Raw genomic sequence first — 121,174 nt, 5'->3', positions numbered from 1 at the left:
GGCTCCGGCCTCGGCGCCCATGAGAGGAAACGCCTCGTCAGCCTCCTGCGGGACAACGCTGACGTCTTCGCCTGGTCGCCCGCGGACGTGCCAGGAATTGACCCCGAGGTCATGGTCCACCGACTCCAGGTGGGGCCAACCAGCAGGCCTGTAAAGCAGAAGAAAAGAGGCTCCGCCCCTGAGCGACAACGAGCTGCGGCCGAGGAGGTGGACAAACTCCTCGGAGCCGGCTTCATCCGGGAGGTCTCCTACCCGGATTGGCTCGCCAACGTAGTCCTCGTAAAGAAGGCCAACGGAAAATGGCGTATGTGCGTGGACTACACCGACCTGAACAAGGCCTGCCCAAAAGACAGCTTCCCTCTCCCGAGCATCGACCAGCTCGTCGACTCCACTTCAGGACACCAACTGCTAACTTTTATGGATGCCTTTTCAGGATACAACCAAATCCGAATGGCGCCAGAAGACGAGGAGAAGACGGCCTTCATCACCGACAAGGGCACCTACTGCTACAAGGTGATGCCCTTTGGCCTGAAAAACGCTGGGGCCACCTATCAGAGACTGGTCAGCCAAATCTTTAAAGACCAAATCGGCCGGAACATGGAAGTCTATGTGGACAACATGCTGGTAAAGAGCCAAGCGGCGGAACACCACATAGCCGATCTCAACGAGACATTCGCCAAGCTCAGAAAATACCAAATGAAACTCAATCCGGCGAAGTGCGCGTTCGGGGTCACCTCGGACAAGTTCCTGGGTTTCATAGTGACCCAACGCGGAATTGAAGCCAACCCGGAGAAAATCCGGGCACTGCAAGAGATGTCGCCTCCAAAGACAGTTAAGGAGGTGCAGCGGCTCGCGGGGCGGGTAGCCGCCCTGGGAAGGTTTGTTTCTCGATCAGCCGAGCGTTGCCTCCCCTTCTTCAAGAGCCTCAAACGGCCGAAAGACTTCCGGTGGACAGAAGAATGCCAGCAAGCCTTTGAAGAGCTTCGGAGCCTTCTGGCCTCTCCCCCGCTGCTCACCAAGCCCCAGAAGGGCGAAATTCTTTACTTATATCTGGCCGTCTCCCCAGCTGCAGTAAGCTCGGTCCTCGTCCGGGAAGAAGACAAGCTCCAAAAGCCGGTCTATTACACCAGCCGGGTTCTCAGGGATGCTGAGACCCGATATTCTAAACTTGAGAAGACCATCTTCGCTCTCATCATCTCGGCTCGGAGACTCAGGCCTTACTTCCAAGCCCACACGATAGCTATATTAACCGACCAGCCTATGAAGCAGATATTGCAGAGGTCGGATCGTGCGGGGAGGATCGCCAAATGGGCGGTCGAGCTCGGAAAATTCGACCTAGAATATCGGCCCAGGCCGGCTATCAAAGCTCAGATACTCGCTGACTTCATTGTGGAGTGCACCCTTCCGGACGACCCCGAGCCGCCATCTGAGTCCGTGGAGGAGACCCCGAAGCAGCCATGGGTCCTGCACTCGGATGGGTCTTCGACCCCGGGGGCAGCGGGGCCGGACTTATCCTCACCAGTCCAGATGGAGTGGTGGCCGAGCAAGCTCTGCGCCTCGAGTTCCCGGCCTCGAACAATGAGGCCGAGTATGAGGCTCTCATCGCCGGGCTCAAGCTGGCGAAAGAACTAAAAGTGGGAGACCTGACGGCCTTCAGCAACTCCCAGCTGGTGGTGAACCAGGTCCAAGGAGATTTTGAAGCTAAAGAGCCATCCATGCAAAAGTATCTCCAAAAGGTGCGGGAACTCACATCTGCCCTGAATTCTTTCAATATTCAGTATATTCCCAGAGCGAAAAACCTCAGGGCAGACCAGCTATCCAAACTGGCCACCTCCCGCATGAGCGAGCTTCCCAAGGGAACAGCGCTCGAGTATCTTCGGGTCCCCAGCACGGAGGAACCCGAGCCCACTATGTGCATCGACTCCGAGCCAAGCTGGATCGACGGGCTCGTCTGCTATCTTCAGGACGGAACTCTACCTCATGACGAGACGGAGGCTCGCCGAATCAAGCGCCAGGCTCCCCGGTATGTCTTGTACGAGAATAAACTCTATCGACGATCATTTACTTCTCCCCTTCTCAGATGCCTCCGCCCCTCCGAGGCGGACTACGCCCTCCGAGAGGTCCATGAAGGGATCTGCGGAAATCACCTGGGGGGTCGAGCCTTGGCCCATAAGATCCTGCGGCAGGGATACTACTGGCCCACACTCCAGAAGGACGCAACAGATTTCGTCCGCAAGTGCGATCGGTGCCAACGAAACGCCAATATCCAGCGCCGACCTTCAGCTCTGCTGACCTCCATCATCGCCCCCTGGCCGTTTGCCCAATGGGGGATCGACATCCTGGGGCCCTTTTCCCTGGCCACCGAACAGAGAAAGTTCCTGGTCGTCTCCATCGACTACTTCACCAAATGGGTCGAGGCCGAACCTGTTGCCCGGATCACCGAGCAAAAGATGCGAGACTTCGTGTGGAAGTCTATAATCTGCCGATTCGGACTACCCCGTATCCTTATATCTGACAATGGTCGACAATTTGACAATGTTCATTTCAGGGAGTTTTGCTCTGAGCTCGGCATTGATCATCGCTTCACCTCGGTTGCCCATCCCCAGACAAACGGGGAAACTGAGGTAACTAACCGAACTATTTTGCAGGGACTCAAAGCTAGGCTTGATCGGTCCAAAGGACAGTGGGTCGAGGACTTGTACAATGTCCTTTGGGCGTACCGGACCACGTTCCGACTGCCCACGGGAGAGACCCCCTTCAACCTAGCATACGGCACTGAGGCCGTCATCCCATTGGAGATCGGCTTGCCTGCTCCGAGGGTGGAGCATTACGACCCCGATACCAATTCCTCCCAGCTCAGGAGCAATTTGGACCTCGTCGAAGAGACAAGAGAGGTCGCCCGGGTGCGCATGGCAAGATATCAACAGCGAACGGCCCAATACTACAACTCCAGAGTTAAGCCCAAGCTCTTCAAAGTAGGGGACCTCGTCCTCAGGAAAGCCGAGGCTTCTCAACCAACCGAGCAAGGAAAGCTCGCCCCAAACTGGGAAGGACCGTATCAAATCGCCCGGGTACAACGGCCAGGGGCGTACAAATTGAAGTCCCTGGAAGGGACTCTGATCCCACGAAGCTGGAACTCCGAGAATTTACGAATGTACTACCAGTGAAACCCCAAGGGGTTCAAGATAATCAGGATAATGGACTCAGCTCCTTTTTTCTGCAAATATTTCTCTCATTTTGATGACTGTAATCCTCTTCTAATATAGGGTCGTCTGTGATCCTCAGATTCCCCGGCCAAAATCGGGATGCCTCGAGGCTCGACCGTAGAGTCCCAAACTCCCTCGACCTCGGAAAGAATCGCAGGACGGTGAAACGTCGACTGGTGCAAGATTCATCGACTAAGGTCGAGATGTCCCGAGTGTCGACAGTGCGTGCCCAGACCCCTCGACACTTCGGAAAGACGGGGTAGTACCTTCGCAGTCCCCCGTGGCGCTCGACACCAACAACGGGGTAGTACCTTCGCGGCCCCCCGTAGCGCCTCTTCGACTAAGGTCGGGATGCCCCGAGGGTCGACCGTAGAGAACCAGACTCCCTCGACCTCGGGAAGGCGCCGTGAGAGGTGGAAAGGGTGGCTCCACCCGGGGCGCCACAAAGTGGACCCCCGGGAGCGGTCGACGATCCCCGATCCCCGAAGCGAGCGATCCCTCGACTAAGGTCGGGATGCCCCGAGGGTCGACCGTAGAGAACCAGACTCCCTCGACCTCGGGAAGCGTCGCCGGTCGGTAGAGCGTGCCCAGACCAGCCGACCTGACGAACGATCCCTCGACTAAGGTCGGGATGCCCCGAGGGTCGACCGTAGAGAACCAGACTCCCTCGACCTCGGGAAGGCGCCGTGAGGGGTGGAAAGGGTGGCTCCACCCGGGGCGCCACAAAGTGGACCCCCGGGAGCGGTCGACGATCCCCGATCCCCGAAGCGAGCGATCCCTCGACTAAGGTCGGGATGCCCCGAGGGTCGACCGTAGAGAACCAGACTCCCTCGACCTCGGGAAGCGTCGCCGGTCGGTAGAGCGTGCCCAGACCAGCCGACCTGACGAACGATCCCTCGACTAAGGTCGGGATGCCCCGAGGGTCGACCGTAGAGAACCAGACTTCCTCGACCTCGGGAAGGCGCCGTGAGGGGTGGAAAGGGTGGCTCCACCCGGGGCGCCACAAAGTGGACCCCCGGGAGCGGTCGACGATCCCCGATCCCCGAAGCGAGCGATCCCTCGACTAAGGTCGGGATGCCCCGAGGGTCGACCGTAGAGAACCAGACTCCCTCGACCTCGGAAAGCGTCGCCGGTCGGTAGAGCGTGCCCAGACCAGCCGACCTGACGAACGATCCCTCGACTAAGGTCGGGATGCCCCGAGGGTCGACCGTAGAGAACCAGACTCCCTCGACCTCGGGAGGAATCACAGGTCAGCAAAGCGTCCACGAACCCGCCGACCTGACGTGAGATCCCTCGACCATGGTTGAGGCGCTCCGAGGTCCGACCATAGGGTCTTAAGCCCCCTCGACCTCAAAAAGGGCTACAAATCAACAGAGCCTCCCCAGATCCTCTCAACTCCGGCAGGAGTCGCCGGGTCCATGGGAAGCCCGAGCCCCTTTTACAAGTCAAAAATGACTCCGGAGGTCGACGAGGAAGGGAAGCGACCTACTCCACCATGCGAAGCATGACCCCGAGAATGCAAGAGGTACACCCAACTAGACGCCCTCCTTGTCAAATTTTATCTACATATTCCGAGCGGGATCTCGTCCAATGTTGGAGTCTTATTTTGCCCCAAAGCCGGGCTTCTTCGCTGGGTCGGCTTAAGACCGACCTCCCAACTTCATTATGCCTGCTCTGTTCGTCAAGTCTCCACAATCCGTACTAAGGCTTCATAAAGTAGGGCCCAACTCGGCTCTTCTAAGTAAACTCCGACGTCCAGCTGAGAAAGTGGTCGCGGCCACGAATGTACCAGCCAAGCACAGGTACCAAGGCAATCTTTGGGAATCCCAGCCTTGTTCACCGAAATCTCGGCAGGGTCCGAGAACGATAACTATGAAAACCTTCGGCAATAACTTGTTTATTAGCCCGCGCTCCCTATGAGAGGTTCGGAGTCGAGTTCGGAAACCCGACTAAACTCCCCGAATAGCGGCACGAATAGACCTATTCCGGTCCCACTTGAAGGGCTAAGGCCCGACCTCGGTGCCTTAAGATTTTCCTAAAGGCCAAACGTGGCAACTCCCACGACTCTAAGATCCGAGTTATAGGACTTAGAGAAATTTTCTAGAAACCTAAGCTCGGAGCTCCCTTTGGTCGAGACGACTGGAATCCGAGAAGGGCAGCTAAGATATAGCCAGGGAAAAGGGCAGCTTCGTTAAGCAGCCCAAAGATTAAAATACGAAGTTAGAGGTCGTCGAGGCGGTTAGCTAAGGTTCTAGCCTCATCCACGACAACAGAGGGAAAGATGAACACAGAATGACAAAAACATTTCTTCATTAACAAAGGGCCGGAAGGCCAATTACAAAATTGGAAGTCGGCCACTCAAGGGCCGACCCCGGATACAATGAAAAAGAAAAAGAAAAATATGCTAAGTCCTAAGCGGCGGGAGCCACATCCGGGGGGTCATCCGGCACATTGATGACCTCATGATCTTCCTCCGGAACAGGCTCGGGGCCGGGAGCAGGAGCTTCAGGCGCCGCCTCCGGGACAGCGTCGATCTTGGCCGCTGGAGCCGCCTCCATGACACCGTCCGCCTCGGCTACCCCCGTCGAAGGCTCGGCGGGGTCCTGCTCGTATATTCCCGCCTCGGACGTCAGGATGGCAGGAAGGGCTTGCACGTCAGACCCCCAGCCCCGGTCCTCCCTCGGACGGACCGTCGAGAAGTCGTACTGAGGGCAGTACCGGCGCACCTGCTCCCGGAAGTTCTCGAAGCCTCGAAGGAAACCGTCGACCGTCTCCTCCTCCAACATGTCGCAGAACTCTTGCGACTCTTTGAAGAGTTCCACAGCATGCTCGGCTCGTTCGAGGGCCCTCCTCTCCCGGGCCTCAAGTTGCCCGAGTCAGAGGCGGAAGACCCCCTCCTCATACTCGAGGGCCGCGACCCTGGCCTGGACCTCCCCTAAGCGCGCCTCCGTGCCGCGCATGGTTGCCCTGGTCAGGGCATGAGCCGCCTTCTCCTCCTCGAGCGCCCCCACCATGGCAAGGCGCTCGGCCTCGGTGGCTGTCCACCGAGCCTCGGCCGCGGCCAACGCCGCCTCCAGCTCGGCGACTCTTTTCTTGGCCGGCTCCAGTTGCTGGCCGAGCTGTTGAACTTCTTCCCGATACCCATGGGCGATGAACGCCATGGTGTCGAGCTCGAGAATATGCTGAAAAAAAAGAAACGAGGGTATTGTGAGTTGAAAAGCACATATGTACGCTAAAAACTCGGGGAAATTAAGAAGGAAGCTTACCCGGGCGGTGTTGCAGTAAGCACTGCCGACGACCTCCTCCAGCGAAATACCCCGGAACACGGCCCGGTCCGCTGGAAGCACCGCACGCCGCAACATGGAGCGTGCGACCTCGGCATCTTGAAAGGCCGAGCGCCCCTCGGGAATAGAAGAATCCGGCTCGACCGACTCTTCTCGGAAAGCCCGGGAAGAGCTCAGCACGATCGAACCCGAGGTCCCGGAGCCGCTCGCCTCGGTGCCTCGGGTAAGCCCGGGTCCTGGCTGCTGCGGCCGGACCACGGACGGCTCCCCCCGCTGGGCAAGGGGGGTAGGGCAAGGAGGGGCCGACGGGCCCGCATCACCAACAACCCGCTCCCGCCTCGGGTCGGCTGCAGGGGCCCCCGCCTCGGGGCCACTCGTCCCGGCCGACGAAGAAGCGCCGTCCGTCCTCGCCCTCTTCCGAGGCTGGGGCGCAGCACCCCCGGCCTCGGCCTCTCGCCTCCTCAGGCGAGAGAAAAGTGATGTGTTGCTGGTCGGCATGCGTGGAATATCTGAAATCAAGAATTTTGTTAAGAGTCAGACCAGTGACCGTAAAGACGGAGAACAAGAAATAAATAAATAGAATAATGCAACCGCCCTTACCCTCGGGGCGCGCCGAGCTCAGACCCACGCTCGCCAGGGCGTCCTCCCGCAGGAGCTCGGTCAGGTCGTTGCCCCTCCCGAGGGCTCGCAAAGAGTCCAGGGTCCTCAGCTCCCTCCCCGTGGGCTCGGAGAGTTTGTTGAGGGCCTTCAGCCGAGGGTGTCCCCACCTTGGCTCGAACCCCCAAGGCGCCGCAGACGCCAGAAAGAAAAACTTCCTCTTCCACTCGTGAATCGAGGAAGGGGCGCCCCGGAAGAGTGACATACCGCCCCGAAAGGCGAAATATAACCACCCTACGTCCGCCGGGTTTTTCTTTAACAGAAAACACCGGCGAAAAAGGCCTACCGAAATCGGAATCCCGTGCCCGAGGCACAGGGATAAAAACCCGATTATGGTCCTCCATGAGTTCGGAGCCAACTGCGCCGGGACGAGCTGGTACTCGGCCAGCAAGTTGCTCACGAACTCATGGGCGGGAAAATGCAGGCCCGCCCAAAGTGTCTCGCGGTAAACCGCGATCCGACCTGGAGGCGGCTGCGTCACCCTGTCTTCCGGCCCTGCGGTTTCAAGGCGAAACCCGGGCTGGAAGAAGAAACGGAAGCGGATTAACTCCAGCTCCTCTTCCGACAGGACTCGACCCAACCTCTTCGGGACCGGAACCCATTCTCACGGAAGAGTGGAGCAAAAATTAAGAGTAGAAAATGGAAGTTGACGAGGAGGAGAAAAGAGAAAACCCTAGTGAAAACAGGAAGAAAACCTACTGGACATTGCCGGAAATCGCTCCGGGCACCACCAGCAAGATTCAGCTGAGGGAGGAAGCAGGGGGGAAAGACGACGAAAATAAGAGGCAGCCAAACAAGACCTTTTAGGGCAGACTCGTGGGGTTTATATAGACCCCCCTGACGGCCCAGATCGACGGGGTCGGTTCCCATCCCCCCGACCGGGTTGCGCCACGTGTCGACCTCGGAAGCCGAGGCACCGTATTCACTCCGGTTTAATAAATCGGATACGAAATTGAAGCGTTGTCCCATCGGATCTCGGGGCCTCATCATGGGTCCACAGAATCAAATCGTCTTGAGGAACGAGCGGACGTAACCCCCGCTCCCCTCGTTTAATAAGATCTGGGACACGTGGAGCCCCGATGAGGCCTCCACTTCTTCGGAATTATGATCCAGTAACATGAAATCGAAAGCGTCTGACCTCGGGTCGCGCCGCGTGTCCGTTTCAAACCCCGTAACGGCACACTCATTAATGAGCCAGAAACGTCGATTACGGAATCGAGACACCGCCTCGACGAGCTCGAGGTCCCCCATCATTAATCCGCCGTAAAATGATCCTGGCGATTCAAGAAGCATGATGATACGAGCTCCATCATTAGCTCACCGAATTAAAGCAGCCTCGAGGCGGCCAAAGGGCGCACATCTCACCATGAAAGCTCCGGAAAGCACGAGGGGCGGGCGAGACCTTCCCCCCAACCTTAGTGACAGACTTTACTTCCCACGTCCGAGCCCCACAAGCCGCTCGAACTCGGAAGTCGGGGGGTAGTGTTGGGGGAATAAAGTTTCCCCCCAAATGACATAAATGCCCCTAAGAAGCCGTACAACCTCCGACCCCGGACAGCCCGAAGTCAGCGTCGGACCTCGGAACGCCCGGCCACAAGACGACCGACCCCGAAACCTCCGACCTAAGAGAAACCCCGATGTCCGATGACCGAACTCTAACACCCCTCCGGCATTTATTGCGTTATGGCCGCTGTAATCTTCCGGCACACTCAACAATAAATGCGGATCTCCGGCTTACTCCACCATTAATGCGGATTCTCCGGCTTACTCCATAATAAATGCGGATCTCCGACTTACTCCACAATAAATGCGCATGGCTCCTGACATCTACGGATCCCCAGCTCTCCACGGCAAATCAACCCAGCAGGGTCTAGTCGACTATGATAAGTCTCTGATCTCGGCCATACCGCCGACATCAGTGCAATGATTCGCCTGACCGAGCGCCGACCTGAACAACATGCCAAGCCGTACTACGGCCTCGCCCTGTTACATCACAGGTAAACCGACCCCCGCATATAAAAGGGAGCCTTGGCCTCTCAAGAGGGGATTGGAACATTCATACACCCAAAAAATCACTGTTTATCTCCTTCTCCCCACTATTTGCCCCCTCCCTGACTTGAGCGTCGGAGGGCCGGCGCCGGAGAACCCGGCACCGGTTTCGTGTGCAGGCACCCGGACGGAGGACGCCGCCAGCCAACGGATCGCCGCCCCGCTGCGAGGACCTGCCTGTTCCTTCTCTCCGACCGCCCCGGACGGAGGACGCCGCCCGCCGACAGACCCGCCGCCCGCCGTGAGGACTAACAGTCGCTCCCTCTTCTCAGCCGAAGATTGCCCCCGGGTCTAATTTCCAGCAACAGAGGCTATTGATATGGCCTGAGATCATACTACTGACCATAGTTTTGCTGTGTGTGTGAGAGAGAGAGAGAGAGAGACAGAGAGAGCGAGAGAGATCAGCTTATTGACATGGTTTCGAAATTCAAACTGCCTTGAATCAAACATGCTCATCATCATGGAATAGGAGTTTCATAGCATTCACCAACGTAGCAGTTGAAATTTTTCTAATAAGCAATGTGAGGAGACATACCACTTCCATGCCCGAAGTGGAGGAATAGCTCATGCTTTTGCAGTACGCTAAGGCTGGCTCCTGGATCTTCAAAAATATGAAAAGACTTTCTAATGACGGGGGCACAAATTAGCTAAGAAACATAAATGAAATAAGAAAGAAAAATCTAGATTGGTGGATCCAAAAATTGATTCAGTGACAAGAGAATTGATGCAAAGAACAAATGTGAGTAAATCACATAATGGATTGCATCAACATATTCAAGATAAGGTCAGGAATGAACCAATAAGTGAAGAGATGTGAAGCACAATCAAAGGTTAAATATAAATATAAGAAGTGTGATTTGCTATGTCCTTTAATCCTTTCTTATGCATCTTTCTGAAGACTTACTTATGGTGATGCAATAATTTCCTTCCCTATTGAGGGAGATCTTTGATCATATAAAGTTGCATGCATATTTGTTGCGACACCAGGATATTTGGCACTTGCATTTGAGGGTGCGCCATGGAGGGCACCTATCCGCAGGCATTTTTGGATGAAGAGCTTTATTATGCCGCACATTTTGCAATGCCAATTCAAGGGGAGCAATGAGAATATAACACACCAGCTGAATTGAATCATGTTTCAGTTATAATTTTGAGTTACTACAGGATCTTTTTGTATGAAATGGTCAGATAATATCAATTCATTCAAGGAGAAAGTAGCTACAACTGCAAGTTTATCCATATACACCTTACTCAGCCACTTTCAAACAATGATTTAGTTGGTGGTAAGGGATTAAGATCTGCAAGATCAAAGCAATTCAGTAATTTGCAAGAAACAAATTTTCAAACCAGTAGAATAACCACATTTTGGTTCAATCAGCATAGTATATCAATGCAGTCTATTTCAAGTGTGGCAAGAGAACACTATTCATGCCAATCTTGCAGGTTTCGCTGAAAGCTTTATCTAGTAAATATCATAAAGTTCTTTTCTGTTTTGAGAGAGTAATTAGACATCATAAAAGTTATTGTTGTCCAGATCCATATTGTTGTGATGAATATCACCTATTATTATTGAATTTTGATGGAATTTAATTTTCCACCCATATGAAAATGTTTCATGCATTGACCTGTTTGACCATAGCCAAATTAATATTTCAACCAGCATATGCTAGGCATTCATGTAGGGTGGGGAAGAAACAATTTCATCTTCCCATAAGAATAAAGAGGAATATCTAATTAATAGATAACCTAGTTAATTTTTAATTTCGCGAGAAATAACCATGCACTCCTAACCTTTTATGATACAAGTTTAGGCATCACCAAAGATACCACTGAATCTAAGTGAGTCATATACATACATACATACATACCATACATACATATACATATATATATATTGAGCAGCCAACACAAATTCATCAAAGAAGTGATTATACCATATCATTGTACAAGAAATTAAATTAATATTTTCTTACAGAATCAATAGTTAAATGAATTTTTATACAAAATTCAACAAAATGATAAAATGATCGACTCCATCACTTGCACCCTCAAATCCGGAATGCATAAGAGCGATAGGGTTGGAAGTTGAAAGATAGAAAGGGAGCTTCCGTTCTCTTTATAGACCTCATCACTCATCAGACTCAATTATAAATCGATCATTCTCTGTTTACCTGCGACAACAAAAAAATATCTGTTCCCCCACTGCAGTCGAAGCTCTTGGATTCCTCTACCTGCACGGTCAATCAAATTCGTACGAAGTAGAAAAAGAGCTCACGGCTGAAAGTCGACGGAAGAAAACGGAAATCACCATGAAAGTTCCTCCTCTGCTCTTCCCCTGCTTTCTTGCGCCCGTAAAATTGCAGGCCAAACCACCAAGAAGCAAAGAAAAAGAGAGAAACATGTTCCACATTTCTTTCCCTTTCCTTCGATCCGAAATTCTAAACCACAAAAACAGTGCAATTGTAGCCAATATATACCCAAACCGAAGGACTGCAATCTCTCACAGCAGGAAATTATTCCTGTATCACCTTTCTTCTACTAGTATACTATTATCACTAGGCCATCTTCATTATTCCACATCCAAATCAAATATTAGAGATGTATCCAAGCCTCAGCGACTTCCCTTCCCTTCTTCTCCCACTCATTTTCCTCTTTACGTCCACTTCTCTTCATTTCACAGCGGCATCATCTCTCCCCACCTCATTCAAACTGCACCAGGTCCCCAGCACAAACGTCGGCCCGGAGTTCTTGGACCCAACCCTTCCCCCGGCCCTCCCCAAAGAGACCACCCCCAAGTGCTCCGTTCTCGTCCTCCAGCGTGCACTTCGCCGACACCATCGGCTCCCCTCCCGCCACCGCCAACTACACCCAGCCCCAACGAGTGCCCCGCCCCCTGACCCGCGTCATCCTCCCTCTCCGTCTCCGACGTCCAGAAGGACCGCGTCACTGCTGTCTGGATAAACGCGGGGAGGTGATCCGCACCACCACCCCCCTCCCCACCTCCCCCGGTGGCGCCTTCTGGAAGGTTCCACAAGGGACATCATCCGCTACTCCGCGCTCCTCATGCGCCTCGGCGACGCCGGCACCGTCTCCATGATGCTGGAGAACTCTAACAACGCCGCCGTCCCCGGCGTTTTCTCTGCCAACGTCTCCCTCCACTTCTACCGTGGCGCCGTCCCTGTCGCCCGCCCGGAAGCCATTGGCACCGCCCACCCGACCGTCAAAGGCCTCTACCGCGAGCCGGCCGACCTCATCATCCCCATTTCTTGTGGACACGGAGCCGGGGGCGGCGGCTTCTGGTTCCAGGTCAACAACGACTCACACGTACCGGCGGCGTCCGTCGCCATTCCAAGAAACACCTACCGTGCCGTGATCGAAATCTTCGGCTCCTACCACGCCGATGACGAGTTCTGGTATACAAACCCGCTCCGATCCTCCTCATTCCGGGAAGAGCTCGGCATGTCCCGAGCCAATGGCGCTTTCCGCCAGTTATACGCGACCATCGACGGAAAGTTCGTCGGCGGCCACATTCCATTCGCCGTAATATACCCTGGCTCGATCAACCCCTACTTCTGGTCCCCGGTGGCTACCATCGGCGCCTTCGACATCCCATCCTACGACCCTCGATATAACGCCATTCCTGGGGCTATTGCTAGACGGGCAGCCGCATGAAATCGGGTTCGGGTGAGGGACAGCCAACCTTACTGGCTCCTGAGTGGAAACCTCCATTTATGGGTGGATGCGTGGTCCGACGTGGTGGAAGCCGGGCTGTTGGACTACTCCGCGCCACCGCTCCAAATTAACCGGCATTGCCGAGTGGCGGAACCAGGACGGGCAGTCGGAGGTGGACGCCGAGGGGCTGATCCGGTTCTCGGGTGGGTGAGCTCGTCAAGGGGAACATCACCCACCACGGTGAGGCAGAAGGTAAAGTTCAAGAGCCAGGTGGAGGTCCAGAACCGGGGGGCAGTGAAACAGGTGGAGATGATCAACAAGGAGAGGACCACGGTGGGGTGACCAAGGGGAACCAGCGGTGGGGAGGGTGCAGCTCTTCGTGGAGGCGCCGCTCCAGGTGCAGACGTCGAGCGTGAGTGCGATCGCCGGGGCGGTGTTTCAGAAGACGAGGCTGCACCACCAGCTCCAGGAGACCCTCAACTTGAACGAGAACATGGCTGTGAGCACGAGCGCGCTGACGGACCGGCAGGACGCGGAGGGGTCGGTGCTCATGCACGACGGGGCGCCGGTCTGGGGGAGCGGAAGTACCAGATCGTCGTACAAGTATAGGGATGAGAATACCTGCTATCTAAAGGACGGTGAACGCCGCCGGTGGCGTGGTCAAGTTCGACGTTCGCCAGCCCTCAGTGCTCTTGCGGTTACCGTGGCTTAGGATTTAGGTCGCTGGATGTGCGGTTCTCCAGCTTGCTCTGGTGGCTGGATTATCTCAATATTAGGCGTAATGTTACAATAAGTGATTGACCCTGAGACACGCTGCAGTAGAGAAGGCATGTTATAAATATGTTATCGTAAAACGCTTCGTTTTCTGTTAGCAATTTAGGAGAGCATTGCTATGGCTCAAGAACATACCAGTATACCAACTGTTTCAAGATATGGTAGGACCGTAGGATGGACAAATGATCATACGGAGACAAGAAGCACACTCATAGATTGGATTCTTCAAATATTATTTACAAATTTATCTAATTAAGATAAATAAAAATTATGAATTCTGGCATGGATGGGAAGCTCTGTGGAAGATGAGAGTGGCATCTAGGGTGAGAACTTTTGTGAGGAGGATGTTGTTGTGGGGAAAGATTGCCTACCAATCAGTTTTCTACGTCAGCTTGCCCTTTCTGGCATAATTTTTTTCTGAATTTATTAATCATTTGTCCTATGAGCGCTTGCATGCTTGTGGTTGTTTGGCAGGAAACGTATTCCCGTTCCTCCACCTGGTTGGAACTGATGGATGCGTAGGATAAACTTCTAGCTTCGTTTCTTGATATTTTATGGGTCATTTGGAAGATAAAAAATGTTTTAGTTTGCAGGTGGGGAGACATGGTGGTGCATGGAGCATCTTATGTTACTACTGAGTATCTGAAACAGCACATAAAGAAGCATTTCCTTAATGTGCCTATCTGGGTGCGATGGATTCCTCCAACCAACTCAATGGGCTAAAATTAACACGGATGTGGTCTTTCCTTGCAGAGATGGATCATGCAGGAACTGGATTTTTGATTAGATCTTAAACTAGTTTTTGCATGCATGCAGGTTACCTGACCTTACCAACTAAAAGGTCCCTTGTTTGCTGAGGCATAGGCCTTGGGAGAGACCCTGCAGGAGGAGAAACTACATCATGCACTATGTGCACCAGCATGATAGTGCATCACACCAATCACCTCATCTCCTGTGTATAGGCCAAGGACCAAGACAAGCACATGATGAATGGAGCTCACAAGAAAGAGACGAGATGATTGGTGTGGTGCACGGCCATATGGCTGGGGTGCAAATTGGACAAGTAGGGCCGGATCATGAGTGACCTCAACCCGACCCGATTCCTCGTTCGGGGTCTTAATATTGGTCCTACCAAATGTAGGAACGGATCGAGTCCACGGCTTAAATTTTTAACCCAACGGATTATTTGAGTTGGGTTTGGTCCATGTATAACCTGTCCCAACCCAAAAATTTTGGATCCAGATCGGATTTAGGTTAAATCAGAGTCATATATATAGAGTTCTAAAGTGAAAAAGTTAAATTTAGACAAAAGAAAATTCTAACATCATCCCAACACATTCTTTTGGGAAGTATGTTACAACACATTTAGCATGATAATTTTTTTCCAACAAGACTCAGAAAATAATTGAAAAGAGTTCAAAAAGTGGAGCATCCCTATGGATTATACGAATTATTATGTTTACATATATCTAATAGACCGAAGGCAAAGCAAGAATAGAATGCTAAGTCAGTATCAATCTATAATCTAAAAATCAAACTTTTTCATTCAAGTATATCACTCGGCTATATAGTTTGTCACAACATCTCAATGTCATGTGAATAAAATCAAATCAATAAGCTTGGATTGGCAGGATGGTGACACCATTTATTTCAAACCAATTAATTGATGATGAATACCACTATGATATGGGACTAATCTCTAATTAGGACTTTTCAAGCTGGATTATTACGTTAAAAGATCCAAATTAAACCCATATAACAATCAGATTGGTCGGGTAGGGTCAAAACTCTATAAATCCAAACTCAATCCAAAATGTAGAATGAGTTCAAATTTGAAAAGGAGTTCAAATTTGAAATCTGACCCAGCCCCATATATGGATCCTTAAATCGGATCTCGATTGAGTCTAAGCGGGTCAGATCGGATAAGATCACGGGGTCAACCCAACCCATTTGCAGCCTTGCATGTGGTGTGGGGTATATAATTTCCCTTGTAGAAGGCTTATAAAATTAATATACCACAATTCAGCATCAAATGTGATTCCCTCTTATGTTATTCATAAGAAGGTTGAGCAAATCCTTGGATGATCTAGATTATAAATGCATATATTTTGGGTATTCTCTAACACTTCACTCAGATCTAACACATGCATTGTTAGGGAAACATGCTGCAGACTGGCTAGCAAATTTTGGCAGACAAAGCAATTAAAGATATGGACCAGAATTATAAAATTTTCCCTTTCTTTTCAGCAAATTTTGTATTTTAATTGTTCAGGTGTAGTACCCAACGATGTAATTAGCACCCCTGTTTAGCTGTATGCTTAAAAATTATAAACTATTACTAGTCATCATATTCAGGAAACTAGGGTGGCCTGTCCCTGTACCAACTAGGATTGCGTACATGTCCAATAAGTTATTGATCAGAGAGATTAATTTGATCAGAGAGTTTATTTTTTTATGCAGAGTTGTTTTGGGTATTTGACGAGGTATTTATCTGTTCAAGAAGTTTAGAAGGTGTTGATTGCTAATGAACTTCGGAAAGAGAACCCAGTAAAAATGTGCAGTTTCAAAGTAGAAACGGTGTTATCCTCCTTCCTTCTTGCTAATTGCTTTATATGAAATGGTGTTAAGTTGGCTAACCAACCAATGGCCTTCAAAATGGGCTTTTCACTTAAGAAATGGATTTTTTTTTCCAGCTTTTTATGATTCTCTTGCATTAGAGTTCAAGACTGTTGAAGGTTGTCGGTGATATTAATGTTGTGTTTAATAAAGGCGGGGCCGCATGTTGCCTCCCTAGTCATCAAAAAAGATATTAATGCTGTCAGTGGATTTTCTGTATTTTGGTGAGCCTTTGGAGGTTTTCCTTCCAATATAATGTTGTTTTATTCATCGCTTTCAAAAATTCAGAGTTTATTCTTTTATGCAGAGTTTTTTTTTTGGGGTATCTGACGAGGTAATTATTTGCTCAAGAAGTTTAGAAGGTGTTTGACTGCTAATGAACTTCGGAAGGGGAACTCAGTCAAAATGTGTAATTTCAAAGTATATATCCAAATCTCTGCTTTAAAGAAAAAAAAATTCAATAATTATTTGTCAAAAAAGCTCAACTTGTTTTCCTACGTAACCTTTTACGTCCTAATGTACCACGCATTTATAAGATAGCTTTCATACTGCAGTACATAAAACCTGGCAATGTTATCATTTTGTTTTCCTGCATTTGACCTGTGGAAAAAGATACTTTCTGAAACAGTAGTTTGAAGTGACAACAGATAAGAAAGGTGCAGGTAATAGGATCGGGGACATGCTTTTTCTTCTGAAACACAAATTAAAAACCTGAAGTTCAAAGCAGCACCAGAATAGCGAGCAGAATTAGAGTGAGGGTGACTGAATTGAACTGCGACTTTTGATGTGATGGTGATCCCTGAACCCACAACAAAGTGGAAGTAACGTGGAGTAGTTTGAGGAGTTCCTCAGAATAGTCGAGGGGAAAGGTGGCATTGGTGGTTGGGATGTTGCTCTGAAGAGGATGGACTGAGAGAAGAATTGAGTACCCCAGCATACTGGGTGTTGGCTTGTATGATTTGAAGAGAATGAAGGAGAGAGGCTAGGGGAATGAGGGAATCGAAATGGAAGAGACTCAAGTCTGTTTGGATTTAGATGAATAGATGAATCTATGTAAGCAATAGCAGCAGTGTTGGCATTGGAGGACTCGCAAATGGAGAACTTTGTAATGCCAGAGGCTGGGTCAATGGCGACAATGACAGTTCTTACACAGTTGTTTGGCACAAAATGGAGAAAGATTCGGACAGCTCCCATGCGTTGTGGAAGGTTATATATGCGAGAGGTACATCTAGCTTGATGTTTTTTGAAGATAATCCATGTCTTTATATGGATATTAACCAGGTAAAAGAGGATCTTTATTTTAGAAAAATACTTACTCCAGTGAGTTTTTTTTAAAGTTGGACAAGGAGCCATGCATGTGAACTGCAATATAGATAGCATTCTGTGGCTACTGTGGCTTGCCACAAAACTAAGAAGTTGCCTAATCCTATGCTTGTCATCTAGCAGGGCAACTAGCTCAAGTTGACCTCAATGATTATAAGGAAGCTATATTAAAGTCACATGCATCTGGTACTGAATTATTCCTTTTTCCATTATTTTCTTGTTATTTTATGAGAAGCTATCTTTTCTCAATGTGGTCCACTAAAATAATAACAAAAGGAGCATCAACATGAAAGAACTTACGCTTAGAAGAATATCCAAAAGCAAATTATAAAATGTCCTTTTAGTAGTTCAGGTTTGTTCTGTGGAGGATTATATATGTCTGTGTTTTGAATTTAGTATAAACCAGAGTGCATTGGAAGGCCTAGACATGTAACTAAAGAAGAATTAATTATTATAACATCTGTGGTTAGCTTGTACTCAAGTTTCAGATCCAGAACAAGTTATTAGACGATCACAATACAGAATCACATAGAGTTTGAAATGTAAGTTTAATTTGTCGACTTATTTAAAAAGAATTTGGTAAAAATATATACTAAGATTATTGATCTCGATGGTTTGCCAAAAAGAAGAAGAAGAAGAAGAGAAAAGAGAGGGGGGTGGTGACAGGAGTTATTGATTGCGATGAACAGCTTGTGGTAAGATGATGTTCTTCAATATCTAAACAAACATTGAACCTCAGCATTCTGAACAGATCCCCCCTTCCCCCTCCTCCAAGACCAGCAAATTAGGTAAAATTGTTTTAGGAAAATTAAGATAAATATTTTACTAGGCCTGGCTTAACCACAAGCGAACTTGAACATAAAAATTAGCAGTCTACTTATGGTCTCTTTCTTCTTTAGGCTTGTCATATGTTGTGGATTAATGTAAGATAATCCAACATGATGACATGACGTAAAAATATTATATTGTTAGGACCTAGAATCTCATAGAAAAAGGTTAATAAAGAAGATATTAGTTGGATTTCTTAGCTGTATATAAGTGTCCAAGATCCAGCTATAAATAATTAATGTGGGACTTAATACACAAATTCTTACATCCTTTATTTTAAGCATTGCTGTGTTTGCTAGACTAAGAATCCAAATTCAATCAAATCCAATCAAAACACCATGAGCAACCTATGTTCAGCTGTAATGAATCTATGCTACTGTGACCTCTAATTCATAAGAGCCACGGATCTGGCCTACTCTAAGACCATTTATTACAATTTAGGATCTTACCTAAAAAAAGGCTAAAAAATATTATTTAGGTTTTTTAGTCCTATATAACACTACAGAAAAAATAGTTATTTCCGACACTCAACTGCCGACGCTAGGGAGAAGCGTCGACAATTTGGCTAGTGCGCCAAAATTTGCCGGCACTTCTAAATAGCATCGGAAGATACCAACGCTTTCTGTAAAGTGTCGGCGGGAACCTGAAGCGTCGTCGGAAACCAAAATGAAAATGATGCTGTAGAAAACGTTGTCGGAGGTTGATTCCCCCAGGCCGATTCCGATTTGGTCCCCTCCTCCAATGACGCTTTAGAAAATATTGTTAGAGGCCGATTCCCCCCAAACGATTCTTCAGAATGCGCTCCCAATCCCCAACTCCTCTAGCCGCCCCACCCTTATACAAATCCTTAATCCTCTCTTTCTCTCTCCGTCGTTGCCTTCCTATCCCTAACCCAGTAACCCCTCAAGTCGCAACCTCCCCCCCCCCCACCGCCTCCTTACAAATCCCTAACCCCCTGCCCTTCTCTCTCCGTCGCTCGCCTCCCGATCCCTAACCCCTCCCCTTCTCTCTCCATCGATGATGGTTGCGAACTCCGTCCTCACCAATGGTGGTAAGGGGCAGTCGCCCGGCCGTCTCATGGCGGTGTACAGCGAGGTGCAGATAAGTCGCCTCAACCACCCCCTCCTCCTCCGCTCCGTCGTCAGAGGGCCCTTCAAGATCGTTGACGGGCCTTCAAGCTCCACCGCCGGAAACCCTGGTATCCATCTCCGATCTAAAGAAGTTGGAGTCCGAGGCGTCGTCCTTCCACAATGACCCCCGCCAGTGCTGCGCTTCTTTCTGAGATATGACATTTATTTGGCAATTTATTTGGCAATGAACCATTTTTTATACTTCTCAGGCTTATATCATTTATATGGGAAGCAGAAGCACTGAGACCCAAATGAGATATTGAGACGGAATCACCAAATGCTCATGACTACTGTTCATGGAGGAAGGTTTGAACGGGACTAATATTCTTGTTGCAGAGTTCAGTGGTTCTAAGAGAACAGGACTAATATGACCTCTGACCTTTAAAGCTTGCTAAAAGAAAAAAATCTTTTTAAATATTTTTTTTTAAAAAAACTAATTATAATGACGCTTTAAAGCGTCGTTATGTTATTAAAAAAATAGCGGTTAAAAGCCGATGCTTTCAAACGTCGCTAACTACCCGACGCTTAAAAACGTCGGCTCTAAAAAGCGTCGCTATTCAAGAACGTCAGCAAATTTTTTTTTCCACTCTCACCTAGCTGACGCTTTTATGACGCTTTAGAAAGCATCGGCGGAAAAATTACCGATGCTTATAAGTATCGGTATAGGCTTTTAGAAGACGCCAAAAAGGACAAGTTTTTTGTAGTGTAAATATCCAAATTCTCACTGATAAATAATTATTCCATATGAGATTAAACATAAATCCGCACAAGTTCTCACACTATAGTAGATTAAATCTCTAAATATCTGGTCAAAACAATTCAAGGAACCGGTTTATTCTGCAAAATTATTTGCAAACTTAGGAACTACCAGCTTCATCACTAGGATGATCAAAGTGCTATTTGGTCCATACTTGTACCTCCATCTATATTTGCATGGGGTCCACCACATATGATCCTTATGATCCTCAAACTCCAGCGAAGAGTCAAAATCCCCTCAAGGAATCAGAGCATGCATTCCGACCTGCTTTATTTGAACAATACATGCCTGTACTGTACTGATCGCATGGAGCCATCCAGGAGATGGCCGTAGCCAGTGAAAGAAGTGCTTTTAAAGGCAGGCTCCGTTGTACCCGGAAAAAAAAAAAAACAGGGAAGGGCAAGGTCCGAGCTGTGCAAGTGGCAGGCTTTGGACCTCGCATTCAGGGCCCTTGTCGCTCTCTCTGGACGGCCATCTATCAAAAGGACTGAATACTTATTTTATTTTAATTAATATAAATATAGATATGAATACTAATGGGATGAAAATAATTATATTTATATTTATTTTTAATAAATATGGATATAAATTAGATACTAGAACTATAAATATAAGCACGAATATAAATCAGATAATTAAACTTTATGACAGTAAAATCAAAAAATATTACTAAGTGGATGGTAATCAAATTAATAGCATATTAATATGGTTATATATTTTTCTTAAAAAAAATTATGAGTGCTACAAAAAATTATATAGAATTACAAATAGAATAGGATATTTGGATATGGATATTGGATACTTGTCGATTCATGTTCATATCTATTTTTTTTGGCAAATATGGATACGGCTATGAATACTAGTAGGATACTCGAATTTCTATTTATATATATTCAGATAGACTTAGATACGAAAATGAATTCGGATAAATATTATCCGGTCTACTTTCACCTCTATATTTGGGTTGCGGGAAGAGAAGAAAAAGTGTGATTAGCATAGACTTATATTTGATTAGATGTTTCAAATAAAAGAGATGGAAAATAACCTTTGCATGTAAATAAGTTTTTCGGTCTCTCATGAAAATTAGAAATCCATATGGAATATGGAAAACCCTTTTTTCTGTGGGTTGAGAATCAAGGTGAAATCCTTTTTTTTAGAAATACCTTTAATCCTAATGGCTTATGTCTTTTTTTTCCTTTTGTAGTCAATTTATTAAGGGCATAAAAGTTATATTATACAATTTTTCTAAAAAAGTAATACTCAACCAAATATATGTCAATTCAGAATATGTGCTTTCTATGCCACTTTTTTATGATGAATTAAATATGCTAAAATCATTTTTTAGATCCAGAGATCGGCTTTCCAAAAAATATATTTTAATGAGGTAAAACTATTTCTGTATATCAAATGAGTCCAAGGGGTTAATTAAAAGAACCTGGGAGCTTGGTTGGTTCAAGGCTAGCTAGTGCTTGGCTTATTTTATAATTAAGCTGAGCAAGCTCAGCGGCTGGATTGAAGAAACATTTTTTTTACATAATTTTTGATAAAAATACTAGAAAATAGAAATAGAAAGAGTTATATCAAGTGGCATAATATACTAAAATTGGTTACACTGCTCTCTAAGTGAAGAGGATATCTACTCATCTCGATTCCAAAATTAATAATGAAATATCCAAATCATAGATTTGCATTGCTGAATTATAATTTATAATACTAAATATATATATATATATATATATATATTACGTTGTCTAGCCTGTGCATTATATAGATACAAGAATGGATGGTTTTCAATTTTCTACCATGTTAAAATAAGTGACAAAGTATTTAAATTAAAAATTCATCTTATTGACCATGATTGACTTATCCTAATATATGTATAAATTGAAAATTGCTTGATTTTAATGCTTAGATTATATCAAGATATGGTCTCATATTATTTTAACTATTTATTTTTGTATCTAGTTGATGCATGTATTAGGGACCACTAATATATATATATATATATATATATATATATATATATATATATATATATATATTATTTCTAAGTAATTTTAGTATTATAAATTATGATCAATGATGTGGATTTTTGATTTGGATATCTATTATTGATTTTGGAGCTGAAAAAAGTAAATATTTTCTTCTTGAAAGAGGAGCATAGTCTCTTTATATATTAAGAGAGTATTACATTCATAATTCTAGCATCCTCCAATTACTTTTTAAATAAATTGAGAAAGGATAATGATCATCAAGAAAAGCAACATATTGCAGCCATAATAACTTTCCACTTTGTAAGGATCTAAAACATTAAAATAATACCAATAGCTATTAACCTGGTTAGCAGCCCCCTCCCAAGATTCAAAGCCTGGTGGCAGCACATGACCATCTGGTTGTAAAATGTTAAAAAAAAAAAAACTTTCGAGTGATTAGAAGGTTCTATAGCTCCTTGGCTAGTTTATGTGCCTTTTGATGTCAATGTTTACAATTTTTAAGCAAAATCTTTTAGTTTCAGACAATCTAACAGTCAACTTCTATTACTTTTTTATTTTTCAATCTTATTCCTTTGCATGTACTTGTTTGTTTTCTCATCAATTTAGGATTAGATAAATTGACACCTGAGTTTAAGATCTTGGTTCCATATCATATTTTTATGCACAGGATTGTTTTAATTGCTTCTTCTTCTTCTTTGATTTTCATGTCATCAGGGCTTTTGTAACTCTAGAATACATTGGGTAATTTAAAATTCTCTCTCTCTCTCTCTCTAACACACACACACACACACACACACACACACGCACGTACATAATTATCTGATTTTTTTCTTAAATACAGGTGGGCGTTCATATTTGGTTTTTGACCCAAAACCTTTATCTAGAACGTAGTAGGCCAGAGAGCGGTGCAAATCAGCAAACCGACTGAAACCTCGCTTTCTAGCCATAGCTTGGATTACTCGATTCCTTCAATGATTGAAAACAATCAATTACAGTAGGGTGAGTTACCTATAATTTACAAAATTTCAGAAAAAGGTAAAGTAGGAAAAGTTTGGGTTAAGATAATGGAGATTAATATTTCTTGTTGAGTTTTATAAGATCGGAACAAATTATTTTCTAGTTGCAATTAGCTGCTTGCTCTACATGCCATCATATTTTCTATTGAAAAATAAGAGAAAGCGAAATATCATTCCATACAGTACCAAATGACGCTATATAATAATATATTACTCCATAAATCGTACGATATAACCACCATTAGCAACTCTTAGTGGGCTATCATTCTGATCTTAAAAGCATATTAAACAAGGAAGGTGAAGGGTCTCCCCTATGCCACAAGAAATTATTGCGTGCACGACAACATTGGTGCAAGAGAAACTATTTATCAGAGTGATTAGTCCACCATAGTACGCCGCGTCAATTGGTGGCGTGCACCAGCATGGCTGTGCATGCAATATTTTTTCTTGTGCCATACATTCATGAACACATCTGTGCATGCACACATTCAAGTTTTCTATAGCTAACAATGCAAAACTAAGTAACTTTAATAGAACAATGCTAGAAAATCATGATTAGATTGTATTAATTTTAAACTTTTATCTTTTTTGGATAATAAAATTGGTGTCAATTATTAATCACTTATTAACAAACATAGGCATGCACAAGCTCAAAATGTCTTAAATTGGTTTGATCTCTAAATGTTGAAATTGGAACCCAAAATCCGTATTTTTGGGCTGATCCCCCCTCCCCTCCTCCCTTCCTCCAACAAACAAACAAATTAGTTAGTTAGTTAATTAACTGGGTCGCATTTTAATATGACATGTTGGAGTTAACATTTCTGACCTTTCTGTAATTGAAGCTCAATTGGGCCCACTCGAGCAGGTTCTATATTTGCGCTGGGCATGGATCCGGGATCTAACTGTATTATGAGGTAGATGCCGCTTGAATTGATCATTTGATTCTTCTCTGCCCCTTCTCCTCTTCCTTTTGGAACTTCTTTCCAATTGAACTACGGTCTTGATCAATTTGATACCGCTTGGTTTCTTCTAATCAAGGCTGGAGTATTTGGAAGGACAGAAACAAGAGAATCGTCCTTCACAATTCTAGAAGCCAGCATCCTGTCTTTGATGAGATAATGGGACTTTTTTAGGATCTGAAAACCTCCCCTCTCGAGCAAACTTCTCCCTTTTGTTTCTTTTCTTTTTAAAAAAAATTCTTACATTCCGAAGTTTTACATAGGCCTTGACCGATCCCGTGGTCATCCACGAGATAATGGGCAGGAAGATGAAACGGAGGGTACTTGCTTCCCTTTTTAACTGCAAGCCCTCAAACTGTACCTTTTTTTTTTTTTTTTTCGAAAAAGTATGAAGGAAGGAAGGTGCTGTCCCTAACTTTATCAATAGAGAACTATTTACAAGGAAGTATTTATATGTATGAAAGAGAGATTACCGTGGTTATCTCGCGGAGCTAAAGAGAAGCTTTTGCATTTCTATGGCTATCCAACTGTATTTGAACCCTGGTGGGGGCATTTTGAACCCTGGAGGGGGCACCCAGTTGTACTTCTAAATAGCTGCTCAAATATGCTACAGCCTACAAGTAAAAAAGAGAAAAAGAGAGACTAGTTTGGCCAAACTTCATGGCCTGACTTTGTTGCTTGACGGAATTGACCAGATAGTCCTGGTTGTTATTTTACAGATTAGTCACAGGCATGGAAGTCATATGAATTAAAAGATCCGTGACAAACTCTATTTCAGTAAGTCTATTTGAGGATTTATTAAAACATGCTCACCTATTTTAAGTATCAAAAATCCAATTATATGACAGTATGTGTATGCCTGCATGCATGCATGTTTGTATACTTTTAAGTACATATTGTCATAACAATATGTTCAATAGTACGTGTGTGCATGTATGGATGTATGTATGTCTATTAGTTTAAAATGGGTATTTTTCAATTGCAAGGAATGAAAATACTTTTTTCGCTCTCTATTAAATGAAAAGATACAACTCAATAACAGATCCATAGGAGTTGTTGAATTCAAAATAATATAGAATATCTCTAAGCAATACATAGATGACAAGTTACAATCTTCAAAAAGATTTATTGCTTAATACAAAAAAAAAATATACTTAATTGACGGATACAACCATTAATTATATACACACTGGTGCATGTATAAGTTGTATGCTAAAATAAGATATTAAATGCAGTTATTTTCACAGCCTCCTACGATGTAATGCAAGGAAGAGATCAAGTGGAAGTGGAAGTGAAAGTGAAGAAAGGCATATAATTTTGGATAAATAAAACATATAAATATCTTCATCAATTTTTGTGCTCATGTTTCTTGGGTCATTCAAAAACTCATTCTAAATCTTTAAAAAAAAATAAAATGAACTAGATATTTGCGACATTGGCATGATCTAATTTGCTTATTTTGCATAGGTCTTTGCAGCACGTTCCACTTTTTTGTTTAGGTTAGATGTGCATGGACTTGAAGATTTAGATTTGCTAATCCAACTTATTGGGGCTAATTAGGGTTCATAGGCTTCCACAGCATGAATCTCAACTCCAGCCGTATCACATTGACAGCCAGTTCGTGTACTTTTTTTCCGCTTCACAGTGCAGCACACCCACAAGCATTCATCCGAGTCACGTCCTAAACCGGGGGCCACCACGTGAACCCTCACCCTCCTCCCGTCAATCTCTTTCCGTCGCCCTCCACCTTTACATTCCCATCCAACCCACCCTTCTTCCTTCTTCTCTTCTTTCATCCCTCCCCCCGAGATCGAGATCGAGATCGAGATCGAGATCGAGGAGAGAGGAAGTGCAAGCAAAAGAGCGATCTATATCCAAGAAAAACAAAGGAGGAGGAGGAGGAGGAGGAGGAGGAAGTGCATGGAATCAGGCCCCGGGCGGTCCGGTGCGGGGGAGGGATGCTCCTCCTCCCCCAGGGGTGACACGGATCACCCCCCTCCGGCGCCGGCGCCGGCGCCGCCGAGCAGGTACGAGTCACAGAAGCGACGGGACTGGAACACGTTCCTGCAGTACCTGCGGAACCACAAGCCGCCGCTGACGCTGGCGCGCTGCAGCGGCGCCCACGTGATCGAGTTCCTGCGGTACCTGGACCAGTTCGGGAAGACCAAGGTCCACAACGCCGGGTGCGCCTTCTTCGGCCACCCAAACCCGCCGGGCCCCTGCGCCTGCCCTTTAAAGCAGGCCTGGGGCTCCCTGGACGCCCTCATCGGCCGCCTGCGAGCAGCCTACGAGGAGAGCGGCGGGAGGCCAGAGGCGAACCCCTTCGCCGCCCGCGCCGTCCGCATCTACCTTCGTGAGGTCCGCGAGAGCCAGTCCAAGGCCCGGGGCATCGCCTACGAGAAGAAGAAGCGGAAGCGCCAGCCGCCAGCCTCGGCTGCCGGGAGCGGACAGTCTTCTGGAGGAGGAGGAGGAGGAGGAGGAGGAGAGTCTTCTTCCGCTGCTGCTGCTGCTGCGGCTGGGACTCGTCCAGGGCGAGGTGGGGGATCCGGTGCTCCGTCGGGTGGTTCTTCTTCTTCTTGAGTATAGATCCTCGTCACTCTCCTATTTCTTGCTCTTGTTTCTTTCTTCTTTTTTTTTTGCTATTATTTGATGATAAAGTGGGTCAGTAAGATAGGAGTTTGTTATATTATTGGCGATTATCTCTTCCCTCCCTCCTTCTTTATCCTTCTGCCGAGGCGTGAGGAAGGATTTCCAGAAGAGAAGAGTTGAGATCTGTCTCTTTTGATCTCTCGACTTCTTTCTTCTTTCAAGAATGAATAGTAAGTTTAATTGATGATTAGTTTGATTTCCTCTTGCCTTGAGTTTTGCTTTGTGGTTGATGTGATTTACGCAGAAGAGAACTTATACAACCTATAACAGCTTCTCTTTCCTTTTTCTCAGCAAACACTTTTAAGATGAACTGTTTTCATTACCAATTTCTTCCAACCAGTATACTCCCCATTATAACTTGATCCCGTCCTCTTACTTCAGTCACCATCTTCTCTATTATTATTCTTTTTTTTTCTAGAGAAACATTCTAGTCATCATCTTCAGGCTCCTCTATCCGATCTCATGACACCTCAAGACATGCAATCATCTTCCAATAAATTTCCCTGAGAAAAGGGATCAAATTTCCCCTTCCAAGATAGCGTAAGCCCACGAGTTCACATTCCAGGAGGGGGTTCGACGCATAAGCCCAACTTTTAAAACTTCTTGTGGAGCTACGGTCAAATCCTTACCCGAGTCCAGCTTTTTCTTTCCTTAACTGCGCTGACGGCGGCGCACGATGCAAGCGAATCACTGGTCCCCGGGCGGATCGGCCTGCGAGCTTCTGGACCGCGAGGCCTTTCCCGCACGTGCGTCCCGCCACCCTCTGGGCTCACCCCTCGCCCTCTCTTCCACTCTGAGCTCTCTCCCAGTCTGCCACCGCGGCAGCATTAGTCCTTCTTGCTCTTTTCCCTCCTTCCCCTCCCACCTCTCTGCCCTTCTTTGCCATCAAAGGGAGAGCACAAGCTCTACTTCCTCTCTCTCTCTCTCTCTCTCTCTCTAGCAGTGGCTTTTTTCTTTTTGCCCTGCAACTGTAACTTATTTGGTAATATCTATGATTATGGCAACCTTAATGAAGTGACTCGTACCAGGGCTTATCTTTTGTACTAACTTTATTACGGGAAAATAAATTGTACGTCCGTTTCTCTATCCTCTTCTTTTCCCTTTTTATTCTGCTATTTTTGAACTGGATTTTGCCTATTTCTGATCTCCGACTCTTCTTTCCTGCTGATTCTTGTGATGGTGAGCCTGTGGAATAGCCCGTACCATGAGAATAGCAGTAAACCTCCCTTTTTCTCTTTCTCAGGCAGTCAAACCATGTAAACTTCGGTCCACAACATCGCATGCTGAGGGGGATGAATTAAGTTCTTTGTCTTGTCATGGCCCCTCCAGATCTCTTTAGCCCTTACTGTGCAGAAACTGGTGATTTAAGATGTTCCAATATTTTGGTTTTTAATGGATGTTTTTTCAGTTAAAGCACTCTCGGTATGTGGGGTGTGAGGAGTATAGTGTTGCTGTTCTTAGTTGGTGAGAGGAAGGGGACGAGTACCGCACTGTCCGGTCGGGTCCAAACCGCCATCCGGCAAAATTATTACGTAGACCCTTGTCTTGTAAGGAGTATATACTTAAATATTAGTGAGGCTTTTGCCTCCACATGCATGACACCACTCTTATTTAATGAAACAAAAATCAAACAAAAATCATACGGAGAGACTGCCTCAATATATATATATATATATATATATATATATATATATATATATATATATATATATATATATATATATATATATTATTTTTTACTAACAAAGCCAACAGTCTTATGATTATGATTATCATTATGAAAAAAAAATCATAGCATTTCGTTTCTTTCTCAGAACATATTTTTGCCGGTACACATTACATAATCTAATGATACACACCAAACAAATTAATTATTTACCAAGTTAATACACATCTTTAGATAAATCAATGCACAATTTTCATGATATTCATCATTATACAATATAATACCGAGTGATACACATTTAAACAATTAATCATTAATAACCTATTACACATCTCCAAATAAATGATGCATAATTTTTAAAACATTATATTCACCAGTACACACTGCATAGCCGGATGATCTACACTCATCAACCTTCTGATACATACTGCAAGACACATCCAGCAATGATTTAATATACACTTTTAGGTAAATCGATTTACAATTTTCAGAATATACTTTTTATCAATACATACTATATAACTAGATGATATACATCAAGCAAATTAGTCATATAGTAAGCCAAAACACATCTTTAAATAAATCAATACACAGTTTTCAGAACATGATGTTCATCAATATCAGTATACAGTAAATAATTTTCTAACTTTGTTTAATTTGCTAAATGTGCATCACTTGGTCATATACTATGTACCGGTGAACATTACATTTTAAAAACTTTATACCGATTAACCTAAAGTTATGTATTAACCTGCTAGATGTTTAATTTTCTTCGTGTGTATCATCTAATTATGTAGTATATGCTAATAAAAAATATATTCTATATTAATATTAATTTTTTTAAATGAGTACTAAAAAAATATAGTAAAATAAAAAGATTGTGCATATTTCTTTTTTTGTGCGTGTCCCATATGATTTTAGCTCCAATTAAAGTACCCCGCCATTCCTTGCTCGCCACCCTGGCGCAACCCATTCCCATCATTGTACGGCTAAGAACAAACTCCAATGCCTTCACCTGATTCCAAGAACAAATTATTTATGTCGCGTTGCTTCCCTTGGTGTGTTAATGTCTCTCTGGTTGGCAACTTTTTTGCTAAAAGATTAGTGTATCAGAAACCAACGCAAGGTGATTTAAGAGCATCTATTGAGGCATTACTTAAATGATTCGAGTCTTCACTCGCTATATTACTTAATGGCATGGTGATTCCTCCAGAATTTTTCTACCTGATTGCTTAGTTTAAGTAGGATTGTGTTTCTATCGATTCATTAATGAGATTTAACAATAGGCATCTAACAGCACTTCATATTAATAATGATCTGCAGTCTTTTCAATTGATTGGGTTCATAATATGGTGTTTTTCTTTCTTAATTTATTAGTTTATTATAATCTAGGCAGGTGCTCCTGCCCGAAAATATAATCTAAGAATGTACTACGTTGGTGTCGGTATTGTTTCTTCAGTGATAGCTCTTGCCATTGGATTACCTAACATTCACTTCTTTATTCTGAACCAATCTTTACTCAGGCCTGGTTAGGGTTTAATTCTTGCCATGTGTAGCAGTGTAGGGCAAGACTTACCTTATATTTAAGGCTAGGTGACAAGAGCTGCTGACCTAGGGGCGTTTTCGGAATGCAAGCATATTTAGGACATGGCATTGGTCCTCGCCAGTGCCGGCATCAAGGGGCAAGCTTAAATAAGGTAGCCATTTGGGAGGCTTATGAGTGGGGTCATCTGGAACATTCGAAGGACTCAAAATTTACTGCAAGGCTCACATAAAATGTTGGGCAACATACGCGTTAATGGTTCCCATTTTTCACCCAGATTTATTGGCCTTGGAGTCAAGGGGAGGGCTTCTATGTTTGCAGAACAGATGTGGGATCTCTTGGATCTGAGATCTGAACCCAAATGATGGAAAAAAACCCTCATTTTTGTTCCTTCTGGAAGGTTTAGAAGATAAATTTGACCCTACACCAATCATGATGCTGCTGTCTCAACTGAACAAATCTATCAACTTTATATGATGTGTTTTAGCTAGCTGTTATGCTTGATTTATTAAGTTGTTTGGATTTAGTTGAAATTTTATTTCAGATAGTCTTCTTCTCTGTAAAGGATAGTAATTGTTGATATTGGTGGCTATCAATAGCTGATGTAGGGGATATCGAGCATTTTCATTCTTAGCTTAGCTTATATATATAAAGAACCAGTTTGCCATGGCTTCTCTTGTGGCACATCTTGAACTTATAAATGCATCGGCTATTTCGGCAGGTCTCCTTCACCTACTCCATTGGGTGATATTAACCGGCAAGAATCAGTGCCATCAATTAGAATCATGCAAAGAGGAGAACTTCCCTCTTTTTGAGAAATAAAGCAAAAACCTAATCATACTTGTTGAGTTTCTGGTCTTAAAGAAAGGTGGCCCCTGAATGTTATTTGTAGATGCTTGAGGAGATGATGATTTGTAAAAAGATCAGACGTTTTATAAGGATATATATTTGGCTGGTAGTGTTTGTGGACCGTTCTTAAATCTCTTTTTATAAGTAATACATATGATGCGCCAACCTCCCAGTTAAGAAATTAATGTATAAGATGGATTGATGCTCTTTTTCAGGTGTCCGCTGCACAAAAATTTAAGGAATGAATGCTGGGGTCATGCTGGCGAACATGTCAACTTTCTTCAGATGATGAGATGCCTGTTAATATATACGGATGCTTTGTCTGAACTCGAGAAAGTTTATTAAAATGTTAAGTTCTCTTTGTTGTCAGGAATTTTAGGTTTAGCTTCTCAAGGAAGGAGTTTAGGTTATTGATGCCCATCATGTTTAAACTTGTAGGTTGTTTGGTAAAAGCCACAATATTATCATTCTTGTAGAAAAATGTTGAAGCATCTGAAGTGAACAATCAATAATCTAATTTAAGATGCCCTTTTCTAGACTATTATGCACAGAAATGCTAGTGCAATTCGTGTTCCTAAGAGCATGGATAGAGAAATTAGTTAATTGGAGGATCTGTTAAGTGAACTAGATATTTATTTCAAATTAGTTGATATAATTAGATTGGATCAAAAAGAAAGATGGAATTAAAATATATTTGAGTTGATGATATGAGGAAAGATATATATCACCGAAATAATCTCTAGCCAATTAAATCCCTTGTCCTTAAAAGAAAATTCAACTACAGTAGCTAAAGTATAAGCATCTTATAACTAGTTCATCATCTAGATACATGTGATGCGTTTTTCTAGATCATGCCTGATTTCAGTTGTGTTGCAATGAATGCTTATTTGGAGGTCATTATAGGTGCTAAGAGAAGGTATATAGATACGATTTTCCTCAATATTAAAGCAAGAGAAAGGAAGAATTAAAGCTGAAATCATGATTGTGCATGATGAATTGCTAAGAATCTTAAGAGAGCAGCTTCATTTCTTAAATAATGGTTCAAGAAATTCACAGATAGTAGTGTGCATAGTGTTTTTTTTTTTTGAGAAAATATTGTGCCCAATGCAATACCTGAATTTAAAAGTGATCCATTAATTTTCTGGGAACAGTTTGGTCTTTGGGCAGAAAATCAAATATTTGAAGCCTAGACGACCAGCACAGGTCAGCTTCATCTTAATCTTTTCTCGGGTAAGCGCAGCTTTACCTTAATTAGCATGATAAACTTTCTCATAGTGTATATTAAAATGTAGGGTTTGGAATACACAGAAAGACTATGCAACAGGTTAATTAATTTAGGGGGGACTGATTCATTCCTGAGATTTGTGAAGCCATAAGATAAAGTGGAATAATTCTTACCCCCCCCCCCCCCCCAAAAAAAACTAATTAAAAAAAAAAGAAAAAGGAAGAGGAGGACTAATTATTTCATAATTTTACAGGAGAATGTCTCTAAGCAACCAGACCTTTATTTTCGGTTTTTTGGAGGGTAAGAGAACTAATCAGACTTCTACCATATAAATACTGGAGTTGGTAGGTTCAATCTGAAGAGAAATTTTAATAATGTCTGCATCTTATCTAGAGACTCCAAATATAGGGAAGATGGAGATTATAGATGATAGTAAGATCAAGGATTTATGTTGCACGACTAGAAAATTTTGGTTGCAGATTAATTCTTATTATATATATGCTCTAAATCATCAGTATGTTGCATGGGATAAATGGCAGTACTAAAGACCATCCCAATGAACTTGGTATTAATAAGAACCAACGAACTTGGTATTAGCATTGAAGAATTGTGGCATTACGGTATTTCACATAAAAAGGCAGGTGAACATATCTCAAGACATTTCAAGAGGCGCACAGAACCAGCAGAAGCTGTAATGGATACTTCCAAGGGACCTTATCAAAACTTTGGCATGCAAAAAACTCCAAAAATAAGGGAGAAAATCATATCCCCCCAACCAATACAAAAAAAAAAAAAGGAAGAAGAAGAAGAAAAGAAGAAGTCAAACGCAAAAGGTTGCCTGCTAATAGTATTCTATAACTGAATTGTTAGGCTAGTACGAATTGTAAGGGAAAGTCAGCTTAAGTCTAATAGTAAGGGCAGACAGAGAGTTTTAGAACCAGAACCATAAGATGAAGCTACTGGGCATATCGCTTTTCGCATATCACTTATCCCGGTCACCCCCTCCATCTAGAGAACATAAGTTCAAACCCTAATTTTTTCCTTTTTTGCTTCACTTCCACTTCGCTATTTTATATGTGATGTGGTCTCAACCCTTATATTCTGAATTAGGAAGAGAAACAAGCAAGAAAATTATGAATTGCAACATGCTCTCCGTAAGTTAGTTTTGTGACATGCCATTTGTCATGGCCTTCTCCTTGGGGGCAGCTCTTGGCCTAACTTCCTTTTTTACGGAGTCTGACATATGAATAACTTGAATAATTATGCGATCGATATTGGAATATTTACATACATGATATCACTTATTCTAACTATATCCCTCAAAAAAAAAAAGAAGTAAACATCTGAAAGTTAACTTCCCTTCATCGTGCATTAAATCCAAAAAAAGAGAGAAAATTATGGTCATTAATTTAAAAATAGTACTTTATCATTATCGGAATTTAGCCCTTAAATCCCAAGTCCTTTTTTAAGTGAAATAGAATAAAAATTAAAAACGTCAAGCTCTAAGATGAAGTGTTAAGAGTAAATTTGCTTAAGTATTGGTGGATTGACATTTTGGTGGAAATAAATTATTTAAGGGGCTGATAATATTAAGTTTCTAAACTACCATATAAATATCTGGGGGAAGGGGTTAAGATCATTTGAAAGTCAGTTAAATTAATCAGAAAAATTTGATAGTTGCTTCCTTAACGTGAAAGAATAGAGATATGAGCATAACTGATGATAATCAAGACTGGTTTAGGATTTTGAATGAAAGTAAACAAGAAAATTGCTTAATAATAATTGGAGAGAGTTCCTATATACTTGAAACAGTTGAAGGTGATACTTATAAAAAAAATGCCTTAGTTTTTTGAAAGTTTTGAAAATGAATGAGAAAGTTTAATTTTGTTGTCACTAAAAGACTTTCAGGGTGAAATTGAACATTGTCATTTTCAGGGGATAATTTTTTTTTTTTTTGGTTAAAACAGATGTATCATATATGAAGGGTACGAATTAATACACACAAAAAAATCAAAGAGGACAGCTTTATGCTGTTAACTTTCCTTTGCTATGTGAGTAATTTCTTCTTTTTTTTCGATTGAAAGGGAGGTTAAGACCACCTGTCCGTTAAGTGAATAATCAATTTCTCCTCACCCCTCCTTTTTTCTTAATGTATTCTTAAAATTGAGTAGATCACAACTAGTTTGGTTCAGAAGAGTTAAGAGGGCGATAGAGAGAAAGAACTACTTCATTTATTTCAAAAGAACTTGCAAAAGTAAAATACGGATCATAAAGAGGTAGGGGCATTCAAGATTTAACCTTATCTTGTGAAGTGGGTGGAGATATTTTTGTCCAAAGAACGAAGCACTTGAATGAGAACTATAGAGGCAACAGTTCGATTTCCTGCGAGGGCTAACAAAAGATTCTATTGGCCTTTCTGAAAGAAAGTACTCACGTAGGAGACCACCTTATAAATAATGACAGTATTGAGGTAAGAGATGAAGAAAACAATGTATTATGAATTACTTCTTTTTCTTTGTTATGTAAAAATACATTATCTATCCAATGCTTGAAGCTTTTTTTTTTTTTTTTGAGAATAAAGGAGCCTTGAAGCTAATTCGAATTATTAATTTGGGTTATTAAGAAGCATGGTGTTGCTTCTACCATAAGGGAGGGAACAAAAAAAAAAAGCAGTATGGTCTTATGGTGTGAAATGAGATTTTAAGACTAGCAACTAAGAGGACTCGTTAGGCAACTGAGAGGTTGCTTTCATAAGTGGAGGTAGAGGTGGAGATGGGAGAAAGTAGTATACAATATCTGTTCCCACCTTTCTAAAGGTCCGGAAGGATTGCGATTCAACATCTAAAGCAGGCTACTTTATTCGCAAACACAGTGTTGCTTTAAAAGTTGAAAATCTCCATTCGGTTGTCTGTTGCTTTAATACAAGAGGCTGAAGCTAGTTAATTAATAACTGAGTCATGTTGCTCTATATTTTCATGAGGTCCTAGAAGGAAAGGACCAGTTTAAACCCATCCTCAAGAATGTTTTGAAAATGGTAGGGTCTAGTGGCAGCTACGTGAGGATAACTTTCCTATCATCTTATTGTTGAAAAAAATTGGGAAAAAAATAAGACTATCTGCCTGGAGAATCTCAAATTCATGTTGCAATATGAATTTGGACTCCTCATGGAGCTCACTTTTTGCTTCACTTATTAAGGTATTTTAGTTCGTCTCCGAGTCTTTAGAAGACAATCCTCACTTATTAAAGAATTTTTGCTTCACATATTAAGGTTTGTCCTACTCTTAAGATATTAAGATAGAAGACTGCATAAGGCCATAAGTACTGACTTGTGGGCCATGGCTCGCTCAAATAAAACCTTCAGAGTAGTGGACTCCATAGAAGATAATTAATCTGAGAGCAACATTATTTGTCTCTCAGTTTATATGCGTAGCCTGATACATTTTTTTGCCCTCCTCTCTGCATCCTACGTAACCTTTAACCGCAGCCCGTACCAAAACCAGGTTCAGAGGGAAGCGACGTCGTCGGGAGGGCAAACGTGGCTCCGGCGGCATCTCCGCCATTCGATCGTACGGCAGCCGGACGGAGCAAGGGCGAGGGCTGGGCGGGAATTACGGGAATGAGGTCAGGGTGGGCCCGATTCCTTTGACGCGGTGTCGACTCGGTCCCCGACAGGGAGATCTATTTGACTATTTTGACATCTTGCCACCTTAGAACGCAGAGGCCCTCTTGTACCCGGCGGCAACGCCGAGCAGCGACCCCACCCACCCACCAAAGTGCGCTTTGCTGTGGACGTGACATGCCATGCCATGCCATGAAGGAAGGAGATGCCAAGTTCCACAAAAAATGCTTTGGGACCCAGAAAAACCTATCCATTGCCACAATGTCATGTAGGGATTGGTGGTTTATCTTGCAGCTCCATCATGTATCACATCGATTTGGGAGAGCTCCAAAATTCGCTTGTGCCATATGTCATGAAGCTTGTCATCAAAATAAAGTTGGAGAAGTGCACTGCTCCATTCCCCATGCTTGTTCTCATGTATACGCTATGCTCAATAATTGACAGGGTCCCATGTAATACTTGCATTATTCTCGAACCACCATGTAGGACAAGAAATTGAGCAGGATTCAGTAGGAACAATACTTATAAATATCTCAGCTTGACCGCCTTGTGACGCTGAGAGATTAATAATTTATTTAATGTAGCACATTTTTTATATCACGACTCCTTGCCATGTAGCAAGAGATAACTAATAAAGCGCGCACATCCTCACTCCTATTGATATCATGAATTGCACCAATTCCTTCATGCCATGAGTCATGACAATTGTGAGAGAGAAAATATTCGATTCTATTGTTGGTCCCCTGAACGTCACCTAGTGTTTAAGTTGATCCACAGAAAGATTGAAAAGAGCATAAAAAATGGATGCGAGTTATATTTATTATTATTATTGTTGTTGTTGTTGTTGTTTAACGGAAAAGAGCACTTGATGGAAGACTGTGAAGTTATCGATAATTAGAAAATCTAGAACCAAAATAACATGCTTGTTTTTGGTAGACATACCTTTTTTTTTTTACATTTTTCAGTTCGTAGGGCGCCTCTCTTTCCTCTATGCCACCAAGACAAGAGAAGAGAAAAATAATACTGAATCTAACAAAATGAATCATAATTATGATATCCTGCATATGTTTTTCCTGCACATGCGCACACGAACACAGCACAAAGATTTTAATATTGGAACCAAGTTATGCCGTATCGGTCCGAACCGAACAGTACGAGGCGTACCGTAATATATCACTTCAATACTGGTACGCGGTGCCGATACTCGATATGCCCAAAAAACTCCCTATTGTACCATATCGATATTGTGCTAGTGTGGCACCGGTACGGAATCTGGTATCGAAATGATGAATTTTGATTAGAATGCATACACCCTAGGCTAAATACTCATGCATGTGCTTCTATATTTAAAAATAGGATTTTTTTTGCATATATACCCTCCAAAATATATAAAATTGTATGAATACTTTCGTAGAATTGCTATTTGCTTGTATAATATTAAAAAACACTTATTTTGCATGAATACCTTTTTTTTTACTTTCTTTTATATATATATATATATATATATATATATATATATATATATATATATATATATATATATATTCATACCATCTAACACCGTTAAAAAATAAATGATTTAAAATTAAAATAACTGAAATACCCTATATGTATACATGCAAAAAAAATTATATAGATATACATGCAAATAGCAATTTTGTAAGGGCATTTATCCAATTACACATATTTAGAAGGATATAATCATTAATAAAAAAAATCCAATAAAAATAATCATTAATAAAAAAAAAGATAACAAAAAAAAATTAAATCATATTAATATCAACTCTTATGGCATAATCACCCGGCCTCACTTGATTTATTGGTAACAGTAGTGTGACGGGCTCCCACACATGAGATTCAAAAAGAACAATAGAATGCACCATATTGTATGCTTCCACCATTGACAAAGATACACATCCATGGCAGCCAGTCTTCAAGCCACAGCAAACTTGCTAGATTTTGCAACAACGGAGGCTTCGTCCTTGCACCCTGTCACCTTCACGTGATTGTTACGTAAGCGTGCTTCCCCATTGACTTCTTGTACTACCAAAGTCGCAACTAATGGTCTTAGAAACCGAAGCATCCCATGCCATTATGTTTCGGATCACATCACATTGTACAGAAACTATGATGCCGAACTGAAAAAATGCCAAAATTAGGACCAAGAAGAGCTTTTAAAAGTAACGAAGCGATTCAAGAGATCTCATTGTATCCAAGACAGAGATGATGCTTAAGTGCTTGTTTGGAAATTTCAGAGTGGCTAGCCAAACTCAATAGCTTGGTCGATCAGTTCAGCCGGCAAACAGAGTATAGCGTATGGCTTGGAGTTTTAATAATATATAGTAGAGATGACCACTAGACGCCAACATCTTATGGTTTGGATGGATGAGACAAACTCCTATGGCCCAGCTCAACTACCCCTCTAGGCTCTGGCTCCAATCCCAAGTGTGAGTACGTCACATCTGGCACCACCCCGGCTACTAACGGTCCAAGAACGGTCCTATACCTCATGTCCAAGCAGTGGCCGAAGCCACATTTTAATCATCGCTGCAGCCACTCGAATTTGGGATCACGAGGTTAGAATCCCCGCCCAGTACCACTAGGCTACCACCTTGGTGGCTAGGATTTCTTTTTTTCCCTCACTTTTTTTTCAGCGAGTTCTATTCTTCTCTTAGTACTTCATAACATGTCTCCCAAGATACAATTGCGTACATTATATGCATCAGAGAGTTGTAATCTACAGTGAGAAACGGAAGTGTACATAAGAAGATTTTGCAAGCACTTCCATAAAACAGTCAGCCTTCACAAGCTGAGACGACGCCAACACAGAGTCGCCAAAAAACCCAGTACAAAAGGTATATAATATAAACTATGCTTGCAGATTTTAGTCTTCTCGAATCAAATAGTCATGAGATTATTAACAAACAACATCCAAATATCCAACAATAAAGTGGTTCACTCACTACAGGTAGCCTTTGCCCTTCAAACTTTCCACAGTATTCTTGATCATCTGTTCCATGGATCTGAAATGAAGACCCAGTTCCATCAACTTCTTTGATGGACTCTCTGCCCTGACCAGCCAAGGTTGTTTGTCCTCCGAATGCCTGCAGGCACATAGGGAATCGAGCATGATAGAGTTGCTGAATTATAGAGGTCCAGTATTTAATATCTGAGGTTCTTATCACACCTTGGTACTTTGAATTCTGGGTAGAGCTCGGCGACCTTAGCTACAAAGTCGCACCAACGGGTTATGGCCTCCACACATGGATGCCGTCCCTGCGCCAGTGGCTTCTCAAATAACAGTATGTGAGCTAGCGCCACATCTCTCACATCAACACATCCTATGTACAGGTTGTTTAACTCCATTTCTCTACCTACATGGCATGGATGTGGAGTAGCTCAGCTCACCAGCGTCTACTACTTCGTCAGTAATAAATGGAGGCAAGTAATAAATGGTTACCCTGGAGAAGGTGGAGCAAAATGGCTACGGAGTCATTGATGGAAGGGGGAAGGACGGGACCCAATACCACCGCGGGATTGATCACCACCACGTCCAACCTCTCTTTCGCGGCGAACTCCCAGGCGGCTCGCTCCGCCAAAGTTTTTGAAACCGGATACCAGAGCTGCAGCAAAGCAAGCCAATTAAATTATGCTAGAAGCTATATATGCTTCAGAATCACTGCGAGCGAGTGGACTCACTCTACCTCGAGCTTCTTGCAATAGTCGACGTCGGTCCACGAGTCCTCATTGTAGACCATGCCGGCGGGCCAGCTCGGGTTGGGGAAGATGGCTGCCATTGACGACGTCACGACCACTCGCCTCACCCTGCTCTCCTGCGCCGCGCGGAGCACGTTGAGTGTCCCCTTCTCCGCGGGATCCAGCAGCTCCCTCTGCTCACCGTCAAATTGTCAGAGGGGAAAAAGAAAACAAATAGTATAAACTTCAAGATACATGTTTCATCGCCAAGAAGCTCCGTGGTCGTATCCTGCTATTATTTCATAACCGGTGCCTACAAGGTCTCACCCCTTACTACTGGTTTTGCAAAAGAATTCATATGCACCGTTCCATATAAAACCGCTTTTCGTATCATTTGCTAGCTTCAGGGATTTTTTTTTTTTTTGTCAAAAAAAAAAAAAAAAAAACTGAGGGAAAACTGAGATCGGTAAATTGAATAAGCAGTGAATTCGGTGCCTGAGGATCTTGGACGGGGCTGAGCCTGTTGGGCGAAGCAAGGTGGAAGACGCCAGTAGTGCCTTGGACTGCCGCCAGGATGGAGGTGTAGTCAAGCAGATCAATCTGGAAGAGGCGGAGCCGCTGCGAGGCCCCGTCGAGGCCTAGCAAGTGCTTCGTCTCGCCCTCGTCATCTACAAATCAGAAAAAAGAAATTTTATATATGGTGTCTATTTTTTCCTTTCCATATCCGAGGAGACTGATAAGGGAGAGGGGAACCGCACTCAAATCTTTGACGGTGGCATGAACCGTGTAGCCACGTTCGAGGAGGAGGCGGATCACCCATGATCCGATGAACCCGCTGCCACCCGTCACGCACACCCTCCCTTCGCTCGACATCTCCAGTCTCTCTTCTTGCTTCCTCTTGCTTTGCGGTTCTTGACCCAAGCTCTTTGTGCGAGTGGTTCCCAACCCGCTACAGCAGTCGTAGGATAAGATCAATGTAAGCGGTACGCGATGCGCCATGTGTAACTCAGGGAAATAACTCGCGACTCCGGGAGGGTGACATAATTCGCCTAGTGCTCGACAGTTCAACCAACTCCTCCTCCTGCTCCCCATTCATGAGCAGAGCAGGAGTACAGGAATTAGCCAATGTGGCGACTCTAGAGCCATAGTTAATAAAACATACAAACAAAATTCGTAGCCAAAAAGAACAAAATTCGTGGCCAATAAGAACAAAATTCAAGAAACGACTTGGATAAGGGTAACACATCAACTTCGGCACATGCACTATTGATGAAAATTCAGCTAAGGGTGGCAACATCATGCTGCACAATCTAGCGCACAGAGCACTCTCTTCGCTAATAAGTACAGCAGTATAGATCATCACGGTCACCCACTGTAACATAATAATAACACAATTTTCTAAAAATACGCCAAGTGGAAAAGTGTTGATCTGTATACAGATAGACAGACACACGTATATATTATAAGTTGAACTATACATGAATAGTGGACCATCCAAATTAAAAATCCAAACCATTTAACATAATTTACCCTACAATAATTACCTATAAACAAAAATTTGTATATGTTATAAATCTCCAATATATACTTCAAGCTGATGCAAAAATCAATAATAGCAATTACACAATTGAAAATCCATTTTATGAATTATAATCTACACATCTTAAAAAAAAGGATACACTTAAATTTACTAAACTTTGATTATTAAATTATTGTAAAACATAATTAGAACTTTTCATTATTAAATTATTGTAAAACATAATTAAAACTCTCTATTTTGACACCTATTTGATGACTAGGTTAAAGATTTTACTTGTCTCTAATTTATAGTCAGCACAAGGTATCAGTTGTACCAATATTGTAAAAAACACAATAGAGAATATAAATAAAAAAATTAACTTTATAAATCTTGATCTATATATCTTAAAACATAAGTTGATCTAAATTTACTAGATTTTGATGATCAGACCATAGTAATACATAGTATGATACTACTAAAACGGTTCATTTTGATACCTACTTGATAACTAGCATACAAATTATCAAAATATTCTAATTTCTTGTTAACTAAGATAGTAACGAACAAAATACATGAATTTTGATTTCTAAACATTTTTATAATATATGCCATGTTCAATAATTTCAATCTTAAATTTAAATAGCATATCATTGATTTGAAGTTTTCTCCTTTTTCTAAGAAATTAACATAAAACCCATAGTCCATCGCTTTTAATACATATGAAAAAAATAGTAGTAAAATATAAAAATTAGCTGCATGTCAGAATGCATGCACTCAGTACACATTAATGGCACCCAACTGGGAATCCAAGTGTAGAGAGGACCATAAAGGTTTGTAGCTTCATTACACAAAAATTGAACTCCCCAGCACTAGGATCATTCGTACATCCTGAGTTACATTGAAAAGGTGTCTCAGGACTTGACCAACAAAAAAAACTACTGCTCCTAGATAGCCTCTCTGCGTCCTGTAACAGCCAGCAGATCGCTTGTGAGAACCATCAGATTTTGCACAATTGCATCGTCTCCGTGAAAGTGAGAAAAAATCTTTTATCCAGGGACTACTAAGGCAAGTACCAATCATGATTAATGCGGGATCACAATTCCGTCTTCTGGATTTTGGTGTATGTATTCGATCTTTTCGGAATGAAAAGTTTACGGAATAAATTTGACAACTTACAAATCAGGGAACAAGACTTCATTTGTTCTATCTTGGCTCCTGGCAATTCCAACTTTACATTGCAGACCGAATGAAAGTCATGCTTTAAATGGGGGTTGACAACTCTTTCCTGCATATAATGAAAAGTTCATTACTTCAAGTGGGGGACAAAAACTCTGGCATCCATGTCTCGAAAGTAAATCCCCAAGGCATACCTTGAAAACCTCAAATGGGCAAAAATCCATGTTGCCACAACCCTGCGCAGATAAAACTCAGAAGAGATTTAGAATAATGAAATAATAAAAATGAGAGAATTTCAGAAAAAAAAAGCTCTCTAGAATTTTTTTATCCATTCTTGCGGTAGTGAGTGTAGCTATAAACAAACAACAAATTAGTAACAAGCAATCATGCAACCATACCTATCCAGATTGCTTTTAATGCACAATAAATCAAAGTGTGATACTTAAGCCATCCCTGCCCTCCCCCACCCCCAAAAATAAAATAAATAAATAAATAAAATTCAAATTGCTAGGTAACCTGACTTTCTTCTCCACTCAGTATAAGGGCAACGTCCCTCAAATTTGCATGCTTTAATAGGTGCTCCACACTAATTACATATGCACAAAACAAGCATGTACAAGTTTATCCATTTAGAACACACCAGTACGAGTACCTCCACCGATGCATTCTACATGACAATGATTTGAAAAAACAGAGTCAGAATTACATAAAACCTGAGTTATTCTCCATTTAGAATTTAGACCCAATGGTCAACTTAAATGCCCATTGTAGTTCATTTAAGATTATTTGGAAATTGCAGAAGAGGGGGGAAAATTTACCAAAATTCGAAAAACACACTTTAAGCATTAAGTTACCTCTTCTTGCTTCAACATCCTACTTTATGTAGGCGGATCAGGTTTACCTATTTTAATATTATTAAAACATAATTAATTTATCATCATCTTACAAACCAAGGAAAGTCAAAAATTAAAATCCTATTGGAGATACGGCCTCATGCCCCTAAGGTAGATTAAGTGGCAGTGCCCGACTGCCCAAGGTGGTCCGAGCAAAGAGAACTCAACCGGTCAAGTTCAAACATAATTTAGGTGACTCAATAAAAATCAATAGCGGCTAAATTTCAAAAAGATCCAGTTGGGACTGAGGTAATGAGCCGGTCTACTACCCGGATACCGAGGCGGTTCAAGGCCTCCACACTAGGGTCAACTTGGATCCGAGCAATAAGGAAAGCAAAGCTTACACTAGGATCCTTGAGCCTGTCTAAAGAAAGAAATGGAGAGAAGAAAGAATCTCAATCTGGATCAATAAGAGGTCTGGTTTGGTTGTTAATGGCACGGGTCAATTTGGATCAATCATCATGTATGACCCATAAGTCAGGAGAGAGAAAAGAAGATACGAGAAACTAATCCATAGCTAAATAAATAAAATGAAAAGAAATAAAGAATAAGAAGAGGAAGAAGCGGATAGAATGGAGGGAACAGAAGAGAGGGAACAGAAGAGAAAGAAGAGAAGAGGTAGGGGGTGGGTGCTGGGGATCTAGCGGCCAAGCCTGCAGGAACAAGCAACGGATGTAGCCTTGGCAACAACCTGTGGCGCGGTGGCGGAAAGACACGGGGATTCAAACGTGCACAAGAGGATACCAAAGAAGGGAAACGATAGCATCTCAAGCTGGCCTAAAGAAACAATGGGAGGATGAGGACTCACTGGGACTTCGCGGTGGCGGACTTCATAGCATCAATGGCTTCCAACAGAAAGAGGTGGATCTCGGAACAGGAAAAGCAAGGCAACCAAAAATCTAAAGAAAAAGAAGAAAATTTGAGGCGGCAGAGCTCGATTGTAGCGGAACGTCGGTCGCCGGAGGTGAGGAAGAATGGAGGGAGCTCAGTGGTGATCCGTTGCAGGGGATGAGGGGGATTTAAAAGAAAGTTTTCATAAAGCATAAGCTTGATGTCGTTGCACCCGCCTACGATCCCGGCGATGGTTGTGCGCGACCAACGGCTGGCGACCGTTCGAACGGCCTCCGGTGCCATGGTTACCATGGCCTTATTCATCCGGCAGAGGCATGGGGCAAAGGATCGCAATCGCATCCTCTATTCCAACCTCTTCCTTTTTTTTGAATTTTAAATTGAAGTCAGTTGGGTCTGCCGACTACCGTCCAATACAGGCCCGTTTAAGCCGATTATCACATCTTCCCTCCTTAAAAAAATTTCGTCCTCGAAATTTGACAAATTTTGACCTTCCAAGGTTATAGGTGCTCAGCCCAAAAACTCATCATACTCAAGGTAGCTAGAAGAGAACTTATCATGGAATGAGTGTTTTCCTAATCCAAACACCCATATGGAGCCTTAGCATACCACACACTAAGACCAACCCTCCTCAGTCCTCTACTCGGACACATATAAATGCGCATCAATCATGCACCTCCATACCTTTGCTCGACATTCTGTCAATCTGAACACATGCAACACTCTCGAGTGTCAACTAGCAATCCGACCTCTTGGGTCAACTACAACACTCAAGCGCATCTCTATGTCAAAGCATGGACTTTTTCCAAATAAGCTTCACAACTCAGCACCTCTATGCTAGCGCTAGAGTTTTGCCTCTTAAGTAACGTACAATCCAAGATCTCGTCTCCTCTTGATCAAAATCAATGTGATAGATAAATTTGGAATAATTATCAAAAGCTGATTATCACATTTAAAATTAAGATATAGGCTAGCAAGATTAGCATCGAATAAGTGACTAAGAAAGAGTCTGAGATTGAGGTTATCATCTAGAATGCAGGTCAACTCCAGATCGAATTGGGATAAATTAAATGCTAACTCCTCACAATAAGATCACTTGTTAACATCAATTGTATCTGGAATAGAGCTTGAAATAAAATGGATTCAATACACTTATTATGGTAGAGTGCCGATCCCACAAAAATAATGACCAACCTTAATTAGAGTCAAATCATTAGATGGTCATGAAGGCGATTCACAAAACAAATATGGAATGATGACTTTAGACAACAAAGGTCTAACATAATTATGAAAATGACAAGTATTGAATCATAAAAGCAAGTTTGAGGAGGTAAAGTATTGATACCATGATTCTGATATTGGAGTTGCAATCATAATGGATTTTCTAATAAGGTAACTAGTATGTAATGAAGACTCAAGGTCATTAGACTAAGTTTGGCCTTTCTGAAAACCTTCTTTTACATCCCCCTCATCCTCTGCGACGGATCACCACCGATCTCCTCCCTTCTTCCTCACCTCTGGCGATCGATGTGCCGCCACAATTGAGGTCCGCCGCCCCAAATTCTCTTCTCTCTTTAGACTTTTGGTTGCTCTGCTTCCGTTGTTCTGAGATCCACCTCTTCCGTCGGAAGCCGCCGCCACCGCGAACTCCACCGCCACTGCAACTCACCAATGAGACCTCATCCTCCTATTGTTTCTTTAGGCTGAGCTGCTGCCAACTTGGGCAGCTTCGGATACTACTCTTTCCCTTCCTCTATCTCCTCTTGTGCACGTTTGAACCCCCGCATCTTTCTGCCACCAGTTGTGCCACTGCACCGCAGGCCTTCACCACTGTTGCTGAGGCCACCTTCACCACCGGTTCCTCCAAGCTTGGTCGTTGGATCGCCGGCACCCACCCCTTACCTCTTCTCTTCTCTTCCCTCCATTCTATCTTCTTCTTCCTCTTCTAATTCTTTATTTTTATTTATTTATTTATTTATTTAGATATGGATTAGTTTTCCAAATCCTCTTCTCTCTCCCTGACCCATGGGCTAGACATGATGATTGATCCAGGTTCACCTGTGCAATTAACAATCAAACCTAGACCCCTGATTGAATTCGAACTGAGATTCTCTCTTCTCCCTCTCTCTCTTTAGACAGGCTTAGGGATCCTAGTGTAAGTCTTGCTTTCCTTGTTGCTCGGATCCAAGTTGACCATAATGTGAAGGCCCTGAACCGCCTAGTATCCGGATGGTAGACCGGCCCATTACCTCAGCCCTAGCTAGACCTTTTTAAAATTTGGCCACTATTAATTTTTATTGAGTCACCTAAATCATGTCTGAACCCGACCACTTGAGTTCTTGCCCGGACCGCCCCGAGCAGCCAGGCACTGCCACTTGACAAATCTGACTTAGAGGCATGAGGTCGTATCCCTAGTAGTATTTTAATTTTTAACTTTCCTTGGCTTGTAAGATGACGATAAAATTAATTATATTTTAATAATATTAAAATAGGTGAACCTGACTTATCTATCTAAAGTAGAATTTTGAAGCAAGAAGAGGTAAGTAACATAATATTTCAAAGCGTGTTTTTCGAATGTTAGTAAAATGATAATTAGTTTAGTAAATATGATTGTTATATCTGTTTTATACTCAAACAACCAATCGATCACATGAAATCCAAAAAGCAGCTAATCAGTCCACATCATGGCTAGCCCTCTACAGTGACTGTAATTCCTCGTGTCCAATGTCTGATGTAAATTTATCTTTCTGATAAATGTCCATCTTGACACTAGGATTCATAAACAAACCACATTTCACTGTGACAGGAAAAAAAAATAACAACTCTCTCTGGAAGTCTTCCAATACTAGTAACCTTTAAGCCTTCAAACCCCCTCCCCCTCACCCCTCTCATAAACATGTGCGTCAAATGAGTTAAGCTAGACCGCAGATTATCCGAATACTAAGTCACGGTCAAGTTGCAAGAATACCTTTACATGCTATATCACCCCGCAACAATTGCTCACTGTGAACTCAAAATATTTGGTACCTAATGCACATCAGGCCAAAAACTCATGATTTGAGGGATGATTCATTGTAGTGCAGAATAGGGCAGTGGCTGTTTTTTTATGAAATGGGTAATACATATCAATTGTCTGACTGCATGCATTATACCTTTGGAGGGGTTTTAAAAGGTAAAACCATGGAATGCCGTACCGGCCCGTACAGGCCGGTACGTACCGGTCCGGTCCTAGACCGGTACCGGAACGACAAAAAAACCGGTATTTTCCGGTTTTTTATCCGAACCGGCCGGTACGGACCCGCACCGGCTGGTTCGGGCCCGTACCGGCCGGTACCGGTCTCGTACCGGTGCGAACCTACGATTTTTTTTAGAACCACAGCGTACCGGCCGGTACGTACCGGTCCGGCCGGCTACCGGTACGCCGACCGGTACCGGTACGGCGGACCTTGGGTAAAACATTTAATTGTAAAACAACATGAAGATTCTTTTTAATCGGAAAAACAGCTTGAAGATTAAGTTAACATAGAGGTGGTGTGATCTTGCAGTTAAGCTTGTGAACGCACACCACATAACACTACCTCATTAGGTTCTACAGCCAAAGCACATTCCTAGCTTCATTTCCTATAAGAGAATCTACTGAACACACTACATCAAGTAGCGAATATAAAGTGGCCATTACGCTCAGTAGAGTAATGATTTTTTTCTGCCACTACCACCCTATTATAGACAGAATGGTTAGATGCGATAAGGCTAAAGGAATGTGTGAAGGTGGGGCAAGCAACAATGGCAGAGTAACTGATGCTGAGAAAAATGTTCTAATATATTTATAAAATGTTCCCTATTTATACGTCCACAGATACACACACAAGCAAACATGCATCCACACACATAGGGCTTACGAACAAGTGAGCTGTTTGAGAACAGCTTCTATTCAGCTCAAACTCAGCTTTCTCACTTAGTAAATGAGCTCAGGTAGAGCTAGGTTTGACTTGCCCATGGTTGGCTCACTTAAGGTCAACTTATGAATAAAAGAATAATTAACTTACATTGTATTATTTTAGTTATTATCCATAACAAATAAATTATTTTTATATTTGAAACTGACCCACAAATGAACCTGAATTCAAGACACTAATTTGCTTCCAGTGAAACCATTATCTAGTTAATCATCAATTTGAATTGTTGATGATTATCAGCAAAAAATATGACAATGATAAATTATTTATGGTTCTCAGTATATCTTATGCACAATTAATCATGTCTACATGTTCTTCAATTGATGTTCAACAACCGACTTATACATGTTCTTACAATTTATGTTTGGGTTACTTTTGACCCAATGCAACTTGGAATACCCGATGGGTCAAAAAAGTTACATCTCAATCCTTATTTAATCCCACCCAGATGGAAATAGATGGATTTATATTTTTGACCCACTTCAAAAATATGGATTTGTTGCGGATTGTGCTAAACCCAAACATAATCCCATCTGCTTTCAGTCCTAGTATCAACCATTCTGCATTCTGAAATCAGCTAACTTTCATATGATTTTGCATCTATAATATATAACATTGCATTATTTATTTATCCTTTCAACAGTAAATGATGCTGCATTATAATAAGGATAATTAGAACAGGAAAAAGTATGCCGCATTTTCTTTGTTAAACTTACTGGCACGGGAGTTGGGATTTCATTGTGCAGAACATGCACAAAATACTTGCTTCTGTGAGCTCCAGACAGCATGACGCCACTAGAATTATTACCAGGACACTGGTACAAAGCCAACATATTATTTCCAGAAAAAGGTGCCACAATACTGCCCCTCCAATTTCTTTTCTGGGGAGGCTTCGGAGGCAGGCATAAGGGTTGCTCTCTTTGTATTTGCTCAAATTCTGAGAACCAACCAAAAATATTTGTAAATATATGGTTAAAAGGATGGGCTTTGTAAATATACAAGGATGATAAGTCACATAAAGGAATACTTGTATGTTAAATGTGCTCATCAGATTAAAAATCTCACCAGATCCCTCAAGAAAGAGCCCGAGCAGACAGGTAAAGGGTACAAGTGTCTCAGCATGTGCAAAGCGGAGCCTTGCCTTCTCGAAAGTTGCAGGGGTGCGGTTTTCTGGAAGCTTAGTGATGTCACTAATCAATATAGAAGTTTAAATTTACAGTTTAAGATCTGCGTCTCATTCAGAAATATCATAGCAATAATAATATCTTAGGAATATCTTGCATATGAATATTTAAGTCCTCCACTGGTGTTTGGCATGTGCATGGCAATGCATTTGCAATAACTTAGCTGGGGCCAACTATGGTCTGCATTTGATGACAAAGGGGATTGGTCGTTGGATATCCACATCTAGCATGTGATGCATAGTCCAGCATGAAAATTAACAACGTAGACTGCTGACACAATAGGAAAGAGGGACAACTGACGCAATAGGGAAGAGGAGGGTCAGTACTCGATCTAATTACTCCTCCATGTGTGCTTAAATAGTCAGGCCCCATTATGACTCAAACCTGACCATAAAGCAAATGAATTGCTGGGAGACGCATCCAAGGATGCCTTACTGGAAACTCAGATATATGAACAGTTAAAGGTTAAACGACTGTGTATATGCCAAAAAATTCTTATAAAACCAGGCCATGCTTTAGTGGTATAAATAGGGAGTGGATTAGGGTATGGGAGCGGCAATCAAACTTCAAAATTCAAGACAAGCCCTAATTGATTAACTATAGAAGTAACCCAGAAAAGCAACCAAATGTGAGCTGTAGTGTGACCCTCGCAGTCTCCTTGATAGCACACTCCACTAAAAACATGGTCTCTAGAATCAGTACAACATTATGAATTCATCAATGAAAGAGGACAGACAGATGATCCAGTGAACATAATTAAGACAAAGGTGCATAGGCATATAGGTACACATGTACATCAATTGCCACAAATGACGACAAACATAGATTGTGTCGAAAATCCATACCACAAATTTCAAGCTTTATTGAAACATGACTTTCAGTTTTTGCATTTAATAAGCATAGTTTTATATGATTATTGAAAATGCATATTTGGATATAGTTGTCACCAGTGTACCATGTATATACAGAGTAAAATGGACATGGGGATGGCACATGTGTTGAGCATGTTGTAGTTGCAATAACTGAACTAACTCAGAAACAAAAGTACTTATTTTTAAAATTTGAATGTGAACACTTCTAGCTTCAAATTCAGCAGCATACTTGAATATGTTTAGTGGAAGAAAATGTATGAGGTAGAATTTGATAGTTCTCAGCAACACAAGAGGGACTTCTAAAGACCAAACAGTAAGTGGAGTTAATTAGTAAATAGCAAGAGCTTCTTTAACAATCAAATCTTCTAGAAAGTGAATGCATTGTAGCTCTAGTTTAAAAAATTCTTCAAATCTGATTGTTGTGTTTAAAATTTAAGCATGGTTTTAACACTAATTATGAAATGAAGATTCAATACATCTCATATCATTCACATTGTAAATTTACAATTAGAAAGCCTTATTCATGTACAAGAAATGTGTTATAGTAGCTCAATTGACAACAAAAGACATGGATAATTGATACTGCAATATCTCAAAATTTTAGATAGCAAGCAATGTCATCTAAATAACGAGCAAAGTCACCTAGATAGCAATGCAATGTCATAATCTAGCAACATTTTTCAGAGAATTTTAATTGCACAACAATGCTAGAATTTGTTCACAACCGAACCCTATACCGGTGCCACACTAGCATAGTATCGGTACGGTATGGTACGAAATTTTTTGCCATACCGAAAGTCGCTACGCCCGGTACGGTACGGTATACCATAGTTCACACCATATTCATTTTTCTATAGTGACCATACTTGGTGGCATTTGGCAGAGAAAATTTTACTCCCAGCAGAAAACTAAGAGAGGCTCAAATGCATTGCATATGCCTCAGGCTAGCATGATAGTAAACAGATTAACATCAATGGGTTCAAAATACCTTCTTTAGCCATGATTGCTTGCTCCATTGATTGAACAACTTCTTGGAGTAATGGCACTCCCATGCGATAATTAATGGCTTTACCATAACCTTTTAGTACAAATACCTCCAAGTCATCTGTCCACTCAAGTAAAGAAACCTGACCATGTAAATAAGTGAAAATCCAATGTTAATTCTGCTTTTTATCATCATCAATATAGCATTCCACTTTTCTAAAGTCAATTTGTTATTAGAGAAGGAACACAGAATATTCAACTAAATGTTTGACAAGAGTGATGCTAGATGCACTAATTCATAAATATCATCATCATAAGGATTATATTAATTCTGCTTTTTATCCTAATTGATGAATATGAAATATTAAGCAGAATTTAAGCATTCTAGCACTGAATGATGCATGCTAAAAAGCAAAGCATGAAACTTCTTGAACCTAACAACTGACATGCCACAAGCATTAAAAGCATTACCTCATAAGCACTGAACAGCGCACAAGCTTGATCAGTAATTTCCAACAAGGATGCTTCCTGCATTTTTAACAGAATAATTGGCTCTTGTGAGACAAAAAATAAATAAATAAAAGAAAAGTCTCAAATAGTGTTACACAAGAGGTTCAAGGTAGCATAACTGCCCTTGCATCAATCAAACAACTAAATTTTACCTGCTTGCAAAGAAACCAAAGGGAGGCAACATCCCGTCTTGTGAAATTCAGCTGGAAACGAGTGACTAATGAAGAGGTAATTTCATCCAAAATCGGTTCTTTGAGCTTTTCAACAGCAGGCTCCTGACTGCTCCTAAATTCCTGTTGAATATGCTTAATATCATGCATTCATTATTATTTACATATGTGTGTGTGTTTTTTTTCGCATGTCACTTAGTAAAGGAGTGCAGCTCTCTTTGCACCTTGTGCCTAGGCTCCAAGAGACCTTGGCACCTTTCTACAACTTGAGCATTCGATAACTTCGACACCATTATCAGCTTAACTATATTTCTTGCATGCTCACAAATGCAGCAATTTGCTGACAGATTTATTGTAAACCAAATTTAGTCACATTATGTTGCTTCCAGTCACCGTGTCAGCTGACAGATGCTATTGCTATAATAGATGGTTAAATTGGACCATATAAAATGAATTGTCATCAAATTCACAGTTGATACATTATATAATTGCCATACCTTGTAAGTTTGACAAGTGTCAAAAAAACGCAGACATATGTCACTTGCACGACTCTCACTTAGCACAGAAAAAGCACGATGCTGCCCTGGTCCAAGGCTTCCTTTCCCAGAAAATAGCCCCATGCCAAATGCCACAGCGCTAGCTGAAGCTCGAGGAACCTGTATTATCCATGGCATAAAAACTATGAAAATTATCAACACCACATTAAGACATCATCAATTGATAGAGAGAAATTAACAATTTATCAAATACTGTCCCCTCAAAACACGCACAAGATATTCTTTTGTAACTTCAACCAAATTTGGACATAAGATGGTACAAAACTTTGTTGGAACATGCACACATTCGACTATCATCATAGTTTTGGTTAGGAACTTCAGATGCATGGAGTTAACTATTGTTACAGTTTTAGCCTTACAAAACATGACCTTTCAAATAATAATCTATGATCATGGGTCATGGTTCTTCGGTGAAGCATGCAACAAGATCCTCACTTTATTTCATTTCTGAAAATTAAATTCTTATCAACATGAATCAAAATGGTCATTGTAAGGAGAAAAATATTCACTACATACAAAGAGACATAGTCAGGCATGCTTGAATAAAAATGTATTTACAGATATTTGACTGTAGGAAGATTGTTGATCGATTAGTTGTTATTTAAAAAGAAAAAAAAAAGGAGTCAGATCAAACTAACCTGGGTTGCCCTTATTGTGAAAATATCAGGGTGATATTCCTCATCAAACAATGCTGGAAATATTTCCCTCACTCTAATTCCAAGATGGTATAATTCGTCTTCCCCTTTGCTAATTAGCTCACCACCTTTCTCTCTTCCTTTCCAAGGGGACTGCCATCCTGATAACCACTTTGGAATTTTCTCCAAGGAAGAACCTTTTTGTGACTCCCTTGCATCATTCAGAAGAGTATCCAAGCGAATAGCCAACTGATCCAACTCTTTGATGCGTTTTTTAGTCGGAGAGCGGGTTCCATGCCTTGCCTGTGACAAAAACATTCAGAATTTATGTAGCTTAGTTACATCATACAGTTAATTTAAAATTAGGCATTGTCAAAATCAACATACACTTGTGACATAACACTAAAGAATATCCTTTCAGTAATTAAAATAAGTTAAATGAACAATGACCAGTTTCAAAAAGTGTTAAGAAAGTGATATCTATAGAAAACATTTCAGCCTTGTGTAATAAGGTAAAGGAATCAGAGTAAGCACATACAATAACAGAGGTAAAACAAATGTTCAAAAAATAAGGCAATCATATTGCTGACTTGTTGTTATGGTTGAAGCAGATAGAAACCCAGTAACAACCAAAAGTTGACCTACTTTTATGCACCAAAAACAGAATCTCATCAACTAAAAGCCATAAACTCAGATAACCAATAAACTATTTAAATATGGTATAAATTAGGGTTTTTTGCATAGATACCCTTCTAAATATCAGATTTTGCGTGAATACCCTTTGAAAATTGGTATTTGCATGTATACCCTCGTAAAACTCTGTTATTGTACAAATATCCCTAATATAATGATTGTTCTAACGGTGTTAAAAAAATCATATTTTTATTAATTAAAAATAAAATTAAAATATGAAATGACGTTATTATCCTTGCTCCCCTTCCTCCCCCCACGCCGGTCTGCCCCCTCCCCTACCCCCCGCGCCCGGATCCCCCTCCTCCCACCGCGCCCGTCTGCCCCCACCCCCCCCCCGTCTTCCCCAACCCCCCGCGCCCGGCTTCCCCCACCATCAACAACCCCAACCCGCGCCCCCCCCCCCCACCGTGCCCGTCTTCCGCACTCACCGCGCCCGACTTCCCCCTCCTCGCGCCCGTCTTCCCCACTCCCCGCGCCCGGCTTCCACATCACCCCCTCCCCCCCCGCCCCCGGCTTCCCCCCGGCGCCCGTCTTCCCTCCCCCCCCTCCACGGGATCGCGGGCGACGCGATCGGGAGATCGCGCTCGCGAGATCGCGATTGCTGGCGTTCGCCCGCGGGCGTTCGCGACGGCGAGATCGCGATCTCCTTCCTCCTTCCTCCCTGGTCTGTGACCCATGACTTGAAAGACTTGCAATTGACCTTCCATCAGAACAGATGAACCATGACTTACCAAGCCAAATTTCATATCCCACTATTTTTTATCTATGACTGATTGGAGGGAACTTGTCGTCTCCCAGCTCTCCTCTCACGAGGACAAAAAAAATCCCAGACCTTCTTCCAAAATCCAATTCCATTGCAGAAAATTGACACGACCCATATTTCGTTCAGTGTTCCCTCACTTTCTCCCTTCAAAAGTTACAAGAAACAAAAACAAAAAAACAGAAGGAAAAAAAAAAAAACCAGCTACTGAGACACCAGAAGTATCAACAGTGTAATAGATCGAGAGAGAGAATCCTGACAGGCCGAGGTTCCTTTGGATTCTGTGAACCTATGCTTGTTGCCATCCTTCCACGCTTGAACCTTACTCCCCTTATGATATTAATCCCATCATCAGATCAATTGCAGGAGGTAAATCTAGATGCAGCCAATTTGCAAATCCCATTGTATATTTTTGTTATATTCATGATAAAGAAACAGGCCTTTGGTCGTAGAACCAAATACATTTCCTAATAAATATAGAATTATAAAGGCTATCACATTAATTAATGTATCTAAATTCTTTCCATCTACTAGGATTTGTTTTGCGTAAATACCCTTCTAAATATAGAAAATTGTATGAATATCCTTGTAAAGTTACTATTTGCTTGTATACCCTTATAAAAATTTCTATTTGCACGCTTACCCATTAAGGGTATTTTAGTCATTTTAATTTGAAACCGTTAATTTTTTAACGGCGTTAGATGGCATGGGTATATATGCAAAAATAAGAATAAAAGCGGATAGAATAGCAAAACAAGTATTTTACGAGGGTATACATGCAAATATCAATTTTGGAAGGGTATTCACGCAAAATCCGATATTTTGAAGGGTATCCATGCAAAAAACCCTATAAATTATTATATAAAATGGGGATGAGAGAAGTAAATCAAAAGGATTCATCAGCTCCATTTAAGATAACAACATCTAATGGAGGACTTAAGGAATTTCAAACAGGTTCCTCATAGACAGAGAAACAATCAACACTAAAAGATAACAGCATCCATTAAGAAAATAGACATATCAAACTGACAGTTTTCATTTGTAATAAGAAATCATCTAAAAACAAATACAAATCCTATCATGTGAGCATTTACTACCAATTCAACATGGAGTCATGAGATAAAGGCACTTAAATAAACAATATAAAACCTGTCATGAAAGTGATGCCAATAGAATATTTCAATTTTGTCATCATGTAAAAGAAAAAGATCTCTTCTATACAACAAAAGAAGCAAACAACAAAGTGGAAATTGAAAACAGTTAACTAGCTGAGATAGAAGTTGGTTGAGACAAAGAGAAACCTTAATAAATTGGGGCATACACTAATCTAAAAAAAAAAAATGAAAAGTGATATATGTCCACATACTCCAGTTGGAAGCTCACGGTTCTCCTTTCTATTAGGTACTTGGCTACCAATTGATTAATTGAAAGTTATAAATTCCAAAAACAAGTACGATTCCAAAAATATGGCTTATTTTACTTCTAGAATGAGGAATTAATATTCAGGATCTCCATCCAAAATGAGCTGTAGTCCAACAATAGCAATAAGTCTGCAAATTGCATTATGTGGAAAGTTTAAGAGGTTTTCAACCTTCAGACTCCCTTTACCTACACTCAAGAAAATCAAGAACGTGGACATATAAAGAAATCTATCAGTTTCCACTGTGATAAACAATTACCAGAAAAACAACTCAGAAAGTTTGCGATGTTATAAACAATTCCGAGAACTGCAACTAATAGAATCTCCGCCCATAACATGCATTAACTGGACACTGCTAGGGATTCACCAAGCATTCCTTCAAAAAAAAACTACATGAAGTAATCTTTAGATCTTAACATATAGAATATGTACATGACAACAGTAAGTATAATACAGTTGTACTAAAATTAAACAAGTCTAACAGTTAGAGGAAAAAATCTGGAACTACTAACCGTTACCATCTAATGTTTATTCTATATATCAACACTTCATATTTTAAGTCATCTTAACAAATATTATTAATAGTTGATGAAAACCATTGCAAAAGATTCACGAACTTTTTTTTCTAAGTCTTTCTGAGTGATATCTTTTTATTCATATGTTTATCAAAATCCTATCTATATATCTACTTCTACCCTGGAATGCATAATAAAATTTTGCAACATCAATCATTTACACCTAGGAATCTATAACTAAATTGTACACATGCGATCATGGTCCATACGACTCTGATCTCACTTAGCTGAATGGAAGGACTATAAGACTCAAGATGAATCACGAAACAAGTTTCTTCAAATAAAGTTAATGTGTTGTCACCATTAAGGAATTCTCAAAGTTGGACTGCAGAAGTGGTGAGATAAGTCCATATTCCAGTAATGGAATGTCAAATAACAAACGGAATCAATTGCTTAAAATTGTTAAATCATAGGATGCAAGTGTATTTACAATGCACTGACATTATCATAGTGCAGAAGAAGGATAAGGAACATCCATATCTGACAAATACAACCAAATAACGTCTACTGTTTGGTTCATGCAATCTGACCTAGTGTTCAAATAAGCACAAGGTACTTATATCTGAAACATATTCCAGATTTGATTTTTTTGGTCAACTGAAAGGAACCTTCATGATCACATATTCAATAAGGCTCTCAAGCCTCACAACTTCTTGGAGGAGGTGAGAAAACATTCACTCAATTATGCATCAGCCTGCAACACTGATGAAATCTTATCTTGCATGAAATCTAGAATCCCCTTTAAACTGAAATCAAACATATGGCCTCCAGCTAGGAAAGATAATTTGACTATAAATAATCTAAAAGAACTCATAGTTCTTTTGTCAAAAGTTATGGGAGATTTTTATCAGTTACCAAGATATGTTTATCACTGGAAAAGATACCTCAACAAGAAGTCATCAAAAAAGGTCATCCCACTGCAAGGTCTGAGGATAGTTAGATGTACACAACCTTACCCCTGCTTCATGGGAGTAATTTCCATGTTTCGAACCCATGATATCCAAGTCACAAGGAGTAACCTTACTTTACACTAAATCCCACCTCAAAGTAATCAATAGCAAGAAGTCATCAAGTAAATGAAAATGTAATATCAATAGCAGTTTAGTTTTCGCAACAACAATTTACCACGAGATTTAAGTGGACTGCTTTACATCCATCTGGTATAGCAGAAGGCACAAAATTGGCATTGTTGGGGTCTTTTGCAGCACCATATCTGCATATTAATAGAAATACAGGTTATCCTGATGATCAATAATACATCTAGGCTAGGTACAGTGATTTTTAATGAATGGATAGCAATACCATACAAAGAAGTTTAGTGAGAAGGGCTATTAACTAAGAACTTAATTTTTGGAATTGCTCAATTTGATATAACTAAAGAAGCTTTTTCTGGCATAGATTTAATGGAAAGTTCTTCTAAGCCTTCTTCTGTGCATGCTCAATCTTGCTTTCTGATTAGATGATAATGCCATAATCTTACCAAAAGAGATTAACCTAAATAGGACAAGAATTGTCAATCTAACAGACACTGCCCTTATCTGCTTTTGAAAAATAATTCCCAATTCCAGGGGCTTAACTTTAAAGCATTTAGTTCTTCACCATATAGTACCTTCTTAATGTCTAAATGTAAAATTTTTAAGATATGAACATAAATGACGGGCCAAACCCTAATTACTTAGACATTTTAGATCCTACTTCGACATCAGTCTGGCTGTCTAACATTCAAGTTTCCAATAACGGAAATTGTCTAAAAACCCTTTCAACTGCCTCCATCCAAGATTTGTGTGGTCTTATTTCCTCTTTTCTAGCCCTTCAACCTGAATTTGAGAGCTATCCTCCTAGAGAAAATTTGACCAACCATCTCAAATAGTTCACCATCATGCTTTTCTCTTATTGTCTTCAAACAGAATCTCTAATGTTGCTAGCCCTATTAGTTGAACAATTAACACAAAGAAATGAGACCGTTCATATATGCAAGAAATTTTCATTAATGTCTTCTTTGTATGAAAGAGCAGAAAATAACATATAAAATTTACTGCTATGTTCCCGTTGCTATTAACGAGGAAAGAAAGTTGAACAGTTCACGTTGCTATGTTCGCAACCTTATTTACTGCTGTGCCTATCTTTCCATGAGTCTTCAGGATCAATCTGGAGCCCTTGCACCCGATGATTTGGGGCAACTCTACAAGCACTTTCTTTACCACTTGCTTGTGATACCTGTCATCTCAATACTAGGGTTACCTCTTCCCCCCTATCTCTCACGAACAAGATACCGAACTCTCACCACATAAAATTCATCAAGAAATAGGAAGATCTAAATCAATAAAGAGAAAGGAAGACCCAAATCAAGATGATCATGGCCGCGATAAAATCAACAAATTAATCCCAAGTGCACTCCTCTTTGCTTAAATTTAAAGGAACATGATGTGTTCGTTTCAAGAAGCCCTTTGATTTCCAACTAATGGCATGCAATTTCATCAAGAAGCCAAAAATGAGGCAAGAAAACAAGAACCAAGAAAGAACACCACAGAACATGAAATCAACAGTAACGAAATTTCAGAGGAAAAGAAACAGGGAAAAAAGCACGAAATCGGCTAAAGGTTCCTCCAAGAAAGGAATGAAAGAACGGGCTGAGAGAGAAGGAAGAAGGGAACCTGGACACGGTGGAGAGGTGCTGCCGGACGTCGAACGATTCGCCGGCGGACGGGCGGACGAGGAGAGAGGGGGCGAGGAGAAGTGCGAGGAGAATGGAGGAGAAGGCGAAGGCCATGCCTGCTTCTCAGGCCTCGGCAAGCGATGAGGAAATAATTAGTTGAGAGATCGATCTGAGAGGGCCTTATAGAGCGATTCGCTGACTCATGGACTTCCTTTTGCCCCCGAGGAACAAGAAGCGAATAAAGGCAGGACGGATGGAACCGCCCGGAAGCCGGGTGGATGCTGACCCAATATAATAGGTCTCAAACCGGTGCACGTTTTAAGCGGAACGGGTTACGCGTGGTTTTGGTCTCGTTCGCGGCCATACACGGCGCATCGATTCGATGGGGAAGGTCGGCATCGCACCTTCAAAAACGTTTATTCATACCTAGTTTGCCGGTGTGTTCAATTTGCCCGTCTAGCTCAGTTGGTAGAGCGCAAGGCTCTTAACCTTGTGGTCGTGGGTTCGAGCCCCACGGTGGGCGTTTTCGGTTTTCTTTTTATTTTTCCCCAAAAGACGAAGGAAAAAAACCTAAATTGTTTCTTTAAGCTCACCGTTCTTAATTTTTTTAATGAAATGGCTGAGGATAGTTGTTTCCCCAACTAATTTAAATAACTACGAGCTAAAAATGGCTTACAGTAGTTGTAGAGCTCATCAATGAACGGACCTTAGATTAAACTATATTCATTTTCAGTGGAGCTTCAGATGAGCCTATTTAAAATTTAATATTTTTTTGCCTTGCTCAACCCATGATTAACTCTAAGTAATTGTCCTATGGGCTTATAAGAGGGAGTTTAAGCTTAATTTATTTTTTTTTTGTTTTAAGAAGAAAGAGCTAAAATGACTTAGATATAATTGCTTTTATGAACTTAAAATAGTATACTTAAGCTCAAGCCTTTATTTCCCAAAAAAATAAAGTTAAAATAGCTGAAGGTAGTTTCTTTATGGGACTATGATGGTGAGTTAAGCTGAACTTTAAAAGCTTATTTGGATGATCGAATTAAAAATTCTATAGAATTCATGAATTTTGCCAACACAACTAGTAAAACTACAGGCTGAGCTAAACCAATATTTATAAATACTCTAAAATAGCTTTGTAGTAGACTGGCTCAAATCCTGTAGAAGGAAAAAAAAAAAACCCTCAACTGTAAGCTTTTTTTTTTTATTCCCTATGGAATTTAAGTCCTTCCCCACCTTATCTTCACACACTTGCGCACAGCTATGGAATCCACCAGTTTGAGAAGTGCCAGTGGACAGCAATGGAATCCAGTGCCAACATTTGTCAGCGCTCACAGATTAATATATTATGTCAACTCATTTGCATTAAATTTGCAATTTCCTTCAAACATTCCAGTCCAGCATATCATTAAACCAAAGTCCATTAAACCAAAGTCCATAGCACGCAGACTTAGCACCCAAAAAGAAATTCCTTTCTAAACAATCTGACTGCTAGCCATCAATATTATTCAAAGCACTACACAAAATTCTAAAGCGGACAGCAGATGTAGCATCTATAGCTTGATCTTAATGCAGGGAGACCTTCAAAAAAACACAGCATCAGGCTGGACCTAACAAACAAAACCCACTTCATTTCTTTGACCTCATGCAGCATCATCTCCTTCATGGAGAAGCATCTGATCAAAATGCCAAACACCTGCCAAAGAATAAAATTAAAAAAATTTAGAAAAAAAAATTCAACATAGCTATGAGAACCACAGCAAGAATTTGCAACTCCAGATCTGAAAGCAAAAGCAATTGTTTTAATTAGTGTTACCATGTCCTTTGCCAACCCTTCTCAACTGAGCAACATATTCAGAGATCTTCTTGATGGCTTCCACCTAGATAAAGAGGTGAATAAATAACTTTGATTATTTACGAGCTCATTGCACTTGAATCGTGATAAGAAAACAGAAAAAAACAGTTAAATCTTACAGAGTAAAATCACAAAAAAACTCAGATAAGGCAATATCTACGCCATATAATCACACTATATATTTCATGCATAAAGGACCATATGATCCATACAATGAGTCTGAATGGACTAGACCAACAATCCATAATTAGAATTAATGCATCCAAAAGTGGACATCTGTGGACTGCTACCAACTACCTAAAAGCCATTGATATTTAGAATGATTATTCTAAAAGTAATTTTTAAAAAATGGGTGATTGGCTGTTAGGGATGGCTGAGAGTGATGGAGGTATTAGAGAAATCTAATTACACATTGCACTAAATTTCCACAGAATTGCAAGAAAAGTTGCATAAAGCTAAAAGGCAAACAGAAACTAGCGAAGGTAGGCTCCACCTGCTCCCCAAGAAATTCACTCTCAACAAAGTCCGCCATCTGGGGATCATTGCATTTCACTGCCACCTGTTCACCCAATATCAAATTTAATTAAAATAAATCCAGAACCAATGCTGTCCTTGAACATTCACTGAATAAGTTTTGTTGCAAGGATAAGGGTGACTTACACTATGCAAGTTCAAAAGCTTCTCATTTGTCAGCTTTTCAAGAGACAAAGCCAACTCCATTGCTGCAACAAGATTATCACATGTATAAGAACGATGTGAGCTACAGGGCTTGATGCAACATATGAAGAAAGCAAGTATAAATGCATTCATAAGCACAACTTGCTAAGCAAATATATCAGGAGAAAGGATTAACTACCAGAACCTAATTAACTACCACAACATGTCCAATAGCTTAGATTGGAAAAAAAGAAAAAATCTCTAACGGTAGTCCATAATGCATGTAAAAACACATAATCAAACAAAAGGTTCAAGAAACATATCTAAATCATATGACCATAACCATAAATGAAAGGCCTTGTCCCCTACTAATATGGGTTGGTAGCCAGTAGGTATCTTTCTTTGTCATTGATTCCTCTTACGGGCTAGCAGCTAATAAAGAAAATCCTTTCCTGATCTTCCTCTTCTTTTTCTTAACACAAAAATATGATATTAGAACTCATAGAATACCGATGATTAGATCGTAACAAATTTAGATAGTTTATTTTATCATGAACATTATCAAGTCACAACTCGTAAAATGTGCATTGATATAGTAGATTTTTGCCACTTCTAGATAACAAACGCATAAAATGGAAAACAAACTGATAAATGTAGCAGACAAGAACTTACCATGCAAAGCATCCCCTTTCTCAGGGTGATCAAACTCAGTCAAGGGCGTGACAATGGATTGAAGCTTCACTCTACCTCCACGTTTGTTCTGACCACATAAAAATCAATCTTAACCATTAGAAACCAAAATTTAAAAAAAAAAAAACCTAGGAGCATTCTGCTATTCTAGTACTTGATTGCAAAAGAAGAAAATAAAAAAAGGAAACATTCAGAAGACAAGAAAACACCTGGTATATCATCAGTTTCTCTGCATGTACACGTTCCTCTTCGCTTGATTCCTTGAAAAATCTAGCATAGGGGGTGACATAAAAAAAAAATATAGATCATACCAACATAGGGCAAATAAAGAGGAACATGGGAACATGTGTGAATTTATCTATCACTTACTTGGCAAAGCCTTTTAGTGCGACATTATCCCGATCGAAGAAAGCAAACAAGGCATGATAGACATAGGAAACATTGTATTCGACACTGAAATTATAACACCAAAACAAGAACCAAGATTAGAGAAAATTTCAAGGTTTTGACTCTTGTGGACAGAATTACTAATGGAAAATGGAAAAGGTAGACAAGTAGGAGATCTAAAACCATCATTAGACTGAAATGATACTAAAATTAGAGAAATATGCTAATGAATGCGAGCACTCAAAAAGAAATAATATACAAGAAATGGATATTTTTGACAAGAACCATTGTTTCTCCTAAGGATTGGAGTCCTCTCACCAAATATAAATGTAAAAGAAGACGGGAGTAATAGAAGCCTTACATAAACCCTAAGGCCATATACTCTGAAGAGAATCACGATGAACCCAAGAAAATTTAACTTCATATAATTATAAGGTGCAGATACGTTCGAATAAACTATTTTTTGCCCCCTCCTCTTCTCCTTTTTTTCTTTGAAGGATTTTCAAGAAAATAATAAATAAAAGGAAAGAAGAAGAAGCGTAGAAGAGAGACAAAAATCAAGGAGATCTCCCACTGCTCAAAAGAGAAAGGCAAAATCCAGACAATTTAACGTAGATTAATCAAGAGCATTTCTAAAAGATCAACAAACTAACACAAAAACATCAAAAATTAAGGAAAAAAAACCCTTGATTTGCTCCCACTACTCAAAAGAGAAGGGCAAACGCCAGAGTTTTGAACATAAATTAATCAAGAAGCACGAGAGAAAGAGCAATAAATCAACCCACACACAAAAAAAAAAAAAACGAAGGGGAAAAAAGGGAACGCACTTGATCTGCTCGTTGATGGCAGCCTCACACTCATCGGCGTACTTCTGGCGAGCGACGGACTGGTCCGGAGCCGTCGGCACGAGCGAAATCTCATGCTTCAACTCCTCAAAAGGCTCAAAGATGACGCCGGTGACGGGCCGGTTGTCGGCCCCTGCAGCATCCACGGCAAGAATCGACCGATCCTTCCCCCTACCCCTTGGAAACCTCAAGACAGAGCCCAGAGAAGCAGAGGAGCCGCCAAAGGCGGCCGGAGATGGCCGCGAGGCCTCCGAGGGGGAGAAGAGAAGGGAGAAAGAGGAAGAAGCCTCTAGAAGCATGGTTTTGAGAAGGAATGGAAAAGAGAAGAGAGGGAATTGAATGTGAGGAGGGGAGCGAGGAGAACTCGTGGTGAGGGAGGGTTGATATAGAGCGAGGAAGGGAAGCCAACGGATTGTTGGGGGTCTGGATGTGAGACACGTGGACGGCATGGATTGATAGGGGTTGGATTTGGCGTGTGGAGAGCTCGTGCTCTCCGCACGGCTGTATCGCTTTTGCGGACAATCTGGGATAAGTTTCCGACCTTTTCCTGTCTGCCAACAATTGGCGTTCATTGAATTGGTAGAGTTGATTAAGCTTGTATGGGGAAAAATTAAAAGGAGAATTGGGAAAGATGATTTCAAGAAAGTGGGAATTGGAAGTTTGAAAGGTATGGTTAGTGCGCTATGCATCCTTGGATGGATGTGGTCTATGATACATATGCTATATAGCCTAGTGGAAAAAAGTTGAGAAGTATGAAGTGTTTATATTACATATTGTACAAAAAAAAAAAAAAGCATGTTTTAGTTACATATAGAAAAATTCTCTTATAGAATAGTAAATATAACAATTTCTCAGTAAACACCCCAGGTTTTACAACAAAATACTCTTATTAGACATTAATGATGACAAAATGTCATGATAGGGCTTTCGGGAGAAACTTTTAACTTCAAGCGTCCATGTGTAATAGATCTTTTGGAAAATCGAAGGATTCGGGCATCAATATACAGATAAGTGGAAGAGTGGATGATTGTGATTTTATAGATAGCTTTGCTCCGATAAAAATTAGGAGCTCTTATTACTGCTCTATCGATTTCTCTTAAATTAGAGTTATTTATAACATATAACTGGCAAGAAAATTTTATGGCCACCTTTTAAGATGCATTAATAATATTAGTTCAAAAATTGCTTTGCTTCAATAAAATTTAGGAGCTGAAGTGCTCCGTTGATTTTTCTTAAATTAGAGTTATTTATACAATACTGCAACATAAAATTGCTAGAAGATTTTGTGGCTATCTTTTAAGATGCATTAATAATATTAGTCGAAATATATTTTTTTTAAGCAATTGTTTAAGTGCATTTCCGGCTTTGTTCCAAAGAGATTTAGCCTGATGCAAGAGTAACAGGTCAAGATAATACAAGCCATTGTAATAATGTAACATTTATACGGATTAAAAGGACATTTAATATCGATAATAGATACTGGATAATGGGAACAAAAAAAGTTTGGTCGGTTATTTAATTTTAATCCGACGAGGAAAAAAGAGACATGCCTCCATTCCGAATTTCCTCAAGATCAATTTTGATGACTCAATCTCAGATGGAGGCAGGAGGGGCAAGGTCGGATTTGTCATCAGATGCCTGAACTCTAGGACGGTGGCAGCAGAAGGTTGTCAGATTTTCGATATCTTGGTTCCTGGGACAGAGTCGGGGCAACTTGGATAGGCGTGCTTTATGCGCGGCGGGTGCTTCAGGCAAGTTCAGTTCTACCATAGAGTAATTCAGCCACGATAATTGGCTGGGTCCGTAGGGGCTTGGGCAGTAACGAAGGAGTTCATCCCCTACTTCACGATATTTGGATGATGGTGAGAGACAGCGTTACATTTCATGCTATACATGTATATCGTGAAGCTAATGGGACGGCAGACTAGATGACGGCTTATGTAGCGAACCACTCAAAAGGCATCCTATAGACTGGGGAGGGAGAGATGCCCGGAGTACTTCGGAATTTTTTGTTTTTCGGTTTTATTGAATGTATTCGTACCGTGATGTGTGAAATGCTCGTTTTAACTGGAAAAAAAAAAAACTAGGAGGAAAGAAAAGGAAAGGAAAAAAGGTGACGTCATCCCACATCCTTCCCTAGGTGGCAGGAGACCATTAAATGACAGATTAGACGCAATGGCTCATTCTAGATCATAGCTGGCTTTGTAACATCTGATATATTCTATGCGTGGTGACCTACCGAACATGTTATTCTAAGAATTAATCATTACTCTACAAAGATTATGATCTTAGAACAGTAAAAGAATCCAAAAATTTCAACATCATAACTTTACTTTATTGCAAAAGAATGGTTTTTCTCCATGATGAGATTCTCGGGTTCCTCAGAAACAGACAAGGAAAGAGGTTGGTGCGTCCAGAGTGGCATGACACATGGGCGGTCGGGATCGCCCCTTAAAACGATGCGCGTGGAGGGCTCGCGCGCGCTCTCCAGGCCGAAAAGATCGATATCTACTCGCTGTTTGCCCACCACCACTTTCTCTTCCTCATCAGCTATCACCCGCACACTCTAGAAAGCTATCCTTTTCGTTGGAATTCGTGTCTTGGAAATATTGGAGCATCCACGTAAAGCGAGGATTTAAACAACCCGTGATCCGGCCCATCCGGGAATATCAGCCCCCACCACCATTTATTTCAAAAAAAATAATTTTCAATAGCTGACATTAAAGTGATATAGAGTAGGAGTTTTTTTTTTTTTGGCATGAATATTTTTTAAAAAATTTAAATTTGTATAAATATTTTTTTAAAAATTTATATTTATTTCTGTACAGAAATGCTCTTAATATAACGATTTTTTAATACCTTTAATAAAAATCATTTTATATTAATTAAAAATAAAATTTTGAAATTATTTTTTTGTCCTTTGTTATGATCGTCTTATAATTTTTTTTTGCATATCCATCTATTAAAAATATTTTAGTTATTTTAATTTGAAATCATTAAAAAAAATAACGATAAAAAAATAGAATAGCAAAAAAAAGTATTTTACGAAAGAAAGAGTATTCATGTAAGATTTAATATTTGGAAGCGTATTTATGTAAAAAAATCTATAAAATAATGATGGTATAACTATACTATTACGGAAAATAGCGGACGGCAATAGAAAAATGATAATATTATCTTTTTTTTTAAAAAAAAGTTTGAAATTAAAAAAATGACTATTATTGATGCTATAAGTGTCCAATAGGAAATAATGGAAAATAATAGACATTATATCCCTCAAAAGAAGAAAAAAAAAAAAAGATGTTGTGCATTTCAATTGGTGGCCAAAAGCTTTAAAGTGGCAGAAAAGCCCAGGAATCCCTGCCAGCTTGCAGCTCTGGTTGTGTCCGCAGGCGTATTGGTGATAGGACGACCCACTCACGTGCCCGACGCACAACAGGACGGCGCACACGCCAAAAAGAACGCAATCTAGGATAAGGTTTGCTCATTCCAAGGCCATGTCAGTTACCAATCGAGAAGAAGACATCCTAGCTGCAAACTTGTTTGTAAATCTCCATGGAAATTGCTAAATTAGCATTCGAAATAATTTGGAGGCATAATCCGATCATCATTATTCAAAAACATTGATAATTCATGGTTTGAGTTGATGATTATATGGCGTGCAAAGCGATAATATCGGCTCCAAGTAATTGCAAAATTATAATATTCATAATGAAATGAGGATTCTTATGATAAAGCTAGTAGCCAAAGATTAAATTATAAGTTTGTAGAATCATTAACCGTTGATAGCTCACCTAGTTCACACCCCTCTATCTTGAGAAAGGTGCAGGATTTGAAGAATACTAGTGACCGCATATTCTCTCACTAAATTTTTTTGACAATGTATTGAAGCAATGCTGCTGAATGAGTCGCCTATTACTTCAGAAAAGAGAAAAATTCTTTCTCTTTTCGTCAACTTTTTTTTTTTTTTTTGACCTTCGTTGATATACTCATGTACGTCTGGTGTGAGTTACCATTATACTTAAAAGAAAATAGTGATTGTATTCTGTACAACATGAACATTAATGATAGAATAAATTAAAAAATACAGCATTACTTCTGTAAGAATCTTTTTCAAAAAAAATACAGCATTACTTAAGATAGATTTTTTTTCAGAGTTAAAATAAAACATTTACTAAGCATCTTAAAGAAAAATCAAATAAACGGAGCAAGCTCAGTCTCCCCAATCTGGATGCAAAAAAATTCAAAGATAAAAAATCTCAAATAGCTACTATTAAGTTTACTAGCTTGATCCACCTTCACTGCACCACCGGTCTGTGACCCCTTGAGGTCCACCCAAACCAAGAAGACCATCCAGAAACCAGGTGCTGGAAGACTACTTCAAGTAGACTGAGCCTGCTCAGGCCATGAATTACTTGATAGAGAGGCCATGAATCAAGACAAAAGATACCCACGACAAGAGTAATGAGAAACACTTTCATAGTGTGACAAAAATCCCTAGTCATACAGGTGAGAAACACCTACCACAGAACTTTCTACTTACCGTACTAGATAATGTAACAGACGCTACTCTTCAGAGATAATCAAGGGAAAATAAAATGATCTCATATTTCCATGGTGCTCTACCGTTCATTTGGGCTGGATCAGGTGGATCAACAACAAAGTGCAGAACACCAACAACTCCATGTAAGCCAAATGCCATGCATCATAACCCAGCAACCAATGTTATAAATGAGCAGGATGATCAAAATTCAAAAGATTCATTGTTAATTCAAAAGATACCAGTAATTATATCTGAAAGTGGTCCAGCCGCATTATGTATCCCATTTTTCACCAAGCCTAAGGAACCAAGGAAGGCTGTGATGCAGATATAAGGTAGCAAGGGAAATCTTGGATGGAAGCTCTGAATTGCAACCAAGCGACCCAAGAGCCGGTTCAGATTCAGGTCTTCTATCAACCACAGGACAGAAAAGTAGAGCTGCATGATGAAGCTGCTCTAGTATCTGAGGAAAACGACGCCAAGCACAACAAAGTCATGCTTACAAAAATAATGCAATATTCATATCAGAATCCCCTTCATAAAAATAGCTGAAGTGTTATACCATTAGCCGAACTGACAACCTGCTATCTCATCTTGCCAAAATGTGTAAGGATGCTTCTGAGATTTGTTTTCTCCAACAATTATTTTGAAAATTTGGCTCCATACAATGTAATCTTCTAACAGCCAGCTTGAAATCTGAACATGGAAGTCACTTTTGGATCAACTGTAAATCCAATAGATAGAAGCTATCGTCTAAGAACTTCTGCTATTGGTCTCCAAAAATTGAAGTTAAAGAAAGACAGCATAATAACGGCTAATTGCTAAATGATACAAAAAATACACATATTAAAAGCACGAGGCTTTAGACATCCCATCATCTGACCGAAGTATTTAAGATATACGCACACTATATATTTTTAACCCCTAGTTTCATAAGCCACCAGGCATAAACATAGAGGTATCAATGTACATTTCCATAGGAGGTAGGACATAGATTAAAAATATGACGTATCAAAAGAAAAAGAAAAGCAAAACATAACCAACATGAATGCCTTAAGATGAGAATATTATCACAAAGTTCCAGACAAACTACAAACGAGCCTGCCATGCCCCATTTCATGTCAGAAAATTAATGTTGTCCACATTACTTTCACCTGTAGAAGAAACTAGTAGTCACTCTGTTTTATGGACTTGAATATATAAGCCATAGAGGGGCCTATTGCAGTATCTCATTCCCATGCTTCATAAAGTGACCCCAAACATGGTTTCATGGTAGCTATATGGAAACAAGAAATTTGGGCTTTACTATAATCAATGAAGTATATATGGTCTTGTTATCAAAATTCAACTACCATTTTTGATAATAGCAACCACAAAATGGTTATATGGTCACCATTAAAAAAAATTGAGACTTAATACAATCAATGAATCACAGAAGGCCATGAAATTTCATTTTCCATTTTTAATATAGTGACCATAGAATGTCTTTGTCATCACTAAATGGAAACACGAAATATAGGTATAATATAATTAATGAGCCATAAAAGGATTAAATTTCATTTTATATGTTTCTTATAATGACCATAGAATGGTTTTATGATCGCTATATGGAAACATAGAATTGGTCACTTATCTTAACCAATAGCTTTCCTATGTTTTATGTATTGGCCACAAAATGTTCCTTGGCCACTGCATCATAACATTTTACTTGTGTCTTAATATAATTAGTGAAACATAAAGGGACTTGTTATTAATTTCATTTTCCATGTTTTACATAATGATCCCCGAATGGGTAGTCACTATATGGAAACACAAAATTTGACTCTTATTATAATCAATGAATTACAGAGGGACCTATCATTAAATCTCATTTCTCATGTATTCTATATTGACTATAGAATGGTTATGTGGTCCCTGTATAAAAACATGATATTTGGGTCTTAACATGGCCGATGAACTACAAAGGGAACCTACTATAAAAGTTAATTTTTTGTGTTCCAAATAGTAACCCCAGAATGGTTCTTTGGTCATTTATTATATGGAAACCCAAGATTTGGACCTTATTATAATCAATGAACTGCAGAGGATGTATCATCAAATTTCATTTTCCATGTTTCATATAGTGATCAAAGAAGCATTCTGGGGTCACTATATGGAAATACAAAATTTGGATCCTAACACAATTAAGAACCACCATGGGACCTACTCTCAAAGTTCATTTCCCATTTTCATATAGTGACTCCATTATGGTTTAGTGTTCACTATGTGTGGTCGCTATGTGGAAATACGAAATTTGAATTTTAATATAGTTAATGAACCAGAGGGGCCTACCATTAAATTTTATTTCCTACGACTCATATAGTGACGTTAGAATGGTTTAATGGTTACTATATGAAAACATGAAATTTAGGCCTTATTATAATCAATAATTTGCATAATTGTTTGTCTTCAAATTCGTTTCCCATATTTCGTTGTGAGTTGTGACCAGAGACTGGCTGTGTGGTCGCTATATAAAAACACCTCAAATAACAAACTAACATATTTTTTGATGAATTTTCATAATTAAGTTATTAACAATTATATATTTTGAATTTTGATTGAATTTCTCCCTTATGCACATGCATGCATGCAACTTTCATTAAAAAATGAAAAATGCCGACCATACAATAGTAAATTCAATTACTACAATTGCTTAAAACCTCACCAAATCTAACACTCTAGGTTTTACCCATCTCTAATCAAAAGCAACAAGCAATAGGATGATAAGGAACTAACCATGCACTGTTATGGAAAAAAATATTTTCTACTTCCAATATATAACATGCTTCCATTTTGGTTGCAAAAGCTAAAGAAAGATCTTCAATCCTGATTGTCAATTAAAAGGGGTGGTCACCAGTTAGAAATCTTTTGATTATTTCATCAGGCATTTTCGGAAGAAAAAAAGGAGTAGAGATATTTAAATATCTCACAAAGTCTGTTCAAGTCTGGAAAGATCAAAGTTGAGTCAGCTCTAGAAGTAAGACTTGTTGAATAAATATATTCACTAAGACACAATGCGCTCACAAAGCATCACAATATTAGTGTCACTGTATGAATAAATCACTAAACAAAAAAATTTTTGTGTTCTGACCTGACAACATTGTCAATAGCGTTCATCATCCAAGAGGTCGTCCAGCCAACCCTAGGAATTCATATAAGGAATTCAAAGCATATATCAGTTTTGACCCTGGAGAGGGCACTGTATGAATAATATTAGCTACACAACTTGGATCCACGTTTTGAGTATGGAGAGGGCACTTGTATAGCTGTACTCATAGGAGGAATTCGAAGCATATATCAGTTTCTCAACCCGCAAGAAATGATCTGGCCCACCATTATTAAAGTATCATCTGACTGATGTTGTACTGAACATTCTCCTGATTATATTGTTACTTTTATTATCAGACTATTAGTTGATGTGGCATGAACTTTGCTAGCAGAATTAGGGTGCATGAGCAAGCAAGGTCCTCAGGAAATTATGAGTAAAAAAGCACTTCGGAAGTCTGTGCAGGAGCCAGATTCCAGATATTTTCAAAAGCAGGTGCTTCACCCCATATAGAAGTTTCTAGCTACTAAAGAGAAACAACGAGGTTTGTTGTGAAACCCCATGACAATCTCTTGACAAAAAGGGCATATAATATGGCAAGGCTTTCCCTAGATTCCAAGGATAATGCTGAGAGAAAACGTTGTCAAACCTCCATATGTATTAAATATGGACACAGATTAAATACGACTATAACTTCCTCCTAATAGAAGTGATACTGATTCACCTCATGTGATCCAAGGAGTTTAAATTGAAGATTAACAACTTGGTAGATGTGGCATTTTAAAGGATACATATGATTTATACACGGGATATTCAAACAAACTTTAATGCAACAAGATGCTCATAAACTAAAGGTGAAGGAGATAAAGGAAGTGCTTTGATTATGTTCAGATTATAACATATGAAATAATGTGGTTATAGGGTTCCAACTAGGGGTAAAACATTGGAGACAACACTTATCACATCAATTTGGAGTTGGCAGCATAACTAGTCACCAAAGAAAGCTCTGCATTTTACCGTAACCTCACTGCGCTTCATAGACAAACTACCATCAACAACCTTTAATGACTATCTTCCTTGTTTTCAGTCTATAAATATCTTTTTCACCCTCTCATAAGGTCAAGCTGGTCTGAGAAACATGAGGCATTGGAAACTATCGGAAGCTAGCCCCTTCTTGCTTTTTTGTGTTGTTTCTGAGGAATGTAGTTTTCCTTATGGGGCCTGACTTCCTTCGCCCTTTTCAACACTGTTTTCATACTGCATGAATTTTAGATAATATTGGCCACATTTCAAAATTTTAACCAAGAAAGTTTAATTTATTATGATTTCTGCATTTGTTTGCCAATGTCAACACAAGTACGTATAATTAAACACGGTGTCATCATCCTTTAAATATGCAAGGAGATGTGGTGCATCAAAAAAGGAGGAGGATTTGATAGAACAGTTTACACCCATATGCATATGCAAATTTCATATTTCTCAGCAAGCCAAACAAAACTAGGGCAAAGGAGCGCAGCTTATCCATATAACAAACATTTACTTATAAAACTCCTTGGACAGATCAAATGTTCCGCACTTTCCATGCTGCCTCATGGACATGGGCTTCCTTGAACGTTTTGAGTGGCTTTGTAAAGCTTCTGCCTGCACATTCATTCTTCAATTACCCTTTGGCACAAAGTTACCAAGAAAAACCCAGTTGTTGAATTTTAGGCTTTTGATTCCCTTTGCATACTTACCGCCATCGTCACCTTTGTGAATAATATCATTGAGAAGTTCATTGAAAGTATCCCCTCCACTGAGAGCCTTCAATAATAGAGAGAAAAAAATCGAAATACTAAAAACTGAATACCAACTGCAAGTACCTTGGCATCACCATGCAGCAAACTCTCGTGTACCATCTCAGAAAGGTCCGAGTAGTCAGGATGCGCTTCTCCATCTACACAGCATTGGAAAGTTTCGTCTATTCTCCTGTATATTGCCAAGAAATTTTGTCTACCTGCCTCTCGCTGAGGAGTTGGACCAGTGACCAGATTCCCGATTCCAAACTACTATATTAGGGTTTATAGGAACCAGAACCAAACACGGGAAGGGAAAATCGAAGAAAATAACCCTAATAGTACGTTTCTTGGAGGAGGAGGGCGGATCTGGCGCCGTGGGGGAGGCAAAGGAGGCATCATCTTCTCCTTTTCCTTGCTCGGATTCTCCATCCTTCATTTATTTATTTATTTATTCCTTCATTTATTTACAACGCCAATTCACACATGCCGGATACGGATGCAGCCAAAATAATAATAATAATAATAATAATTAAAAAAATAAAAAATAAAGGGTGAGGCACCAACACCTAATCTTTCCAGGTAAAACCTAAAAAATGGTAGACACGAATGAAGCCACCCAGTCAGCCATGCTATTCACCTCCTTGTAGACATAAGTATCTCTGGCTTTCTTAAAGTAAATTTTGATGATAGTGTTGGTGAAAAAAGGTACACTAGAAGTGTGGGCTTCGTTATTAGGGACCATGATGCCCGTCTGATAGCGGTTGGAGCCCGACGGATCTTCGACACATCTGTAATTAGTGCTAAACTCAAGGCTGCATGGAAGGGAGTCATTTATGCGAGGCAGGTGTTGGGTACGGACCGCATTCTGCTCGAGTGAGACTCGGCCACGATGATAGAGTAGATCCGGGTTCAAAGGCTTGACGCAGGTTCCAGCCAATTGCTATGGGATGTTGGTAGACTGTTGGATGAGGATGGTCTCTAAAGACCTGCACGATCCTGAACGGAGCAAAAGAGGAACTCTAAATTTTTCCGCCCAACCCAGGGATGGCGGTGTGGCCACATAGGTGATCTCCTCCACATGAAAAAGGGCTCTATCCGCTATTGACTCGCATGGCTACAAAGAAGCTGGGCTTCGACAGGAGGACCTTCGGCCGAGGGCCGTCGTCGGCGAGGCCATCGGAGCCCATTTCCCAGGCGATACGGAAGCGCAAGCGGTGGATCTCGCGGGCTGATGGAGCCAGGCCGCTAACAGGCAAACGGGACAGGCCTGTTCCGGCCCCAAAATCACATCGAAGCGATCTAGCCCGTTAGATAAGCCCAGTCCCACGGGACTAAAGGTCGGAAGTAGTTCCTCTCGCAGCCCCCAGCGACCGTCGCAGTGCCTTCTGAGCCTTCTGAGCTAGCTGCCTCAACAACGGCTTTCGTCTTTTTTCCGTGAAAAATAACGTCGTTATTCTATTTGAATCGATTCTCATCAAAACTGTCATTCAATTATAAAAATTAATGATAACTACTACTATAACAACAACAATAGTTGACAATAATAAAAAAGAAAAGTCATACTGCCTGATAATTTATTTCAGAGAAAAAATTTAAAAAAATTTGAAAAAATTTCATAATTAATATTTTATTTAAAAAATATGTGTAAATATAAACCTCTATTACTGTATATTATTAACATCCCCAGAAGTAGAGATAAGGTGTGAAAGGAGAAAGCATCATTTTTTGGGGAAAAAAAGAAGCCAAATATATTTAATCTTTGATCTGATCATAAATATAGAAATTAAATGAAATATATTCTTTCTCATCAACAGAACAGCAAATCGTTTATGTCTTTAATTAATGGCATAAAGCTAGAGGATAGCCTGGCCGAAGAAAAAAAAGAAGAAATAATTATTATTTATTATTTTTTTCATGAAGTTTGCTGGTTTAGAAAGAAACTATAGTATTAAGATGGTGTCCTCAACTTAAGATGGATTGCCTTTTGAATAGCCATTCATTAGTAGATTTTATTATTACAACGAGTTTTGTTACCAAGGTATTTTTCTCCGTAGGATTTTTTTTTTTTTTTTTTGGTAATCAGCTCCTATGTCGCTAAATAATCCATTATACTAGCTGATCTTTTTTTTATTACTGTAATAACTATCGTTATTTTAAATCATCTCAGCAGCGATCGCTGATTCGGCGATCGTAGGTAGCTTAATCGCGCTTCCGTAAGATAATATGGCGTCAGCGTGCTGACGTGAGCAGGGCCCGAGCTCAGGATGCTATATAACCTCCTGCGGTGGAGGAGAAGCAGCCTCCACTGGCTCTCCGCCCGAAGAAGAGTGCCCACAGAACTGAGGCAACTCTTGTCCTCGTCCGTTTCTCCCCTTTCTCGATCTCGTTTCTCAAGAAAAGGAGGCAAAACCCCAGGGGCATGTCGGGATCGTACCGCTCTGCCCCGCCGCGCGGCGGCGGCGGCGGACGCGGCAGAGGTGGCGGTGCCGGTGCCGGTGGATTCAATTTTCATTCCTTTTCTCATTAATCTGGTTTTTCTATGGATTTGGGTTAGTTTAGAGTTTTGGCTTTTCCGCTTTGTTCTATTTAGGTGGGGGCACTGGATACGCCGGTGGTGGATATCAAGGCGGCGACCGCGGAAATCGGGGAGGCGGCGGGTACCGAGGTGGGGGTCGTGGCGGCAGTGGAGGCCGAGAAGGGGATTGGCTTTGCCCTGACCCTAGGTATGTCTGCTCTTCCTTTTTATTCTTGCTATCCTTCTTCAAGGTTTCCTTCTTTAGGGTTTGTTTCTTACTAAAGGCGAGATCTTGATCCAGCTGTGGGAATCTGAACTTTGCACGACGAACCGAGTGCAATAAATGTGGTGCTCCAAGTCCTAACAGTGGAGGAGGAGGAGGAGGAGGAGGAGGAGGAGGAGGTGGTGGTGGTTATAATCGAGGTGGTGGATATTACAGCAGAGGAGGTGGTGGTGGTGGTGGTTATAGGGGAGGTGACGGGGGTTACGACAGGAACCGTGGTGGTAGGAGTATTAACCATGGTCGCATAGGTGGTTCCTACAGTAGTAGTCAAGGTAGAGATAGAGATGACGCTGGTTATGCTCAAATTCTCCCACCAGCTCTGGCCTCATATGGTGGCCCTATGGGAAACTACCCATCCGGTCCAAACTCGTGTGGCCAGAATAACTCTTATGGTGGGGTGCCTGTTCCGCCGCCCATTAGCTATGGTGGGTCTCCTTCTTATTCCCCTTCTTATTGTGCCCCACCTCCAAATCCATATGGAGGTGATGCCTCCATTGGTTGTGGGGTTCCACCGGTTGGTTATGATGGCGGATATGCTGATCGTCCAATCCCTGGCCGTGATGGTGGTGCTCCTCCATGCTATGGGGGTGGTGGGCATCGTGGTGCTCCTGTTGAGCCCCCTCTTCCAGTTAAGCAGTGCGACGGAAATTGTGGGAATTCCTGTGACAATTCAAGGATTTACATCTCAAATTTGCCTCCTGATGTCACTACTGAGGAGCTTAGGGAGCTTTTTGGAGGAATTGGGCAGGTATGCGTGCGTGTATTTACATATATATATATATATATATATATATATATATATATATATATATATATATATATATATATATATATATATATATATGTACATACATATATATTGCTTTTCTTTTAATACTGATCCTCTTGTTCGCTTGTGTCAATCCTTTTATATTATAATTAGTAGCATCTAAGCATGTGTTAGGATGACATCATGATAGTGCGTTAGTCTGAGAGAGTGCATCCTGTTTCTATTTGCATACAATCCCAATGTATAGGAAAAAAAAGCTAAAAATGATATATGTATTTATTATTTTTCTCAAATATTCATTGCACATTCCCTTTGCTAATTTTATTAAAACTGAGCATAGAAGAGAGGCATTTTACCAGCAATTAAAAATTTTACGTTATCAATGTTTTCTACTCCATTTTATTGGATTTTCTAGTGATGGCAAAACCATTTGAGTCAAGAGGATAGGATTTTCAATTTTCTTAGTGTCTTTTTGGATATTTTTGCCGGAATATCCTATAGAAATTGTGCCTGTTGGCCTGTTCACCCTGCATCTTCTAAGGGTCCGTTGAAGTTCCTTCCTAATCCCAGCTTGTTAGCTTGTTGATCTATAGGAAGAAAAAAAATGGCCCATGTCTTTTTTTTTCCTTTTCTTTCTATAGGATTAGGGCTGGGGGGTGTTTTGTTGATATGGGCCATGCTCAAATGGACTTTTCTGCCCACAAATCCAGCACTCAGCCCTAATCCTGCTGGATTACCTAAACAAGCTTTTAATATAATCTCGCCACAAAGGATTTATATCCAGTGTGTATATGAAGCTGTTTGATACTTGTTTTTAACTTGCTGATCATCTAAGGCATGAAAATTGAAATATTAATTTTATTAACTTCATTAATATTTCGTATGCAACATTATTTCCTTAATTAGAATGTGTTTATAAACGGGGAGTGCAGTGAAGTTAGACAAGTGGCTACACAAGGATTCAACAATTTTTATTTTTCAATTGTATACAATGAATGGAGTGGTTCTGGAATTAGTTCACGGTTTTGGAATGTGTTTGGCACCAAGACATGCCAATCCATGTATATTTGCCAGTTAACGACATATTTCCATCTATCATGAACCAAACATGTGAGATGATAGAGAATCTACATTTTTGGATTTTGTTGCATTGTGCTCTGTTGATTGTTTTTGTTATGATTGTACTTTGAATCCGTTCTTTTGCTTACAATATAATTTTGCCATTTGTGATATCTTGTCCTGTCAAACCTGAAAAGAATTATTGAAAACTCCATGACAATTAAACATGCATACTTTGCATGTCTTCTGCAAACTGTTGCTTATTGAACAACTGGAAGTAAAGTAAATCATTGTTCAGGCCACAGTTTTTGTAACTGTCTTTTTGGAGGACATGGAGTGGAGATGGAGTAAACATAAACTTTTGTCCAAGTAATAAGAGGTGATCTTTTGCTGTACTTATTTTGTAAATATTCTTTGCTAATAGTTGTTTTCTAATTAGTTAAATAGTAATGTGAAATGTAATAAGATAAATTAAATCTGAAAATATGAGACAAGGGCTTCATTGAGATGAGTGGTCGTTATTGTTGATAGTGTGTATAAAGTTTGGTTAAGGTCATGGTTCGCCGTACCGGCCTGAACCGGATGGTACCGGGTGTACCGTTACGGAGCGTACCATAGCGGTTCAGTACTGGTATCCGGTTTGGGAGACATACCAACACTTGGCATGCTGAAAAAATTCCGTCCATACCGACACAGTATTAGTGTGGCATCGGTATGGGGTCCGGAACCGAGACGACAAATCTTGGTTAAGGTGAATATTTGTTTCTAATGGCATCTTACATTAAACAACAAACTGTAGTTGTTACCAGGCCTTCCTTGTACCTTCAAAAACATGCACGGACCATTTTGGTTGTCTCCGCTTTTTCTTCAACAAATCCAACTTTTGCACTTTTCAATTGGTTCTACTGCAGTCACTAATTATATGATCCACATATTTGTTGCTGTATTATGTGATGTGACCTCTGTATCACCTAGAATTATGAGCCTTGCAACACTGTTAGCTTTAATGTCGAGTCACTACCCATTCATCATAGGGATTGATTGCATAGCAACCTAGAAATACTTGCCATTTACTAACAAAGTCAATTGAAAGTGACGAATATCCAATTTTCTCTTGTCAAAAGCATTCAAGATGCCCCAGTATCAAAGAAATGAACCTTATACTCAGTCATATATGACCTATATAGTTTGTGACCCTTTTGGATACTCTGAGTCTTGTTAGATGCATAAAAAGCAAGGTTAACAGGTATTGGTAAAAGATGAAGAAATTAAAGAAGGAGATGTTTTCTGGAAACTGTTAAATGAAGATTTTACTAGAGAAACTTTTATGGAAGGGACTGAAATGGGAAGTTGTCAAGGTTCTCTTATAAAACAAAGGTTGAAGTATCTTTGAGAAGATGTAAAAGTGTAAGGCATTACTTATTGCGGCTTGCAAAGTCGTGGAGGATATTGGGGTTGACTTGGCTCACTAGTTTATTTAATGATTTTGAAATCAAGAAAATATGAGATGATTAAAAGTATTATGATACTTATAAGAATACTGACGATGTACAAAATTGCACTATTTTAGGCTATTAAACTTCACTATAAAGTTATGGAAAAAGGGTAATTGAACATAGATTATGAGAATAACAAAAACTTCACCCATCAAAGTAAGAATCTCATGATTAGGCTTCTGGTAAACTGATAGAAGAGTCCCGAGGGACTTGGAAGGTAGTAGGTGCATGTAAAGGCTCAGCGACTTCTATGATGCTAGAACATTGCCGCCTGTCTATCCATTGTAGTTGTTTCCACACTCTTGCTTCGATATGCATTTGCTTAAGGTTGCATTTGTCTTCCACCTCATAACCACCTTCTCTCCTAGATCTGTACTCTCCCTATGAATAATACCTTATTTTCTATTTCTTCTCTTTCGACAAGATTCTCCTCTTATTATGATATTTAAATGGAATTTTTTAATGAAAATTAAGTATGTAAAGCCAAAATGGAAATGTGTGTGGATTACAAGAATCTTATATGTTTAGACTTACATATATGCCTGTTTTCTTTGTTTTTAATTTAGTCATCGCAATAAAATAACCAGGAAATTATTTTTGAATAATATTTTGCATTTACATTAGCAAGGTTTATATCTTTAAATTCCCTGCACATAGATATGTTCATAATTTACATAACAGATGATTTATGGATGAGAACTTAATAGCTTTTCTTTTTCTGTTTTACATGCGTAATGTACCAAGCAAAATATCTATTCTATCTAATTATATCTTCTTCTTTTTTTTGACTTTTCATTGAACTATTTTATGTATCAAGCTGGGATCCTGAATGTTCAGATGCTTCCTATTTTTTAGGTTGGGAGGATCAAACAAAAACGAGGCTACAAAGACCAGTGGCCATGGAATATTAGGATATATGCTGATGAATTTGGAAACAGCAAAGGAGATGCTGTGCTATCTTATGAAGATCCTTCTGCTGCACATTCTGCAGGGGGATTCTATAACGGTAAGTTTCAGCATGTAATATGTTTCTACTGAATTCCTATATTCTGTTAATTTCCATTTTGACACTGCAACAAAACTGTCAGACTACGATATGAGAGGCTACAAGATTAATGTCACAATGGCCGCGAAGACTGCGCCTCGAGCTCCACCTTCATATGGGCATGGGTACCTACTTTGCTCTCACTTCCTACACTCCCCAGTCAATTAATATTTTTGGCTAGATAGGTGTTCATTCTTCGGTGGGTGCTTTGTTTGGAGCGTATGTCTTGTGTATGTGCCATTGGTACTCTAAGGTCATTGAAATGGTAGGAGCATGCACAAGCAGTAATTTTCTTGCAATAAATGGCACTGTTTCATGATTCGTGATATCTTTTTTTGGCAGAACATTTTAGTGAAAGTGTGCACATATTATATGTTCATTTGCATTGAATATCTTGTATATTTTTGACTAAAGAACACAAATTGTTAATTACCCTTTTGCCATAAAGTATGTGATTTGCTTGTCTGTACGTTGCATTGTTCAGGGTGTTGGTTTTACGATGCAATTTCTCTCTCTCTCACTCACTCTCTCTCTCTCACTCACTCTCACTCAGTGTGCACGCACGCATTGTTCCAACTTCCAAGTATATAAGAGGAATTGGTCCATTCTATCCTTCAACTTAACATGGCTATGATGCTTTGGTTCATAGATTGATCTCATATCTTGTTGGTTTTGGGGGGATAATTATAGCTTGTATGGTGTAATAAATTTAACTAAGCATCAATAAGGGTGTTGCATAAGCATGAATACTGGTGTTCAGCTCATGCATAATTAGGTGTTTGAGCCACTAAGAGGAAAAGGGATTTGGGGCTAACTATTTTTCTAATAAAAAATTCAAATCATATTGTTAATAATGGTTCTTAGAGTTTTAAGGCAAATCATATTGGGCAAGGTTTTGTTGTTTAAATAAGTAGGAAGTAGGAGTCTTGTGTACAGCTCTGAACAGTAGGATTTGGTCATGTAATTGTGGGCACATAATGTACCAAAAAACAGTTCATTGGATGTTAAAATTTAAAAAAAGGAAAAAAGCATTTTAGTATGAATTTGTGGTGGATTTGAAACATTTAGTAGCTTGTGGATTTGAAGCTAACTTTTGTGGAGGGGCATCGAGTTCTGTTTTCCATATCCTAATTCTATACTAACACCATATAAAGTGCCAATGTTTCTCAACTATTTTCAGTCCCAAATAACCCCTATACTTTGAATAAGCTCCTACAGCTGATCTGACTTTTTTGTTCAAACCTACTCTTAATCTGATCCCATAAAATCTTTTTTTTGTTGTTGGTATATCAGAAAATCTTCTTTCAAGGCCACGAGGGTAGTTGTTTTGGAGTTTGGACTCCTATCTCTACCATAAAACCAACTCTGAAGGCCTCAATCCCATGGGTTCCAAGCTGACACTCTCCTCTGATCACAATGGGGGACTTTGCTTCATTTAAGCTGTGTTTATCGGAACATGTTGTCCATATTTCCATCTTTCCTCTATTTCTTCTTGTCCAAAAGTAACAAACTGAATATTGGGGTGTTGATTGTCCACTCCCAGTCATCATCCATTGCTGGAGGTTATTGTCGTGACTGCTGGTAGCTGATCCTTTGCTTGTTTTTTCAGCTGCAAATTTTCTGAAATTTCCTGTGATAGCGAGGTTAGAACAATGTTTTTCTTTTTTTGGAGCAGAGGTGGGAGAGGTGGATATTCCAGTGGTGGAGATAGGCGCCGAGACAATTACCATGATGGGCGGGGTCCTGGACCCGATAGGTACCACCATGGAGGCCAGCGCTCCCGTCCATACTGAAAGACATTTTGTGTACTGAGAATGCCATCTCAAAGCTGTTTTCTAATCATATTCACATGAGTTGTACTCAACAAAAGGAGCCCAAGGTAGGTAGTTTAATTATCATAGCAAAGCTAGTTCTTCTGCAATTAAAGATGTCGGATGGGCCTTGGACTGATGGATTGTCACCATGAAATTGATCTGTGTCTGTAAATCTTTATAGAGGCATGTGGAAATAATCTCCAAATTGTTATATTTGAAAATTACAGGTGAGCGCTGCTCTTCTGAGTTGGTTGTCATCTTTTGCCTGCCTCATATGATGGTATACTGATGCCTTGCGTATTTGTGTGAACTGATATGCCTCTCTCCGGTGGCAGTGTGAGCCAAACTAACCGTGCATGCGAAATGTGAGACTTCTGCTTTCGCTCATGCCAGGTGTGCTCGTCTGTTCACCAAATCTGAAGGGCAATTTTTGCTGGCTGAATGCTTTGCTGCCCTCATGGCATCAGGATTTTATTCCCTCTAATTTTGTCAGGAGTATATTTATTTCCATTTCACCTTTTCTTTTCCCACCTTTATCACCAGCCATTATCACAAAACATGCTTATTGAGAAAATGGTGTTCATGACCATGCAGTTGCTATCTATCAGGTTTCGGTTGAGCTTAGCTGAAGTGGTTTTTGGTTTATTCATTTGTCCAACTTATGAAATTGCACAGCTAAGTTATTGGGAAGCAACTGGTTTTCCGTTGGTTGAGTTATTTGCAAGGCAATTTGTTTGTGAGATTACCTGAACTTGCAGAATCGACTTGTTTTGAGGAACTATTTGAGTGTACCATTGAATGGCTTGACTAGTTGAACTCGAGTGTTTTGCTTACTCTTATTTTCTTTTTTCTTTTCCCCTTTTTTCCTGGTGATTGGAATCGTGCAATGACGTTGTTACAGCTTTGGTCCTCACCATCTGATTCGTACCATTTCCCTTCACTTTTGTGATCTGTGGATGGACATTTCTTCGTCAAAATTTAACATGCTGGTTCCACCTGGATTTTCTTTTTCACAACTCCCCCAGCAGAAAGAATTGTCTCTAATCTGGTGGGGAAAAAAAATCTTAATCCACATTTGTCTGGTAACCATAAATGGTGAATTGGTCAGATCAGATTCTAATTGATAGATTTTTAATCTATTTTGTATCCCATCCAACTCTTATATGATCTGACCCATCCAATTGCCACTCCTACCTCTAACATTGGAACCCCACCTAATATGATAAAGCTGGCAGGCTAATGCATATCCATGAACCTACCATTCCAATCCTTAAAATTGAAACCAAGGTCCCGAAAGGTTGTTGACCCCAATCGGGCAAAGCCTTTCTATGCTATTGGGTTTCTGCCAAAGATCCAAAATAAACAAGCAATTGAATACTGAGAGGTGTGCAACTCTTAGAAGAAATTCCACTGGAATGAACCATTGAGTCTGCACTTAACGGGAATAGAGAAATAATAACCAACCTCAACATCCAAGTCCTCTTCCTTTCAGAGGCCAAGTTCCACACTCCACTGATAACAAAGAAAAGACCATCTGTCTTCCACCAGTTGAATCCATGGTCTTCATGTTAAATTGGAAGTCTGCCTAATATAAGTCTAACAAAGAGAAGCCAAACTCTTGAAAACCCACATTATTTGAACCTTATAAATATATCAACAATAGCAAACCTTTTAACCACCAGCCGAGTTAATCTCTCAAAATTTGTTAAAGATGCAGTCCGGCGAGAGCAAATGGATGGCGATGTTTCTGCTGTTGTTTGTGGCAATGACGGAAATGGGAGGAGCCATGGCCCAAAACAAGCTAGTTTGTATCAAACGATGGAGCCCATGCTATCGTAAAGTTATCAGATGCCCAAAGGAGTGCCCATACACAAAACCGAAAGACCCGAAGGCCAGAGCTTGTTCCCTGGACTGCTACTCTCCCAAATGTGAGGCTGTGTGCCAAGGTAAGCATGGCTTCTTTAACGAGCTCTCTGAACCCTCCATTGTCCATTTTGAATTCAGCTAACAGAAAGAGTAACTCACTTTATTAAAGTCTAAGGTTTCAATCAACTCGTCGATCACAGGTATAATGGAGCTAGTAGTCTATAAAACACCATCTTACTCTACCTTTAGTTTCTTAATTTTTTGCAATAATAATTTTTTTTTATGTAAAGGGGAGGCAAAAGGAGCTATCAGCCTTTTTTTTTTGTGCAATATTAATAATATATTAAATCTGGTGGGATCATAATGCAATGCTCCACGTTGAAACAACGTCTTAGAGCACGTCGATCTGAAACTACATCTTAATATTCTCAAAATGTAGATATTCAAATATTTAAGAATTTGAACTCTAAATGATGGACGTGAAAACTGCATTTAATTGCAAGATCACTATCATATTGCAGGTCATAAGCCCAACTGCCAAGGCCTAGGGTCTGGATGTCATGACCCTCGCTTTATTGGTGCTGATGGTGCTGTGTTTTATTTTCATGGGAGAAAGGATGAGCACTTCAACCTAGTCTCCGACCCTAACGTCCAGATCAATGCTCGCTTCATTGGCCTTCGGCCTGCCGGAAGGACCCGCGACTTCACTTGGATTCAAGCTCTTGGGTTCATGTATGGTTCTCACAGCTTCACTGTTGAGGCAGCTCATGTGAAGCAATGGAGCAACAACGTCGATCACCTGAAGTTCTCTTACGATGGAAAGCCTTTGCTGGTCCCAGAAGGACACCTCTCTGATTGGAAGTCACCAGATAAAGAGCTGACTCTGGAGAGGACAGGAACCAGAAACAGCATCATGGTCATGCTTGAGGGGATTGCTGAGGCCATGCTCAATGTGGTTCCAATTACCAAGGAAGATGATGAGATACACAACTATCAGATACCATCAAATGATTCCTACGCACATTTGGAGGTGCAGTTCAGATTCTTTGGGCTCTCACCTCAAGTCGAAGGAGTTCTGGGAAGAACATACCGTTCTGACTACGAGAATACAGTAAAGCGAGGCGTACTGATGCCTGTAGTTGGTGGAGAAGACAAATACAAGACTTCGTCACTCCTCTCTGCAGACTGCAAGCTGTGTTTGTTTTCTCCCAAGGAAGATAACGAGATGGAGTTGCACATCCTACGCTGAAGATAGTAGATCCAAAGAAAAGTGAAGTAAATTTGTAATAAGAGAGATTCTTTGACATAAATTAAGTTCATAATGTTGCTTATATATATTGTCTTAAGAATAAAAGATGTGTGAATCCCGTCGATAAACAAAAGTACCTGTGTATTTATAAAATGGGCGTTTACCATGTAATCTATAAGAGCTTCTCCTACATCTCGAGCTGGATGCACCATAATGCCATTCAAGCTTCCACCGTTTCCATGTGCAGCTGCACCTGCATATTGTGGATTAGGAACAGGGATACAGGGTAAACCTTCTATTAAGGACTGCAAGACCTCAGATGGCAGTTCATGTGGAAGCATATGTGGAAGTATAATTTTCTCTGTTTATTTGAGCATGTGAAACTCTGTTGTGCTAGTAGATACCAATTAACTATAGGAAAATAGCACTGCAGTCTACAAGTGAATGTGAATGTATTACACTCACAGGTAGGAGGCAAAATCTGGCAAATAAATTAACATTAGCCAGTCAAAAGATATGATTAGAAGCCTATTGTTATTGACAGAAACGTTAAGCTGCATTTTGAATGTAATCTGGCTAGAGTAGTCATGCTTAAGGATGATTCAGCTATGATGATTGGTTGGATCTAGAAGACACTAACAGCGTAGGTGGGTCCCACCACTTGCTTCGAGACATCTGGATCATGGTTAGTGGCAATGTGGCCTTCGAGACCAAATATACTTATAGAGAGACTAATGAGGCTATGGATTGGACGGCCTCGTATGTGGCTGATCACTCTGGGAGGCTTATAGGTTCTAAAGACAGAGTTGCCTAGAGTGCTCCCAGACTTATTGTTTTTTAACTTTTTTGGATGTATCAATACTAGAAACGAAGAAAGAATGCTAACAATCTATTTGCATTTTCTTTGTAGTAAAAGCACGGATACAAAGGGCTTGCTTTCTTACAACCTCTAGAAAGCTATGGTTATATATGGTTTAATATATAGTTTACGATGACATATATATACATATCTTAAGTAGTTTAAGTCTATCTTTACATAAGTACAAGACCGCAATATTAATATAAGCATAATTGAAATTATAATGTAGTCCTGGATATGTGCAATGTAGGAAAGAGCATTTGATCTTTGAATATGAGCCCATTGGTTGTGATGCACAAGAACAATTTTAATATATATATATATTATATATCATTTCAAACTATCTATTTTTTTAATTTGCTTGATCATATATGAAAACATAATTACGAAAGGATGTGTCTGTAGAAGAAAAGTGAAATATGTTATTGTACAACCAAGTCGGAACAACAACAACAATAATAATAATAATAATAATAATAATAGTAATAATAATAATAATAATATTATTATTATTATTATTATAGTAGTAGTAGTAGTAGTTTATAAAATGCTTTCTTCTATTTTTTACTAAAATTCCTAATATGTGCCTTGCGTATCAATACTTCTATACATATGCATCAAGTATTGTATTTTGCATAAAAAATCAACCTAATTATCAATTACAGAAAAAATTATATTATTTTTTTAAAAATAGTTTATATTTAAGGATTTTTGGATAATCTTATTCTTGCATCCAAATACAAGATAGATGATAGTTGAAAGATAAATATACAAGTAATTGAAACCGACATATATTAGATATTTGATATATATATATATATATATATATATATATTAGGTATTAATAAATATATTTGATATTTAAAAAATGTATTTCACTTATTTTGGACTTAGATACTGGATAAAATAATTAGAAAACTCTTAAATATATATTATTTTGCAAAAGAAAATAACTATCGTTTTCAATAATTAAGTAGATATTTTATGCGGAAAGGCAGGAGCGGCAAGTCAAACTTCGCTCTCAAACCGCCATTTCGCTTTCCCAGTTCGAATGTCCGAAGCGATCTCCGAGAGCATTTCCCTCTTCCGCTCCCAGCTCGAGAACCGAAGGTACAAATCGAAGTCCCTCTTCCACTCTCTTCCATCTCCCAAAGATCCCCATCATCCTATCTCCTTCGATCTCGCCTCCTGGCCTCAATCTCTCGCTTCTCCATCAGATTCGGCGATGCAACTCTCCGAATCCTGGAATCGGTTCTGGTCGCCAAAGATGTTCGATCGCTTCTAGCTACCAGATCGGCCCTGCGAGATCTCTTGAGATCCGAGGCCATGTCAGTGGTGCGAGAAATCTCGCAGAAGACGGCCGACGAGAAGCTCTGTGTTGTTGAATTCTTTGTCCGGGCGTTTGCCCTTGTTGGGGATGTGGAAGTGAGTTTTGATCTTAGCTTCTGATTTGATTTACTAATCTAGCGTTTGAGCCTGACTTTCCTTCGTTTAAAATATGGTTATTGGAGTGTTTGATCCAGAATGGAACTTAAATGGAGTGAGTTGATGGAAAGGCTAGCAAGCCAGCTCTTTTGAATTGGAATGTGCACAAAAGATACTAAACTAAGAGCTTTCATAGGGAGTCCTTTATCCGCTGTAGCAGTTCTAGCACCAAGTATTATATTGTTTGATCAGATATCAGTCTATTAAGGTGGAGAACAACACATGAATACATGGTATAGAAGTAGAAGAGTATATCTTTCTCATAGTTGAATGGATAACTACTATTTGATATATTATGAGGGAAAATTAGTTATTTACTGAGTCTGATTAGAATTGATTGATAAAATTGACTTTACTAGTTTATACATTAAAATTTTGAAGAATTATAAATATTACTACAATTAAAATTGCGATACATAACCATTGGCATGTCCGCGTATTCCGATGTGGCCTGGTTCTAATTGCTGAAACTTTGATTATGTTGTAAACATTTAAAATGCTGAATAATTGTACTGTTATCAATTGTTTTCTTTTGTTCTTGATGGTCATGTGAAAGTTCCTCAGGAACTTTCTTTCAGGTATCACAATATCAGCATGGGATGCTAGAAGTGATAAATCTTGGGTTATGGAAGGTATGATTATCTTCTTTCTGTATTATCTAGTCCTAGCAAAGTGATGTTTCTCTTGGGCTGAAGTCATCGAGTTTATGTGTGAGGGGTCTTTGTTTCATTCTGCATTCCATTGTATTGATTTTAGTGGCAAATCATCTGCCTCATTTAAGGGGAAAAGTGCAACCATGAAGATTGTAAAATCTCTTGCAAGATTGATCATTAAGTCATTCATAGGTAGAGTTAGAGTGCATATGATGCGCTAGGAGTTAGGAATATGTACTTTAAGAGCAAGTTGAGAACTCTAAAATGAACTGTGAAAAAGACTACCATTTAAAGATGTTTTGAATGGGGGGAGAATAAAACTTCAGGATTAAACAAAGGTAATGAAGAATGTATCTCTTCTCGTTAAAAGGAGGCAACTAGGAAAGTCAATCAATGCATAAATGGTGAAACAACGCAGTAGATCAAGGTCTAAAAGTTGATTAAGAAAAAGGAATATTACTAGATGTAATACATGTGCAAATGTATTGGTGTGCTTCTGCTGATATGTGTGTTCAGTAGTTTGCTATTTGCTAAATCAAGAAAGCTAATACTGCAATGAAAATGCTTGCTGCCCATTTTTTTTAAAAAATAAAGAAATTTCAAAGGCAGAGATGTTTTTTAAGTTAAGAGGCAATTGAATAATTGAAAGGATCGATGCCATCACTTGGCCTTTTAAGGGATGTTATGAATAATTTAGTGATCTGCTGCATATTTTGAAATGAATTAGTAATCTGAACCTAATTCTGTCAATTAATGGTCGCCGTTCTTCTCGTTAAAGGTCTGCAAAAAAAAAAAAAAACTGCAATATCTCCTACTCAAATTTTTCATGGATTGACTTCATGTAATTACAATAAAGTCTCAATTTTTGGTCTGACCCGTTTGATATCTTATTGCCTACATTTAATCTTTCAAGTTCATCATATGCTAGTTAAACTGAGGATATTTCTATTTTCTGCAGGAAATAACTTAGAGCAGGTAAATTGATTGATTCACATCTAATGTGAAGTTCTTGAGCATTTACAACTCTAATCATCAAGCACCGCCTTTGTTTCTACTTAAGTTTAAGCAACCTGTCATTCATTCCCTAAGAATTTGAACGTAATCTCGTATTATCAATCATCTTACATATGCATATTTGATTTCTTAGAGTTGCTTGGCTTTGAAATATGAGGCCTTGGTTCTACGGGAGACTAAATATCTTAAAAGTCATGGCCTTCAAGTATTGCACGAGGAGTGGCTAACTTTTGCCAAGGACTCACTTGATAATGGATTTTATGCAATTGCTATCAAGGTATATGAATATTCCATGGCAGCTATTTTACTTCAATGACCATTTTGAAATTCAAGTTTTATTCACTTGCACCTATACATTCCAACTTGTGAATCATTCCTCTTATGATTTTCTGCAGTTTGCTACAACCATTATTTAGTTACATATATTCTATTTCGCTTTCATTGAAACTTCCATACAAGTTTGTTTTGGGTGTTGGTGTATACTGATTGTTCATGATTTTACATTTGTCGTTTAGCATGCAAGGAATTTCTAAAATTACTGATATCTATGTTGAAACAATACTTTGTACATTGCAATACAAGAATTAAGCGCACACAATGGATTCATGGGTTTTTATGGTAGGTAATATTCTCACTGGGGCTTCTTGAGAGGATTGCTAATTCTTATCGAAGGCGGGTGGTAATTGGGCAAACAGATTTTGACAGTAAATCCATGTATAGGCCCAGCTTGGGTTGTATAGCAAGAATTTATAGTGTAACAATAATCTTAACGGGACTTTGAACATGTTAATTTTAGCAATGCTGGGAGATTATAAGGGCAATAAGCATAGAACCATCTAAATATGCACCTTATGCATAATTACGCTCTCCTATATCAGAGGATAAGTCATACACAGGTGGCCTTGTTCAGTTTTTGCATAACAAATATTAACTTTACTGAATACATAAAATACAAAATTTCCTTCATTAGACTGCTAATATTGATAAATGTGGTAAAGATATAAAGCAGTAGTAGAGAGCATGGTTAGATATGATTCGATTTCAATGCACATTGGATAGCTAAAAGATACAACATAAGAAATGTACCACTTGTAATGCAGAATGTTTGCTTGACATGATTATCATGGTGGATCCTATACAAGATTTGGTTAAGAGAAAAATAATGCTTTAGTGTCGAACTTCATCAATAAGCCTAACATTGTCTGAGCAGATTAGAAGGCGAGGAAGCAACAAAGTTTGAGTAACCTAGAACCAACATCAAGATAACAATCAACTTGATTTGTGTAGTTTATTCATGAAAAGCCATATTATTGGTAGTTTGGGTGATTGATATATTGAAGTACAAGTACAGCTGGAGATAGAACAGCATTTGTCAGGATGGAGAAGCTTCATTTAGATGGCTCAATGGAATTTTGCTTGTATTCTATGACAGGGAAGTCACAGAGTAAGTTTAATGAGAGTGAGTTCCCGACAAATTCAAGTTGAAAATGTTTCATATAACTGGAGTGGGATTCTGAAGTGACAGATACATACAGTCAAATATCTAATAATAATTAACCTTGATGGGTCGTCATACATGGTGATAGACAAAGCATTATACAGGGTTGCTTTCCAAATTCACACACTTGAGCGAAATATTGGAGCTAATGTGGAATATCTTTGATGGGACATGGTAAGCCATAAGCTTACCTTTCTGAGTATCCTGGGATTGCATCATTACGTTCTCCGGTATAAATGTTATTTTACCTGGCTTTTCATGCTACTAATCTTCACTATTTGTTATTTGCTTGGAATAGATTCAAGTGGCTTAGTTCAGTAAGGTTAAACATCTGGGTTAGACAAGATGTTGTGGATCAGAATTGTTCATGGATTTAAGTGAGGCAGGTCATGACGGTCCGTTCATGATGACTGACTTGATGTCGGTATCGGTTGTGGAACTTGTCTGTTGAGAGAGTGGTTTGTGTGCCATGAAGCTTGCACCTCAGTCAGCTTTAGTTTAATATAGAACCCGCATCATAGTCATTTCCATTTTAGGTCTTTAGTCACTTCTATTGTGCTATTGACATTTTAGGTCTTAGTTAAGAAGCTTTGTATCTAAAGATTAGCGTCATATAATTGCTTCCCTGTACATACCATTTCAAAGTTTTGATATAAAATTGCCTAAAATCTTATTATGAATTTTGGAGACTTCATTGGTAAATCAAGATCTGCAATTTTCTCCTTCAGCTATGCTATTCCTTTTTCATAACTTGCAGGGTTTTGAAAGTGCACTTATGTGCATTCAGTCTAACAATAATATCAATCAAGTAACTGTCACAATGGAGGAGCAGACTGTCAACAAGATCAAAAAATTAAGAGACATGGCCACAGCATTAGTTGCTTCACATTCTGGTATGTATTACTAGTGGATAAAACTGGAATAGATTCGCTTACATTAGCATGTTTTTCTTGTGTAGCAACGGATAAAAGTCCATGCACAGTATGTTACTGCTTTTACATGTTTGAGGTATTTCATTATGCGGTTTCTAAATTATGGATATTTTGATCATGTCATAGGAAAAATGTGCTGTTGACTTCACCTTGATACTGGAATAATAAATAACATTCATCTATAGCTTTAAGAGAATCAGGACACGAGAGTAACCAACTCAAATTGCTTACATGACAATTGACCAGATGCATTAATATCGAGGACATGATAGAGGAATTTATGTGGGCATTATTAAGTGTCAAATTGAATTCATTTGTTGATGGTTGTAGCTTAAAACATCTGAAAGTACATTTTAAGCTGGGGAAAATAGTCTTGGATGGTGTTGGTCGTATGACAACAGCACTACAAACTCATTAGTCCTCTGTGTCCATCTATCTTGGCCCCACGTATTGTGCTTTCATGTCGAGGCCTGTAATTAGAAAAGATGAAACTGGGTTTGGCAAATTAGGCCCATTGGACCTTCATATGGTACGAGGCTTCTTATATGTTATCTGTGGTGAACTGGGCCTAGTGTTTGGACAAAAAATTAGCTTTGTTGGAGCTATGCAGCTCTGATCACTCACAAATTGTAGCGGTCGAGGGAGGAAAAAAAAATTAATGCTCAAAATGTTGGAAAAAATAGACCGAGCTAGTGATCAGCTAAAAACCCTGAGGGCTTTAAAATTTTTAAGCATACAATCCGAATGAAAGAAAGAAGAGCAATATGCCTGTCCTAGAGGAATATTTTATGAGGGAGGGAAGCGTTTGGAGTGAATGATGGATTCAAAATGGTTGGCATCAAAAAACTGTAGATAAACTGCAAACACCCAATGAAGAACAAACCAAACCCAAACAAACAAGGGGAAATTTTTAAGGGAAGAATACTTTTTCAGTTGTTGATCTGGATACAATGGGCGATTATGATCTACAATTAGATCTCTAAGTCCACATGTTGTTTTTTTTTTTGGTGTACCCCCTATTGTTCACTAACCACCAACTACCCTAGATTTAGTCCATGGTGATGGAAGGTGGCATGAGATGGATCGGGAAGGTGGATCAATATTGACTAACCTATTAAGCCTTGGCCATTGCGGCTCAATAAAATAAAATTGGTAGCAGTTTTGTGAGAAGAAAATCTTATCTTAATTGTGGAGGAGTTCAGCTGGTATGTCTATAGTCCATATATGGAAGGGGGCAAATTGCTTCGGTTGACATGAACCATAAGCGACCTGATTTGGCTTGGGTCTGTAATTTTTACTCATAATAGATGTTTTCTCAGGATAAGTTGGATACCTGTCACGTTAAATGCCAAGAAACTCACAATCTTTTTTTTAAAAAAAAAATGTTATAGTCAAATTTTATGCACTTGGAGCTTGCATATCATGTAACTATAACTAGTTGAACATTGGAAATTTATCGTTCACCATCTGACCTTAGAAACTGATGGAATCGAGTTATTTATTGATGATTCCTCTCCATATACCATGTTCACTTCCATTTGGTTGATGGGTCATTCAACTAAATATTGGATCTATGATCACTCTCGACTAGACTGTTGCCCCTAATCACATTTGTTGTTTTCTATCCTGTTATGTTATGGGGATTTACTTATGTTCGGACGAACAAAATTACATTGGATGTTGAATGATTCGAGAATTGATTCTTTTTTTTTTTTTGGCTTGGTACAATCTTCTTGATATGCCCGAATAAAGAGGCACAAGACCTCTTCACGCTCACATTCTTGATGACTTTGCGTGCAATGTAATATTTATTTCCAAATTTTATGAGGACACAGTGTCCTACTATCATAGTTACACAGTATTGGCCTATATGGATCTGATACTTAGGACATGCATTCGAAACGTAATGATTTTGCTTCTGTCTCTTATGACTGCTTTAATTCAAACAATTTTAGCCGCAAAATGACTTCCTTAGTTCTGTTTCATCTCAAAGAAAACTTTTTGCTGCAAAGATTGCTTCGTAATGTTTTGGGACTAAACAGTTCAGACACAGTCTGCTGAATACTTGAAAAGGAAAGCCATTCAGGAAGACCCAAAATGCAGTTCGTGCTCAGCCAACACAAGTTATGTTGCAAGTTCGATGTTCCGACAAGGGATTAAGAGAAGGAACATGCAAAAGCTCAATCAAAGTCAGGCACTTTGAGATTCACTTGCCTTTTTGCCAATGTGGAAACAAGCGGTGACATTTCACCGCATACCCTTTCTTTTACTGCGATAGTTGGGAGTCGTAACACTCTACAAACTACTATTTTCTGACTTTATTAGATGTATTCATATACATATACTATGAAATATCTACTTTAACAAAAAAAAAAAAAACCTGCTACTAGAGCTTTGCTTGGGCGGATGCTCATGGTCATATTTTAATTCCATTAGTTCAGCCCAGTCCCTATGTTCTCTCGTCTTTTTTTTTTTTCTCATTTTCTCTAACCCAAGAAGTAAAAGATAAAATTACCTCTCTCATTTGCGCACATTTTGAACATTAAACGTTCATATTTGTCGAGTCAAACTTTAACATGGCACCGGCATTAAGCCGTCTCGGTACTCAACCAAGTCACATGTCGGTGTCGGCACCTTTTCCACGTTCTTGATTCAACTAAACAGAGAGCTGTTCCATCAGCGTTGCCCCTGGATTGAATGAATCTGGATTCATGGCTACTTACTCTGTAATTCCATGAACTAATGTTTCCAATGGCCCACAAAATATTTGGATGCAGAAATAAGCCATGCACGTTGTTTGTTTTTTTTTTATTTTTTATGAAGAGGGAGGCAAAGCCACTCGGCCTTTATTAGAAAATAAAAATTTATATAAATTATTTATAAAAAAATTGCAAGAAAGAAAAATATAAAAAAGTAATAAATTTTTTTTACAAAAGATAGTTGCCTGTGGACTTGGATCATTTATGGTGAGATCTGGCTTGGGTTTTTTTGTACGTTAGGATTGGTCAGGTTGGGTTCAGAAAAGGGGAAACAAGCCTCAGGATGTTGTGTCTGAGTCGTGTCTAACTTACTCGTCTGGGGTCCTTTTGGGTCAGATCCAGCTTGGCTCATGCTTCATGGGGTCTTCTTAACTATTCTGGTCGGGCTGAGTCAGGGTTTTTGGTCTGCGTCTGGTCCATTCTATGGGCCTTGGTGTGCCGGTGCCGACGCTTACGTCCATTCCACGTTACATCACGCTGAACTCATCTATAGGCTTCAACCATGTGTAGCAAATGACCAATCTCAAGCCTCTACTCAAGAGTTCTGGTCCTGCACTTCTCTCTTATCACGTTGAACTCACCACTAGGTTCGCAGTGTTTGCATTGGAGGCCGCTTGTCTTCTCATTTTTAAAGACGTCCGTTTTCCTTCTAGTTTATTCAAACTCATATAGTTTTTTTTTTTCCTCTTCCCTTCTTCTCACCCTAGTGGCTAGTCCTTTGGATTGGAAGAACGCGCTTTGAAGGACAGATGCTCACATGGTTTCAACATTAAAGATAGAAATAATTTTTTAAATCAAGGATCAAGGATTAAGACCATGACAACTAGGAAAGGAGGGTTGTTTCCCTTGGAAGGGAAGAGAGGAAGAGTAGCGTGTGAAGGGAGTCATGTGAGAACATTAAATGTAAGGACGGCGAGCATATGACTTGGGTAATGAAAGTATTTGTTTCAACGGTCAATTCTTCATCTCCCTAGAAATGGGTTGCATTTTTATAATCTCTAGGTCTTAATTGAGTGTCAGATTTCATTAATAGGCCCACAATTTTGTCCTTTTATTGCATAATTGGTCGACTACAAGGTAGCCTTGGCTTGCATATTTTGTTATGTTGTTCTTATCCAGTGCAATTCGCTTCACTCCATTTGATTGTCGAATTTGAGCTGGAAGATCTTAAACTCGTAGCCTAAAAGGCCCTTATACATTCTCATATAATGTATTTTGTAAGCAATGGCCTGTACACATTAAGTTTTAATCCACCATTAATTAAGATGGGAAATCAATCTCTAATTGATTGGGATCTATGAAACGGCACGCCAGAAAACAAAGAGAGGATCCGCTTACAAATGTGAATACAAGTGGGGTTGTATATAAGGGGATAAAGAATGCTATGAAATGGTACATTTGCATAACCACTCAATCCCGCTTTTGTTTAAGTCTAATCGGGGGTAGAAATGCTGAAATCCTTGGGTGTATTGGGAACCTCATTTTGTGAGTCAAAAGGAAGAAAAATATGTAGATTTAAATATGCACCAAAGCACAATTCAGGTAAAATTAAGTTATCTAAGCTAAGCTCTTTTTCAACCCATTCGGCTTTAAAAAAAAAGTTAGTTTTGCTTGCCCTAGATAGGAAAACAAGTTAGACTTGGAAGAACTGCATGATGCTTGCAAGGTTTCACGAGGAGCCTTGTGAAGGATTGAAGATCCTACGGGAAATTGGTACATTTTCCCACCAGCTGAAGCAATGAACAGCCTTGTAAAGGATTGAAGATGCACAGACCTAGTTTTCAAAGAGTTTATAATAGACATGACAGTTAATCCCATCCTTTTCTCATACTTCTATGAATTTTCCTACACCTCCAAGAGGTCCAACAAGTATAGATTAGGAAGCTGCTCCCTAAGGTCAAGGCATGAGATAATGGGTGCCTAGATTGCTTGAGTGAAGGGGTATCGGATGAAGAGATGGGTGCGACAGTCTCAAATCGGGTACCACACAAAGAACATCTAGAGCAGCGAACCGTATGAAGATCTTTGCCTTTTCTAGCACATACGTTTGCCAAATTATCTTGTAGAACAACAAAAGGCATCCCCATTATTAATGAACCTCAAGAAAGACTCAATCCTATATGTAATCTTTTATAGTCGAGGATCTCATCCAAAAAGACTAGCCGAAAGATATTATTTGAGTTCCTTGATCCTATATAAGTGTCTAAGATTTATCCAACGAATAACTGATGTGGAATTAACCACACGACCGCACGAGTCCTTACATACTCCTCCGGTCTAAGCCCTTGACATTCTTGTTGGGCTAAAGGTTCAAATCTATTCAAATCTAATCACAAGTACCATGGTTGGCCCGTGGTCAGCCCTAACAGATCTGTGCTACAATGGCCCCTAGTCCACATATGTTATGGATTATGTCCGCTCTAATACCATTTGTCATAACCTGGGATCTCCCTCAAAAAGGCTAGCCGGAAGATATTTTTTGGATTTTTTAATTTTGTATAAGTACCCAAGATTTTCTCGACAAATAACCGATGTAGGACTAAACACACGTCCGCATGGGTTCTCACATACTTTCTCATTTAAGCTCTGATGTCTCCGTCAGGCTAAGGATTCAATTCCATTTAAATTTAATCACAAACACCACGATCGGCCTATGGTCAACCCTAATGGATCTATGTTGCAGTGTTTTCTAGTCCACATATGTTATAGGTTAGGTCTGCTCCAATACCATTTGTAACAACCCATGATCTCATCTAAAAAAGCTAGTTGGAAGGTAATATTTAGCTTTTTTGATCCTGTATAAGCACCTAAGATCTATCCAGTGAATAATCGATGTGAGGCTAAACATACTCACTCACGAATCCTTACATAATCCATCATTACCAAGCTTCCATGCTGGCACATTTGAGGAGCTTGAAGGGTGGACTAAGGAGAGAGGCCCTTGGAGTTGAGCTATTTGGGCTGATTCTGAGCGTAAGAGAGGACCAAAATTTTGAATCCTCCATTGTCTTGTTCTTCTGTTCCAAAATGAAACTACTGTGCATCTTATTACCATTTATTATTCTGCCAATGACACCATTTCTTTACTTCACCTCTCTTTGAGAGGGACAAAGAGAGAAAGAACTAAGTCAAGAGAGAGAGAGAGAGAGAGAGAGAGAGAGAGAGAGAGAGAGAGAGAGAGAGAGAGAGAGAGAGAGAGGAGCTCGACGTGAAAGTTTGTTTGTGGCCATTCACGTGGTCTCTCTCTTCGTGAGAGAGGGGAAAGGTGTTCTTCTAAAGAGAGAGAGTCGATGGGGAACGTGAGAGCTTAAACAAACCAAACCAAACACCGATGAGGCCTATAGTCGCCACTCTCTTGACAGAAGAGCAGCCATCCCTTTCACGCGCCTCGGCGGTGGTCAACTACTACTTACCTTCTCCTCTCTATATTTCTTAGTGTGAACTCTTTTTCGAGCTCCACCGCCTCGGTATCTCACAACTTATGACACAAATATTACCCCGTGTGGTTGATTTATTGCAATATCAAAAACACCCTCTTTAGAGGAGGAAGAAATAAAAGGGCTATGGACCTATTGATTCCTTTCTCCATGCTAGGTTAAGCTCGTGCGCTGCACATGATGCCCATGAAGTTTGATTTATTTATACAGGATCATCCATAAAGTTAAACCAACTTAAAATAATAAAAGTAGATTATGTTTTGTGATTGGTGTCTGTCTGGCCAGATGGCTCGAATCGGTTGGATTGGATCATGTGGCGAGATTAATTTGGAGGAATCAATTATGTCAGTTTATGCATAATTAAATGGAAGATGACATTTCTAAAATGTAATTAGATCGATCTTTTTGATTAAAATATTACTTGCAGATAGGATATATGAACTTCGCTCGAATCGATTGTTTTATAGAAGAAAAACGTGTGCAAGACAAAACAGGTGATAAAGCCTCTTGTTCAATGTCACTTTAGCATTACATTGGCAATTATTGCAATCGATGCAGAGTAAGTTTCAACATAATTTCACCCCTCAAATATAAACTTAGGTAAATGATGCAAATATTTATTATCTAAAAGTATTTATAAAATGTATTTGATTTAAATTGGGGCATAGATAAACAAGGGCACTGTCCTCAGGGTGGAGCAAGAACAAGTTTTCTATGTAGGTACTAGATCCAAAACAAAGTTCGATTACGACTAGTGGTTTACCACTTCTAAACTTAAATCCATCTTGAGGGTATTTTGCTAGAACAGAGAGGTACTGTTATTAGAACCTATACATGACATACGTAGCAAAACGAAGCTCGCTTGCGACCGATAATTTACCACAAGAACATTGTATTAAATTTGATCAAGGATACCTTGACTTATGATTTGGGCTGAATGAGATTTTGTTTATATCAATTAACATATAGAAAAAAACTAATGACTGCTTGGCCAACACTGTAATTCTCAAATAGAGAGGCGGCCGTTTAGGCGTTTTTTATTACTTGATTGGTTATCACTGTATCTGCCTACCCTTGCAAGCTCCCTTTATAAATATGGTCATCCATCTCCATGAGTCCATCTACCTCCAACTTCTACCCTTATTGAAGCAATCTTATCATTGGCAACTCCATTTTCCTACTCTCTTCTGTCCTCGTGATATCACTGATAGGAAAAATGGGTGGCGGCTCGCCCTGTGCTTCTTGCAAATTGTTGCGGAGACGGTGTTCCAAGGACTGCATCTTCGCCCCCTACTTCCCTTCTGATGATCCCCCCAAGTTTGCCATCGTTCACAAGGTCTTTGGTGCTAGCAATGTCAGCAAGATGTTGCAGGTCTCTCTCTCTCTCTCTCTCTCAGCAAGATGTTTAATCCCATTTGTCTCCATGAATGAGTGCAAATGCAGTGTGATCATGCTAATAAGATGGTAGTAGAATAGCCAGCTTTCTCCCATGAATTACTTGTTCTTTTTTTCTAAGGAAAAAAGACCTGGATGTCTGACCAACTTTTCAGTATATGAAAGTTACGGCCTTTTCAGAAACTCCACCGGAGGTGGAGAAAACCAATATGAATTCTTATTTTTCGAAAGATTTAATTAACACATTGTGGTAGGTTATCTTTTATTTCTCACCAAAATCATGTGCCAATTATAAAGCATTGTTCTTGCTATAGGAGCTTCCAGTTCATCAGAGAGCTGATGCTGTGAGTAGTCTAGTGTACGAGGCTAATGCGAGGGTGAGGGACCCGGTTTATGGCTGCGTGGGGGCGATATCGTTCCTCCAAAACAAAGTGTCACAGCTTCAGATGCAGCTCGCCGTGGCTCATGCAGAGATTTTGTGCAGCCAGATGCAGCAAGAGCCTTCCATGTCTCGTCAACAGATGGACACTGAGGACAAGTCCTTCCTTCTGCACAATAACATTGCTACCCTTCCCCAATTCATGAACTTTGCCTCCTCTAGCAATGTAGTTCAAGAGCCTCTCAAGATAGAGTCTTTTTGGACATAGGCTTGTTTCTCTCCTCCTCCTCCTCCTTTTTTTTTTTTTTTTTTTTTTTTTTTTTTTTTTTTTTTTTTTTTTTTTTTTTTTTTTTTTTGAGAACACATGTTCCTATCCCTTTTGTTGTAATAGAAGGTTAAAATGATGTTGCTTACTTTTCAATGGACAGTGATGAGCACAATGAAGTTGGTGTGGGGGAAGAGGTTTAGGTGATATTGTAAGAAGTTTAGGTAATTGTTTTGATTAGTGGGTCAACCATAGCATGTGAGACATGGAGTAATTTGGGGTTTGATGTTTTGCTTCTTAGACAAACAACACTCTCTCGTGCAGGTCCCCTTGAACAAAAAATAGAAAACCCTAGTTTGCCTTTGTCCTTCTCCTACGCATTTTTTTTCTTTATTTTTTTCAGAGAAAAAAAATAATAAGGGAGGTGCAAGCCCCACCCACCCTTCTCCTAAGAATTAAATGCCCCTCGCATCTTGTCCATATCTATCTAGTTGTTTGAGCTAATAAAGACAAAAGTAATTCCTGACTTGGAGATTCCTCCCTTTGTTTTCAGTCATTCCTTGCTCAAGCTCATCTGACCTCTCTGTCTCCTCATGAGAGCTTCACTGTTGTGAACTGTTTGGAACTTAGTGATCAGCCTTCAGAGTTTCGCTGCAAGCCCCTCTTCTCAAGAGTGTCCTTGACAAGAATTTCCAAAATTAAGAGAGTCTTTGTCAGGTTTAAAAATTCTCAAACTATGATAGTTACCTTGGTTTGCATAACTAATCTATTATATATGGGATAAGGATTGCTGATTAAGATCAAATACACAGATAATGTAATGCCAATCAAGGATGAGTCGATGATTTCTTCAAATTTGATCTGAAAAGGAACTTCTCAAACCATTCCATCAAGGAAATGTGAGTAAACAATATGTTACCAAGACCTCATGGAGTAGAGCTGCTGTGAGTGCCCATGAGAAGTTTTTTGTTTTTTTATGGCTTAGATGGATAGATTAGCTCGTGATAAGTGCAGACAAAGATCTATCAGCCTCGAAATTTGAGAAACATGGGGAAAAGTGAAACTATGGTAAGAAAAAAGAAGGAAAATCCAGTAACTCTTTTGAGGGCTCGAGGAAATTGCCTCCAAACACGGCTTGGTTGGTTCAAATGTCACTCCTCTTTGTGACCTTATTCTTCATCTCTTTCCCGAGACGTTGACATGAAACCACAGTTCTTAAGAACAGGTTAACTGCTGCTGGTATCCACACTATATTTTATTTATAGGAGTTGCAGACTAGAACTGCTTGCTAAACTTATGTGGTAATTTTTAATCGAAGTCAACAATCTAATTGGAGCATAAAAGCATGCATGTGGCTGTTATTGGTAACGTGTCCATCTTACCATACAATCTGAGAAAGATTCCTAGTCGTATACTTAATCCAACATTGCATGTTATGTTCGTGTGGACAGAAAGAAAATTATATCCTTCGCTTATACACGTGTATGTCAAAAATGCCTCTAAAAATAAAATATTTGTTAGTTTTGGCAGTATAAATTATATTCATATGATATAGGTCAAGCAAATAACCATAAAATAGTTAGGCCATGGCTAAGCAAACTTTGGCTTAAACTTAGTTGTTGTGATAGTTGTGGATTAGACCAAGACGCTGCACAAAAATGAATATAACTTTGGGTTAAGTTTCATTCGAAAACTGGGATCTAATTTTTAAGTGAGATTGAATTAAGTTTGTGTGCCAGTAACTCGCTCCTACTTCAAGCCAAACGAACCATATAATTCGTAACCTTGTCCAAACTAAAATTTTTACATCTCGAATTTTATATAATCTTTTTTTCATACAGTTGGGCCTCTGCCATGGGCTTTTACATTGTTGCCTGAATCACCACCAAGGAGATATCAGATATGTATATTGGGCCAGGCCAATCTATGGATCCCTCGATCTAGCCTGTGTCTTACACAGCCCATACAACACACTGTCGTGCATACTGGATCTCCACTTTCGCATGCGTCTAAATTATGTTTTGGTATAGTAGTTGTAAACAATATATTGGGATCGAATCAGTAGCCAGATTTGCTTCTTGGTCTTCTTCTTCTTGTTGTTGTTGTTTTTGAGAAAAGGGATTCAATGGCCAGATCAAAAAAGCAATTGCCAGTCAAACAGGGATATCATGTTCTTCCGAAATGCTATTGAACGGAAGTCACCAACCTATATATCATTGCAGTTAACTCGAGGGTTATGATCTCCAGTACCGAGTATCGTTGAAGTACGCATATTGCATGACTCTTCTTTTCAACTCCATACATTTGTGAAGTTCTTTCGGTAATCTCCTGTGTTTTAAATATGAAACGGACAGTCCAATGGGTAATTTTCACTTTTTCACAAGTCGTTGCATTCACCTAAACTCTTTCTGGTAGGAGTTCGAGTATCGGTAGAAGAATGAGCCTTTGTTCCACGACCACTTTGAGTTTCTTTCCAAAAGAGATCGTGAGAGTAGCTGCTAGGTTAGCCAATGCATCAGCCTGTGTCTTTTGTCTTCGAGGCATGCGGAATAACTTTATGAAAGAGAAGTGCGACATGAGTTGCTTCATCTTTTCAAAATAAGGCAGCAGCTCAGACTTTCGAACTCTGTAGATTCCCTTGAGTCGGCGTATGACCAATTTAAGGGACAAATGCTTGAGTCATTTTTTCAGACCATACAAACAAAGATGGCATGTATATTCACAATCAGAAGTAACACGGCACTTCAAAGGAGATAAAAAAAATGGAAAGATTGATGAGAAAGAGTAGGAGCACGCCTTTTAGTTAAAATGATCAAAGTTCAATACAAATGATGATCAAAAAAAAAAAAAAACCTTAGGGGAAAAAAATTCATTGCAGGGAAGATAACTTAATTACAGAATTTTCCAGTCAGGTACTCCAGGATTGCTGCCGCTATCACCATCCTTGGACGTCATCATCGGTATCTTCCACTATCGGATTTTCCAGGATTGACGCCACAACCTTAGATCCTCACGTCCATCTTCTTTGCTGCTCTTGAGTTCACAAGCCGAGGATGTTGCGTTAAACGAGACTAAAGGGTCAGGTATTCCAGGATTGCTATATTTTCTACCTGACCATGCAGTCTTCTCTATTGTTGCCCTAAGCCAAGAAGCTTTACAGCAAAGATGGAACTTGATCTCTGTCACTAGTGTTTTTGATCCCAACTCACCCATCAATACTGAAACGAAAGCGAATAAAGAAAACGATTTCAGAATTCTGAAAACAAGGCATTCTTTTACTAAAGGAATAAGTAAAAAAATAAATAAAAAAAGAAGTCATTTTACCTAAAAGCAAATTAAGAGTACTTGAAATTAGAGGGACGGATGCTTGCTTTGAAGCCAGTTTCTTTATTTCAGTCGTCAAGATGAGAGATGGGAGGAAGCCTCTCTAGAAAATGTGTATATATAGACACCAAATGACGAAAACTACTTGAGAAGAGATTCTGTGTGCGTCCTACCAGGAGCCAACCCCGGTGCGCGAAACCGAGTCGTCAGCAACCAGCCTTGATTCTTTCTCCTGGCGCATGCTTTGTACCTGTCAAGAGTTCCCTAAAGATTACGACGACGCACGTAGTCAAAGTTCTTCCCCTCGTAAAAATAAGTTTAATGCTTGCAACTTTTGAACTTTTTGGTCCAGATTCTATCCATAGGAAAAGCGACAGTCCAATCTACGAAATTTCTGAAGGATCTACTCTTCTCAAATGATAGATTCGCCAAAGTGAAAAGGCTAGATTTGCAAATATAGTATGAGATGGTAATAGATCAATTGGCTTTGTTCTCCCCTCATAGAGGTCCACGGGGATCCCAATCCAATCTTTCAAGGTTCTGGGGACGACTGCTGGGAACCTGCTTTCAAGTAAATATTTGGATGAGTTTAAACCCTTCTAAAATCTTTTCAAACTTGATGAAGAAAAAGGCATTTGTTTTACGTATTGGGTTCTTTGATACATGAATCCGCATCCATCATATTAGTGTTTTTTTTCCCCACTTAAGTAATAAGATTTTACAGTAAAAGTTAAGCCAAATGATTGCAAATTTGCAAGACATAACATATTGCACTAAGCAACATGACATTTGATATATGTGAACTACTAGGATTTTTGAAGTTCAAATCCTCTCTTGCTCTTGTAATCGCTAGGGTTAAATTATTCACCAGTCCACGCTAGTTGCTCCCAACAATAATCAGCGAATGGAGACTGACCAATCGATTGGTTCATCTATCTATCGTATAGGATCTGCTCTATCGATGACCCACTTGTATGAACTATAGAGGGTGAATAACTGAAATCTCCGGTTATTTTGAGAATTGGATGGGAGCACAACTCAAATTTTATGCACCATGAATGGATGCAAGATAGATATAAGACTTTTTCGAACTTGGTCTAATTACCATGACCTAGGCTATGATTTTGGCACTGCTTAAAATGGATCGGCTCGGATTTGACCTAGTGTTCAGGGGCTTTATTCCTAAATAGAAACTTACCCAGTAGCCAACATCATATCTCATTCATAGTCCTAGATAAAGTGCCCACCTACATGAGTACTGCTACTGCAGAAGCAATAGTGCAATGACAACCTATGTCATGATGGAATTTTATTTTTTGCTCATCCAATTTCAACAACCATATATTTAGCTATAGAAAATTCTTATAACATAGGAGCATAAACTGACACTCAGGGTAGTGATCTTACATGAAGACAGGAAATTCTTTTTTTGTTTTTCCTGCGAAGCGAATTTAAACATGAAGAGCATCATACTCGACTTACACTGCCATGAAACCTGTGGCTTGCAGGCCAACATATTGCACATTTTAGAGGCATCACTTGCTATCTTGACATCAAACTAAAATTTGTCTATTCTGATGCCATCTCTAAGGACCTCATAGGCATCCCTGCTCCTGGTTTTCTTCATGCCAGCAGTAACATGGAGCTTTGACCCCTCAGTTATGATGCATGTAACTTTTACCCAGATCAGCACTTTTGTCTTCATCCCTTCAACATTGGTCAGCTTTCCCTTCTCCAGATACCCAGTCACAGTGGTGAAGAACCGCAAGACAGAGGAATCATTGTAACTGACCTCACATGCAGAGGGTATAAATACAGTAATCTTCCTGGTCTCTTCATTGAACTCGTAGTTGGTGGCATCCTTAGGGAAGAGGCCGATCGGCATATCATATTCCTGCAGTAGATCCGGCAACGGTTTCTGCATCTTTCCTGAAGAGATCCTTTTTCTAGTGAGATAAAAGAAAGAATGGATATGGGAAAACTAAATGCTTGGTAGATGAGGTTTTTCTGCATCAAGTATACTGGATTTATTCAACAGCAACACTGAACTAAAAGGAGAACCATATAATATTTGGTTCATATTTTTCTGACCTTTTTATTCTTCACAAAGGTGAAAGGCAACTGAAGAGAAAGAAAACATGGATAACACATCTCAACAAGGCTTCTATTACTGACTGCAATGCTATGAATGAGGTTCTTCTTGTTGACTGGACAAAAGGTAAATAATGGTAAATCGAGTTTAATTTTGCCTAGTTGGTTCCCTAATTGTTTTAAGAAAAATGGTTGCCTAGTAATTACTAGCTAGGGGGTCAAGATTACTAAGACCAGGCTTATGAAAAGAGATAATACTTGATATTTTGGATAGGATTAAAGCTAAGCTTTCTGGTTGGAAGTGTGATCAGTTATCTTTCGGTGGCTGCATTTCCTTGTTGGTTTTATTCTAAACTCTGTTCTTAGCTATTGGTATACTTTGGATGAGTTGGTAAAACCTGTTCTTAGGTTCATCAGGGACAGGCACAAACACTAGTATGGTCTACGCAACACCCATTTTTTCTAGTTCCTTGTTTAGTGAACAGCCATGTTCTCGCAATGGAGATTATCTCACTTGAGCACAACATTGTGGAGGTCCATCTAGGAACAGAAACTGATAAAAAGCTATATGTATCATATTGGAATTTATGTTAAAAATACGGGAAATTGATGGATGGGAAAGAGAATTTATGGAGTGTACCTTTAATCTTATTCACCAGCCATTTTGTTCCCCCCTCGATGCTGTTAGAAATTGACTGATTGCATCATGGAAAAGATTCATCAGTTTCGTTGACCGAAGTATGCAACAAGCATATTTCAAGTAGCAAGAAGTGATCATAATAACAGAAGCAAGCACTCTTTTTGGAGCAAGAGTAGCAAGCAATATTGCCAACCAAAACTATCATCATTTTGAAATCATAACATTCAATAAGCAAATGAAGGGCTAAGACCTTTTGTTCCCCTTCGTTCTGGACAAGTAATGGCTAAGGTATTCAGCTAAAAAATCGTAATAGTATTCTGTAAGTTGTTTAAGCTATTCAAGAATTCTATAAGCTACCAGCTGCTGGCAAGTTATTCGAGAATTCTCAATTTTCTTTTTCTTGGCCAAGCGATTGTACAAATTATTCTTGAGTGGTCGAATGGATCGAGAACTACTCTGCAATTTGTTCACAACTTAATTTAGGAAAAAATGATTAAATTGCAAATTAAGGATATAACTGCGGCTGTTGTTGCAAGTGTTTATAAGCAACATTTATCATTTGTCTTAATGTGTCATACTTGTGTGAGGATTCGTATGGGTATGTGTTTGGTTTCACATCGATTATTTATTGAGAAGATTTCAGGTACTTATACAAAATTAAGGAACCCAAAAAATGCCGTCCGGCAAGGATGAGGTCTAGGATTATTACAGCTTGCTTTTACATTAATAAAATGCCCGGTCATGTTTACATAGCCTTGCATCTTTCAATTTTACCTTTTTTTTTTGTGCAACTTCCTTCATGCACCATCCCTTTATTTTCTTTATCAATTGTTTTCTCAAAAAATGTCCGCTTTAATCGGTCTTTTAAAGATTGGAAAAATTTTCAAGAATTTTTTTATCAAAAAATCAAGAATTTCTCTTCTTTGAAAAGAAATTTCCATCCCAGCAAGGAGAAATTTCCATCCCAGTCCTTGTCATCAACATAAAAAATCAAATCAAAATACAAACAGGGTCTAAGTTGGCAAATGTGGATCCCATATATATTACAATATTGATGACAAGAAAATCGACAAAATATAGAGAGAAGCAAAAGGAGAGAAGCTCACGTTGATCTCGCCTCCAACGGTGGAGAGCTCTTTGGTGGCTTTCTTGTTGAACCAATACGTCCCCATCTTGTTCATCATCTGATCCATTTTTCTCCTTCCTCTCTCCAAATGGATGGAGATTAACAATTATATTGCCCTTTCCGTTCTTCCTTCCTCGCTCAAGAAAAGTTTTTGATGAGGTCGGAAGGGTAAAGGATTCTTCTGCGACGGACGATAAATTCACCCGAGACCGCGCCGTGGACGCGGGCGAGGGGGTCTGCTGTTTCGTTGCGAACAGCGCATACGCCATGCTGTGTGTTTAGGACGGATGGGATAAAATAGAATAGCAAATCCCGTTATAAGGCGGTGGATTTCAGGGTGAGTTACTGCAGTTGAAACCAGTTGACGGAAACCAAAAACGATTTTTTTTTTTTTTTTGACTTTGGTTAATATAATTAGGATAAAGAAACGTAGTGCATCATTTATATTTTTGGTTCCATAAATTTAATGATGATTAAAATGTTTATTCTCTACTAAAAAAAACAATGAATATGAACATTGTTGTGTGTGGGGGGGGGGGGGGGGGGGGGTTGCACCCGAATTTAGTCCCACATCGGCTAGTAGCGGAAAGGTTCTGTGCCTTAAAATGGGGGGGTGGAAATCCTTTCCTCTCGAGGGTCCTTTTGTGGGACAAAACCGTGAGGGCACCAGTCTCCCCCCGTCTGCGCTGGACGCGCGGGCCGGAGCGCCCAAAGCGGACAATACCTCGGGAGGAACGCAGTCCTCTTTCTCTGCTAGCTTAATGTGGGCTAACTGTTGCGTGAGGCTCCGGCCAAAGCGTCCGTCCCCGCAACAGATTGGCGCTAGAAGGAGGGCCGCGCCCCTTGCCGCAGACTACCCCTTAGGACTGGGAGGCGCCACAGGAACCTTCCCGCTAGGGGGGCTATGTTGTGGGGGGGTGCACCCGAATTTAGTCCCACATCGGCTAGTAGCGGAAAGGTTCTGTGCCTTAAAATGGGGGGGTGGAAATTCTTTCCTCTCGAGGGCCCTTTTGTGGGACAAAACCGTGAGGGCACCAGTCTCCCCCCGTCTGCGCTGGACGTGCGGGCCGGAGCGCCCAAAGCGGACAATACCTCGGGAGGAACGCAGTCCTCTTTCTCTGCTAGCTTAATGTGGGCTAACTGTTGCGTGAGGCTCCGGCCAAAGCGTCCGTCCCCGCAACAAACATTATTAAGAATATGACACTAGATAGCTTCACCATATCTAGGAATATGCTACTATAGTTTGACGGTCAAAGAACATGGCTATGGCTAGTCCAAATTTGTAAAGATAATTAAAAATCCTTGTTAGACAATTTCAGATATGCCACAGAGTCTAATCTTGTTAATCCAATGATAATAAAATACTTATATGAAATCATTATAAGATTAATTGCTATTGTTGGCATACTATATTGATATATACGTTGAAATTATTAACCGGTAGATCCAAATTTTGATTATTGAATAATTTTGTATATGTATGTTATGATCAGTATACTCTACTTTGTTGTCATTCTATCAATTCAATATTATGTATCGTTTCATTACATATATTGGTGGGCGCATGTTGGAATTTCTTAGCTCATACCAGTTCCTGGATTGCCTTTTCAGAGCTTCAGGATGCAAAGCATTCGGCTGAAGTTGATGGTGTAATATGTAATACGAGTGGGGCAAGGCGTTTATCGATGATTATTCGAAGATATTTGAAAAAAAAAATGTTTCAAGAAAGTAGTCTTTTACCTACATGGAAGTGTTACAAAAAAAATAAGGGTGGCAATGGAGCATGCATGAATTGGGTAGGTCATTACTATACTCGCCTCCTATCCATCTCAAAGTGGGGCAGATAAAACTGCAAAAATTATTTTTCTATATAAATTAAATAAAATAAATAATATAAAATTAAATCGCAGTACTTCACATTATATTAAACAAAATATGGATCTAAGACATAAAACATAACAAACCAAATTTATAACAATAATTCAAATAACAAACAAAAATACTATTCTTTATAAAGTTAAATATCTTTTAACCTAAAAAAGTAATTAACTAAAAAACTAAATAAGTAAATATATACCTTATAGCCTTTTATGCAACTAATTTTTCTCATGATCGATCACCTTTCTTCATCATCATCACAATCATCAAAGCTTGTATATTGCCATTATCTATATCCATTCCAGTTGCACCACGAGTTTTAGAACGAGTACTTAATTGAGTGCCCTAAACAGTTGCCATCTAAACGGGAAGGGTCGTTTGTAGATGCCATTCGTCTCTGAAAAACCTGTTCGACGTAAAGTAAGGGGCAGGGAACCAACGTAGGGAACCGGGACCACGAACCACCGATTTAATCCCGGCATCAGGCGTCTTTCACTCGGCGCCACTCTTTCCGAGGTTTAGGGATGTCCCAATACTGGTATTCAAAACGTCAGTCAATGTATGAGAGAGATGGAGAGAGAATGGGTCAAGACAGGGTCACAGGAAGGTGGCTTGATGATTACAAGCAGGCCAAAATCTCCCATGAGCACAGAATGGGTCAGGGCTCTGGCATAGAGAATGCACACTGTAATGTCTAGATACATTTAAGCCAAGGTTTGAATGAAAACTGCACCATGAATCTAGTAAGTGTCTAATATTTTGTAAATTTGATGAACAATGCTTTTTCTTTCCTTTTTTTTGTTTTTTTTAAGTGTATGATAGGCGTTGCAGGATATTTTTTTCCTTTGATTGTGAATTTGAGTGCAAAAGATTTTAGTCTCGGTATTGGAACTCCTATCAATTGTAAATCAAAGAGAATCCAGTCACCAAGAAGTTGTTAGGATTGAAAGAAATTTAGGTCTTCAATTCTTGTCGAGACATTATAATATCATGTTTTTAAAAATCCCGGAAGTAACATTGGGATGACCTCCACGAGCAGACCAATCTCCCACAAGGTTTTGATACAGAGTGGTTGTTTAGGTTATTTGTCCATTTAAGCCAAAGTTTGAATATTATATTATGAATAAAGGCTCTATTAAGGTATATGGTAAGCCTGTATATAGGCAATGGGTAGCCATCTCCCGGTAAGATTCAGTCTCAAAGATAAGTCTTCGATACTGCTATTAAAATAATTTTACCGACAAGGCAAGTTGGCTTCTTGCAGAATTTTCTCTTTGCTTACGAATTCGAGCACAAAGGACTTTGGTTTGGGCATTGGAACTCCAATATAATTGTAAATCAAAGAGAATCTAGTCACAAAGAAGACATTAGGATTGATAGAAATTTTTTGGTCTCCATCCCCTATGGAGTCCTTATAAAAAAAAAAAAATTCGTAAAGATTCTAGAGGGGACCGCATTGAAGATAATTAGGGCCAACATGAAATAGTATTTAAGACAATGAGGGGGGAGGGGGTCATATTAAAGAAACTCAGTATCTAAGACAGTAGGATTGAAACAAAGTTGGGGTCGGTCTCCTTATAAAACTTAGGGCCCATATGGAATTTATTTAATAGAGGAAACAGAAAACAAATTCAATTTTTAGTACGACGAAATTGTTAGAGGGCCTCGGTTCTTCTCCAGAATTTCAGAAGGAATCTCAGATCCACTACATGCCAGCACTGTGTAACTGATTCTGTTACAGCCGATTGGTTCTAACTAATTCAGCTAGGCTAACAACTTCCCAGCTGCAGCTCTAGAATGTTCCTCTGCCTCTATAAATACTTGTAAGGCAAACCGGGTGATGGTATTCAATTCAATGAATCATATAGAAGTTCCACTATTCGTTGTTACGGTTTCATTCAATGTATCAATCACTGTAGCTTAATATCAGCTACTGTTCATCAGCCTATGAAGCTATGTTCAATCCTCTATTCTTCTTCTTCACTTATCCATCTCAATACAAAATTCTACAGAAATATCATTCATGTTGAATTTTTAAGATTCGTTTGCTAACTTGAAATCATGTTCCTTGCATGTATCTCAAATTTTGGTGTAAATGGTATTCCACTCTAATGAAAACCCCTGTTTCTACTGCACTGCAAACCTTAAAATCTACATCAACATAGACCTGCATGATGTCCAAGTTTCGAGCTCCTAGTAACAGTTATCAAGCTTTGTATAAAACCCACCTCCATCAGATCCATACCAAGCCATAAGACAACACCAAAAAGTGGTAAGAAAAGGAAAAAAAGAGAGAAAAATTACGTGAGATCAAATTGTCCATGGATCTGATGTTCACTAAAAAAATATTTTTTTTGTAGATAATTATTTATCGGATATAATTGAAAAACTCAACATTCGAGTGGAGAAAGAAATAATAGTAACTTAAAAATCTATCTAAAATTAGATAAAACTATACAACCCATACAAATGTTCTAACTCCGATAGTTTTAAGTTGGATCAGTTTTTAAGCAAAGTACGTGTCAGTTTGAGTATAATCAATATCAACTAGAACTCAAAACAATTTGCTATGCACGACCTGGATTGGTAATTATCACATCTACTCTGTACCCTAGTTTAGTCCCATGCTTAGCTCTTGATTGGTTATACATGAGCAGCTTTTAATCGCACCAATACCGTCACATCCAGTTCCACGCATAACCCACATTTTGCTGGACAAATTTGATCCCTTGGAACCCATTTTGTGTACAATTTTGGATTGAGTCCCAAGTCCGCTTGAATAATTTAAACTAATCACTGTTTAAATACGTTCTCCCCTTTCTTTCTACGTGCAGCACCGAACAGGCTAGCCCATGCGATCGAATTGACTAACGACCCACCATTCCGTGCCGACGTTATGTCAACACCCACCAAGCCCAAATCACGGAGAAAACTGAACCTCCTATGGCCACCCTCATCTTTTCCCTCAATACTCTTTGATGTATACTGAGAGAAAGTAACGCAGCTAGGGATGCAAATAGATCGGGTTGGACCGGATCATGAGTGACTCCGAGCCAACCTGGTTCTTTGTTTGAATTCTAGTTTTGAACCTAGATCCAACCCAATAGAAGATCGGATTGGATCGGATCATATCCACGAGTAAATTTTTTTACCCAACAGGTCATTTGGATAGGGTCCATGTATAACCCAATTCCAACCTAAAAAATTCGAATCTTTGTCGGATAGATTTATGCCTCTTGCACTATAATCCTTTCATGTGTTCACATTCTATTCTTGTAGAAAAATATATAAGTTCTATGTAAGCCTGACATCATTAATCTATATTTTTTTTCGAACAAACCGTATCAACAAGTAATACCCTGATCATTGAATTTAGCATACCGGACATCTACTTTGTCTAGGTGGTATAAGCTAGCAAGATTAGGAATTTTTGCCTCCATTCTAGCACTTAATTTCCAATTATTTATTTTATCTATTTTCTCTTTTTGTTTTTAAAGAAAAGGATAAGGGAGGCAAGATACCACCCAGCATTATTATTAAGATAAAAATTATGTACAAGAATATGTATAGAAAAAAACAGCAAGGCACGGTACCTTACAGTTAATAGAAAGAAAAATAACATAGGTTTAGAAAGACACAGTACCTAAAATTTTCTTAAATATCAAATAAATCGGATCGAGTTGGGTTGGGTCCGAATTTAGTAAACCCAGACCCAGTTCAAAAAATAAAATGGGTCCAATCTTAAAACCCGACTCAGCCCCAGGAGCCTTTTAACATGGGTTGATTCAAGTCTAAGCAGATCGATCAAATTGGATTATGAGTCAATCCAACCCATTTGCATTCTTAAATGCAGCCATACAAATGAGTCAGAATGGTAGAACGCTAAAGTCGTTCTCATGCCCAAGCTAATTAAATCCAGGCACATATCTTAATGTGAGACCCTCGGTTTCGATATGAACCAATACTAATACCCCATTTTCAATTAGGTGAGCTATGGATTTTCTGAAATTGGGGCTTGACCTAATAGGACAAAATTAACTCAACAAAATTTCATCCAAAGGAACCTCTCATACCATCAACTTGTTATATGATCCAGACTCGAGCTAACCCGCTGGTATCAAATTTTAGTGAAAAGACCAATGTAGTGCACGTATCAATTCCCTTAGAAATAAACATTAGCTCACGAGTGGATAACTTCAACGCATCCGCACATCATCTCTCAAATGAGTTATGGATTATTGGAAATTGAGCATAACCTAATAGGAGTAAATATGAGGACTCGTGCGGATATGTGTTTAGTCACACATTAGTTATTCATCGGAGAAATATTGGATACTTTTATATGACTAAGAAATTCTATAAATACCTTCCAACTAGTCCTTTTGGGTGAGGTATTGGGTCGTTATAAATAGTATCATAGCGGATCCGACCCATGACCCATGTGGATTAAAGGACACAATAGCACGAGCTCATTGAGACTGATCATAAGTCAATTATGATGCTTGTAATTAGAATTGAATGGATTTGGATCTTTAGCCTGGCGATGATATCGGTGCTTAAATGGAGGAGTATGTGAGAATCCATGCAAGTGTATGTTTAGTCCTACATCATTTATTCACCAAAAAGATTTTGGGTACTACCAAGACTAGTCTTTTTGGAGGAAACTCTCAAGAGGAAAAAAAAAAAATCTTATTCGTTCAAGCAAAACATGGATACAAACCAACCTAGTTCCAGCACTGGCTGAACGCATTCAAAATAATATACGTGTTAAAATAAGAGAGTGTATGCATCAAAATCGTAAATCAATTCTGTGATAAAAACTAAGAGGGTGCTATTTAAAAATACGACGGGTACACATACAATTCCCTCAAAAACATCATCGGTCCTCCGCCAAACGTTCCCAAAAGGCCAAACTCATAGCAGATGCTCTCATTCCCCAGCGACATTTCCAAACAAACCCTCGACTCTCCCATAAATCACACTCCCTTGCTCCACGTCCCATTCTAACTTCTCGTCCCTCCTCTCCTTCCACCCCCAAAATGAGACCCCTGGTCCTTCTCTTCCTCCTCTCCCTCCTCCTCTTGCCTCTTTTCACCGTCGCCGGCGACTGCGAGTGCTCCCCCGACGACGAAGGTCAAGACAAATCGAAAGCCCGGCCGCTCAAAATCGCGTCCATCTTCTCCATCCTCGTCTTCGGCGCCATCGGCATCTGCCTCCCGATCTTCAGCAAATCAATCCCATCTCTCCGTCCCGAGAACGATATCTTCTTCGTGATCAAAGCATTCGCCGCCGGCGTTATACTGGCGACGGGATTCATCCACATTCTTCCCGACGCTTTCGCCAACCTGACCTCGCCGTGTCTCGATGAGAACCCGTGGGGGAATTTTCCGTTCGCCGGATTCGTGGCCATGCTTGGCGCCCTCGGGACGTTGATGGTGGATACTCTAGCCATGGGTTACCTTAAACGGTCTGCGAGGGAGGAGGGCGATGAGCTCAAAGGGGACGTGGAGATGAGTGGGCCCGCCGGAGACCATCTCCACGTCCACGCCACCCATGCGCGTGCTCGTGGCCACGCCGCCTTGGAGGTGGACGATGGGTCCCAGAAGCTCGTGCGCCATCGCGTCATTTCTCAGGTCATTTTTCTCAAAAAGATTAATTCTTGGGTAATGAAAAATGAGGGTTTTTCCTTTCTTTTCTTTTTTTTTTTTTGGCGTTCTCTTTAAATTTTTATTTTGCAAGTTCTTTTATTTATTGTGATGAAATTGGATGTGATCTTGAGTCTGAAAATCATAATTTTATTTTTTTTAATATTGTGTAGGTATTGGAATTGGGCATCGTTGTTCATTCAATCATAATTGGAATTTCTTTAGGTGCATCAGAGAGTCCTTCTATCATTAAATCACTGATAGTTGCTTTAAGCTTTCATCAATTCTTTGAAGGCATGGGTCTTGGAGGATGTATTGTGCAGGTATAATTTATTTTGAATTTATATCTAATAAATTAGTTCAAATAAAATTGCAAGATTAGTTTTTAAATATTATACTTTAGGATAATAGAGATGAGCATACGGAAATTACAATATCGAAATTCTTGTTGAGTTTAAGTTTATATAGATTCTATTTTATTGATCCGTTAAATGTGTAGCGAACTCTTATTGTTTTGCTCCTATTTTAAATTTTAAAAAAAACTTTAGACACCTTTAGCATCATTTTATTTTTTTTATTTTTTTAAAATAAAAATTTTTATTTATATTTAATTTTTAAAATATAAATATTATTAGTATATTTAGTTATTTTAAAAATATAAACATGATAATGATGGTTAAACTAGTGATAATGGAAGCAGAGGCAATAGAAATGGCGGGAGTAGAGACAGATAATATGGTGGTGGTGGCGGTAGTAGGAGTAGTATTGATGCTAGTGATAAAAAATATATTTTATTTTTAAATAAATAATAAAAATAAAAATTTCTTATTTTTTAAAAAATACTAAAAATATAAGATTTCTATAGATCTCATTTTGTTTATGAAACGTGGCATCTATGTACGATGGAGACCCTTAAAAAGATGTGAATACAGCAGCGCACGTCTAATAGGTCATAGACCATGCATTGTTTTTGGAGAATAAAATAACATGGATCATAGATCGTGACCAAGTCCAAGCTTGTGAGATAAAATTGTTAAATTATATAAACAAAAGGCTAAAATATTGTTGTCTGATATTCTGAGACAGTTTTGGAGCTTTCGATTGGCTTGTAGCATCTAGTTTAGCTAGTAATTTAGAATTTTTTGAATGAACATCCTTCTAAATATCGATTTTTGTATGAATATCCTTCCAAATTGATATTTGCATGTATACCCTCGTCAAACACATATTTGGCTATTTTACTCTTTTTTTATCCTTATTTCTGTATATGTACCCATGCTATCTAACACTATTAAAAAATTAACGTTTCAAATTAAAATGACTAAAATACCCCTAATGGGTAGATGTGCAAAAAGAAATATTTATAAGATGATTGCGTTGGAAAATAAAAAAGTAATTAAAATTTTTATTTTTAATTAAAATAAATATGGTTTTTATTAACGGTGTTAGAAGAACCATTATATTAAAGGCATTTGTACAAAAATAGTGTTTTATGAGGGTATAGAAATAAATAAAAATTTTAAAAGAATATTTACATAAATTTAAATTTTTAGAAGGGTATTCATAAAAAAAACCAATAATTTATTTATTTATTTATTTTTGGGAAAAGTAATGAAGGAGATGAGCCTCCCACATGGTTACTATTGATGCTTGGTTAGGAATGCATTTAACTTTTAATTTATCTTGATAACTATGAGTATTTTCGTAGTAGTTCCTAGAGGTCATTCTCCTTTTCGCTCTAGTATTATTTCTTTTAGAGAATGAGCAGTAACAATTTCAAAAAATGATGACTGCGTCACCTAAGTCAAGCTCTTGGAAAAATAACATATCCCAAGGTTTGAATTTGGAATCTTCTACAAATAAAAATAAGTGCGATAGGTGCACAATCCATCTGGTACTGAAAATAGCCTGCAAAATAACAGTTTTTGCAAAATTCTCTAAAGGTGATTCAGTTCTCCCCATGATTTAATTATATTCAAAAGTTCACTTATAGTGTCTTTTATGACCATTCACTTTTTACCACTTGCAATTAATTAGAGATTACTTTATACTACAGGCTAAATTCAAAGTCAAGTCAATGGCAACAATGATACTCTTCTTCTCCCTCACCACTCCTGTTGGAATAGTAATAGGTTTTGGAATATCATCTGTTTATAATGAGAATAGTCCGACTGCCCTAATTGTTGAAGGCATTCTCAATTCAGCAGCTGCAGGAATTTTAATCTACATGTCTCTTGTTGATCTTCTAGCTGAAGATTTTATGAATCCAAGGGTGCAGAGCAAGGGAAAACTACAATTTGGGATAAATGTCTCCTTACTTATCGGAGCGGGCTTAATGTCGCTTCTTGCTAAATGGGCTTAGAAGGAAGCAACATGTATATAGAGATGAAAGTTTACTTCTCCTCAATGATCATTCGTGTAGATGATGTATAGGGAGACATTTTCCATTTTTTCCCTACTCCTCTTCTAGAGCAGGGAAATTAGGTTGGTTATATAACTTACAAAAATGAGTTTTTAAATTTTGCTGTGAATTCTTGCTTTTGTATGTTTTCTGATCCTCCAAGTAGTTGCAAGCTAGCTAGTAGCAAAAATTAGATACAAATTCAATCAGTAACTACTTTGTCTATGATTCTTAAAATTTTAATACATTACCAATGTCTTACCAAAGTTTTGCGAACCTTACAATGTTTCCGAAGCTGATAAAGTTAAAAACAAGTAGTCTATAACAAAGTTTGCAAATGGTAGGCTAGCAAACTTCTATATGATCATAGACATCCCAATATCTTGCAAACTTGTTCGGTATAAGATGATTTTTTTTTTGGTACAATGGCTACCCACACTACTCTAGCATAACTGCAGCCAAAAACATCGGCCGGGAAACTCCATCGTGTGTCCAGAGAATCTTCCGAAATGCTGAGCAGTATAGGAGATGATCCAATCAGAAGCCCGGTTCGCTTTCAGCTACACATGCACGGCGTAAAAGGCATTGCACTCATCCACCATCTATCGGATGTCGCTGAGCAGAAAGTTTACAGCCCTCCTCCCGTGTCCAATCGATCACTGTAGCTGCATCCCTCTCAAGCATAAGATGACCCTAAAAATTAAAATGTTAGTTATCATCTATAAGGCCTTTTTTTATGACAAGGGAGGCAGCCATTTTAACAAAGACCTGCTCAAAGGAATCCCGACATCAACGTCTTTCGTGCATCGCCCCTCTGTTATTTTTAGTAGAAAACGGCATTCATATATCTTTTATATGGGTACAGCCTGTCAAATCAAAACAATAAAATGATACAAAAGAGAAGAAATCTCAGTGGCAGTAGTCCAAAAAAAACTTTCTGAAGTGCCGAGTAATATAAAAGGCGATCCAGTCTTCAATTCTGCTAGTGTTCTAATTAGCCGGCCCTTTTTTCCAAAGGAATCGGAAATAGTCCATGGGCTCCTCAATCGGGCCTATCGACCTAGTGATTGAAAAGCAATCCCTCCGACGCGTTTTCCGCCTGCCAGCCTTCGCATTCCGAGCCTAAATTTCTCCTTGTCAAGTCGCTTTTGGTACCCCGGCGGTGCTCCGTATAAGACAAGAAGATTTCTCCTCGAACGATGGCTCGGTCGCGAGTGCCGACGTGGGCACAACGCCATCACTGCGACATCCTCCGGACCAAGCCGAGGCGGAATCCTCATTTATCTTCGCCTTATTTCTTTTTAATTATTATTTTTTATAAGTTCTGCAAGTCATTTCCGAACAATAATTTAAAGGTACGGAGAATTAAGTGGTGATAAAAACTCCACAAGGTATGTTGCTGCCCACCTTGTATTTTGGGCGACCAACTCTAAATCTAGCTCTAACTTCATTCTAATAATATAGTGGTTGCTCTAACTCCATCCTCCTATTGCTAACTCCATGAACACTTAGAAGGTGTAGGAGTTAGTAAACCAAATTTAGAAAGTATTTGTTTTGTTTTTTTATTGGTTGCTGTTTGGTGTTTTGTGCTGGGTGTATTGCATAGGATCATATGGTTCTTGATTTTATTATTATAAAAGATCTAGTAATTACCATGTTAGAGATTTTTCTATAATAAAAGAAAAGGGGGAGTATTTTGGTGCTGCCATCTTCATCCTCAAAAGATCTGTTGCTGGAAATTGGACCCGGGGGCAATCTTCGGTCGAGGAGAGGGAGCGGGAGGTGGTTACTCACGGTGGGGCGGTGGTTCGTCGACGGGCGGCGTCCTCCGTCTGGGGCGATCGGCGAGAAGGAGCGGCTGATTCCCGCGGCTGGGCGACGATCCGACAGTGGGCGGCGTCCTCCGTCTGGGTGCCTGCACACGAGCCGGTGGCCGGGTCTCCCGGCGCCGGCCCTCCGACGCTCAAGTCAGGGAGGGGGCAAATCGTGTAGAGTAGAGGTAAACGGTGCGTGTCCCCAGTATCGATTTTCCAACCCCCTTTTATAGACCGGGGGTCGGTTTACCTGCGATGTAACGGGGCGAAGCCGTAGTACGGCTCGGCATGTCGTTCAGGTCGGCGCTTGGTCAGGCGAATAATTGCACTGATGTCGGCGATGAGGGCGTTGTACAACCCGAACTAGCACGCTACCAGGCGAATTTATTGCATCAGTGTCGGAGGTATGGCCGAGATCAGAGACTTATCACAGTTGACTAGACTCTGCTGGGCTTATTTGCCGTGGAGAGCTGGGAGTCCGTAGATGATAGGAGTCACGTGCATTAATTGTTGAGTGAGCCGGAGATCCACATTTATTGTGGAGTAAGCCGGAGATCCGCATTTATTGTGGAGTAAGCCGGAGATCCGCATTCATTGTGGAGTAAGCCGGAGATCCATATTTATTGTGGAGTAAGCCGGAGATCTGCATTCATTGTGGAGTAAGCCGGAGATCCATATTTATTGTGGAGTGTGCCGGAGGATCACAGCGGTCATGCGCAATAAATGCCGGAGGGGCGTCATAGTACGGTCTCTGGCCGGACCTCGGAGACGTATAGCCGTAGTAGGTGGCTGACAAAAGTAGGCCTCGGGCATTGGGGTTTCTCTTAGGTCGGAGGTTCCGAGTTCGGGTGCCGACTTCGGCCTTCCAGGGTCGACGATTGTGCGGCTTCTTTGGGGCATTCGTGTCATTTGGGGGAAAAACCTTATTCCCCCAACACTACCCCCCGACTTCCGAGTTCGAGCGGCTTGTGGGCTCGGACGTAGGAAGTAAAGTCCATCGTTAAAGTTGGGGGGCGAACTTCGTCCGCACCCTCATGTTTCTTGGAATTTTCGTGGTAGGACCTGCGCCCTTGGGCGTTTCGAGGTTACTTTGTTCGGCGAATTAATGATGGGGTCCATATCCCTACGTCTTTCGAGGCGACTATAGCGGGGGCGGTGTCTCTTGGATTACCGAGGTTGGTTTGTGAGGCGGACCCAGGATGAGGGTCCTCGGGTTCGACGGGGTGGCGCCTCGGCCCCACAATCGAGAATTCCCGCTCATCAATGAGCGTGCCATTTTGGGTTTCAAAACGGACACGCGGCATGACCAGGGGTCGGACGCTTCCGATTTCGTGTTACCGGGTCATAATTTCGGAGGAGTGGAGGCCACACCGGGGCTCCACGTGTCCCAGATTTTATTAAACGAGGGGAGCGGGGGTGCCGTCCGCTCATTCTTCGAGGCGATGGGGTTCTGTGGACCCATAATGAGGCCCCGAGATCCGATGGGACAACACTTTGATTTCGTATTCGATTTATTGATCCGGAGTGGATGCAGTGCCTCGGCCTCAGAGGTCGCCACGTGGCGCAGCCCGATCGGGGGATGGGAACCGACCCCATCGATCTGGGCCGTCAGGGGGGTCTATATAAACCCCACGAGTCTGCCCTAAAGGTCTTGTTTGGCTTCCCCTCATTTTCGTCGTCTTTTTTCCCTTGTTTTCTCCCTCAACCGAATTTTGCCGGCGGTGCTCGGAGCAATTTCTGGCAATGTCCAGTAGGTTTTCTTCCTGTTTTCTCTAGAGTTTCCTCTTTTCTTCTCCTTGCCAACTTCCATTTTCTGCTCTTAATTTTTACTCCATTCTTCTGTGAGAATGAGTCTCGGTCCCGAAGAAGTTGGGTCGAATATGTCAGAGGAGGAACTGGAGACAATCCGCTCCCGTTTCTTCTTCCAGCCCGGGTTTCGTCTTGAAACCGCAGGGCCGGGGGACAGGGTGACGCAGCCGCCCCCAGGTCGGATCGCGGTTTAGCCTTTAGGGAAGTCCCAAGGTGTCGAGGTCGGGCCTTAGCCCTTTAACTAAGACCGGACTAGGTCTGTATGTGCCGCTAATCGGGGAGTTTAGTCGGGTCTCCGAACTTAACTCCAAACTCCTCAGAGGGAGCGCGGGCCAATAGGCAGGTTATTACCGAAGGTTTTCGTAGTTATTGTTCTCGGACTCTGCCGAGGCTTCGGTGAGCAAGGCTGGGGTTTCCAGAGATTGCCTTGGTACCCGTGTTTGGCTGGCGCATTCGTGGCCGGGACCACTTTTTAGCCGGACGTAGGAGTTTACGTCGAAGAGCCAAGTCGGGCACTAATTTATGAAATCCTCTGTACCAGTTTCGGAGACTTGACGAACGGTGCATGCATAATGTAATTAGGAGGTCGATCCTAAGCCGACCCGTTAGAGAGGCCCGACTTTGGGGCGAGATAAGGCTTCAACATTAAGATTCCGTTCAGCAATATGTAAATAAAATTTGACAAGGAGGGCGTCCAGTTGAATGTACCTCTTTCATTCTCAGAGTTATGCTTCGCATGGTGGAGTAGGCTGCTTCCCTTCCTCGTCGACCTGCGGAGTCATTTTTGACTTTAAGGGGGCTCGGGCTTCTCACGGACCCGACAGCACCCGCCGAGGTTGAGAGGGCTTGGGGAGGCTTTATTGATTTGTAGCTCTTTGCGAGGTCGAGGGAGTTTGAGACCCTGTGGTCGGACCTCGGG

General features: G+C 40.2%; 11 protein-coding genes and 1 non-coding gene across 38 annotated transcripts; 7 read left to right on the top strand and 5 right to left on the bottom strand.

The window, feature by feature from the left end:
- Positions 1 to 25,935: 25,935 nt before the first annotated feature.
- Positions 25,936 to 31,508, top strand: LOC103722786 (protein G1-like7). Of its 2 annotated transcripts, none has more exons than XM_039132415.1 (2): positions 25,936 to 26,845; positions 30,845 to 31,144. In XM_039132415.1, the coding sequence occupies exon 1, from the start codon at positions 26,186 to 26,188 to the stop codon at positions 26,843 to 26,845; it is 660 nt and encodes a 219-aa protein (XP_038988343.1). In that variant the 5' UTR covers positions 25,936 to 26,185; the 3' UTR covers positions 30,845 to 31,144. The 2 variants fall into 2 exon arrangements, with proteins under 2 accessions (XP_038988343.1, XP_038988344.1); XM_039132416.1 differs by lacking the exon at positions 30,845 to 31,144 and adding an exon at positions 31,188 to 31,508 and having other exon boundaries at positions 25,940 to 26,845.
- Positions 31,509 to 38,572: 7,064 nt separating this feature from the next.
- On the bottom strand, positions 38,573 to 40,586 carry LOC103708849 (phenylacetaldehyde reductase-like). Its single transcript, XM_008793942.4, has 6 exons — positions 40,271 to 40,586; positions 40,008 to 40,180; positions 39,521 to 39,706; positions 39,277 to 39,439; positions 39,004 to 39,190; positions 38,573 to 38,920 (listed from the first exon to the last, which is right to left on the bottom strand). The coding sequence occupies exons 1-6, from the start codon at positions 40,509 to 40,511 to the stop codon at positions 38,779 to 38,781; spliced, it is 1,092 nt and encodes a 363-aa protein (XP_008792164.2). The 5' UTR covers positions 40,512 to 40,586; the 3' UTR covers positions 38,573 to 38,778.
- On the bottom strand, positions 40,572 to 59,196 carry LOC103708852 (multiple inositol polyphosphate phosphatase 1). 7 transcript variants are annotated; one of them, XM_026805318.2, is made up of 12 exons: positions 58,920 to 59,194; positions 57,391 to 57,478; positions 52,821 to 53,120; positions 52,123 to 52,281; positions 51,608 to 51,748; positions 51,417 to 51,473; positions 50,950 to 51,088; positions 48,971 to 49,075; positions 48,622 to 48,842; positions 42,402 to 42,443; positions 42,208 to 42,316; positions 40,572 to 40,593 (listed from the first exon to the last, which is right to left on the bottom strand). In XM_026805318.2, coding segments are annotated over exons 1-12 (1,479 nt in total). In that variant the 5' UTR covers positions 59,036 to 59,194; the 3' UTR covers positions 40,572 to 40,591. The 7 variants fall into 7 exon arrangements, 5 of the variants coding, with proteins under 5 accessions (XP_026661119.1, XP_008792169.1, XP_008792170.1 ...); XR_604366.4 differs by lacking the exon at positions 40,572 to 40,593 and adding an exon at positions 41,750 to 42,088 and having other exon boundaries at positions 48,971 to 49,095; positions 58,920 to 59,196; XR_604365.4 differs by lacking the exon at positions 40,572 to 40,593 and adding an exon at positions 41,750 to 41,995 and having other exon boundaries at positions 48,971 to 49,095; positions 58,920 to 59,195.
- Positions 59,197 to 59,371: 175 nt separating this feature from the next.
- TRNAK-CUU lies at positions 59,372 to 59,444 on the top strand. The gene has a single exon. It is a non-coding gene; the product is annotated as a tRNA-Lys (tRNA).
- An 818-nt stretch (positions 59,445 to 60,262) lies between these two features.
- Positions 60,263 to 63,726, bottom strand: LOC103708851 (ferritin-3, chloroplastic-like). Its single transcript, XM_008793945.3, has 8 exons — positions 63,335 to 63,726; positions 62,490 to 62,573; positions 62,330 to 62,390; positions 62,103 to 62,190; positions 61,434 to 61,495; positions 61,267 to 61,332; positions 60,735 to 60,798; positions 60,263 to 60,614 (listed from the first exon to the last, which is right to left on the bottom strand). The coding sequence occupies exons 1-8, from the start codon at positions 63,649 to 63,651 to the stop codon at positions 60,562 to 60,564; spliced, it is 795 nt and encodes a 264-aa protein (XP_008792167.1). The 5' UTR covers positions 63,652 to 63,726; the 3' UTR covers positions 60,263 to 60,561.
- Positions 63,727 to 67,431: 3,705 nt separating this feature from the next.
- LOC103708918 lies at positions 67,432 to 73,239 on the bottom strand. 16 transcript variants are annotated; one of them, XM_039132413.1, is made up of 6 exons: positions 73,098 to 73,239; positions 72,840 to 72,983; positions 72,518 to 72,618; positions 71,023 to 71,073; positions 68,455 to 68,616; positions 67,432 to 68,355 (listed from the first exon to the last, which is right to left on the bottom strand). In XM_039132413.1, the coding sequence occupies exons 1-5, from the start codon at positions 73,182 to 73,184 to the stop codon at positions 68,613 to 68,615; spliced, it is 387 nt and encodes a 128-aa protein (XP_038988341.1). In that variant the 5' UTR covers positions 73,185 to 73,239; the 3' UTR covers positions 67,432 to 68,355; positions 68,455 to 68,612. The 16 variants fall into 16 exon arrangements, 6 of the variants coding, with proteins under 6 accessions (XP_038988341.1, XP_038988336.1, XP_038988338.1 ...); XM_039132408.1 differs by having other exon boundaries at positions 68,455 to 68,588; XM_039132410.1 differs by having other exon boundaries at positions 67,432 to 68,390; positions 68,474 to 68,588.
- A 1,823-nt stretch (positions 73,240 to 75,062) lies between these two features.
- Positions 75,063 to 82,338, top strand: LOC108510674 (transcription initiation factor TFIID subunit 15b-like). 5 transcript variants are annotated; one of them, XR_005514356.1, is made up of 8 exons: positions 75,063 to 75,250; positions 75,346 to 75,478; positions 75,572 to 76,301; positions 79,733 to 79,883; positions 79,966 to 80,047; positions 81,598 to 81,801; positions 81,918 to 81,963; positions 82,072 to 82,338. XR_005514356.1 is itself a non-coding variant. In XM_039132406.1 (6 exons), the coding sequence occupies exons 1-6, from the start codon at positions 75,175 to 75,177 to the stop codon at positions 81,713 to 81,715; spliced, it is 1,290 nt and encodes a 429-aa protein (XP_038988334.1). In that variant the 5' UTR covers positions 75,063 to 75,174; the 3' UTR covers positions 81,716 to 82,338. The 5 variants fall into 5 exon arrangements, 1 of the variants encoding a protein (XP_038988334.1); XR_005514357.1 differs by lacking the exon at positions 81,918 to 81,963; XR_005514355.1 differs by lacking the exon at positions 81,918 to 81,963 and having other exon boundaries at positions 81,964 to 82,338.
- A 219-nt stretch (positions 82,339 to 82,557) lies between these two features.
- LOC120112722 lies at positions 82,558 to 85,170 on the top strand. Its single transcript, XM_039132407.1, has 2 exons — positions 82,558 to 83,682; positions 84,124 to 85,170. Exons 1-2 carry the CDS (start codon positions 83,448 to 83,450, stop codon positions 84,849 to 84,851), a joined length of 963 nt encoding a protein of 320 aa, XP_038988335.1. The 5' UTR covers positions 82,558 to 83,447; the 3' UTR covers positions 84,852 to 85,170.
- A 1,553-nt stretch (positions 85,171 to 86,723) lies between these two features.
- LOC103708853 (protein DOUBLE-STRAND BREAK FORMATION) lies at positions 86,724 to 93,665 on the top strand. The gene is made up of 5 exons (XM_008793950.3): positions 86,724 to 86,820; positions 86,928 to 87,135; positions 88,996 to 89,139; positions 91,118 to 91,253; positions 93,335 to 93,665. Exons 1-5 carry the CDS (start codon positions 86,762 to 86,764, stop codon positions 93,493 to 93,495), a joined length of 708 nt encoding a protein of 235 aa, XP_008792172.1. The 5' UTR covers positions 86,724 to 86,761; the 3' UTR covers positions 93,496 to 93,665.
- A 4,940-nt stretch (positions 93,666 to 98,605) lies between these two features.
- Positions 98,606 to 99,776, top strand: LOC103708854 (LOB domain-containing protein 12-like). Its single transcript, XM_008793951.4, has 2 exons — positions 98,606 to 98,860; positions 99,198 to 99,776. Exons 1-2 carry the CDS (start codon positions 98,705 to 98,707, stop codon positions 99,528 to 99,530), a joined length of 489 nt encoding a protein of 162 aa, XP_008792173.1. The 5' UTR covers positions 98,606 to 98,704; the 3' UTR covers positions 99,531 to 99,776.
- A 4,394-nt stretch (positions 99,777 to 104,170) lies between these two features.
- Positions 104,171 to 106,946, bottom strand: LOC103708858 (uncharacterized protein At5g01610). Its single transcript, XM_008793953.3, has 3 exons — positions 106,689 to 106,946; positions 105,583 to 105,637; positions 104,171 to 104,780 (listed from the first exon to the last, which is right to left on the bottom strand). Exons 1-3 carry the CDS (start codon positions 106,773 to 106,775, stop codon positions 104,410 to 104,412), a joined length of 513 nt encoding a protein of 170 aa, XP_008792175.2. The 5' UTR covers positions 106,776 to 106,946; the 3' UTR covers positions 104,171 to 104,409.
- A 6,679-nt stretch (positions 106,947 to 113,625) lies between these two features.
- On the top strand, positions 113,626 to 116,593 carry LOC103708920 (zinc transporter 8-like). Its single transcript, XM_008794032.2, has 3 exons — positions 113,626 to 114,219; positions 114,405 to 114,554; positions 116,288 to 116,593. Exons 1-3 carry the CDS (start codon positions 113,626 to 113,628, stop codon positions 116,591 to 116,593), a joined length of 1,050 nt encoding a protein of 349 aa, XP_008792254.2.
- Positions 116,594 to 121,174: the final 4,581 nt, after the last annotated feature.

The sequence above is a fragment of the Phoenix dactylifera genome, chromosome 12 (assembly GCF_009389715.1).
Source record: "Phoenix dactylifera cultivar Barhee BC4 chromosome 12, palm_55x_up_171113_PBpolish2nd_filt_p, whole genome shotgun sequence".
In the NCBI taxonomy this organism is placed as follows: Eukaryota; Viridiplantae; Streptophyta; class Magnoliopsida; order Arecales; family Arecaceae; genus Phoenix; species Phoenix dactylifera.
Note: the sequence above shows the minus strand (reverse complement) of the source record. Positions and strands in the feature narration are given on the sequence as shown.

Coding starts and splice junctions, on each gene's coding strand:
- LOC103722786 (XM_039132416.1), top strand. CDS start 26,186: ATGGAATCAGGCCCCGGGCGGTCCGGTGCGGGGGAGGGATGCTCCTCC.
- LOC103708849 (XM_008793942.4), bottom strand. CDS start 40,511: ATGGCGCATCGCGTACCGCTTACATTGATCTTATCCTACGACTGCTGT. Junction 40,181..40,270: donor TGCCACCGTCAAAGATTTGA/GTGCGGTTCCCC, acceptor TCTGATTTGTAG/ATGACGAGGGCGAGACGAAG. Junction 39,191..39,276: donor TTTGCTCCACCTTCTCCAGG/GTAACCATTTAT, acceptor CATGCCATGTAG/GTAGAGAAATGGAGTTAAAC.
- LOC103708852 (XM_008793946.4), bottom strand. CDS start 59,035: ATGGCCTTCGCCTTCTCCTCCATTCTCCTCGCACTTCTCCTCGCCCCC. Junction 49,076..50,949: donor AGCAATCATGGCTAAAGAAG/GTATTTTGAACC, acceptor CTAAGCTTCCAG/AAAACCGCACCCCTGCAACT. Junction 42,317..42,401: donor GCCCATTTGAGGTTTTCAAG/GTATGCCTTGGG, acceptor CATTATATGCAG/GAAAGAGTTGTCAACCCCCA.
- LOC103708851 (XM_008793945.3), bottom strand. CDS start 63,651: ATGCTTCTAGAGGCTTCTTCCTCTTTCTCCCTTCTCTTCTCCCCCTCG. Junction 62,191..62,329: donor AGAAACTGATGATATACCAG/GTGTTTTCTTGT, acceptor TTATGTGGTCAG/AACAAACGTGGAGGTAGAGT. Junction 61,496..62,102: donor GAAAGGGGATGCTTTGCATG/GTAAGTTCTTGT, acceptor ATCTTGTTGCAG/CAATGGAGTTGGCTTTGTCT.
- LOC103708918 (XM_039132408.1), bottom strand. CDS start 73,184: ATGGAGAATCCGAGCAAGGAAAAGGAGAAGATGATGCCTCCTTTGCCT. Junction 72,619..72,839: donor TGCTGCATGGTGATGCCAAG/GTACTTGCAGTT, acceptor ATGAATGTGCAG/GCAGAAGCTTTACAAAGCCA. Junction 71,074..72,517: donor CTGTCCAAGGAGTTTTATAA/GTAAATGTTTGT, acceptor ATGAATTCCTAG/GGTTGGCTGGACGACCTCTT.
- LOC108510674 (XM_039132406.1), top strand. CDS start 75,175: ATGTCGGGATCGTACCGCTCTGCCCCGCCGCGCGGCGGCGGCGGCGGA. Junction 75,479..75,571: donor TGGCTTTGCCCTGACCCTAG/GTATGTCTGCTC, acceptor ATCTTGATCCAG/CTGTGGGAATCTGAACTTTG. Junction 80,048..81,597: donor CCACCTTCATATGGGCATGG/GTACCTACTTTG, acceptor TTTTTGGAGCAG/AGGTGGGAGAGGTGGATATT.
- LOC120112722 (XM_039132407.1), top strand. CDS start 83,448: ATGCAGTCCGGCGAGAGCAAATGGATGGCGATGTTTCTGCTGTTGTTT. Junction 83,683..84,123: donor ATGTGAGGCTGTGTGCCAAG/GTAAGCATGGCT, acceptor ATCATATTGCAG/GTCATAAGCCCAACTGCCAA.
- LOC103708853 (XM_008793950.3), top strand. CDS start 86,762: ATGTCCGAAGCGATCTCCGAGAGCATTTCCCTCTTCCGCTCCCAGCTC. Junction 86,821..86,927: donor TCCCAGCTCGAGAACCGAAG/GTACAAATCGAA, acceptor CTTCTCCATCAG/ATTCGGCGATGCAACTCTCC. Junction 89,140..91,117: donor TTTATGCAATTGCTATCAAG/GTATATGAATAT, acceptor CATAACTTGCAG/GGTTTTGAAAGTGCACTTAT.
- LOC103708854 (XM_008793951.4), top strand. CDS start 98,705: ATGGGTGGCGGCTCGCCCTGTGCTTCTTGCAAATTGTTGCGGAGACGG. Junction 98,861..99,197: donor ATGTCAGCAAGATGTTGCAG/GTCTCTCTCTCT, acceptor TTCTTGCTATAG/GAGCTTCCAGTTCATCAGAG.
- LOC103708858 (XM_008793953.3), bottom strand. CDS start 106,775: ATGGATCAGATGATGAACAAGATGGGGACGTATTGGTTCAACAAGAAA. Junction 105,638..106,688: donor CCGTTGGAGGCGAGATCAAC/GTGAGCTTCTCT, acceptor TGATGCAATCAG/TCAATTTCTAACAGCATCGA. Junction 104,781..105,582: donor GCTGGTGAATAAGATTAAAG/GTACACTCCATA, acceptor GGATCTCTTCAG/GAAAGATGCAGAAACCGTTG.
- LOC103708920 (XM_008794032.2), top strand. CDS start 113,626: ATGAGACCCCTGGTCCTTCTCTTCCTCCTCTCCCTCCTCCTCTTGCCT. Junction 114,220..114,404: donor GCCATCGCGTCATTTCTCAG/GTCATTTTTCTC, acceptor AATATTGTGTAG/GTATTGGAATTGGGCATCGT. Junction 114,555..116,287: donor TTGGAGGATGTATTGTGCAG/GTATAATTTATT, acceptor TTTATACTACAG/GCTAAATTCAAAGTCAAGTC.